The sequence below is a fragment of the Jaculus jaculus genome, chromosome 21 (assembly GCF_020740685.1).
Source record: "Jaculus jaculus isolate mJacJac1 chromosome 21, mJacJac1.mat.Y.cur, whole genome shotgun sequence".
NCBI classification, from domain to species: Eukaryota; Metazoa; Chordata; class Mammalia; order Rodentia; family Dipodidae; genus Jaculus; species Jaculus jaculus.
Window position 1 is genome coordinate 6,725,484 of NC_059122.1, and position 126,161 is coordinate 6,851,644.

Consider the following 126,161-nt stretch of genomic DNA (forward strand, 5'->3'; position numbering starts at 1 on the left):
AGAGGGGAAAATAAAAAAGAGAAGACCCTTCCCCTCCAAGTGCATCCTGCTGGCCGGGGTGGACGCCAGCAGCCTGTCCACGCGGAGAGGGATGCCCGGCGCGGGAGCCCCGGGCTGGCGGGGTGGCGTGAAGTGGGGGCGACGTGTGCTGGGGAGGGGATGTTGGTGATGGGGGGGGGTGTCCCACGTTCCCAGAACTCCAGCGTCCTCCTGTCTGTGTGGGCAGCGGCGCGGTCACCCAAGCTCAGGGCAACAGTGCCCTCTAAGGGCCAATGCATTAGGTCTGCGGGCCGGCTGGCCAAAGGGCGCCTTGGAGGCCCCCATCCCAGTCCAGGGGCTGTTTTCCCCTGGGAAAACGGGGACCAGGCACACAGGGGAGCACAGTTATGGGGGCTGTTGCGGTGATCCCGGCCCGAGGATGGTTTTAAAATGACAGTTCTGGGAGTCGCCGCAGTAGGGTGGTGGGTTTTTATAAATTTGCTCTAAAGTTTAAAACTTTGATCGGAAAGTTGCACACATCCTACTAGATTTTTGTCATGGACTTGACCTTTTTTTTTTTTTTTTTTTTTTTTTGTAGATATTTTATTTATTTGAGTGAGAGAAAGAGAGAAAATGGGAGTACCAGGGCCTCCAGCCACTGCAAATGAACTCCAGTGCAAATGAAGGAACTTGAACCAGTGATCATTTTTTTTAATTTAAATATTTACTTTGTTAGCGAGAGAGAGAGAGAGAGAGAGAGAGAGAGAGAGAGATATTGATTGATTATGGGCGCACAACTCCAGACACATGCACCATGTGGTGCATCTGGCCTTAACATGGGTACTGATGAGGAATTGAACCCAAGGCCAGTAGGCTTTGCAGGCAAGTGCCTTAACCATTGAGCCATCTCTCCTGTCCCTGGACTTGCCTTTGAAGATCACTGGATCAGGGCTGGAGAGATGGCTCAGCGGCTAAAGGTGCTTGCTTGCAACGCCTGAATGCTTGGGTTTGATTCCCCGTGGGTACCCACGGAAAGCCAGATGCACAAAGTGGTGCATACATCTAGAGTTCATTTGCAGTGGCAGGAGGCTCTGGTGTGCCTGTATTCATTCTCTCTCTTTCTCTCTCTCTCTCTCTCTCTTTTTTTTTTTTTTTTTTTTTTTTGAGGTAGGGTCTCACTCTGGTCCAGGCTGACCTGGAATTAACTCTGTCATCTCAGGGTGGCCTTGAACTCATGGCAATCCTCCTACCTCTGCCTCCCGAGTGCTGGGATTAAAGGCGTGCACCACCACGCCCGGCTCTCTCTCTTTTTTTTAAAGATCACTGGTTCATGTCCCTTCCTTTGCAGTTTTGGAAATGGGCTCGCAAAGCGGGCACCCTTCATTCAGGGACTTGAGGTTTGAATGAGCTGTCATTTTCTATTTATTTATTTGAGAGAAGGGAAAGAGGGAGAGAGAATGGGCACGGCAGGGCCTCCAGCCACTGTAAACGAACTCCAGATGCATGCGCCCCCTTGTGCATCTGGCTAACGTGGGTCCTGGGGAATCGAACCGAGGTCCTTTGGCTTTGCAGGCAAACGCCTTAACTGCTGAGCCATCTCTCCAGCCCCGAGCTGTCATTTTCAATCATGACCTGTGTCATGTTGGGTTCACAGAGTCCCGAGTCAGCCCTGAGGGATGGCATCTCAGAGGCATCCAATGAAAACTCAAGAGAAACCTCACTTGCTTAATCAGCCGGGAGCTCAAGTACCATCTTTTGGTACCAAAGAGACTTTTGAGAGCTAAGCTAAAGGAGCCAGAGGCTCTGTGCATTGAGCTCTACCTCCCTCTGTGAGACCAGGGAGGGGAGGGAGTGGGGGAAGCTATGCTCCTGGACGGTGAAGTGTGGGGGGCAAACCAGGGACAACGTGAGCTTGCCAAAACCCTGAAAGTCCGGCCTCAGTGTCTGCATCTCTAAAATGGGAGGGGGGCCATGGAGACCATGGAGATCATGGGGAAGGCATCTCTCCTGGTTCCTTTTCTGCCACGCCTTCTGCTGCTCTTCCAGCTCTTTGGTTTTGGGGGTGGTGGTGTCTACCAGGCTGGCTTCCTCCTTCTCTCTCTCTCTCTCTGCAGGGCTCCTGTGGCCTCCCCTCCCCTCCCTCTCCCTCCCTTCCTGGCAGACAGCAGAGCTGACTGCAGGAGTGAGCGGTGGGCTCACAGCCAGCATAGCAGAGCGTCAAGTCAACCCCTGGAGAAAAGATGGGGAGAGGAGGTGGAGGTGGAGGTGGGGGTGGTTGGGTGGGTGAATGGGTTGGGAGGGGGGGCCTCTGGCTGCTGCTGAGGCAGCAGCTCCTGCTGGCAGGGGCAAGGGTCCCTAAGGGTTTATTTGTGTCCAAGGTAACTGGTGTCCAAGCTGGCTTCTGCTAGCCTCCCCCACCTCCTTTCCCAGGCGACTTGGGGAGCTGCCTGGAGCCATCTTGACTCCTCCCTCTCCTTACCGCCCACGAACAGTCAGGCATCAAATCTGGTCATTTCCACCACCCTCTCTGCCCCCCCATTCCCACCTTCAATATCTCCAGGCTTCCCTGCTCCTCCTCATCCCCCTTAGCCTGCCCCATATCAGACCCCTTGGTGGTATCCTGGGAGCTCTAAACGGATGGCTCTGAGCCTTCTTGTACAGTCCACTTCACTCCTGCCCACAAGATCAACTCTCCAGCTATTTTGGCCCTGGGACACTGAACGTGGGTTCCAGAGCCTGTCTTGCTCCTTAGGCTCTCTGGTAGCTTCCCCATTGGTTCTTGCTAGGTCTTGAGGAGACTGAAACAACTCCAGCCCTTCTCTGTAGAGGTTACAGGCGGCTTGGGAGGAGGGTAGTAGATTTGGGTCTTAAAAGAGGACCTGTAACCTACTCTAGGAAGAGTCAGGGAAGGCTTCCTGCAGGAGGTGATATGCTGAGTCAGTCCCAAGGAAGGAAAGAGAAGTGGCCCCATACACTCAAGGTAAAAGGTGGGGGGAGGAAGATGGGCTGGAGACATGGCTTAGCGGCTAAGGCGTATGCCTGCGAAGCCTAAGGACCCAGGTTCAGGTTCGATTCTCCAGGTCCCATGTAAGCCAGGTGCACATGGTGGAGCATGTGTCTGGAGGCCCTGGCGCATGACTTTAATCCCAGCATTTGGGAGGCAGAGGTAGCAGGATCACCATGAGTGAAATTCCAGGTCAGCCTGGGCTATAGTGAGACCCTACCTCGACAAACCAAAAAAAGAAAAAGTACTTCAGAGGCAGAGGTAAGAGGATCACTGTGAGTTCGAGGCCAGCCTGGGACGACAGAGTGAGTTCCAGATCAGCAGGGGTTACAGTGAGACCCTACCTTGAGTAAACAGCAACAACCATAAAAAGGGGGTGGGGGGACAGGGAGGCAGACACAAATCATAAGACAGGGACTCTTAAAGAAAAAAGATGGGCAGCTGGGTGTGGTGCCCCATGCCTTTGATCCCAGCACCCAGACCCAGAGTGGTCTCAAAACAAAAACAAGTTCTTAGAGGTCTGGAGAGATGGCTTAGTGGTTAAGGCTTTGCCTACAAAGTCAAAGGACCCAGCTTTGATTCCCCAGGACCCACATAAGCCAGATGCACAAGGGGGCTCATGCATCTGGAGTTAGTTTGCAGTGGCTGGAAGCCCTGGCGTGCCCATTCCCTCTTTTCGCCTCTTTCTCTCTCTTATTTTTTCCTCTTTCAAACAAAACAAAATAAAAGAAAGTTGCTTTTTTTTTTTTTTTTTTAAATGTTTTGCCAGGCATGGTGGCACATGCCTTTAATCTCAGCACTCGGGAGGCAGAGGTAGGAGGATTGCCATGAGTTTGGGGCCACCCTGAGATTACATAGTGAATTCCAGGTCAGCCTGTACTACAGTGAAACTCTACCTTGAAAAAAATAAATAAATAAAATAAACAACAACAACAAAAACATTTTTAGCTGGAGTCAGGTGTGGTGGTGCACGCCTCTTTAATCCCAGCACTCGGGAGGCAGAGGTAGGAGGATCAGTTCAAGGCCACCCTGAGACTCCATAGTGAATTCTAGGTCAACCTGGGCTAGAGTGAGACCCTTCCTTGAAAAATCAAAAAACAAACAAACAAACAAAATGTATGTATATATACACGCCATCTTAGGGTATAGCGAGACTTTACCTCAAATTATTTATTTATTTTACGTTTTATTTTTATTTACTTATTAGAGAGAAGGAGAGAGAGTGAGAATGGGCACACCAGAGCCTCTAGCCACTGCAAATGAACTCCAGACGCATGTACCACCACGCGTATCTGGCTTACGTGGGACCTGGAGAATTGAACCTGGGTCCTTAGGCTTTGTAGTTATGTGCCTTATCCGCTAAGCCATCTCACCAGCCCATTTGTTTTTTAATTTATTAGAGAGAGAGAGAGAGAGAGAGAGAGAGAGAGGGAGAGAATGGGTGCACCAGGGCCTCCAGTTTCTGAAAATGAACTCCAGATGCATATGCCACCTTGTGCATCTGGCTTATGTGGGACCTGGAGAATGGAATCTGGGTCCTTTGGCTTTGCAGGCAAGTGTGTTAACCACTAGGCAATCTGTCCAGACTGAATCATGAGCCTTTTTTTTTTTTTTTTTGTCTTTCAAGGTAGGTCTCAATGTAGCGCAGGCTGACCTGGAATTCACTACGAAGTCTCAGGGTGGCCTCGAACTCATGGCGATCCTCCTACCTCTGCCTCCCAAGTGCTGGGATGAAAGTCGTGCGCCACCACGCCCGGCTTTAATCCACAGCTTTTTGTTGTCCCTGGGGGGAAAAGCTCCCAAGTCTTCCCAGTTAGAATAGGTGCAGGGTAAGCAGTTATTAGAAGATCAAACAACGCTTGTCTTGCCTGGAGTGGAGTCTTCCCAAGCTAGTGCAACTTGTCCAGTGGTCTGACTGGAACAAGGCCACATGAAGCAGGAATTATGGCTCAGCTGTGACTAGAACAGCTCTTTCTTTAATTTTTATTTTATTTATTTATTTATTTATTTTAAATTTATTTATTTGAGAGCGACAGACACAGAGAGAAAGACAGATAGAGGGAGAGAGAGAGAATGGGCGCGCCAGGGCTTCCAGCCTCTGCAAACGAACTCCAGACGCGTGCGCCCCTTTCTGCATCTGGCTAACGTGGGACCTGGGGAACCGAGCCTTGAACCGGGGTCCTTAGGCTTCACAGGCAAGTGCTTAACCGCTAAGCCATCTCTCCAGCCCTAATTTTTATTTTTAACAGAGAGAAAGTGAGATAAAAAGAGAGACAATTGGTACACCAGAGCCTCAGCCAGTGAAATTGAACTCCAGACTTTTGCGCCACCTAGTGGCCATGTCCGACCTTGAGCATGCCTCACCTTTGTGCGTCTGGCTCTGGTGGGACCTGGGGAGTCGAACCTGGGTCCTTGGGCTTCGTAGGCAAGCGCCTTGACTGCTAGGCCATCTCTGTAGCCCTAAAGTAGTTCTTGCAGCTAGGGGTATCCTTCCTTCCCTGTCTCTCCTTCCTTCCCTCCCTTCCCTTTCCTCCTCAGAGTATTACACTGTAATTTCGACTGGCTCCCAGAGGGTGCTGGCCCCGAGATACTTCCGGGCTCTGGTGCCGTGCTTGGGTGCCCACCGCTTGGGTATGGAGAGCCACAGCTTGGGGTGGGGTGGCACAGGGGAGGACAGGCAGTGCCAGCTGCCATTTGAGAGTCTCTGTGTCCACTGGGTGCCCAGGCCCCCGGCATCCGATGGAAGAGGAAAGGGCATCACCATTCAGCAGGCTGGGGATTTGGGGTGAACCCGGGCCGGGAAGAGGCCTGTGTGGTGGGCAAGGACTGGGGTCAGAACCTGGCATCTGCCACTCACTTTCACAGTGTGACTGGATAAGCCAGGGACTCATCTGCACCTCAGCTTTCTCACTAACACTGAAGCTAGACCTTCCTCATAGAATATTCCAGAGATGAAACGAGTCGACACAAAGTTCTGACATACCCTATGCGAACTACACTGGGTGATTTTTAAAAATTTTTAAATATATATTTTTATTGACAACTTCCATAAGTATAGACAATAAACCATGGTAATTCCCCCCCCCCCAGTTTCCCCTTTGAAACTCTATCATATCCCCTTCCCCTCTCAGTCAGTCTTTTATTTTTTATTTTTTATTTATTTTTTGTTTTTTCGAGGTGGGGGGGTCTTACTCTAGCTCAGGCTGGCCTGGAATTCACAATGTAGCCTCAGGGTGGCCTTGAACTCGTGGTAATCCTCCTACCTCTGCTGGGATTAAAGGCATGCGCCACCACACCAGGCAGTCTCTCTTTTATTTTGATGTCATGATCTTTCCTCCTATTATGACGGTCTTGTGTAGGGAGTGTCAGGCACTGTGAGGCCATGGATATCCAGGCTATTTTGTGTCTGGAGGAGCACGTTATAAGGAGTCCTACCTTTCCTTTGTATCTTACATTCTTTCCTCCACCTCTTCTGCAATGGACCCTGAGCCTTGCAAGGTGTGATAGAGATGTCTCAGTGCTGAGCACTCCTGTCTTTTCTTCTCAGCCCCACGGTGCCTCCAGAGTCATCCCAAGGTCACTGCCGTCTGAAAAGAGAAGGTTCTCTACCAAAAGTGAGAGTAGCATTAATATCTGGGTACGAACATTAAGCGCTGACCGGGCAGTTCAGGTCCAGGCAGGATGAAATAGACCTCTCAGTGACCGAGCTGTACACTGGTTCTTGTCTCTGTTCTGACCCCTTGCTCAGTCTCCTCGCCCAGGTTCCTTTTCCCATGGGCCCCTGCTCCAGTGAATTGCATGTGTAACCTTGAAGATGTGTGTGTGTCTTGGGGACTTGCGTAGTGTCCTCTGGGAACTGTAGATCTCCTCCAAAGCATCTCCTGTAGATATACACTGTGCTTCCAGCCACCGTAGAGGCCCAGGCTGCATATCTAACCTCATCTTCTCACCCAGCCTCCTGAGGCCTCTAACTTGTGCCTCTGTCAAAGGAGCCCCTTGCGTGTCTCGTGCGCATGTCCTCTTAGGGTCTGTGAGGGAGTGACCTGGAAGATCCAGGTGGCCTCTGATCCATCGTGGGACACCAACCATATCAATTTTTATGAAACTTCCTCAGGTTCCTTCCTTCCTTTTTCTTGTTTTCCTTTTCTTTTTGGTTTTCCTTTGGTGGAAGGCAGGTGTCAAGGTGTCATGTAAGCAACCTGACCCTCCTACAGCCTGTAAGGGAGCCTGGGAGAGCGTAGGGAAGGCAGGTGGAAAAGTCCTGGGCAAAGTCAAGAGCAGGTTCCTCAGCCGTCCCCCCATGTCCATCTCCACCTGCTGTCCGGACTGCATTGCATGGGCGACTCTGAGCTGGACCTTCCCACTGGAGCCCTTTCCAAATTCCTTACCCATTGACGGGTGGGGGGGGGGATTAGACAATGATTGTTTTTATTTATTTATTTATCTGACAGAGAAAGAGGGAGAGAGAGAGAGAGAGAGAGAGAGAGAATAGGTGCACCAGGGCTTCCAGCCACTGTGAAGGAACTCCAGACACACGTGCCCCCTTGTGCATCTGGCTCACGTGGGCCCTGGGGAATTGAACCTGGGTCCTTTGGCATTGCAGGCAAATGCCTCAACCGCTAAGCCATCCCTCCAGCCCTCTTTCTTCTTCTGATTTTTTTTTTTTAAAGATTTTATTTTCAAAGCCAGGCCATAGTGGCGCACGCCTTTAATCCCAGCACTCAGGAGGTAGAGGTAGGAGGATCGCCTTGAGTTCAAAGTCACCCTGAGACTCCATAGTGAATTCTAGGTCAGCCTGGACCACAATGAGACCTTATCTCAAAAAACCAAAAATATATAAACAAATAAATGCCACCCCCCCCCCCCCAAATATAAGTGAAATCTAGGTGTAGTGATGGCTTTCTGGTCATCTCAGCACTTTGAAACTGAGGGAGGAGACTTCCATGAGTTGACCAGCTTGGACTGTGTAGTGAGTTTCAAGACAGGCTGGGGTACAGAGTAGAAACCTGTAGAGAGAGAGAGAGAGAGAGAGGGAGAGAGAGGGAGAGGGAGAGGGAAAAGGAACCGTGAAACAACATGTCTGCATGGCGACAGAATTAAACAGACTGTGAGCCGGAGGGTGCGGCCATCCCGGCCTATGAGAGGCAGGAAGGAGGGCTTCCTGGAAGAGGAGCACTTCTCTGAGTGTCTGGGGAACCACCCGTTTTATTGGCCCCTCTGGAGGCCCATCCCCACACACGTGTTTTTGGGACTCTCAGAACCAGAATGTCTCCGTTTCCGAGATTGCCATTTCACTCTAACTCTGTTTCCCAAAAGTGACCCGAAGAAACTACACCTCCCAATTATCACTTCCCCGCCCCGGCTGAAGTGAATGACCCAGACCACGCCTCCCAATGATCGCTCCTCTGGAAAGACTCAAACCACTTCTCAGGAATGGCGCCAGCTGGGAGGCAAGGTGGACCACCCTTAGCCAAAAAGTTCCAAGTACCCACTGCCTCTTGTCTACCCCCCAGTCTGGTTTTATGAGGTAGAGTCTCACTCTCTAATCCAGCCTGACCTGGAATTCAAGATGGAGTCTCAGGGTGGCCTTGAACTCACGGTGATCTTCCTACCTCTACCTCCCGAGAGTGCTGGGATTAAAGGCGCGCACCACCATGCCTGGCTGGGAAGTAGCTTTTGACATATCTGATCAGAGCCCCTTTCAGGCTTCCACAAATAAAATCTGTCATTGACTGAGTGTGGTGGCAAACTCAGGAGGCAGAGGTAGGAGGAGTGCCAACGTGAGTTCAAGGCCACCCTGAGACTACATAGTGAATTCCAGGCCAGCCTGGTCTAGAGCGAGACCTTACCTCGAAAAAAAAAAAAAAAAAGTAGAAATCTGGGGGCTGCAGGGATGGCTTAGCGGTTAAGGCGCTTGCCTGCAAAGCCAAAGGACCCTGGTTCGATTTTCCAGGACCCACGTAAACTAGATGCACAAGAGGGCCCACACATCTGGAGTTCATTTGCAATGGCTGGAGGCCCTGGTGTGCCCATTCTCTCCCTCTTTCTCTATCAAATAAATAAATTAGAATATATTTTTTTTTAAAAAAAGGAATCTGCCTCTGCAGTTGAGCCAAGTCCCTCCCTGCTCCCCTCTGGCCCCCCACAGGGACAGCCTCCCAAATCTCTTCTTGCCTGTTTCTTGTTTCCTCTCAGGGTTTGCAGGCTCGCTCTTGCCTCTTGGTTGGAGAAAATTAAGTCAATGGGGAGGGAGGAGTTGACAAATAGAAGGTCTGGTAATTGAATTTTTTTTTTTCTTCCACTCTTGCAGCCCTCCCTCTACCCACCTGCAGAGCTGAGCTGGAGGAAGAGCTCTGGAGGCCTCTTCCTGTTTGTGCTCTGCCTAGGACAGTGAGAAGAGCCGGGAGACAAGCAGGAGCCTTCTAGAATCTCCCCCCTGTCGCCCCCCCACTCCCCGGGGCAAAGCTCTGGGCAGAGCCAGAAGGAGGCAAGGGCTGGGGCTAGGGAGGGATTCATGTTTACCAGGGACACTGGGCCCAGCCAGTTGCAGAAACCCAGCCAACCCTGGCATCCTGGGTGCTTGGCAGGAGGTGCCACAGTTGTCTCCTTTCCAGGGAACGGAAAGTGGTCAGCTTGCTGGGTAAGGATGGGGCGGGGGAGGTAGTCCTGTGTGGCCCTGAAGGTGCAGTCACTCCCAATTCCAACAGGTCTTTCGTTGGTGGGGAGGGGGCAGAGGAGGGGTCGCAGCTCGGTGCTGAAAAGCTGGGCTGGAAATAATCTTGGGCGTCACCACTTTTCATAGATGGGGTGGCGTGCATGGCACAGGGATGCCCTGGGGTAGGAAGGGCGCACTGGCACTGACTCGCGCCCTTCTCCACTTGGGAGTGTTGCCTCTGCCACTTGGGAGGGATGAAGACACTGGGGCTCTCAGGTTCTAGGTGCTGGGCCAGTAAGTGACAAACAAAGAGATTAAAAACTTGGTAGGCTGGAGGAGCAAAGAGAGACCCCACCCCTTGGGTTTGGGCAAGACTCGAAGGAAGCCAAGTCCAGGGCTCCATCCCCTTGCCGCCCAGCCCAGAGCGCCTGGGTGGCAGCTGGCAGTTGCCGGAGCGATTGATTTATTAAACTAATGTTCCAGCACATTTTCTCCATCCCTTAATGAGCTGTTTCCACCATGGGGTGTCTATAGAGAGGCTGAGCTTCTAGGCACTGGGGGTGGGGTGTGGGGGGTGTGGGGGTGGGGGTGTGTGTGTGTCTGGGACCAGAGAGGATGAAGTGATCCAGGGAGGATGAGGTGATCCAGGGAGGTTGAGGTGGTCCAGGGAGGATGAGGGGATCCAGGGAGGATGAAATGATCCATGGAAAATGAGGTGGTCCAGGGAGGATGAGGTGGTCCAAAGAGGATGAGGTGATCCAGGGAGGATGAAGTGGTCCAGGGAGGATGAGGTGATCCAGGGAGGAGGAGGTGGTCCAGGGAGGATGAGGTGATCCAGAGAGGTTGAGGTGGTCCAGGGAGGATGAAATGATCCATGCAAAATGAGGTGGTCCAAGGAGAATGAGGTGATCCAGGGAGGATGAGGTGATCCAGGGAGGATGAAGTGGTCCACGGAGGAGAGGTGGTCCAGGGAGGATGAGGTGATCCAGGGAGGTTGAGGTGGTCCAGGGAGGATAACGTGATCCAGGGAGGATGAGGTGATCCAGGGAGGATGAGGTGGTCCAGGGAGGATGAGGTGATCCAGGGAGGTTGAGGTGGTCCAGGGAGGATGACGTGATCCCAGGAGGACGAGGTGATCCCGGGAGGATGATGTGATCCATGGAGGATGAAGTAATCCAGGGAGGATGAGGTGATCCAGGGAAGATGAGGTGATCCAGGGAGGATGAAGTGGTCCAGGGAGGTTGAGGTGGTCTAGGGAGGATGACATGATCCTGGGAGAATGAGGTGATCCCGGGAGGATGATGTGATCCACGGAGGATGAAGTGATCCAGGGAGGATGAGGTGATCCATGGAGGATGAGGTGATCCATGGAGGATGAGGGGATCCAGGGAGGATGAAATGATCCATGGAAAATGAGGTGGTCCAGGGAGGATGACATTGTTCAGGGAGGTTGAAGTGATCCAGGGTGGAGGACGTGGTCCAGGGCGGATGAGGTGATCCAGGGAGGATGAGGTGATCCAGGGAGGATGAAGTGATCCAGGGAGGATGAGGTGATCCAGGGAGGATGAGGTTATCCACGGAGTATGAGGGGATCCAGGGAGGATGAAATGATCCATGGAAAATGAGGTGGTGAAAATGAGGGAGAATAATGTTGTTCAGGGAGGATGATGTGATCCATGGAGGATGAGGCTATCCAGCGAGGAGGAGGTGGTCCAGGGAGGAGGAGGTGGTCCAGGGAGGAGGAGGTGATCCAGGGAGGAGGAGGTGATCCAGGGAGGATGAAGTGATCCAGGTAGGATGAGGTGGTCCAGGGAGGATGACGTGATCCCGGGAGGATGAGGTAATCCAGGGACGATGATGTGATCCATGGAGGATGAGGCTATCCAGGGAGGAGGAGGTCCAAGGAGGAGGAGGTGGTCCAGGGAGGATGACATGATCCATGGAGGATGAGGCTATCCAGGGAGGCGGAGGTGGTCCATGGAGGAGGAGGTGATCCAGGGAGGATGAGGTGGTCCAGGGAGGATCACATGATCCTGGGAGGATGAGGTGGTCCAGGAAGGATGATGGTGCAGGGATGATGACATGGTCCAGGGAAGATGAAATGGGTAATTTGGCCCGAAGTGGGATGGGAAGGTGCAGGCACCGCGCCTGGTGTCCTCGGCACGTACCACAGCCCCACGTTCTGGCCTAGATGTTTCCCACAGACACTTTGAACTGTGCCTCAAGGTTGGATCTTCACTTTGGATTTCTGTGGCTACCTGGGAAGCTTATGGTTTTTACACCCAGGCAGAGCTGAGCTCAATTTTCATCCCACGAAGTGGAGACATCGTGAACTATGCTGACCTCAGTTTCCCATTTTGAACACCTCACCAGCAGCCCTCACTCCTGCTCCTCACACCTGAGCCCAACACCTCACCTGCACTCCTCACTCCTGAACCCCACAGCTCACCTGCACTCCTCACTCCTGAACCCCACACCTCACCTGCAATCCTCAATCCTGAACCCCACACCTCACCTGCAGCCGCGTTCTCTGTGCTGGTATGTCAGAGCTTTGCTTTCTGCACATCGCAAAGGGCTCTTATATCAGTTTCAGAAAATCTGCTTCCTTTTTTCTTGCCAATCTTGGACTATACCTGGGGAATGACTTGTTGGCAGTAAGTCCTGTCGACATTTTTTGTTTGTTTGTTTGGTTTTCTGAGGTAGGGTCTTACTCTAGCTTTATTTATTTGAGAGGTACATACAGAGAGAGAGAGAGAGAAAGAGGGAGAGAGAGACAGAGAGAGAGAGAGAGAGAATATGAATCAGGGCCTCCAGCCACTGAAAATGAGCTCCAGAAACATATGCCACCTTGTCCATTTGGTTTATGTGGGTACTGGGGAATTGAGCCTTGAACTGGGGTCTTTAGCCTCCACAGGCAAGCACTTAACCGCTAAGCCATCTCTCCAGCCCTCATTCATATATACATACATACAGACAGACAGACAGACAGACAAACAGACACATATATTTTGGTTTTTCGAGGTAGGGTCTCATTCTAGCCCAGGCTGACCTGGAGTTCACTATGGAGTCTCAGGCTGGCCTTGAGCTCATTCATAGCAATCCTCCTACCTCTGCCTCCTGAGTGCTGGGATTAAAAGCGTACGCCACCACACCAGGCCTAAAATATTTTTATTTCCTTATTTTAGATGGAGAGAGAGAGAGAGCCGTGCCAGGGCCTCCAGCCACTGCAAACAAACTCCAGACACATTTGCCGCCTTGTGTATCTGGCTTATGTGGGTCCTGGGGAATTGAACCTGTTTCCTTTGGCTTTGTAAGCAAGCACCTCAACTGCTAAGTCATCCCTCCATCCCTGCAACTCATTTCTTTGTGCATATCCCTAATTTCTGGTTTCTTCTCAGCTCATCTCTGGCAGAAGGTGCTCATCGAGAGATGTTAGGGAAGAGATGGCTCAGCAGTTAAGGCGTTTGCCTGCAAAACCAAAGGATCCCAGTTTGATTTTCCAGGACCCATGTAAGCCAGATGCACAAGGGGTACATGCGTCTGGAGTTCGTTTGCAGTGGCTGAAAGCCCTGGCATGACCATTCTCTCTCCTTTAAATAATAAATCAATCAAACGTATTAAAAAAAAAAAAAGAAGAAGCCAGGCATGGTAGCACATGTCTTTAATCCCAGCACTTGGGAGGCAGAGGTAGGAGGATTGCCGGGAGATCAAGGCCACCCTGAGATTACATAGGGAATTCCAGGTCATCCTGGGCCAGAGTGAGACCCTACCTCGAAAGAGAAAGAAAGGAAGGAAGGATTTTAGGAAGAAAGGAAGGAAAAGAGAGATGTTAATAATGCTATCCTAGTAACTCTTGCTTGTAAGGGGATAATGGCATTTCTTTTTTTTTTTTTTTAATTATTCATTTATTTATTTGAGAGCGACAGACACAGAGAGAAAGACAGATAGAGGGAGAGAGAGAGAATGGGCGCGCCAGGGCTTCCAGCCTCTGCAAACGAACTCCAGACGCGTGCGCCCCCTTGTGCATCTGGCTAACGTGGGACCTGGGGAACCGAGCCTCGAACCGGGGTCCTTAGGCTTCACAGGCAAGTGCTTAACCGCTAAGCCATCCCTCCAGACCGATAATGGCATTTCTAACACAAGTCTAGTGAAAGTTGTTTCTGCTTTCTGCTGCCAACACTGGCATCTGCCACTGTGGCAGACGGACAGACTGGCTGAGCTGAAAGGGACGGGATTATCTGTTTTGGTCCTTGTTTGAGGGCCACATGGTGGGGACAACCTTTCTTGTTGGCAGTGACTTGAGGTGGTTCAGGAAGGTCAAGAAGCAATAAGTGAATATGTGTGGCCTGTTCTCTGTTTTTTTTTTTAACTTCCTCCTTTTTTTAAAAAAATTAATTTATTTATTTGAGAGCGACAGACACAGAGAGAAAGACAGATAGGGGGAGAGAGAGAGAATGGGCGTGTCAGGGCTTCCAGCCTCTGCAAACGAACTCCAGACGCGTGCGCCCCCTTGTGCATCTGGCTAACGTGGGACCTGGGGAACCGAGCCTTGAACCAGGTTCCTTAGGCTTCACAGGCAAGCGCTTAACCGCTAAGCCATCTCTCCAGCCCTGTTCTCTGTTTTCTTTAACCTCCTCCTTTTTTGAGAGAGAGAGAGAGAGAGAGAGAATTGGTGCACCAGGGCCTCAGCCACTGCAATCAAACTCCAGACATGTCCGCCACCTAGTGGGCATGTGCGACCTTGCGCTTGCTTCACCTTTGTGTATCTGGCTCAGGTGGGATCTGGAGAGTTGAACATGGGTCCTTAGGCTTCACAGGCAAGCGCCTTAACGGCTAAGCCATTTCTCCAGCCCCCCCTCTTTTCTTTCTTTTTTTTTTTTTTGTTCATGAGGTAGGGTCTCACTCTGGACCAGGCTGATCTGGAATTCATTACATCGTCTCAGGATGGCCTTGAACTCATGGTGATACTCCTACCTCTGCCTCCTAAGTGCTGGGATTAAAGGTGTGTGCCACCATGCCCGGCTCTTTTCACCTTTTTTAAATTGACAACGTCCATTAATTATAGGCAATAAACCACGATGATTCTCTCTTCCCCCATTTTCCCCTTCACAAATCTACTCTCCCTCATTTCCCTTCCCCCTGTCAATCTCATTTATTTTATTATTGTTATTATTATTATAATTATTTTGGTTTTTCGAGGTAGGGTCTCACTCTAGCCCAGACTGACCTGGAATTCACTATGTAGTCTCAAGGTGGCCTTGAGCTCACAGCGATCCTCCTATCTCTGCCTCCCGAGTGCTAGGATTAAAGGCGTGCACCACCACGCCCAGCTCAATCTTATTTATTAAAAATTAAAAAAAATAATTTTTATTCAAAAGGGCTGGAGAGATGGCTTAACAGTTAAGGCACTTGCCTGCCAAGCCTAAGGACCCAGGTTTGACTCCTCATGGCCCACATAAGCCAGATGCACATGGGTCTGGAGTTTGTTTGCAATAGCTAGAGACCCTGGCAAATCCATTCTCTCTTTCTAATAAATAAATAAATACATAATATTTTTAAAACTATTTTATTCAGCTGAGACTATATAGTGAATTCCAGGTTAGCCTGGGCTACAGTGAGACCCTACCTTGAAAACCCCCCCCAAAAAAAATTGATGTAAAGCCGGGCTTGGTGGCGTATGTCTTTAATTCCAGCCAGCACGTGGGAGGCAGAGGTAGGAAGATCACTGTGAGTTCAAGGCCACTCTGAGATTACATAGTAAATTCTAGGTCAGTCTGAGCTAGCGTGAACACCTACCTCAAAAAAAAAACAAAAAAAAAAACAAAGATTTATTCATCAAGAGAGAGAGAGAGAGATAGAGAGAGGGAGGGAGGGAGGGAGGGAGGGAGAGAGGCACGCAGATAGAGGGAGAATGGGCACATCAGGGCCTCTAGCCACTGCAAATGTGCTCCAGATGTATGCGCCACCTTGTGCATCTGGTTTACCTTGGTACTGGGATATCGAACGTGAGTCCTTTGGCTTTGCAGGCAAGTGCTTTAACCACTAAGCCATATCTCCAGCATTCTCGTTTATTTTGATGTCATCTTTTCCTCCTATTATGATGGTCTTGTGTGGGTAGCGTCAGGCACTGTGAGGTCATGGATATCCAGGCCATTTTTTGCCTGGGGGGAGCGCATTGTAAGGAGTCCTGCCCTTCCTTTGGCTCTTACATTCTTTCCACCACGTCTTCCACAATGGACCCTGAGCCTTGGAAGGTGTGATAGAGATGTTTCAGTGCTGAGCACTCCTCTGTCACTTCTTCCCAGCACCATGATGCCTTCTGAGTCATCCCAAGGTCACTGCCATCTGAAAAGAGAAGATTCTCTAGCCAAAAGTGAGAGTAGCATTAATATAAGGGTATGAACATTAAGAGAAGTGCTCACTGGGCAGTTTGGTGAGCATAGTATATACACTTAGCCAGACAGCAGCAGACGTTACACCCCTAGGGCTCATGACTACCCCTGTTGTAGGTTTTCAGTATCAGGGATGTAGTCCCTCCCATGGAGTGGGCCTCCAGTCCAATTAGAGGGCAGTTGGTTTCCACCATGACAGACGTGCCACTATTGCACCTATTGGCTTATTTGGCCTGGCTGACCTGCTTATCTTCTCCAGGAGCTGGCACCTGACTGGCATGGGTTGGTTCAGGTACTCATGAGAGAGCAAAGTGGGACACCAGTCTGCCCAATTGTCCTGTGTTCCTTCTACTCCTCCTTGGAGGCTCTTGCTCCGGGGCTGGCCATGGTCCCCCCCCAGAGGCTCCCAGGCAAGTGGGGTGGGCGAGCATGTGACGAGAGAAAGAATCATTCCCAGGAGATAGTTTCGGTGAAGAGCTCTCTCAGTTTCTTGTCTGGGAAATGGGTTTGTAAGCGTCTAGGGCAGGGGAAGGGTCCTAAGGGGATTGGGTGTACCAGGTTCATTCTTGACGCCTAATTAGCATATGGGGACAATGGTGGGGTGGGGAGAGGTCAGGTGATCTAGGGTCTCAGGGGGGATGGACTGTGAAGGCTGCTGGCTGAGAAAAAGTTTCCTAGGCAACTGGCCAAAGGTCACAGGGCTATGGGCAGAGCCTAAGCTCAGGTGTGCCAGGCTCAGGGGGTCCTTAGCCGTGCCTGGCAGCTCAGGCCCCTCTCCTGAAGGCTCCAGCCTGTGCCTGGAAGTGCCTGGCAGTTGTAGAGGGGGCTTCAGACTTCAGTGGGCTCCCCCTGGCTCCAATCACAAAGTCAGGTTTCTCAGCTTCCCCCTTACAGAGGTCTACGCTCTGGGTGGTTGGTGAATTTATTCTGTTCATTTTTATTTATTTGAGAGCTACAGACACAGAGAGAAGGGCAGAGAGAGAGACAGAGAGAATGGGCGCGCCAGGGCCTCCAGCCACTGCAAAGGAACTCCAGACGCGTGCGCCCCCTTGTGCATCTGGCTAACGTGGGTCCTGGGGAATCGAGCCTCGAACCGGGGTCCTCAGGCAAGTGCTTAACTGCTAAGCCATCTCTCCAGCCCATGATTTTATTTATTTTTTTTTCTAGGTAGGGTCTCACTTTAGCCAAGGCTGACCTGGAATTTACTCTGCGGTCTCAGGGTAGCCTTGAGCTCATGGCGATCCTCCTGCCTCTGCCTCCCGAGTGCTGGGATTAAAGGCGTGTGCCACCACACCTGGCTAACTTTATTTAAAAAAATTTTTTTTAAATATTTTTTATTTTGTACTTATTTGTTTGAGGGCAGGAGAAAGACTTAACTGCTAAGCCATCTCTCCAGCCCTCTTTTTTTTCTTTTTTTTTTGTTAATTTCCTGAAACAAGGTCTTGCTATGCAGCCCAAGGTGGTCTTGAATTTATGATCCTCCTGCCTCAGCCTCTGAACACAGATTATAGGCCTGTGTCCCCACACTAGACCATCTAAAGGGCTTTTCAAAGTATTCTTTTTTTCCATAGAGTGTTTGTTGTAAGCCCAACACGTTTGGAAGAACAAAGTTCCTTACATTGTGTTCTGCATTTGCCAGAAGAGAGTGTAAGAGGGCTGTGTTAAACAGAGCTGGAATTTTTCCTGGAGCCCGGGGTCATGGACTTGGGGAGGGCTTGCCATCCATCTGTCTTTCTGTGCCTCTCTTTCTTCCCTCCTTGTTGATCTGCTCACTCTTCGTTTGTCCCTCCCTGAAGCCTCACTTTCTCCGCGTCCTCTGGGCTCCCGGTGCGTGGTAAGGCGTGTGGAGCCCTTGGAAGCCATCATTCCAGATTAAAGGGGACCTTCTCTTGTGATCTGTGGAAGGTCAAATGAGCGATTCACTCTTGGCGCTTATGGCCTGTACGTGAGGAGGTGGTCTTCAAGGGTGTGTGTGTGCGTGCGTGCATGCGTGTGTGTGTGTGTGTGTGTGTGTGCCACTGAGCCAGGCAAATAGTGTACCATGATCATAGCCAGACTAAGGGCCTTATCACAGGGGAGATGAGCTTTTTTTTTTTTTTCAAATATATTTTATTTATTTGAGAGGAGAAAGAGGCAGAGAGAGAAAGGGAGAGCATGGGCGCGCCAGCCACGGCAGACGAACTCCAGCTGCGTGCGCCCCCTTGTGCATCTGGCTTACGTGGCTCCTGGGGAATCAAACCCGGGTCCTTTGGCTTTGCAGGCAAACACCTTAACTGCTAAGCCATCCCTCCAGCCCTTGTTTTTCTTTTCTTTTCTTTTCTTTTCTTTTCTTTTCTTTTCTTTTCTTTTCTTTTCTTTTCTTTTCTTTTCTTTTCTTTTCTTTTCTTTTCTTTTCTTTTCTCTTATTTTATTTTATTTTATTTTATTTTCTCTTATTTTATTTTATTTTATTTTCTCTTATTTTATTTTATTTTCTCTTATTTTATTTTATTTTATTTTATTTTCTCTTATTTTGTGAAAGGGCCAAGGGATAGAGTAGGGGAACTTCAGGGCCTCTGGATTCTACATTTGAACTCCAGATACCCTTTGTGGGTCTGGCTTTACATGGGTACTGGTGAATGGTGAATAAACCAGGCTGGGAAGTTTTGTGAGCAAGTGTGCCTTTGACCCCACTGAGCAATCGCCCCAGCTTCCCACTGCAGGTTTTTTTTTTTTTTTTTTTTTTTTGAGGTAGGGTCTCACTGTAGCCCAGGTTGACCTGGAATTCACTATGTAGTCTCAGGCTGGTCTCAAACTCACAGTGATCCTCCTACCTCAGCTTCTTGAGTGCTGAGATTAAAGGCATGTGCCACCACACCCAGCTAGTTTTTTTAATATTTAATATTTAATTTTTTTTTGAGATAGGGTCTCACACTAGTCCAGGCTGACCTGGAATGCACTCTGCCATCTCAGGGTGGCCTTGAACTCACACCAATACTCCTACCTCTGCCTCCTGAGGGCTGGGATTAAAGGCGTGTGCCACCATGCCCAGCTAATATTTTATTTGTATTTATTTATTTGAGAGAGGGAAAGAGGCAGAATGAGAGAGAGAGAGGGTGTGCCAGCGCTTCCAGCCACTGCAAACGAACTCCAGACGCATGCGCCCCCTTGTTCATTTGGCTTACGTGGGGTCCTGGGGAATTGAACTAAGGTCTTTTGGCTTTGCAGGCAAACGCCTTAGCCACTAAGCTATCTCTCCAGCCCTAATATTTTATTTTCATTTAATTATTTGAGAAAGAAAGAGAGAGGGAAAGAGGGAGAGAAAATGAGCACATCAGGGCCTCTAGGTGCTGCAAATGAACTTCAGATGCATGTGCCCCCTTGTGCATCTGGCTTGTGTGGGTCCTGGGGAATCGAGCCTGGGTCCTTTGGCTTTGCAGGCAAGCGCCTTAACCGCTAAGCCATGTCTCCAGCCCTCACTGCAGTTTTGTTTGTTTATTTGAGAGAGAGAGTGAAATAGTCGGGGGAGAGAGAGAGAGAGAGAGAATGGGTGCGCCAGGGCCCCCAGCCACTGCAAATGAACTCCAGCTGCATGTACACCCCTTGTGCATCTAGCTTACGTGGGTCCTGGGGAATCAAACCTGGGTCCTTTGTCTTTGCAGGCAAGTGCCTCAACCATGAAGCCATCCCTCCAGGCCCCCCCCACTGCAGTTTTGATGGCTCCCATGGGGAGGCAGTGTGCTCAAAGATCCAGAGCAGACACAGGTGGAGGAATTTTACTGCTGTATAAGGTGGTGGGTGTGGGCTTGGACTTCAGAGTATAGCATTCCCTTAGGAGGCAGCGCTGGCCACCAGCCCTCAATGCTGGGGCCATCTTTGTTTGGTGCCCTGTGGCCCAGCTCTGAATTTCAGTTACTCACTCATGGTTCCACACGCTCGGGCCCCGGGCTGATAGTACTGAGTCCCCGCTTCTGCTGATGTTATCCATCTGTGGAGGGACAGGCTTGCTTCTGATGGAGGTTGGTTTGAGGAAGGGACACAGGGCGCTTTCAGCAGGCCCAAGTGGCTTGGAGGTAGATGAGGCCAGAGCAGGGGGTCTGGGCCACATTGTGCAATGCTCTGTGGCAGACCAGGAAGAATTAAGTAGTTAAGGAGGTTGGGCTAGGGAAATGGCTTAGCGGTTAAGGCGTTTGCCTGCGAAGTCCAAGGACCCCGGTTCGATTCCCCAGGACCCATGTAAGCCAGATGCACAAGGGGGCGCAAGCACCTGGAGTTGATTTGTAGTGGCTGGAAGCCCTGGCGCGCCCATTCCCTCTGCCTCTTCCTCTGTCTCAGAGAGAGGCGGTGTTACCCTGTGGGGCTCCTTAATTAAGCCTAGGTCCTAGAAACTAAATTGGGGGTGGGGTGGGGGGGAATCAACCAGGTTGCCCTGGTCCCAGAGGCTAAGAGAAAACCCACTGCCTTGACATCCCCACAGAAATGCCACCCCATGTTCCAGGACATCTAGAAGCATAGCCGGGCAGCTAGAGAGGCCCTGGTACCCTGTGCCCCTGAGTGTGGCATTTCTGAAGGCCCATGAAGGTCCTTTGGCTTTGCAGGCAAACGCCTTAGCCACTAAGCTATCTCTCCAGCCCTAATATTTTATTTTCATTTAATTATTTGAGAAAGAAAGAGAGAGGGAAAGAGGGAGAGAAAATGAGCACATCAGGGCCTCCAGCCGCTGCAAATGAACTCCAGATGCATGTGCCCCCTCGTGCATCTGGCTTGTGTGGGTCCTGGGGAATTGCTGTTGGCTGCAAGGTAATTCACGACTGTCACCAGCGCCATCGTTGACGTCGTTAAGCTCGGATGGCTGTGGTCAGCAGGTGAAATACTGGTGGCAGGGCCCGGCTCCTTGGACTTGGACTTGGGGATGCTGGTGGTGAGTTTCGAGGTTGTATTTTGGCCAGGGTAGGGCAGGTGGAATGTGGCCCAGCCGTGTCGAGACCCAGACCCGATAGCATGTGCTCACAACTGCTGACAGAGCGTGGGTGTAATGGGGCTCTAGGCAAAGTTTTCTCCCTCTAAATAGAAATGCCAGTGTCACTATTGTTATGTACTTGTTGTTATTGAGAAATCGTTTTTTATTTTTATTTATTTATTTATTTGGGTTTTTCGAGGTAGGGTCTCGCTCTAGCTCAGGCTGACCTGGAATTCACTCTGTAGTCTCAGGGTGGCCTCGAACTCATGGCGATCCTCCTACCTCTGCCTCCCGAGTGCTGGGATTAAAGGTGTGCGCTGCCGTGCGGGCTCTGGAAAATCATTTTATTTTATTTTATTTTTTTAATATTTTTTGTTCATTATTTATTTATTTATTTGAGAGCGACAGACACAGAGAGAAAGACAGATAAAGCAAGAGAGAGAGAATGGGCGCGCCAGGGCTTCCAGCCACTGCAAACGAACTCCAGACGTGTGCGCCCCCTTGTGCATCTGGCTAACGTGGGACCTGGGGAACCAAGCCTTGAACCGGGGTTCTTAGGCTTCACAGGCGAGCGCTTAACCACTAAGCCATCTCTCCAGCCCTGGAAAATCATTTTATTAAAAATAGACTTCCTTTCTTTTTTTCCTTTTTTAAAAAATTTATTTATTCATTCATGTAATTATTTTAGTTTTTTAAAAATTTTATTTATTTATTTACAATCAGAGACAGAGATAGGAGAGAGAGAGAGAGAGAGAGAGAGAGAGAGAGAGAGAGAGGGAGAGAATGGGCATGCCAGGGCCTCCAGCCACTACAAATGAACTCCAGATGCATGTGCCCCTTGTGCATCTGGCTAACGTGGGTCCTGGGGAATCGAATCTGGGTCCTTTGGCTTCATAGGCAAATGCCTTTTCTGCTAAGCCATTTCTTCATCCCTGGAAAATCATTTTTTTTAAAAAAATTTATTGATAGGCTGGAGAGACAGCTTAGCCGTCAAGGTGCTTGCCTGCGAAGCCTAAGGACCCATGTTCAACTCTCCAGATCCCACATAAGCCAGACCCACAAAGGTGAGGCAAGCGCAAGGTCACACATGCCCGCTAGGTGGCGCAAGCGTCTGGGGTTCCATTGCGGTGGCTGAGGCCCTGGTGTGCCAATTCTCCCTCCCTCCCCCTCTCTAAAATAAATAAAAAATACTGAAATAACACAACATTTATTGACAACTTTCATTTATGTATAGACAATATACCATGATCATAACCCCCTCCTTTCACTTCCCTTACTCTTGCTGATACTACATGATCTTGGAGAAGGTGATCTACCTAGAGCAAGCGTACATCCTCATTCTCTAGCCATGATCCCTGTCAGGAGTCTGGTTAGAGCTGGGCATGGTAATGCACGCCTTTAATCCCAGCACTCGGGAGGCAGAGGTAGGAGGATTGCCTTGAGTCTGAGGCCACCCTGAGACTTCACAGTGAATTCCAGGTCGGCCTGGGCTAGAGCAAGACCCTACCTTGAAAAAGAAAAAAAGAAAGAAAAAAAGAAAAAAAAGAAAGAATTTGGCTAATGTTGCAGGTCCAGGGGTCCTGGACCTATTACCTATATCCTTGCCACTTTTCTTGTTCCATGGGCTTGCTCAGTAACCTCCAAAGAAATCTTTCTTTGTGCTTAAAAAAAGGGGGGGGGGAGGCTGTTGAAATGGCTCAGCAGCTAAGGCATTTGCCTTCGAAGCCTAAGGACCCTGGTTCGATTCCCCAAGGCTCCACATAAGGCAGATGCACAAGGGGGCGCATGTGTCTGGAGTTCGTTTGCAGTGGCGGGAGGCCCTGGTGTGCCCATTCTCTCTTTCTCCCTGCCTCTTCCTTTTTGTCCTCTCTCAATTAAATAAATATATATATATATATATTTTTTTTAATGAGGGGCTGGAGGCTTTTTATGGTTTCTTGAGGTAGAGTTTCACTGTAGCCCAGGCTGACCTGGATTTCACTATGGAGTCTCAGGGTGGCCTCAAACTCACTGCGATCCTCCTACCTCTGCCTCCCGAATTAAAGGATTAAAAGGGATTAAAGGCGTGCTCCACCACACCCAGATTTTATTTTTATTTTATTTTTAATTTTTGTTTTTCAAGATAGAGTCTCACTCTAGCCCAGGCTGATCTAGAATTCACCTTGTAGTCTCAGGGTGGCCTCGAACTCAAGGCCATCCTACCCTTGCCCGTCAATTGCTGGGATCAGAGGTGTGTGTCTTCATGCCGGGTGTCAAGCCGTTTAGTAGTCCTTAGTGTGTAGTTTTTATTAGGATGGTCCCCTTTCTCAGCTTTGGTTTCCTTAGCGACAAAAGGGACTGGTAACCCCTGCATCACTCACTTCAAAGTGGATGTTGGTTCCTCCTCCTCGTCTCTCTAGGCTTCACACTCTCAAGGAGTTTGTGAGAAATCCCATTTTTACATCCAGCCAACCTGAACATAGAGCATTCCTGTGGCCATGAGCCCAGCCAACCAGATGAGAGAGAGAGAGAGAGAGAGAGAGAGAATGGGCACGCCAGGGCCTCCAGCTGCTGCAAATGAACTCCAGATGCATGCGCCTCCTTGTGCATCTGGCTTGCTTGGGTCTTGGAGAACTGAGCCTGGGTCCTTTGGCTTCACAGGCAGGCACCTTAACCGCTAATCCATCTGGCTGGAGAGATGGCTCAGCGGGTAAAGGTACTTGCCTGCAAAAGCCTGACCATAGGGTTTGATTCTCCAGTACCCATGGAAAGACAGATGTATGAAGTGGTAAGAGTCTGGAGCTCCTTTGCAAGTGGCAAGAGGTCCTGGTACACACACCCATTCATTCTCTGGCCCCATCTCACTCATAAATAAATATTTACAAAAACAAACAAACAAAAACACCAAAAAAAAAGTGTGTAGCTAGGTGTGATGGCGCACACCTTTAATCCCAGCACTCAGGAGGCAGAGGTAGGAGGATCGCTGTGAGTTCGAGGCCAGCCTGAGACTCCACAGTGAATTCCAGGTCAGCCTGGGCTAGAATGAAACCCTATCGCAAAACAAAACAAAACAAAAACAAACATATCTATCTATCTATCTATCTATCTATCTATCTATCGATCGATCGATCGATCGATCGATCTGATCTATCTATGAGGAGGGACTCATATATTCCAGGCTGGCCTCAAACTGGAGATGGCCTTGAACTTCTGACCTTCCTGCCTCCCACTGCTGGGACTGAGGCTATGAGCTAGTTTCTGTGGTGCCCAGGGTTGAATCCTGGCACTTTGTGCAGGCTGGGCAAAGACTCTACCAGCTGGGCTTCCCCAGCCTGAGCCAGCAGATTTCTTCTCTGCTAGAAACTTGTTTCTGTTGCTCCCACAGGAAGATGTTTAGCCTGTAAAGTTTAAGGTTCTTCCTTCTCCTTCTCCTCTTCCTCCTCCTCCTCCTCTCCTTCGTTTTTGCTGAGAAGAGTTCATGTGTAAGACCATCTAGTCCTGAGTTCAGTGTGTGTGCAGGCTAGATGAGCAAGTGAGTCTCCTGATTTGTGGTCCCTTACTGTCCCTTCCTGCGGTGACATCAGGGGAGGCTGGATGGCTTCGTAGAATTTTGCTTCTTTACCCTAAAACTGGAGAAATATTTATTTATTGATTGGTTTTTTTTAGGTAGGGTCTCACTGTAGTCCAGGCCGACCTGGAATTCACTATGTAGTGTCGGGGTGGCCTCGAACTCATGGCAATTTTCCTACCTCTGCCTCTGGAGGGCTGGGATTAAAGGGGTGTGCCACCATGTCTGGCTTGGTTATTTATTTATTTTTAATATTTTTAATTAAAAAATTTTTTTTGAGGTAGGGTTTCACTCTAGCCCAAGCTGAGCTGGAATTCACTATGTAGTCTCAGGGTGGCCTCAAACTCATGGTGATCCTCCTACCTCTGCCTCCCGAGTGCTGGGATTAAAGGTGTGCGCCACCACGCCTGGGTCTATTTATTTATTATTATTTTTGTTTATTTTTATTTATTTATTTGAGAGCTACAGACACACAGAGAGAAAGACAGAGAGAGTGAGAGGGAGAGAGAGAGGGAGAATGGGCACACCAGGGCCTCCAGCCACTGCAAACGAACTCCAGATGCATATGCCCTCTTGTACATCTGGCTAACGTGGGTCCTGGGGAATCGAGCCTCGAACCGGGGTCCTTAGGCTTCACAGGCAAGCACTTAGCTGCTAAGCCATCTCTCCAGCCCTATTTATTTGTCTTTGTTTTTATGCAAGAGAGAGGTAGAGAGAATATTGGCATGCTAGGGAATCCAGCCACTGTAATCGAACGCCGGTCACGTGTGTCACCTCGTGCGCACACGCGACCTTCCAGATGTGTTACCCATGCATCTGGCTCACGTGGGACCCGGGGAGTCAAAGCTAGGTCCTTAGGCTTCGCAAGCAAGCGCCTTAGCCGCTAAGCCGCCTCTCCAGCCCAGAAACATTTGTTTTTGATTTTTGGGGAAAGGTCAGACCGTGCAGACATTGTGGGCATGCGGAGAGGTGGCACAGGCCAGTCCAGTACCAAGGGATGGCAGGCCAGAGGGGAAGGACTCCCTAGCAGGTCCTTGGCTTGGCTCTGACTTGACTTTCCCAGCCAGGCTTTTCCTGGCTGCAGGTAGCGCTGTGGTCAAGTGTGGCTCCAGCTTCTCTGTGACACAACCCTTGCCAGCCTGACAGTCTGCGTACGTCATCTGGGGCCTGAGCCACCCTGTGTGCGTGGGTGGAGGCAGGGTGAGAGAGTTGACTCAGAGCGAGCCTATTGGCTGGAAGGTTCTCTCCCCCGGTATCCTGAGTCCCAGCTGCCTGTCTCCTCCTATCAATGCTCTTTCTTATCTCTGTGGAATGAAGCTTGGGAATAATATATTTTTCAAATGCTACTTCTATTTATTTATGAGAGAGAGAAAAACAGAGGCAGATAGAGAGGGAGAATAGGCAAGCACGGGCCCCTAGCCCAAACAAACTCCAGACCCATGTGCCACCTTGTGTGCATCTGGCTTACATGGGTTCTGGGAATCGAACCTGTTTCCTTTGGCTTTGCCAGCAAATGCCTTAACCGCTAAACCATCTCTGCAGCCCAACAGCATTATTTTTCCCTCGAGGAAGGGTCTCGCTTTAGCCGAGGCTGACCTGGAAGTCACCATGTAGTCTCAGGGTGGCCTTGAGCTCACGGCGATCCTCCTACCTCTGCCTCCCGAGTGCTGGGATTAAAGGAGCGCATCACCACACTTACCTCAACAGCAATTTTTTTCCTTTCCTTTTCTTTTTTTTTTTTTTTAAGTCGAATGAATGCATTACATTTTATTTTTATTGTTTTCAAATTCTTATTAACAACTTCCATGATTATAAAAAATATCCCATGTTAATACCCTCCCTTCCCCCCCCCCACTTTCCCTTTTGAAACTCCACTCTCCATCATATCCCCTCCCCATTTCAGTCAGTCTCTCTTTTATTTCGATGTCGTCATCTTTTCCTCTTTTTATGATGGTCTTGTGTAGGTAGTGTCAGGCACTGTGAGGTCATGGATATCCAGGCCATTTTGTGTCTGGGGGGAGCACGTTGTAAGGAGTCCTACCCTTCCTTTGGCTCTTAAATTCTTTCTGTCACCTCTTCTGCAATGGACCCTGAGCCTTGGAAGGTGTGATAGAGATGTCTCAGTGCTGAGCACTCCTGTCCCTTCTTGTCAGCAACGTGATGCCTTCTGAGTCATCCCAAGTTCACTGCCATCTGAAAAGAGATGATTCTCTTACCAAAAGTGAGAGTAGCATTAATGTAAGGTCAACAGCAATTTTTGTTATTCCTACAGCAACTGGTCTTCCCCAAAGCCCACCGACCCACTTTCTCTGACTCCAGCATCTGGTCCAGCTCTGCCTTCCCCATGGGGTGGCCCCGGGGGCAACTGAGTTCTTCTGGGCTTGGAGAAGCTCAGTTCACCCTTCGTGAGTTACGTACAGGGCTGAGCCCAGACCGTTGGCACCGAACGCAATGAAAGAATGGCCACCCTGCAGCTTCTGTTCCAGGGCTGGTCTAAGGACTCTCGCGTGGCTCTGGGTCCATGTACGTGTGTGCAAGCCCAGTGGGGCTTATAGGCATGTCAACATAGATATATGCACACAGAATTGCGTGTGCGGTCTTGGGTGCTTGTCTGCGCGTGGTTGCCTGCGTGTGTGCGTGCGTGCGTGTGTGTGTTTTCCCAGTACTGTTAGTGGAGAGCTGTAATTACCTTTCAAGGCAGCAGCTCAGCTCCCCGAGCCACTGAACCCCGCTCTCCACTTATCTGGGAGTGTGTGTGTGTGTGGGGGGGGGGCCCGGGCCACCCGCACCCTTCCTTCGCCCCAGTCCTTGCATGGTGCATGAGCGCACAGCACCCCTTCCTCTCTCACCATATGCCCGTGTTTTACAGCTCTTCGGTGCGTGGTGCTCATTGAGTGGCTAATTAGTGAAATGAATTAATTGACATCCATACGTGTAATTAGCAAATGGTTATAAGCAGCTAATCTCCTTGGGACGTCTACGTTTTCTAAGGGTCGGATGCCGGGGGGGCTGTTGCTGGCAGGGAGGGGGGTGGTGGTGGTTCTATAAGAGATGGGAGTGGCCAGTGTGGGCACCAGATCGTGCCTGGAGGCTCTGAGAACTTGTGGGCTTGGAGCAAGGTAAGGGGCCAGGATCCTGGGGCTTGCTGGGGAGAGATGGGGACAGACTACCAAAGTCAAGTGTCAGGAAACCTGGACTTTGTCCTTGGGTAGGCTGTTCCCTTTCTGGGCCAGTCTGAACTTCCAGTACGGACAGATGAGACTTGCTGGTTTCTGAGGACCCTCCCTAACCTAACGTCCTTCTTTACCCAAAGCCAAACTTTAAAGAAAAAAAAAAATTTATTTGAGAGAGTAAGAGAAAAAGAGGCAGAGAGAGAGAGAGAGAGAGAGAGAGAGAGAGAGAGAGAGAGAGAGAGAGAGAGAGAATAGGCACACCAGGGCTTTCAGCCGCTGCAAACAAACTCCAGATGTGTGGGTCCTTTTGTGCATCTGGGTTACGAGGGTCCTGGGGAATCAAATCTGGGTCATTTGGCTTTGCAGGCAAGTGCCCCATTCTTATTTATTTATTAGAGACAGAGAGAGAAAGAGAAAGAGAAAGGGCGCTCCAGGGCCTACAGCTACTGCAAATGAATTCCAGCTGCATGTGCCACCTTGGGCATCTGGCTTACCTGGGTCCTGGGGAATCGAACAAGGCCCTTTGGCTTTGCAAGCAAATGCCTTAACTGCTAAGCCATCTCTCCAGCCCCAAAGCCAAACTTTTGTTTTGAGGCAAGCCCAAGGGATTGGCCCTTTCTCCCCCCCCCCCCTTTCTTTTGATTTTTGAGGTAGGGTCTCACTGTAGCAGCTCAGGCTGACCTGGAATTCACTATGTAGTCTCAGGATGACCTTGAACTGACAGTGATCCTCCTACCTCTGCCTCCCGAGTGCTGGGGTTAAAGGCTTGTGTCACCTGCCCAGGTTTTTAAACTTTTATTTATTTGTTTTTACAAGAGAGAGCTAGAGCAAGAGAGAATGAGAAAGAGAGAGAGAGAATTGGCACACCAGGACCTCCACCCGCTGTAATGGAATTCCAGACACGTGTGCCACCTAGTGGGCATGTACGACCTTGTGCACTGAGCCACCTTTGTGCATCTGGCTTGTGTGGGATCTGGAGAGTTGAACATGGGTTCTTAGGCTTCACAGGTGAGCACCTTAACAGCTATGCCATCTCTCCAACCCCCAAAGCCAAACATTTTGACAACAAAAAGAAAGATGATGCAAAGATGGCATGGTGTGGCCCTTTACGGATCACGTCACCACATCTTACCTGTGTGTGGCCTGGTCCGTACGGTGCCCTCTATTCCATGTGCCCTGGTCCACACCCAGCCCCTCCCACCTTTTTTTTTTTTTTTTTTTGACTGAAACTTGCTATGTAGACCAGGCTGGCCTTGAACTTGCAGTGATTTTCACGCTCCTGCCTTCCACATGTTAGATGGAGTGTGTCATCATGACAAACTTGCATTCGTTTTCAATCCCTGGTCTCCGTCACTCTCCATTGGCTTACGTGGGTCCTGGGGAATTGAACCGAGGTCCTTTGGCTTTGCAGGCAAGCGCCTTAACTGCTGAGCTATCTCTCTAGCCCCTCTTATTTTTTTTCTGAACACCCTCCTTTCTCCTTTAAGTTTATATTAAAATATCGTTAATAAAATTGTCAACTCTACTTCAGCAAAAAAAAAGGGGGGGGGCTGGAGAGATGGCTTAGCGGTTAAGTGCTTGCCTGTGAAGCCTAAGGACCCCGGTTCGAGGCTCGGTTCCCCAGGTCCCACGTTAGCCAGATGCACAAGGGGGCGCACGCGTCTGGAGTTCGTTTGCAGAGGCTGGAAGCCCTGGCGCGCCCATTCTCTCTCTCTCCCTCTATCTGTCTTTCTCTCTGTGCCTGTCACTCTCAAATAAATAAATAAAAATATTAAAAAAAAATTCAAATTGGAAGTGAATCATGTAATTTGGTCCAGTCTAGCCACATGGCCCAGGTTAACTTCAAAGGAAGAGCTCTGTGGAATTCCCCACCCGTCTGTGAGTGAAGCAGATGTGGGCTTTGCTGACTTCCATGCAACCAGCCCAGACACTAACTCTGAGGAGGAAGGAAGGATGGGAATCCACGGAGTCATGCGATGCTCCATCAGGGACAGAGGAGGCCACCAGTGAACGCAGAACAACCATCTGTCTAGACCTGTACAGAGAGGAAGACAGACAGAAATGAAGTCCAGAGAAGGAAGGAAGTTCAGCAGGCCCATCAGGAAGGAAAGGGGATGATGGTAACTGACCTGGAATCACTAGTGTTCCTTAGCTGGTAAGAAGGTAGACGTCGCGTGATAGGAGCAATCTATTATCCACGCTTTGAAGCCTTAATTATGACTGTAGGACACATGTCCCATGTGAACTACCTGAACAACTTAAAATCCAAAGTAGGGGCTGGAGAGGTAGCTTAGTGGTTATGGCGCTTGCCTGCAAAGCCTAAGGACCCATGTTCGACTCTCCGGATACCACGTAAGCCAGATGCACAAGGTGAGGCAAGTGCACAAGGCGTCTGGAGTTCGTTTGCAGTGATTGGAGGTGCTGTGGTACCATTTCTCTCTCTCTCTGTTTTGCACTCCCTCTCTCTCTGATTAAAATAAAATAAAATCCAAAGTAAGAAAGGTAGAAAGAGAAGGAGAGAGCTAAGGGGAAAGTAAGGACCCTCGTATCTTTTTTTTTTTCAACGTAGGGTTTCACTGCAATCCAGGCTAACCTGGAATCCACTCTGTAGTCTCAGGGTGGACTTGAACTCATGACGATCCTCCTACCTCTGCGTCCCAAGTGCTGGGATTAAAGGCGTGCGCCGCCACCACGCCTGGTTTCGTGTCTTAGTTTTCAAAGTGTGTAGAGGTCAAGCATTGCTGTCTAGAGTCTGGAGCAGTGGAAACGTGTGTGCTTGTATTGTGTGACCCCTCACGGTTCGCCGGAGAGGAGTTGTGAACATTGGTGGAACCCTGGAGGGAGAGAACGGCAACAGTGGTGGTGTGTGTCGGTCCATTACTGGCCACGGGGCAACGTCTGGAAGGTTTAAACCGACAGAGTAAGGCACTGCCGGATGAACACCTTAGTTAGAGAAATGGAGCTGGACCTGGTGGTGTAAGCCTGTAATCCCAGCCACGTGGGATTCCCTCAAGAGGAAGTCAAGTTCAAGAGCACTCCGGACGGTTTAGTGAGGCCGGTCTCAAAACAAAACAAAAAGAAGCTCTTAGAGGTCTGGAGACGTGGCTTAGTGGTTGAGGCACTTGCCTACAAAGTCAAAGGACCCAGGTTTGATTCCCCAGGACCCATGTTAGCCAGATGCACAAGGGGGAGTTCGTTTGCAGTGGCTGGAGGCCCTGGTGTGCCCATTCTCTCTCTTTGCCTTTCTCGCGCTCTCTCTCGCTCTCAAACAAAACAAAATAGAAAATTGCTTTTAAAAAAAAAAAAACTTTTGCCAGGCATGGTGGCGCACACCTTTAATCCCAGCACTCTGGAGGCAGAGGTAGGAGGATCGCTGTGAGTTCAAGGCCTCCCTGAGACTATATAGTGAATTCCAGGTCAGCCTTGGCTAGAGTGAGATCCTACCTGGATGGCGGGGGAAGCAGGGGGAAAGGGCTGGAAAGATGGCTTAGTGGTTAAGTGCTTGCCAATGAAACCTAAGGACCCCGGTTTGAGGCTAAATTCCCAGGACCCACGGAAGCCAGATGTACAACGGGGCGCACACGTCTGGAGTCCAGCGCGCCCATTCTCTATCTGTCTGCCTTTTTCCCTCTCGGTCCTTGACGGCCTTGCCAGGAAGGCACCACAGGACCTGTTTCTTCAGATCACCTAGAACTTCCAGTCCTCGCGGGCCAGAAGAGATGTGAGACCCAAGGCTGAAAAGCCCAGACTGGAGAGATGACTTAGTGGGTAAGGCGTTTGCCTGCAAAGCCAAAGGACCCAGGTTCGATTCCCCAGGACCCACGTAAGCCAGATGCACAAGGAGTGCACGCATCTGGAGTTCGTTCTCAGTAGCTAGAGACCCTAGTGTGTCCATTCTCTCTCTCTCTCAAATAAATAAATACATAAATAATATTTTTAAAAAAGTTTTTAGGGGACTGGAGAGATGGCTTAGTGGTTAAGTGCTTGCCTGTGAAGCCTAAGGACCCCGGTTCGAGGCTCGGATCCCCAGGACCCACGTTAGCCAGATGCACAAGGGGGCGCTCGCGTCTGGAGTGCGTTTGCAGAGGCTGGAGGCCCTGGCGCGCCCATTCTCTCTCTCTCCCTCTATCTGTCTTTCTCTCTGTGTCTTTCGCTCTCAAATAAATAACAAAATTAAAAACAAGTTTTTAGAAAAGGGCTGAGACTGTAGGTTCGATTCCCAGTACTTTCCCTCTCTGCCTCCCTCCACAGATGCAGATCCAAGCTAAAAGAAACAGCTGAAAGGTTCTTGTCTCTTGGGAGCAGGACTAGTGGTGAGGGACAGAGGTAAACACAGTTACTTTTCATCACAAAATTTTAAGTGCTATTTAATTTTCAACTACATGTATATATTTTTTAGGTAAATAAATTATTACAATTATGTCTTTTTTTTTTTTTTTTTTTTTTTTAAGTAGGATCTCGCACTAGCCCAGGCTGACCTGGAATTCATTCTGTAGCCTCAGGGTGGCCTTGAACTCACGACAATCCTCCCACTTCTGCCTATGGAGTGCTGGGGTTAAAGGTGTGTGCCACCATGCCCAGCTACAATTGTGTTTTCTCAAGGAACCTTTACAAACCAATGAAGAACAAAACGAAAGAAATTAAGGGGCTTGCTTAAAGCTGCAGGGCCAGGTAGGGGCAGAGCGGGATTCGAACCCAGGTCCCCTGACTTTCAGTCCTGGCCTTACCCTTAGTTCCTTTGCTTTCAGAAGTCATTCAAACCTATTTATAGAGCATGTGTTTGGGGGTTGGATGTGGTGTGGGGATCTGGGGACCGGCTGGGCAAGTCCTTACACTGTTCACAGTCAGCGGTGTTGGAGGAGAGACATTTCAGCCAATCCTTACAGTGTGGGTTCCATGGTCACGTGATCAGGCCGTTTGGAAATGTTTGCTGCTTTAGCCACAACCAGCTGAGACTTTTCAGGTTTCGATCAGCTGGTATCGGAGATTGTTGGGATGGCTATGCGCTCCTGTGATGCGTCCGGAGGAACGCCGTGCTAAGACCACCTGTACTGTGGATTTAGTGGGCTGGTTCTGTCATTCCTGAGTAGAGACAGGTTACTGGCAGCCATCCCAGCATAGGAATTGAATAATAATAAAAAAAAATGCTTCGTTAATTAAAAAAAAAATGCAGGGGGCTGTAGAGATGTCTTAGAGGTTCAGGCGCTTGCCTGCGAAGCCTAAGGATCCAGGTTCGATTCTCCAGGTCCCACACAAGCCAGACGCACAAGGTGGTGCACGCATCTGGAGTTTGTTTGTAGTGGCTGGGGGCCCTGGCATGCGCCCATTCTCCCTCTTTGTCTGTAATAAGTAAATAAATAAAAATGATTATTTTTTTTTTTAAATGCAGAAAAAGAGAATCAAGCCGGGTGTGGTAGTGCATGTCTTTAATCCTAGCAGTGGGAAGCAGAGGTAGGAGGATTGCTGTGAGTTCAAGGCCACCCTGAGACTCTTAGTGAATTCCAGGTCAGCCTGGGCTAGAGTGAGACCCTACCTCAAAAAACCAAAAAGAGAGAGAGAGAGAGAGAGAGAGAGAATAAAGAGAATAATCAACAAATGAAACAAATATGGAAGGGTTAGCCTAACCATATCAATAATCACATCAGGGCTGGAGAGATGACTTAGCGGTTCAGGTGCACGTCTGCAAAGCCCAAGAACCCAGGTTCAATTCTCCAGATCGCACAAAAGTCAGATGTGCATATGTCTGGAATTGGTGTGCAGTAGCTAGAAGCCCTGGAGTGCCCATTCTCTCTCTCTCTCTCCCCACCCCTCTGTCTCTGATAAATAAATAAAGAACCACATCACTTGTTCATACAAGGCCTGCTGTGGCTCAGGGACCAGTGTGGAAGAGGTGGCAGAAAGACTGTAGGAACCAAAGGAAGGGTAAGACTGTTTATCATCCAGGCACTTTGTGTCTGCTTGTCATCCGGGCACAAAGTGACCTCATAGAGGCTGATGCTACCTTCAGGAGACATGCACAGAGGAGGAAACAAAAGTCATGGCATCAAAATAGAAGAGAGAAAGCTGGCGTGGTGGCGCACGCCTTTAATCCCAGCACTCGGGAGGCAGAGGTAGGAGGATCGCCGTGAGTTCGAGGCCACCCTGAGACTACATAGTGAATTCCAGGTCAGTCTGAGCCAGAGTGAGACCCTACCTTGAAAAACAAAAACAAACAAACAAACAAAAAGAAAAAAATAGAAGAGAGACAGTTGGAAAGAAGGAGGAGGGGGGAGGGGAGTGTTGAGAGGGGATTATGATCATGGTGTGTAGTCTGTACTTATGGGAGTTGTCAGTAAAAACTCAAACAGGCCCTGGAGAGATGGCTTGGTGGTAAAGGCACTTGCCTGCAAAGCCAAAGGACCCAGGTTCAACTCCTCAGAACCCACGTAAGCCAGATGCGCAAGGAGGCGCACACGTCTGGAGTTCGTTTAAGGGGCTGGAGGCCCTGGCATGCCTAATCTCTCTCTCTCTCTCTCTCTCTCTCTGTACCTGCCTATTTCTGTATCTATCTCTCACTGAAATCAATAAATAAAAAGGAAAATTTTTTTTAAATTTATTTATTTGAGAGCGACAGACATAGAGAGAAAGACAGATAGAGGGAGAGAGAGAGAATGGGTGCGCTAGGGCTTCCAGCCTCTGCAAACGAACTCCAGACGCGTGCGCCCCCTTGTGCATCTGGCTAACGTGGGACCTGGGGAACCGAGCCTCGAACCGGGATCCTTAGGCTTCACAGGCAAGCGCTCAACCGCTAAGCCATCTCTCCAGCCCTACTATAGCTTTTAAAATTGTAACTTATTTGTTTATTTTTTATTTTGTAATTTATTAGAGAGAGAGGGAAAGAGAGAGAGAGAGGATGAGTGCATCAGGGCCTCCAGCCACTGCAAATGAACTCCAGATACGTGCGCCCCCTTGTGCATCTGGCTTATGTGGGGCTGTGGAGAACCAACCCGGGTCCTTGGGCTTTGCAGGCAAGAAGCTTAACCATTAGGCCATCTCTCCAATCTCTCCAGCCCCTCTCTTTTCTTCGTTTTTTTTTTTTTTTTTTAATTATGGACAACTTTAATACGCTATTTTTTTTTTTTTTTTTCCTGAGGTAGGGTCTCACTCTAGCTCAGGCTGACCTGGAATTCACTATACCATCTCAGGATGGCCTTGAACTCACGGCGATCCTCCTACCTGTGCCTCTCAAGTGCTGGGATGAAAGGCGTGTGCCACCATGCCTGGCTAAGATAATTAAAAAAAATAATAATAATAATTTGAAGCCGGGTATGGTGGTGCACGCCTTTCATCCCAGCACTCGGGAGACAGAGGTAGGAGGATCACTGTGAGTTTGAGGCCACCTTGAATTCCAGGTTAGTCTGGGCTACGGTGAAGCCCTACTTCGAAAAACCAAAATAATAATAATAATAACAACAACAACAACAACAATAACTTGAGGGCTGTGTATGTAGCTCAGTTGGCAGAATGCTTGCTTGGCTGCCACAGAGCACTGGGTCTGATCCTCATCGTCCTATAAACGGGGCAATCCTAGCGCTTGCCATCCGGAGTCACGCAGCACGGTCAAAGGCCAGTCTGAGCAACAGGAGACCCTGTCACAACAAGCAAACAAATAGTAAATATCAGCAGCAGAGATAACCTGAGGGCTGAGGGCGTAGCTCGGTGGTAAAACACTTCTTTAGCGCAAGGGAAGCCACCACAAAAAGGTAAAAGAGGGCTGGAGAGATGGCTTAGCGGTTAAGGCGTTTGCCTGCAAAGCCAAAGGACCCAGGTTCAGTTCCTCAGGAACCTTGCAAGCCAGATGCACAAGGTGGCGTGTGCGTCTGGGGTTCATTTGCCGAGGCTGGAGGCCCTGGCATGCCCATTCTCTCTCTCTCTTTCTGTATTTGCCTCTTTCTCTTTTTTACATTATATATATATATATTTTATTTATTTATTTATTTATTTTTTTTAAGTAGAAGAGGCTGGAGAGATGGCTTAGTGGTTAAGGCACTTGCCTGCAAAGCCAAAGGACCCAGGTTCGATTCACCAGGACTCTTATAAGCCAGATGCACAAGAGGGCACATGTATCTGGAGTTCTTTTACAATGGCTGAAGGCCCTGGCACGTCCATTTTCTCCCTCCCTCTCTCTTTCTCTGTCTCTTTTTCTCTCTCAAATGAATAAATATATATATATATATATATATATATATATATATATATATATATATATTTTAAAGAAAAGGTAGGGCTGAAGAGATGGCTTAGCAGTTAAGTGCTTGCCTGTAAAGGCTAAGAACTCTGATTTGAGGCTCAATTCCCCAGGACCCACGTTAGCCAGATGCACAAGGGGGTGCACGCGTCTGGAGTTTGTTTGCAGTGGCTGGAGGTCCTGGCGCGCCCATTCTCTCTCTATCTGCCTCTTTCTCTCTTTCTGTCACTCTCAAATAAATAAATAAAAATGAACATATATATATAATATATACATTATATATATAATATATACATATATATGTTCGTTTTTCTTTATTTCGCATATATATGAAATAATATATATATTTCATATATATATATATATATATATATATATATATATATATATATATATATAAAAGAAAAGGTAAAAGAGAAAAATCTGAATATCTGAGAACTCACTATTTGATTCAGAATGTTGAAAGTAAGCCATGGTTCCTGGCAGCCCATCAGCGTCCTGACAGTGTGGGCATTCCCTTCCCTGGCGAGATCTGGTGGTCCTAGAGGGGTCTGGGTGTCCCGAGACGTGTCTAACCCGCACTTTGAAAGCCCTTTTGCATGTCATTTGCTGTCCTTAACATGTGTGGACTCTGCTGAACCAATCCTGGGCTTTTCTTTTTTAAATATTTTAGCAATAACTTTATTTTTATTTCTTTATTTGTTTAAGAGAGGGAAAGAAAAAGCAGGAGGGCTACCACCTTTTTTTTTTTTTTTCCCCAAGTGGGGTCTCGCTGTAGCCCAGGCTGACCTGGAATTCACTATGTAGTCTCAGGGTGGCCTCGAACTCACAGCGATCCACCTACCTGTGCCTCCCCAGTGCTGGGATTAAAGGCGTGCGCCACCACGCCCATCTAACCTTGTGTTCTTTAGTCCAACCTTAAAGTACTGTGGCGTTCTGCTCAGAACCTTATCCCAGCTCACACGGTAGGTGTTCCCTAAAAGTGTGTATGAAAGGCCGGGCGAGGTGGCGCACGCCTTTAATCCCAGCACTTGGGATGGAAGAGGCAGGTGGATCGCCGTGAGTTCGAGGCCACCCTGAGACCACAGGGTGAATTCCAGGTCAGCTGTGGGCTACAGCAAGACCTTACCTCTAAAAACCAATGCATACATACATACATACATACAGACAGACATACATAAAAAGAATAATAAAGTGTGCATGAACAGCAAACCATACTTGGTTTTGCAGGTGCCCCAGTGCCTGCAGCTCCCATCACCCCCTGCAGGGGACTTGCCTACGTTTAGATCGTTGCCCAGAGCCCCGGTAATGGACCCAAGGGCCCGGCCAGGGCAGGTCTGGAGGTTGGCCCTTGTGATGGCCCCAAGGGCCCCTGGCCCCACCCCGCTCTGCGCAGACTCGCCAGGACCTCACCTCCCCGCCCCTCGGCCCTGGCATCCCGGGACTGTCCCAGCTCTTGGGTAAGGACCCTTCTCCCCCTCACCCTGCCGATCCCCCCACCCCGCCACCCCTGGCCCACAGCCCGCGCAGAACCCCCCCCACCCCCGACTGCCCTTCCTCCAACTCCGACCAAGGGACACGTGTCCCGGGAGGCCCCTCCCGGAAGGCAGGATTTCTCTCCAGGGAGTGGCCTCCACTCTGGCTGGCGACGTGTGCATGCGCCTGAGCTTGCAAGGTGGCCCCTGGAGGACAGCCATGGGGCCCAGACCCTGTCCAGAGCATGCAGCGGGGCCAGCCTCAGAGCCAGGGCACCAGCCCCTGTGGTCCGTCACCCTGGACCAAGGCCAAATCCAGGAAGCTGAGCCTGCACCCTCAGCAGGGGTGGGGATGTGTATGTGTCTGTGTGTGTTGGGGGGAAGGGGGACCCTGCGAGAGGCCAGTGCTTCATTGGAGGAGCTGGGGGAGACATGAAAAGGTATAGGAGAGCCCCATCAAGTGGCAGAGTTAAACATTGCTACCCTATTGGGGTGTGTGTGCGTTGGGGGGGGGGTCTGGCCTCTAGGACTTGGGAGGTCCTCTTTCCAGCCCCAAAGCAGCAACCTCTTGTCTGCCTGGCCCATTTGGCTGGCTTTTCCCCCTTGGTCTCCTCTCTCCCATCAAGGCTGGGGCTTAGAGGGGGGAACGGGGCTGGCATTGAACCTGGCCAGCAGCTCTCCTGCTGGTATGACTGACTACTCTCTTAACTTGGTTCCTTCCTTCCTGGCCCCTGCCCCGTCCCCCACCTTTATCTCTGGGCTTCCTTTTAATCGGTTATGCCAGACCGAAGTGGCCAGCCCCCTGATACCCCCAGAAGCTGAGGGAGGAACAGGCTCTGGAGGGGGTGGCCTGCATTCAGGCGCAGTTAATAAATATTTCCACTCACGCCGCCTTTAAGAAATCACCTCCGAGCGCGCCACTGAGCATCTCCCGTGTGCCAGGCTCTGATAATCCCGTCCTTTCTCTGTTGCCAACTTGCTCAAGGTCCAAGAGGAAGAATTAGGCGAATTTGAGAGAAAAAAAAAGAAAAAAGAATAAAAAGCACAGGGCTGCGGAGAGTGCTTCCCTAGTGGGGTAAACACGGAGCCAGGAGTTCAAGGCTCCAACATGGAGAGGTGAAGGACTGGAAGGGCGTGTGGGCATGGGTACCTGGGTGCCACTGAGGAAAGGCCAAGAAGAGCTTCCTGGGCATGGTGTCAGCTGTGCCTTGATGGCAGGGTCTGGATGTAATTAGAGACCTAGGTGTGTGTGGGGGCTCAGGAACAAAAGGAACCCCAGAGTAAGCCGGATGTGGTGGCGCACGCCTTCAATCCCAGAACTCGGGAGGCAGAGGCAGGAGAGCCGCGAGTTCGAGGCCATCCTGAGACCACATAGTGAATTCCAGGTCAGCCTGGATTTAGAGAGAGAGACCCTACCTCGAAAACCGCCCCCCCACCCCAACAAACAAAACGAAACAAAACAGAAAACCAGCAGGGCCGTGGTGGCGCACGCCTTCAATCCCAGCACTCGGGAAGGCCGAGGTAGGAGGATCGCCGTGAGTTCGAGGCCAGCCTGAGACTACACAGTGAATTCCAGGTCAGCCTGAGCTAGTGAGACCCTACCTCGGAAAAACAAACAAACGAAAAGAAAAGAAAACCTAGGGCTTTGAGGAAATGATGGGGAAGGAAGGAAGAAATAAATTCATGTCAGGAGAGGATTAGCAGAGTGAAGTCTGGGCAGGGAGGCCAGAGCTGAGTGGAGGACAGGACATGTGGATTCTTATTTCTGCCAGCCGTCCCAGCCCTGATGACTGGGTGACCCTGTGGTGACTAGAGGTCTTGAATCGTCCATACAGCCTTGGTGGAGAGAATGATTCAATACTGGAGATATGTAAGTGGAGACCAGGATGCTGGGGTGTGTGTGTGTATGTATGTGTGAAGTTTCTGCCATAACATCTTTTTTTTTTTTTTTATTTTTGAGGTAGGGTTTCACTCTAGCCCAGGCTGACCTGGAATCACTCTGTAGTCTGAGGGTGGCCTCGAACTCACGGCGATCCTCCTACCTCTGCACCCCCCGGGAGCTGGGATTAAAGGCGTGTGCCGCCATACCTGGCTAGAGAGGACACAGATCTGTGGGCCTCAGGGCCTCTGCAGAAAGACCGGGCTCTCTGTTCTGTACGCGTCACACTAGAGGTGACTCATCCTTGCTCCAAATCCTCTCGGAAGTCTTGTGGTGGGGTCAAGGGGACTTGAAGTCGGGAGCCATGGTTCCAGACGGCTTCCTCACTGTAAGTCTCTGCAAGCTCGCTTAAAAAAATTTTTTTTTGTCTAAATATTTATTTTTTTTAAGTTACTTATTTGAAAGAGAGAAAGAGAGGGAGAGAACGGGCATGCCAGGGCCTTTAGCCGCTGCAAATGAATTCCAGATGCATGAGGCACCTTGTGCATCTGGCTTATGTGGGTCCTGGGGAATTGATCCTAGGTTCTTTGGCTTTGCAGGCAAGCACCTTAACTGCTAAGCCAATTCTCTAGCCCCCCTTTTTTTAAATTTTTTGACTTTTCAAACTAGGGTTTCGCTCTAGCTCAGGCTGACCTGGAATTCACTATGGAGTCTCAGGGTGGCCTCGAACTCATGGCGATCCTCCTACCTCTGCCTCCTGAGTGCTGGGGTTAAAGGCGTGCGCCCCCACGCCCGGCTGCAAGCTCACTTTCTGTCCCTGGGCCCCAATCATCCACGGCTCAGATGGGGGCTGGACCGAGCCAGTGAGGCGGAGCTGGGGCGGGCTTCTGGAGAGCAGGGTGTCTGGGGCTCACGCGATGAGTTGTTTGTGTTTCCTTCCTTCTGCGTAGCGAGTGCCCTGGCATTGCTATCCTGTGATCCTGGGCACTCAGTGAGGTGACCTGTCCAGGGAGGTCTGTGACACTTGGCCCATCCACCTCATGGGGCTTTCATTGTGTGGAGCGTGGTCATCGTGCTTGGAGGCTCCTCCATGCTCCAACCTGCGGCCTTGAGTGTGAGGTTCCCCAAGGTGATTCCTGCTGGGGTACCAGACAAGGCTCCTCCCAGCCCCACTGGGCTGTACCCTGAGTGCTTCCCCTTCTGTCTCACCCCGCCTCCCAGCCTGCCCAAACCCACTCAGTTTTTTTTGTTTGTTTATTTTGTTTCATTTTTTTAAAATTATTTATTTATTTATTTGAGAGCGACAGACACAGAGAGAAAGACAGATAGAGGGAGAGAGAGAGAATGGGCGCGCCAGGGCTTCCAGCCTCTGCAAACGAACTCCAGATGCGTGCGCCCCCTTGTGCATCTGGCTAACGTGGGACCTGGGGAACCGAGCCTCGAACCGGGGTCCTTAGGCTTCACAGGCAAGCGCTTAACCGCTAAGCCATCTCTCCAGCCCATTTTGTTTCATTTTTCAAGGTAGCGTCTCGCTCTAGCCCAGGCTGACCTGGAATTCACTATGGAGTCTCAGGGTGGCCTCGGACTCACGGCGATCCTCCTACCTCTGCCTCCCGAGTGCTGGGATTAAAGGCGTGTGCCACCATGCCGGGTTTATTTATTATTTTTCTGAGGTAGGGTCTCACTCTAGCCCAGGCTTATCTGAAATTCACTGTGTAGGCTCAAGATGGCCTCAAACTCACGGCGATCCTCCTACCTCTGCCTCCCAAGTGGTGGTATTAAAGGCATGCGCCGCCATGCCAGACTATTTTTTTTTAATTTAATTTTTTTAATTTATTTAATTTTTATTAACATTTTCCATGATTATAAAAAAAATCCCATGGTAATACCCTCCCTCCCCTAGACAATTTTTTAAAATATTTTATTTTTATTTATTTATTTAAGAGATATAGAGGAAGAGAGAGAGAGAGAGAGAGAGATGGAAGAGAGAATGGGCACACCAGGGCCTCCAGCCTCTGCAAACGAACTCCAGACACATGCGCCCCCTTGTACATCTGGCTCATGTGGGTCCTGGGGAATCGAACCTGGGTCCCTAGGCTTTGCAAGCAAGCACCTTAACCGCTAAGCTGTCTCTCCGGCCCATTCAGTTTTCAGGCCAGCTCCTCCACCACCTCCTCCAGGAAGCCCCTTTCTCACACGGCTCCAGTCTGTGATGCCTTTTGTGACCATCTTGGTCCCGACCACCCCCACACAGGGCCCTAACATTGTAGCCCAAGCTGGCCTGAAAACTCGCTGTGTGTAGCTCAGGCTGTCCTCAAGTTCATGGCGTTCCTCCTGCCCTCCTGTTCCTGAAAGTGCTGGGATTATTGACGGAGACCATGAGCTTCCGGGACTGACTCTCAAGAGGGGGGAGGGGCACAGATGGTGAGCTTTATAGGGCTCTTCGGTTAGGGGAAGGTGAGGAAGGGGGAAAGAACTCCTTTGTTCTGTACATTTCAAATCGCTAGGGTGTGAGATCAGAACAGTGAGCAGGGGATTTAGGAGATAAGGGGACAGGAAATCATGACCTGGGGGATTATTGGGCAAGGAAGGGATAATGGCTGGGCGGTTCCCTGAGGAATGTGGATGACCCTCTTCCTTCTGTTGCTCTCCTGTCCTTGGTGACTCCATTTATGTGTGTGTGTGTGTGTGTGTGTGTGTGTGTGTGTGCGCGCGCGCGCGCAGTTTTTTGGGGTAGGGTCTCATCCTGGAATTCACTCTATAGTCTCAGGGTGGCCTCGAACTCACAGCAATCCTCCTACCTCCGCCTCCCCAGTGCTGGGATGAAAGGCGTGCGCCATCACACCCGGCTTTTTCCATTTTGTCCTGACCTAACAGTTATGTCCACAACCGGCTCCCATCCTGCTGTCTTTAGGGTATTCTTGTTTGTGGACTAGACTGGCTTCAGTGGATGACAGCCACTCTGAGGGCAAGACTTGAGCCCACAGGGATGGGCGATGCCAGAGTCACAGGGCCCCTCGGGGAGCCCAGGTCTTCTGAGCTGCCTGGAGGACACATTGTGGAATGCGGGGGATGACTTGGGAGAAACAAGAAAGGGAATTTTGTGGTTTCTTTACCCACTAACTGTGGACTCACTGTCCATCCGACTGGGACCGTAGTGTCCTCCCTGGGGAAGGGCAGGGTGGGCAGAAGTCCTGGCTCATAGCAGTGTCCCCTTGTCCAGGCTCACCTGCCCACCTGGCTCCCTCCCTTCTTTGCCTGTCCCAAGTCCAACCTGAGTACCAGGACCACTTCCTCACATCTCACAGAAGGGACAGAGAAAAGGGACAACCCCAGGGCATTCTCAGCTGGTTGTAGTCAAAGGGGGCAAAATCCTGTGTAGTGGGCAGAGTGGAACCACCTGCCTGCTTTTTTTTTTTATTAAAAAAATTTGTTTGTTCATTTTTATTTATTTGAGAGTGACAGAGAGAAAGAGGCCGATAGAGAGAGAGAATGGGTGCACCAGGGCTTCCAGCCTCTGCAAACGAACTCCAGACGCGTGCGCCCCCTTGTGCATCTGGCTAACGTGGGTCCTGGGGAGTCGAGCCTTGAACCGGGGTCCTTAGGCTTCACAGGCAAGTGCCTAACTGCTAAGCCATCTCTCCAGCCCTTTAAAAATTTTTATTATTTGAATTTATTTATGTATTTGCAAACAGAAAGAGGTAGAGAGAAGAGAGACAGATAGAGAGAGAATAGGCACGCTAGGGCTTGTAGCCACTGCAAACGAACTCCAGACACATGTGCCTCTTTCTGGCTTAAATTGGATGTAGGTCCTTTGGCTTTGCCTTAACCACTAAGCCATTTCTCCAGCCCCCTCCTTTTTAAAAATATAGTTTATTTACTTATTTATTAGAGAGAGAGAGAAAGACAGAGAGAGAGAGAGAGAGAGAGAGAGAGAGAGAGAGAGAGAGAAAGAGAATGGGCATGCCAGGGCCTCTAGCCACTGCAGACGAACTCCAGATACATGTGCCTCCTTGTGCATCTGGCTTACGTGGGTCCTGGAGAATTGAACCGGGAATCCCTTGGCTTTGCAGGCACATGCCTTAACCACTAAGACATCTCTGCAGCCCCATCCACCCGCCTGTCTTAAGGAAGCGTCATGGGTGGGTCGGTGGGGGGGCGGTTGGTTGTACCCCTGTGCAAGGCTGAGCATGGTAAAGTCTGATGTCTGGGAGGCAGCGACAGGCCACTCTCCAGCCTGCCCTCTTGTGGACAGAGGGCACAGTGGCAGAGCTCCTGTCCCCTGGGAAGCCATCCCAGAGCCAGAGAGACCTGGTGGAAGGCGCTGGAGTTGGGCTACGGCTGGAGGCGAAGCGAGAGAGGAGTTGGTGCCAATAGGCGGGCATCAGGCCCCTGCCGGGGCTGTGGCTCAGCTGACTACTGATCGTGTCAGGGGAGAAATGTATGCAGGGGTTCTGGGGTGGGCAGAGGGTGGACTGAGGAGGGGCCAGGACTCTGGCTGCCTAACAGTTGGCTGTAGAGGGCGGGAGCCTGGGAGGAGGAGCCGCTGGCTCCCAGCTTTGCGCTGGGAGCTGCGGGCTGGCTGCAGCTCAGGTGACCGGCGGCGGCTCAGCTCTCTCTAGGAGTCCACGGGTCCCCTCCCCACCCCGCAGCCTGACGACCCAAGCTAGCCCGGGCCGCGATGATCCAGAATGTGGGAAATCACCTGCGAAGGGTATGGACCGTGGGCTGGGGTGGGTGAGGCCACAGGAGCCAAATCGTGGTGGGCTAGGACGAGGTTGATGCCGCCCTTGTAGGGGGCAAGTTCTTCCATCTTCTCTCCCGCTGTCCCCAGGAACTCTTCCTGGCCCTGTTTGTTGGGGGAGACCTTCCCAGGACCCTTGCTGGGTTGCCTAGTTAAAAGTTGCATGCCCCAGATGAGCCCCGGGGGCGGTAGATCCCTGTGGGCCAGCTGCGTGTGGCCTGGTGGAGTAGAATCCCTTGCTGAAAGTTCTGGAATTCTGTCCTTGTGTGTGTGTGTGTGTGTGTGTGTGTGTCCAGGCACAGGTCTGTGCACGTTCCTGTTGCCATTTGAGCTCAAGTCTCTGTGTTTTCCTGATTCCCCAAGTTTAGGGCTTCAAAGCCATGGATCTGACAGAAGTTATGAGGTGACTCTGTGTGTGTGTGTGTGTGTGTGTGTGTGTGTGTGTGTGTGTGTGTTGGGGGGGGGTTAAGGACTATGTAACAAGCACCAATTGAGCAAAAAGGCCATGTGGAAAAGCGTCCTGTGAGATGACCTTGGAGAATGCTTTTTTTTTTCCCCCCCTGGAAACTCTTAAGTGGAACTTTGGAATTGAGAGAGAGGCTGGGGACTGAGAGACTTCTCAATGTCCCTTGGTTTCCTGTGTGTGTTTGGGGGGGCTTTGAACCTGGTACTTGGAGAAAGCCCAGGGGCCCACCGCAGCGTGTGCTGGGCACGGAGTGACTGCCTGCTGGAGGGTACGGTCAGCACAACCGTTTTGCCAGGGAGCCGGCATGTGTGTGGGGGGTGGGCGGCGGTGGCAAACAAAGATATGTTCATAAGCCGGGCGTGGTGGCACACTCCTTTCATCCCGGCACTCGGGAGGCAGAGGTAGGAGGATCGCCGTGAGTTCGAGGCCACCCTGAGACTCCATAGTGAATTCCGGGTCAGCCCGGGCCAGAGTGAGACCCTACCTTGAAAAAAAATAAATAAATAAAAGATAGGTCTTACTTGTCCCTTCCACCAGCCCCGACTCAGCAATCTCGCTCGGTTTAGTGCATCTTGTCTTCCTAGGTTCCCAGGTCCCCCGTCCAGCTTCTCCCCGCTACAATTCCTCTGCATTCTTAGCAGCCCTGAACAGCATTCTTGTGTCCCTGGGCTGCTTCTGAGCCCTCAGAACTCAGGTCACATGCTGTCTTGCCAGGCAATCCATTCCCAAGCTCCTTGCTACACCGTGATCCCCCGCCCCCCAGGTGAGCCTTGTGTGGCCCCTGTGTACTTGGCTTGCCCCCCTCCATCTAGGACCGTGCGTGGTGGTACCCAGCCCCGGCCAGAGGCCAGGGTATATATAGACACTGAATGGGGTGGGCATGGGGCAGGCAGCTCCTCAGTGAGGACCAGAGTGGGATTCGAGCCCCTCGCTCCTGTCCATCCCACAGTAGAGTGTCCACACTGAGCGCGTTTTTCACCTCTGTGATTCTTTTTTGTTTTTTTAAATTTTTAGTTTTTTTTTTTTATTAACAACTTCCATGACTGTAACCCTCTGTGGTTCTTCAATATTATTTAAGTGGTTCTTAAAATATTATCAAATTAGGGCTGGAGAGATGGCTTAGCGGTTAAGCACTTGCCTGTGAAGCCTAAGGACCCTGGTTCGAGGCTCGATTCCCCAGGATCCACATAAGCCAGATGCACAAGGGGGCGCACGCATCTGGAGTTCGTTTACAGTGGCTGGAGGCCCTGGTGTGCTCATTCTCTCTCTATCTGCCTCTTTCTCTGTCTGTCACTCTCAGATAAATAAATAAGAATAAACACCGAAAAATTAAAAAAATATATTATTAAATTATTTATTTATTTGAGAGAAAGGGAGAGGGAGAGAGAGACAGACAATGGTCATACCAGGGCTTTTGGCCCCTGCAAAAGGAACTCCAGACACATGTGCCCCCTTGTGCATCCAGCTCATGTGGGTCCTGGGGAATTGAACCTGGGTCCTTTGGCTTTGCAAGCAAACACCTTAACCTCCCTTGTGATGATAGTTCTTTATTGTCAACTTGACTAACTTTATTTATTCATTTATTTGAGAGAGCAAGCGATAAAGAGGCAGAGAGAGAGAGAGAGGAAATGGGTGCTCTAGGGCCTCCAGCCACTGCAAACGAACTCCAGACGCGTGCTCCCCCTTGTGCATCTGGCTTACGTGGGTCCTGGGGAATCGAGCCTCGAACCGGGGTCCTTAGGCTTCACAGGCAAGCGCTTAACCGCTAAGCCATTTCTCCAGCCCCTCAACTTGACTAACTTTAGAATGGCACAGAATACACACACCTCTGGGTGTGTCGGTGAGGGTATTTTCAGAGAGGTTTAAGTGATGAGGGAAGACCCCACCATGAAGGGAGGTGGCACCACCCATGGGCTGTGTGTGTGTGTGTGGGTGTGGGTGGGTGGGTGGGTGTGGGTGTGTGTGTCCCAGACTGAGTAGGAGAAATGAACAGGAAAAAAAAGCGTGTGGAGAAGCAGCATTCAGATCTGTCTGTTTACTGACCTCAGACATGTTCTCCCTGCCTCTGGCTCCTACCTCGTCCCTTCCCCACCAGGATCCATTCAAGCTATAAACCTTTCCTTCCTTAAGCTGCACTGTCAGATACTTGGCCATTCTCCTGGTCCCAGGTGATGAATAACTCTTGTGCTCAGAGACGTTCGTGGTCTGTCCAGGATCTCAGCGGTAGGAAGTGGCAGAAACCTGTTTGGACTCAGCGATCCTGGCTCGAGTGTGACCTCTTTGGGACCTAGGGGCTCAGCCAGATGGAGGCTGGAGGAAGCCTTTCAGCCCTGCATCCTGACTCAAGCCCAGCTAGCATCCATCTCTGGGGAGGGAACTGCGTATTAGGTGTGGAAATCGGGGCCCATGAGGACACAGGAGGTGCATATCAGCTAAAAACCCTGTGACTTTGATTGCCACCTTTGAACTCTTGCCTGGTTGGCAGATCATGGATATTTCTCTGGCTTCTTGAATTCCCTTAGCTCCTCTGCAGTACAGGAGAATTGAGAATTGGGGACATATATATGTGTGTGTGTGTGTGTGTGTGTGTGTGTGTGTGTGTGTGTGTGTGTGTGTTTTTAATGGCTTGAATCTTGAAAAGCAAGCGAGTATTGGAACCCCGGGTGCTTGGCTGCTGGGTATTCATCAGCCACTCGCCACTCAGCTCTTGTGAGAGACAGGTGGGTGGGTGATAATTTGTGGATTTTCTGCCTGGTTAGGAGGCAGGACTGTTGAGTGCTTTTTCCAGGGATGCTGGAAAGTTCTGTTTCGTCCTGATCTCTTGAGTGGAGGTTGTCTCCCTTCCCCTAAAATGTCGGTCTATACTAGGTATCAAGACCCACTCTCCTGGGCTGACAAGAATCCCTTGGTCCTGTAGCAGGAAGCTGACCTGCCTCTTGGGAGTCCTGGGAACTTCTGCGTGTACCCTTAGTTCTAGCCTGGTCCAGGTCAGCTCCCAGTGGGGCCCAGAAACTATATTTTATTTTATTTTAAAGTGCACTTTTAGCTTTATTTATTTATTCGAAAGAGAGAGGCAGACGCAGAGAGGGGAGAGACAGAGAGAGAGAAAGTGGGCACGCCAGGGTCTCCAGGCATTGCAAACCGCAGACGCGTGCGCCACCCTGTGCATCTGGCCTATGCGGGTCCTGGGGAATCGAACCTGTGATCTTCAGCTTTGCAGGCCAGTGCCTTAACCGCTAAGCCATCTCTCCAGCCCCCTTAGCAGCTGTTTGGATGGTGATAAGGATGTTTGTCCAAATTCTCCTAAGGTCTCTGCTCTTGTGCTGTGCAGACCCCCGTGGGATAAGCTGAGGATGACTAGCGTTCCTTCTTGTCCCCACCTCCCACCATTAACTCAGAGCACATGGAGGTTTAGGGTACAGTCTTTGTGTTCCCTCCCTCTTCTCTCCAGTCCCCCTTCCTTCCTTCCTCTTCCTTTTTTTAAAAAAACTGTATTTTAAAAAATATTTATTTATTTATTTGAGAGAGAGAGAGAGAGGGAGGGAGGGAGAGAATAGGTGCACCAGGGCCTGTAGCCACTGTAAGTGAACTCCAGATGCATGTGCCGCCTTGTGCATCTGGCTGTACGTGGGCCCTGGGGACTCGAACCTGGGTCCTTAGGCTCCACAGGCAAGTGCTTATTAACCACTAAGCCATCTCTCCAGCCCCCTTTTTCCTTTTCTTTTTTTTTTTTTTTCTTTCCCCCTTTTGGTTTCAAGAAAGGGTCTCACTGCCTAGCGCAGGCTGGCCTCCAATTCATGATCCTCCTGCCTCAGCTTCCTGAATGATGGGATTATGGGTATGTGCCAATATACATGCCAGGCTTGGAGTAGAATCTTGTGTTCCTGTGACCTCAGGCTGGGCGCTCCTCTGCGCGGTGGGATCCTGAAAGTCCTCCCTCTCCAGAGGTCTGAGCGCTTGCTCGTGAGAGGGGTGCGTATCACTTCGCCAGTGGCCCTGACTGCGCCCGAGGAGGGAGGCCTTATAGAAAGATGACGTCTGGGCTGGAGAGATGGCTTAGCGGTTAAGCGCTTGCCTGTGAAGCCTAAGGACCCCGGTTCGAGGCTCGGTTCCCCAGGACCCACGTTAGCCAGATGCACAAGGGGGCGCACGTGTCTGGAGTTCGTTTGCAGAGGCTGGAAGCCCTGGTGCACCCATTCCCTCTCTCTCCCTCTATCTGTCTTTCTCTCTGTGTCTGTCACTCTCAAATAAATAAATAAAAAATGAACAAAAAAAAAAAAAAAGAAAGATGACGTCACACAGCAGAGGTTCCGAAATGGCTGCATGAATGAGTTTACGCTGAGGGCTCAAAAGGGGACTGCAGTGGTCACAGAAGGCTTCTGGGAGGCAGAGGTGAGGCTTGAACCATTAACCTCACCCTGTTCAGGGGTGGATATGAACTCCAGCTTCCCTGTGAGCACTCTTTCTGTTTTTTTTTTTTTTTTTTTTTTAAGCAGGGTTTTACTGTACCTCAGGCTGACCTGGAATTCACTATGTAGTCTCAGGGTGGTCTTGAACTCATGATGATCCTCCTACCTCTGCCTCCTGAGTGCTGGGATTAAAGGCATGCGCCACCACACCAGGGCCTCCAGCCACTGCAAACGACCCCTAGATGCATGTGCCCCTTTGTGCATCTGGTTTTATGTGGGTACTGGGGAATTGAACCTGGGTCATTAGGCTTTGCAGGCAAGTGCCTTAACTGTTGAGCCATCTTTCCAGCCCACTCTATATTTTATTTGAGAGAGAAAGAGACAGAAAGAGGCAGATAGCAAAAGAGAGAATGGGCGCACCAGGGCCTCCAGCCACTGCAAACAAACTCCAGATGCGTGCACTCCCTTGTGCATCAGGCTTATGGGAGTCCTGGAGAGTTGAACTGGGATCCTTTGGCTTTGTAGGCAAACGCCTTAACCGCTAAGCCATCTCTCCAGCCCAGGACTAGCCTATTTTTTTTTAAAGTATATTTTATTTATTTGAGAGGAAGAGGGAGAGGTGGGGGTGGGGTGGAGGGAGAGAATGGGTGCGCCAGGGCCTCCAGCCACTGCAAACAAACTCCAGACACGGGCGCCCCCTTGTGCATCTGGCTTATGTGGGTCCTGGAGAGTTGAACCAGGATGCCACTACTGATAGTGGTAGATAAAATCTCCTTTTTTTTGGTTTTCCAGGTAGGGTCTCACTCTAGCACAGACTGACCTGGAATTCACTATGTCGTCTCAGGGTGGCCTCGAACTCACGGCGATCCTCCTACCTCTGCCTCCCCGAGTGCTGGGGTTTTTAAAGGTGCGCGCCACCACGCCCGGCTTTTATTTTATTTTATTTTATTTTCTTCAAGCAAAAGTTTCCGTGGAGGCCCTGATAAATGTCAGACAGCTGGCATTCAGCTGGCTTTGCAGGCGAGAAAGCAAAGACCCTAACCCTGAACCACACTGTGAACGAGCTAGAGAATTCCCAAGTCCTTTCTGACCTCAGGCTCCGGCTGCTCCGGACTCCTTACCCGTGTCCTGGACTGACCTGGCTGAGCCGCGCCTCTGACATTGTTGTCCGTGGCTCTAGGGACAGATGGTGCAGCCAAGTGGGTCTCCTGCCAGTTCCTATGGGTTTCTGCCATTCCAGGAGCAGTGGCAGGTAGGAGATGACATCAGGGAAAGATGACATGGGAAAGATCAGAACGTGGGAGTGGCCGGAGAGACGGCCCTTGCTTGCAAGGCCTGACGGCCCAGTTTCGATTCCCCAGGACCCAAGCCAGATGCGCAGAGCGGCGCGTGCGTCTGGAGTTTGTGGGAGTTCCTTTGTGGTGGCAAGATGCCCCGGCACGCCCAACCCCTCTCTGTTTCACTCCCTCTGAACATGCAAATCAATCAATCAATCAATCAATCAGTCAGCTGGGCGTGGTGGCACATGCCTTTCATCCCAACACTCGGGGAGGCAGAGGCAGGAGGATCGCCGTGAGTTCAAGGCCACCCTGAGACTACAAAGTGAAAATTCTAGGTCAGTCTGGGCTAGAGTGAGACTCTACCTTGGAAAATAAAACAAACAGACAAACAAACAAACAAACAAACAAATAAAATGATCAGAGTCTGGGACACAGGATGTGTTAGGCAAGACCTGTCCTTAGGTGCCTCTAGGGAAATGTGGGAGATATGACCTTGCGCAGGCAGCATGATGAGGTTAGATGATGGCAGAGGGTCGCCCCGGGGTTGCCCTCATAACCTGGGGGGGGGGCGTTCAGGTGGACACCCTGGAGGAGGTGATGGTTAACTCCGCCTGTCAGCTTGTCCAGTTTAGGAGGAAGGGCCCAGGCAGAGGCACCTGTATGCACAGGTGGGGGATAGTGAGGGTATTTGACACTCACTGCCGGACCCTGCCCACATCAAGCGTCACTTCCTTTTGGTCACCGTGTCCCTCACAGGGATTGCAGACTCCAGATGGTCCCACGTGCGCAGAGCCACTGTAGCATGTGTGGAACAGCTGCCTAGATTTTCTCTTCCCTTCTTCCTTCCCCTCTCTCCTCCCCTCCCTCTCCTCTTGTCCCCTCCCTTTACCTCCTCTGCTCTCCTCTCGATCTTCTCCTCCCTCTCTTCTTTCTCTCCCCTCCCCTCTTTCTTCTCCTCTCCTTTCCTCCCTTCCCTTCCTCTCCCTTCTTCTCCTCTCCTTTCCTCCCTTCCCTTCCCCTCCCCCTTTCTTCTCCTCTCCTTTCCTCCCTTCCCTTCCCCTCCCTTTTTCTCCTCTCCTTTCCTCCCTTCCCTTCCTCTCCCTTCTCCTCTCCTTTCCTCCCTTCCCTTCCCCTCTTTCTTCTCCTCTCCTTTCCTCCCTTCCTTTCCCCTCTTTCTTCTCCTCTCCTTTCCTCCCTTCCCTTCCTCTCCCTTCTCCTCTCCTTTCCTCCCTTCCCTTCCCCTCTTTCTTCTCCTCTCCTTTCCTCCCTTCCTTTCCCCTCTTTCTTCTCCTCTCCTTTCCTCCCTTCCCTTCCTCTCCCTTCTTCTCCTCTCCTCTCCTTTCCTCCCTTCCCTTCCTCTCCCTTCTTCTCCTCTCCTTTCCTCCCTTCCCTTCCCCTCCCCCTTTCTTCTCCTCTCCTTTCCTCCCTTCCCTTCCCCTCCCTTTTTCTCCTCTCCTTTCCTCCCTTCCCTTCCTCTCCCTTCTTCTCCTCTCCTTTCCTCCCTTCCCTTCCCCTCTTTCTTCTCCTCTCCTTTCCTCCCTTCCTTTCCCCTCTTTCTTCTCCTCTCCTTTCCTCCCTTCCCTTCCTCTCCCTTCTTCTCCTCTCCTTTCCTCCCTTCCCTTCCTCTCCCTTCTTCTCCTCTCCTTTCCTCCCTTCCCTTCCCCGCCCTCTTTCTTCTCCTTTTCTTTCCTCCCTTCCCTTCCCCTCCCCTCCCCTGTTTCTCTCCCTTCTTCTCCTCTTGCCCCTCCTCTTCCTTCTTCTTCTCCTCTCCTTCCTTCCCGTCTCCTCTCCTCTTTCCTTTCTTCTCCCTCCTCATTTCCCTTCCATCCTATTCCCTCCATTTTTTTTATTTTTATTTTTTTCTGAGACAGAGTCTCATGTAGGCCAGGTGAGTCGAACTCACTCTGTAGCTGAGGTTGTCCCTGAACTCCTGACATTTCTCTCTCCACTCCCCACGAGTTGAGATTACAGGTGTGAGCCACCATGGCTGACTTCAAAAGTGCATTTTCATTTTCTGGGACTCAGCATTGAACCCAGGGCCTCCCACATGCTGGGTAAATGCTCTTATCACTGAGCCACATGGCTACATCTCAGGTCATTTCTTTATTATTGTTGTTGTTTGTTTTTTTGAGGTCGGGTCTCGCTCTAGCCCAGGCTGACCTGCAATTCACTATGGAGTCTCAGGGTGGCCTCGAACTCACGGCGATCCTCCTACCTCTGCCTCCCGAGTGCTGGGATCAAAGGCGTGCGCCACCATGCCTGGCTTCTCTGGTTGTTTGTTTCCTCACATGCACACACACTCACTTTAGTCTGGAAGGTGCTGTATTGCTTTGTTTGGCAGTCAGGGAGCCAGCCCCAGAGCTGAGGCCCAGACTCGACCTTTGTCCCACATGCTTGCTGGGGGCCAATGTACCCCATTCTCCTCTCTCCACTCCTATTTTGTCACCCCGAGAACAGGCTGTGATCTACCTTGGGGTGTGGCTTGGCCCAGGTGTGGCCTGACCTGTGTCTGAGGTCTGAAAAGGGTGTGGTTCTGGGGCCTCCCCCTAAGGCGGTCCTGGATCTCCAGCCAAGCAGGGTGATTTCCTGAGATGCCTTTTGAAGGGCAGGGGAGACCAGCACCTCACTCTTCCTTCCCCCGGGATAGGCCTGCATGAGCTGTGCGTGTGTGTCTGTATGCACGCATGGCTAGGGTTTTTTTGGTTTTGGTTTTGGTTTTTCAAGGTGAGGTCTCCCTCTAGCCCAAGCTGGCTTGGAATTCACTATGGAGTCTCAGGGTGGCCTCAAACTCACGGTGATGCTCCTACCTCTGCCTCCCGAGTGCTGGGATTAAAGGCGTGCGCTAGCATGCCTGGCTCCTGGCCTTTTTTTTTTTTTTTTTAATATATTTTTATTTATTTTTTAGAGATAGAGAGAGATTGGCGCACCAGGACCTCCACCCACTGCAAATGAACTCCAGATGCATGCGCCAGTTTGTGCATCTGGCTAACGTGGGTCCTGGGGAATCAAACCTGTGTCCTTTGGCTTTGCAGGCAAATGCCTTAACGGCTAAGCCATCTTCTCCAGCCCTCTGCTTGCATATTGATAAGGCAGCTGTGGAGGGTCTCAAAGTGCCCCTAACTGTAGCCACCTTTTACTAGCTTTTTTTTTGTCCTTTACTGGTGGATACCCCTGCGGATGTGTGTGTGTGTGTGGGGGGGGGGGCTTTAAAAAAATTTTTGGTCCTTGAACACAGCCCTTTCCTTAGTCTATGACATTGTTGCACTCAAGTGGAGGTGAGAATAAGAAAGCCTTAGAGGTTCAGCCTGGCACACAGTAGGTGCATGTCAAATAGCAGCCATGATTTCTAGAAAGGGTCTTCAAGCTTCTGCACAGACACTTCTTAGGCAGCCTCTAGGAAACCTTGCCTCTCCTCCTCTCCCCTCCTCTCCCCTCCTCTCCCCTCCTCTCCTCTCCTCCCCTCTTCCTCTCCTTTCCTCTCCTCTCCTCTCCTCTCCTCCCCTCTTCCTCTCCTCTCCTCTCCCCTCCCCTCTTCTCCTCTCCTTTCCTCTCCTCTCCTCCCCTCTTCCTCTCCTCTCCTCTCCCCTCCCCTCTTCTCCTCTCCTCTCCTCTCCTCTCCTTTCCTCTCCTCTCCTCTCCCCTCCTCTCCTCTCCCCTCCCCTCTTCTCCTCTCCTCTCCTCTCCTCCCCTCTCCTCCCCTCCCCTCCCCTCCCCTCCCCTCCCCTCCCCTCCCCTCCCCTCCCCTCCCCTCTCCTCTCCTCTCCTCTCCTCTCCTCTCCTCTCCTCTCCTCTCCTCTCCCCTCCTCTCCTCTCCTCCCCTCTTCCTCTCCTCTCCTCTCCCCTCCTCTCCTCTGCTCTCCTCTCCTCTTCTCTCCTCTCTTCTCCTCCTCTCCCCCCTCTGCTCCCCTCCCCTCCTCTTCTCTCCTCTCCCCTCCCCTCCCCTCCTTTTCTCTCCCCTCCTTTCTTCTCCTCCCCTTCTGTCTCAGGAGGATGCCCTTCTCCACCTATTCTGTCTCTTAGCAAGATGAATGGACTTCAGTATCTCCCAGCCTCCAGGCAAACAGCACCCTTCCTGTCCCTTGCCAACTGCCACTCCTAGAGAGTGTGTGGGCACAAAAGTGGTCATGGGCACAGACGTGGTCTCCATTTCCACCTGGCTGCCTCTCATCTCTCACCAGACTCCTCCTCTTCCTCCCCATTCCCGGCCCCCTGGGTCCAGGACAGCTTCTCTGCCCACCTGCCTTGACTCTGCTGGTCATGTCAAGCAGCCTGTGTTCCTGGGGTTCCCCCCACCCAGCCCCGCACGCGGCTGACTGCCCCTGGTCTCCTTGCAGGCTTTCCCTGCCAGCTTCCAGGGTGGGGGTGTGATGTCTCTGTCTGCACTTTCTCTTGGGATGGTATCTCTTTTAGTTACTTTTTTTTTTTTTTACTCATTTTATAACTTTTAAAAAAAAGATTTTATTTTTATTTATTTATTACAGTCAGAGAGAGAAGGAGAGAGAGAACAAGAATGGCATGCCAGGGCTTCTAGCCACTGCAAACAAACTCCAGATGCATGTGATACCACGTGGCATCTGGCTTACGTGGGACCTGGAGAATCGAACCTGGGTCCTTAGGCTTCGCATGCATGCACCTTAACTGCTAAGCCATCTCTCCAGCCTTTACTCTTTTATTATTATGTATTTATTTATTTGAGAGAGAGAGGCAACGAAAGAGAGAGAGAGAGAGGCAGAGAGAGAGAGAATGGGCACACCAGGACCACCAGCGGCTGCAAATGAAATCTAGATGCATGCGCCACCTTGTGCATCTGGCTTACGTGGGTCTTAGGGAATCGAACCTGGGTCCTTTGGCTTTGCAGGTGTTGCAGTCAGATTCACATTGCTGGTAGGAATCACCCAACCAAGAGCGGCTTGTGGGAAAAGGGAAAAAAAGAGGTTTATTTGGCATACGGGCTTAAAGGGGAAGCTCCATGATGGCAGGGAAAACAATGACTTGAGCAGAGGGTGGACATCACCCCCTGGCCAACATCAGATGGACAATAGCAACAGGAGAGTGTGCCAAACACTGGCAAGGGGGAGCTGGCTATGACACCCATAAGCCCGCCCCCAATAATAACATTGCCTCTAGGAGGTGTTAATTCCCAAATCTCCATCAGCTGGGAACCTAGCATTCAGAACACCTAAGTTTGTGGGGGATATCAGAATCAAACCACCACAGCAGGCAAGAGCCTTAACCACTAAGCCATCTGTCCAGCCCTTTCGTGACTCTTCTGGTTATTAATGTTGCAACGCAGACAGTGCCAAAGTTTTGTGGCTCAGCACACTGACTGGTTTACGATGTGTTGTGAACTGTGGGTCAGGAGCTCGGGTGGGGCTCAGCGGGGCGGTTCACTTGCCCTGTGGAGCCCAGGTGGAGAGTGCTCAGTAGCATTTTGCTGGGCTGGTGGGTGGATTGAGGGTGTTTGTGGGGGTCCGCTGTAGCTTCACTGGCATTGTGGTGGGGATGGCTGCTTAGGTCTGAGTCATCTGAGACTCATTCAGAACCTCCACACCTGGTCTCTTTGTTGTGACAGTCACAGGGTGTTTAGATTTCCTACCTGGAAGGGAGCAAGGATTGTAGGAGCTTATGGGATGCTGCTGGGTTTCTCATGATCTGGTCTTAAAGGCCTTGGTTGAAATGTAACTGGTGGTGACTCAGATCCCAACCACAGGATTCAACTCCTCCTCCTCCTCATGGGAGGGGTAGCATGGCCCTGGTGGCCTTTAACCTACTACAGGGGCTCCCACGACCCTGGTGCCTCCAGGTAGTATAGCTGATTTTTCAACTGTGAGCTACCAGCTGGAACCTTGATGCCTTTCTGTAAGTGTTTAATAGGCCTCTCATAATTCTTTTTCTTTTTTCTTTTTATTTATTTACTTGAGATAGAGGGGGTGTGGAGAGAATGAGCATGCCAGGGCTTCCAGCCACTGCAAATGGACTCAAAACACACGTGCCACTTTGTGCATCCGGATTACATGGGTACTGGGGAATCTTTTTTTCTAAATTAATTAATTTGATTTATTTGTTCATTTTTACTTATTTATTTGAGAGTGACAGAGAGAGAGAGAGGGAGAGAGAGAAAGAGGCAGATAGAGAGAGAGAATAGGCACTCTAGGGCTTCCAGCCACAGCAAACAAACTCCAGACGCCTGTGCCCCCTTGTGCATCTGGCTAATGTGGGTCCTGGGGAATCGAGCCTCGAACAGGGATCTTTAGGCTTTACAGGCAAGCGCTTAACTGCTAAGCCATCTCTCTAGCCCTCATTTATTTTTTATTAACAACTTCCATGATTATAAACAATGCCCCATGATAATGCCCTCCCTCCCCCACTTTCCCCTTTGAAACTCCACTCTCCATCATATCCCCTTCCCCTCTCAATCAGTCTCTCTTTTGTTTTGATGTCACGATCTTTTCCTCCTCTTATGAGGGTCTTGTGTAGGTAGTGTCAGGCACTGTGAGGTCATGGATATCCAGGCCATTTTGTGTCTGGAGGAGCACGTTGTAAGGAGTCCTACCCTTCCTTTGGCTCTTACATTCTTTCTGCCACCTCTTCCGCAACAGACCCTGAGCTTTGGAAGGTGTGATAGAGATATTGCAGTGCTGAGCACTCCTGTCACTTCTTTTCAGCACCGTGATGCCTTCTGAGTCATCCCAAGGTCACTGCCGTCTGAAAAGAGAAGGTTCTCTACCAAAAGTGGCCTCTTGTAAATTCTTGATCTCTTCCTCTATTTATTTTTCTGCTGGGCTCTCCCAACTCACTATAGCTGGCACAGCAACCAGACTTTTTTTTTTTTTTTTTTTTTTTAGAGTGAGAGAGAAAGAGAGAGGAAAGAATTGGCACACTAGGTCCTCAGCCACTGAAATTGAACTCCAGACTCTTGCGCCACCTAGTGGGCATGTGCAACCTTGCGCTTTCCTCACCTTTCTGCATCTGGCTTACTTACTTGGGATCTGGAGAGTTGAATATGGGTCCTTAGGCTTCTCAGGCAAGTGCCTTAACCGTTAAACCGTCTCTCCAGCCCCAGATCAGCCACTTTCTTACTCCAAGCCTGGGCCCTCCCTATCTTTCACTCTCAGTATGGAAACCCTCGGCCCTGGGTCCATCGCCTCTGATTATCTCAGCCCCAGGTGCCTCTGCTCTTTCCTGTCCCTTGCCAAGCACCGGCCTGCAGGACTCGCCCTGTATCTTCTCCATAGCCTGCAGGTTCCCTCTTCCTCCCAGCAGATGAGAGATCTGAAAAGCAGATCAAGCTCTTCCCTCTCCCTTAACAGTTTCCAGTACTCCCCTTACCCGTGGAGTCAAAGCCACACTCTGGGGACCTGCCTGCCCAGCCTTCAGTCACGCGCACCCTGATTGCCCTCCTGACTTCTCCTCAACTACGTCCTCTCCCTCTGTAAGCTGCTCCCAGACCCTCTTGAGGATTGTGGCCACCACTGGCTTGCGTAATTGCTTCTCCTTCATCAACCAAACCTCAGGCAGGAAGCCTTCCGTATTACCACCCAAAATTAGGTCCTCTAGGGGATTTCACTAGCTTTTCTCTTCATATTCTCTTTGTACCCTTTTTTTTTTTTCCTTTCCATTTCTTTCTTTCTTCTTCTTCTTTTTTTTTGAAGTAGGGTCTTGCTCAAGCCCAGCCTGACCTGGAATTCACTCTGTGTTCTTCTCAGGGTGGTCTCGAACTCACGGTGATCCTCCTACCTCTGCCTCCCAAGTGCTGGCGTTAAAGGCGTGCGCCATCACACCTGGCTTTTTAATATTTTTATGTTTGTATTTATTTACTTATTTGTTGGTTTTTTGAGGTAGGGTTTCACTCTAGCCCAGGCTGACCTGCAATTCACTATGGAGTCTCAGGGTGGCCTCGAACTCACGACCATCCTCCTACCTCTGCCTCCCGAGTGCTGGGATTAGAGGTGTGCACCATTATGCTTGGCACTTTTCTTTTTTCTTTATTTATTTGAGAGATACAGAGAGAAAGAGACAGAGACAGACAGACAGAGAGAGAGAGAGAATGGCCACACCAGGGCCTCCAGCCGCTGCAAGTGAACTCCAGATTGCATGCACCACCTTGTGCAACTGGCTTACGTGGCTCCTGGGGAACCAGGGTCCTTAGGCTTCATAGGCTAGTGCTCAACTGTTAAGCCATCTCTGTAGCCCCTTTTCTTCTTTAAAATGACTTTGTTCCTCTTCTTTTTCGAGGTAGGCTTTCACTGTATCCCAGGCTGACCTGGAATTCACTCTGTAGTCTCAGGGTGGCCTCGAACTCACGGCGATCCTCCTACCCTCTGCCTCCCGAGTGCTGGGATTAGAGGCCTGTGCGCCACCACACCGGGGGGGGGGGGTGTGCTCTGCATGGGAGCTTTAACAGCAATGCGGATCCCCAGCCAGAGTAGGGCCTCTTTCTAAAGTTGCCTACCCTGTGTGCTCTTGATTCAAACCCTACCTGGAGTCCTCTAGGCCCCCCTTGCTAGCCAGCCAGCCCTCAGATTGCAGCCAGAGGCCCCACAGGCAAGCCACACACCGCGACATCCTCCCCCAGCCTGTTGTCTGCCCTGGCTTGGGGCCGGTGCCAGTTCCCTCTGTTCCTGGCTCACAGGGCCTCACGGGGCCTGCAAATCCCCAGCCTGGGGCTGCCGCCTCCGCACTGACTCAGGCCTTGCCTCACCCACCCCAGCCTGGTGGGCAGCCTCACCCACCACAGAGACATGCTTGGGTTATAGCAGCAGTTGCCACCGTTGCGTTTGTGGAGGCTGTTTGGACATAAAACAACTATTCAACTAAGGCCACCCCTGCGCACCAGCGATTTAGCAAAACCAAGGCAGCAGCGTGGCAGAAATGCTTCGCTAAATGCAGACAGATGAGTGAGCCGTGGCCATTCTCCTTCTCTCAATGGCGGTAGCCATTGGTCCGGTACTCAGCGGAGCCAGGCACGAGTGAGGTCCAGGAACGACTTCGCGCACTTTCCCTTCGGTACTCACACCACTAGAGGCCTGCATGGATGCTGAGTCCTTAAGATATATCTGCTCCCGCCCCAGGAAGTCCCCCCTGTTCCCAGTGACCCCTCCACAACTGCTTTCTAGTGATCACAGCCTTTGATTCTCAGTCTACTTCCTTCTTTCTTTCTTTATTTGAGAGCAACAGACAGAGAGAGAAAGAGGCAGATAGAGAGAGAATGGGCGCGCCAGGGCCTCCAGCCACTGCAAACGAACTCCGGACACGTGCGCCACCATGTTCACCTGGCTTACATGGGACCTGGAGAATCAAACCTGGGTCTTTAGGCTTTGCAGGCAGGCGCCTTGACCACTAAGCCATCTCTCCAGCCCCACAATACCCTTTTTAAAAAAAAATAATTTTATTTATTTGCTAAAGACAGGGACACACAGAGAAAGAAGCATGCAGAAAAAGAGAGACAGAGTGATTGAGAGAGAGAAAAAGAGAAGGTAAGGGCATCTAAGGCTTCCTGCCACAACAAAGGAACTCTAGATGCATGTGCCACTTTGTGCTTCTGGCTTTATATGGGTACTTGGGGATCGAACCCAGGCCATCAGGCCCTGCAAGCGAGTGCCTTTAACTGCTGAGCCATCGCTACAGACCTTGCCCTGGCCCTTTTTTTTGTTTTGTTTTGCTTTTTTTGTTTTTTGAGGTAGGGTCTCACTGTAGTCCAGGCTGACCTGGAATTCACTATGGAGTCTCAGGGTGGCCTCGAACTCACAGCGATCCTCCTACCTCTGCCTCCCGAGTGCTGGGATTAAAGGCGTGCGCCACCACACCCGGCCTTTGCCCTGGCCTTTTAACAACACAGAGAGCTGGTAGTCTGGGGCTCTTTCTTAGGTCAGGTCCTGTTCTTTGCAGTGAGCTTTCATTGAATCTTCTCTCTGCTACTGCTAATCCCATCTTAAAGATATGTAAGGTGAGGTTAAGAGTGATTTAAGCAGGGTTGAGAAGATGGCTCAGAGGTTAAAGGCCTTGCTTGCAAAGCTTGCTGACTGGGGTTCAATTTCCAAGTTGCCCACATAATCTGGATGCAAAAGGTGGTGAAAGTGTCTGACATTTGTTTGCAGCTGGGAGAGGCCCTGGTGTGGCCCTCCCTCTCTCCCACATGCAAATTTAAAAAAGAGGGCAGGAGGGCCTGGAGACATGGCTTAGCGGTTAAGGCGCCTTCCTGTGAAGTCAAAGGACTCAGGTTCGACTCCCCAGGACCCATGTAAGCCAGATGCACAAGGGGGCACATGTGTCTGGAGTTCGTTTGCAGTGGCTGGAGGCCCTGACGTGTCCATTCCCTCTCTCTGTCTCTACCTGCCTATTTTTGTATTTCTCTCTCTCTCTCAAATAAATAAATAAAAATAAAATATTTTAAAAAAAAGGGCAGGTAAGATGGCTTAGTGGTTAAGGCACTTGCCTTCAAAGCCTAAGGACCCAAGTTCGAGTTTTCACTACCCAAGTAAAGTCAGATGCACAAGGTGGTGCATGTATTTGGAGTTCGTTTGCAGTGGCTAGAGGCCCTGGCACGCCCATTCTCACTATCTGCCTCTTTCTCTCTGTCTCTCAAAGAAATAAATAAATTTTAAAAAACCAAGAAAAGGAAGCCAGGAGTAGTAGCGCACACCTTTAATCCCAGCACTCGGGAGGCAGAGGTAGGAGGATCGCCATGAGTTCAAGGCCACCCTGAGACTCCATAGTGAATTCCAGGTCAGCCTGGGCCAGAGTGAGACCCTACCTGGAAAAACCAGAATAAATAAATGAATAAAATTTTAAAAAGGGCTGGAGAGATGGAGCATGCATGAGAAGCATAAGGACCTGTGTTCGACTCTCCAGATCCCACATAAGCTAGTCACACAAGGTGACGCTAGACACACAAGGTCGCTGAAGGTGGCGTATGCATCTGGAGTTCGATTCCAGTGGCTGAGGCCCTGGCACTCTTAATTCTCTCTGTTGCTCTCTCACATTAAAAAAAAAAAAAAAAAGCCAGGAGTGCTGGCACATGCCTTTAATCCCAGCACTTGGGAGGCAGAGAGGTAGGAGGATTGCCATGAGTTCGAGGCCACCCTGAGACTACAGAGTGAATTCCAGGTCAGCCTGGGCTAGAGCGAGACCGTACCTCAAAAGAAAAAAAGAGTTGTTTGAGTAATAATGGTTTGGGTTATCCAATTTTTTTTTTCTTCAATACCATTCCTCTGAGACAGTGCAGAGCATGCAGGGGTGAGGTGGGGCCGGGACAGGCTAAGGTCATTTTGCAGCCCATCAACCTCCCTGAACTAATGCCCCCCCGCCGCCCCCCGCTCTGCTCCTGGCCCCATTCTGCGTCTCTTCCACCCTCAGGGGAGCCGACTTAGACCTCTTTTGAGGTCTGCCCTACGCCCTGGGCAAGCGTGGCAGACAGAATGCCTTCGGCGGATAAAATCACCACCCCTGCGCCGATGCCCTGCCTCTGCGTGGACGAGAAATGGCTTTCTGAACCTGGATGAGAAATGAGTTGCGTTGATTCAGACTAGGGGCAGGAGGAGGTCAGGTATCCGGAGAGCTCTAGGGGTGGTTGAGATCTTGGGGATCCAAGGAGGATGCCCTGAGTGGGGAGACAAAAGCCCAGGGCCAGAGGAAAGACCCTACTTGCTGGGGAAGGCGGGGGGGGGGGGACACCATCCCGTGGCAGGCAGCTGGGGGCCTTGGAGGGGTCCCCGTGAGGATGCCAGCTTCTGGGAACAGGAAGTCTCAGTTGCTCAGAACCCCAGCCGGCTTGGAGCGGCCCAGGCAGAGGAATGTGGGTGGTGGGGATCAATCAGGAGGGGGCCTCTCTCCTGCCTCCCCGCATCCCCTACTTGTCCGTGTCCAGTTGTCTGTGCATATGTGTGGTTGTGTGTGTGTGTGTGTGCATGATTGTGTGTTGTGTGGTTGTCTCTGTGTGCAATGGTCGTGTGGGGGGGGTATGTCTGTGTATGTGTGTGTGTGTGTGAGTGCACGGTTGTCTGTGTGTGGGGGGCGTGTCCGTGTCTGTGCATGTGTGTGCGTGCGTGCACGGTGGTGTGCCTGTGTGCGTGCGTGTGTGTGTGTGTGTGTGTGTGTGTACATACCCTCCCTTCCCCCTGTTGCGTTCCCTCCCCAACCTCTTCCTTTCCCCTTTTCCCGCTCTTTCTTTCCTTTCTCCGCTGCTTTCCCTCCTTCCCTCTTGGTCGGCCTCCCTTGCGCACCGCAGGGGGACTGCGATGTCCAGAGCTTCTGGGCCAAGTGCCCAGATGCTTCGCAGGACGGCAGCCGGGCCCCGGGGGGCCCCCCCTTGCCTGGCCGCCTGTTGCCATGGTGATCTGGAGGCACCAACCAGCCTGCAGCCTTGGCCTTGCGGTGGGGAGAAGAGCTCTGATGGGGGCGGTTTGGGGGAGAGGCCAGGTCTCTTCCCCCCAAACATCCCACCTTGTAGCCAGGAGCTGCTGAACAGGAACAGCATCTTCTGGGCTGCGCGTCGTCAGGCTGCCTTCCCCGAGAGGCACATGGTGGGCTAGTTTCCCCTGGATGCTCAAAACCTTCCTGGCCGGGCGTGGTGGCGCACGCCTTTCATCCCGGCACTCGGGAGGCAGAGGTAGGAGGATGGCCATGAGTTCGAGGCCACCCTGAGACTCCATAGTGAATTCCCGGTCTCCTGGCCAACCTCAAGGCAGGAGCACAATTGGAGAGGCAGAGCTGCTGTGATTGGGCAAAGCTCTTAGCTAAGTCCCCTCGTTTGCACCTCAAGACTGGCCTGCAAAGTCCCGGGGCGTCTCATTTTACACGTGAGGGAATCGGCTCCTGGGATGAGCTGCTGGACCAGAGAACAGACCGGACCGAGGGGAAGCGAGCCGTCCAGGGTTCCTCACGGACGGTCGGGCTGCACGCTGGTGCCATCCACGGACACTGGCACCTCTTTCCTGTGTCGCCTCCCTCCATTCTCCACGTTTCCACGGGCATGAAGCGAGAGACAGAGACAGGCTTCTGGGCCCCGTGAAGCTTTAGTTAAGATGAGCCTCCTCCAACCAGTGCTTGCTCGCTGTGCACCGAGCCAGGGGGACCTTTGGTTTCTGGGGTCTGTGTTGACCCCCACATCACATTAGGCAGATACTGGGGAGAGAGAATGTCTTTTTTTTTAAATTTGTATTGTTTAGTTTTATTTATTTATTTGATAGTGACAGAGAAAGAGGCAGAGAGAGAGAGAGAGAGAGAGAGAGAGAGAGAGAGAGAGTGGGAGGAGAGTGGGCGCGCCAGGGCTTTTAGCCACTGCAAAGGAATTCCAGACGCGTGCGCCCCCTTGTGCATCTGGCTAATGTGGGTCCTGGAGAATCAAGTCTCGAACCGGGGTCCTTAGGCTTCACAGGCAAGCGCTTAACTGCTAAGCCATCTCTCCAGCCCGAGAATGTCTTTTTTTTTTTCTTTTTTTGGTTTTTCAAGGTAGTGTTTCACCTGAAATTCAGTCTGTAGTCTAGGGTGGCCTCGAACTCATGGCGATCCTCCTACCTCTGCCTCCTGAGTGCTGGGATTAAAGGCATGTGCCACCACGCTTGGCTTGGGTTCTTTCTTTTTAAAATTATTTTTATTGATTTATTTTTTTATTTGAGACAGTGAGAGAAGGAAAGAGGCACACACACACGCACACACAAACACAGAGAATGGCATGCCAAGGCCTCTAGCCACTGCAAACAAACTCCAGACACATGCACCACCTTATGCATCTGGCTTACGTGGATCCTGGGGAATCGAACTGCGGTCCTTTGGCTTTGCAGGCAAACGCCTTAACTGCTAAGCCATCCCTCCAGCCCCAGGGTTTCACTCTAGCCCAGGCTGACCTGGAATTCACTATGTAGTCTCAGGGTGGCCTTGAACTCACGGAGATCCTCCTACCTCTGCCTCCCGAGCACTGGGATTAAAGGCATGCGCCGCCACGCCCGGCTTCCTTGGGGAAACACAGACTCAGGTTACCTTACCCAAATAACATGTTCTACCATGGATGAGGTTACCTTGAATTTTCATAATTTTCATAATTACAGAGCATTAGGGAAGTCCTACATAACGTATTGTCAGGGGCATCAGGCTGGCAGAGAAGAGTGGGGAGATCTCTGCTGTGGGTTTCATATGTATTACTTACCAATTCATTTTTTTTTAATTTTTTATTTATTTATTTGAGAGCGACAGACACTGAGAGAAAGACAGGTAGAGGGGGAGAGAGAGAATGGGCGCGCCAGGGCTTCCAGCCTCTGCAAACTAACTCCAGACGTGTGCGCCCCCTTGTGCATCTGGCTAACGTGGGACCTGGGGAACCGAGCCTCGAACCGGGGTCCTTAGGCTTCACAGGCAAGCGCTTAACCGCTAAGCCATCTCTCCAGCCCTTTTTTTTTTTTATTAGAGAGAGAGAATTGACACACCAGGGCCTCAGCCACTGCAAACGAACTCCAGACGCATGTGTCCCCTTGTGCATCTGGCTAACGTGGATCCTGGGGAATGGAGCCTCGAACTGGGGTCCTTAGGCTTCACAGGCAAGCGCTTAACCGCTAAGCCATCTCTCCAGCCCCAAATAAAATGTGTTAAAGAAAGACCTGGCACAGAGAGCCCCTGGGCCTCAGTTCTTCCATCCATAAAGTTCAGCAGTTGTAATCAGTCTCAGATAAAGGTGGCCGGGTAGGTAGTGACAGGAGATCTGCTCTGGGCAACTTGGGCAGGATTTGGGACTTCTCTGGGCTTGGGGGGGGGTCTCCTGGGTGCTGTGTCAATGAGAAGTCCTCCAGCCTTTGCCTGCGGGTCGGATGAGATGCGTGTTGGGTCACGTTTAGGTGGTGTCCGCCTCACTGGTTCTGGCCCCTCGCCAGTTCCTCGGTGGGTCAGGGCAGTTCTGATGGCTGAGGGTGGGCATCAGATTTCGGAAAAGTCTATTTTTACTCTTGGGAGTGGAGGGAGACAAGCGGTGTTCCGCCCTGGTCTAGAATGTGGTTGGAGGAGGCAGGGCCTTATGGTCTTCGTTCTTTTGCCTGTTTTGAGGGGAGCAGGGTTGACACTGAGGAGTCGGTGACTTACTCCTAAGCCATCTGACCAGCCCCAAACCAAGCCTTTTAAAGCGTACAATTCTCTTGTCTTCCGCACATTTGCGATGTTATACACACCCCTCTCATTCGGCTCCAGAAGATTCCCGTCGCTCTCAGGTCAAACTGCCTCCTCTCCTCAAGTCAGCCACCTTTTATCTCTGTTGATTTATGTGCTTGGGGTATTTCATATCAATGTAATCATATAATATGTGACCTTGAGGGTCTGCTTTTTTTTTTAAATTCTTTTTTGTTCATTTTTTATTAATTTATTTGAGAGTGACAGAGAGAAAGAGACAGAGAGAATGATTGAGAAATGGCGTGCCAGGGCTTCCAGCCTCTGCAAACGAACTCCAGACGCGTGCGCCCCCTTGTGCATCTGGCTAACGTGGGACCTGGGGAACCGAGCCTCGAACCGGGGTCCTTAGGCTTCACAGGCAAGCGCTTAACCGCTAAGCCATCTCTCCAGCCCAAGGGTCTGCTTTTTGTATGAAGCACAATTATTTTATTTAATTGAGAGAGAGAAAAAGAGGGAGGGAGGGAGGGAGAGGAAGAGGAAGGGAGAGAACGGGCACGCCAGGACCTTCAGCTGCTGTAATTGAACTCCAGACACGTGCACCACCTTGTCTATCTGGTTTAGGTGGGTTCTGGGGAATCAAACCTGGGTCCTTTGGCAGGCAAATGCCTTGACTGCTAAGCCATCTCTCCAGCCCTTTTTTTTTTCTTTGAGACATCTTATATGTAGCTCAGGCTGAAGTCTAACTTCTTTTTTACTTTAACTTTCTTTTTTCTTTTTGTAAAATAAGTTTTTTTTTGTTTATTTTTAATTATTTATTTGAGAGCGACAGACAGAGAGAAAGAGGCAGACAGAGAGAGATTGGGAATGGGCACACCAAGGCCTCCAGCCACTGCAAACAAATTCCAGATGCATGTGCCCCCTTGTGCATCCGGCTAATGTGGGTCCTGGGGAATCGAGCCTCATACTAGCATCCTTAGGCTTCACAGGCAAGTGCTTAACCGCTAAGCCACCTCTCCAGCCCTCTTTTCCTTTTTTTTATTAACAGCTTCCATAATTATAGACAAGAAACCATGATAATTCCCTCCCCCACCACATTTCCCTTTGCAACTCCACTCTCTATCATATCCCCGACCCCTCTGAATCAGTGTCTCTTTTATTTTATTTATTTATTTATTTATTTTGGTTTTCCGAGGTAGGATTTCACTCTAGCTCAGGCTGACCTGGAATTCACTATGTAGTCTCAGGGAGGCCTCAAACTCATGGCAAACCTCCTACCTCTGCCTCCCAAGTGCTGGGATTAAAGGCGTGCGCCACCAAGCCCGGCAAAATATTTTATTTTTATTTTTTAATATTTTATTTGAGGGGGGTGGAGAGGGAGATAATGGGTACTCCAGGGCCTCCAACCACTGCAAACGAACTCCAGACGCTTGCACCACCTTGTGCATCTGGCTTACGTGGGTCCTGGGGAATCGAACCTGGGTTGTTTGACTTTGCAGGCAGCCAAGCGCCTTAACGGCTAAGGCATCTATCTCTCCAGCTCTTACTTGACTTCTTAACTCGGTTTGTTGGCATTTTTGTTTGCAGTGCCTTGCGTCCTGCATGGCCCACTGTGTTTGGGGGGGGGGCTACCCCGGAGCCTCTGGGCAAAGAAGGTGGGGCATAGGGTAAGGCTGCAATAAACTTGGGAACGTGGATGGGTGGTGAGTGGCTAGGAAGGCTGTACTCTCTTCCACTGGCCTGAGAGGCTGGGCTAGGGATAGCGGGGAAGGCTCCTTTGTGGGGCAGAGCATGCGGTTTTGGGCAGTTTCTTCACACAGCTCCGTGCTGGCTGGCTGGAGACAATGAGCCCTTTCATGGGCCTGGCTGGTGGCTCCCAGGGTGGTCCAAAGTCCCCTCTCTCAGGAAGGACAGCTGATTGGTTCATAGTGCAGAGAAGCCCAGTGGTAGGAGCAGTTAGGACTTGACCAGGTTCACATGATAGGATATTCTTTGCTTTTTCTTTTTTTAATTGTTTTAAAATTTATTTGAGAGAGAGAGAGAATAGGCACACCAGGGCCTTCAGCCACTGCAAACGAACTCTAGACACATGTGCCTCCTTGTGCATCTGGCTCACGTGGGTCCTGGGGAATCGAACCCGGGTCCTTTGGCTTCGCTAAGCCATCCCTCCAGCCCGAGACAGGATGTTTTAAGTGGCTGTGGTTGCACTCACTGGTGGCTCTGCTTTCGGATAGACTCCTCTGGTGGAGTGTGGAGACCTGAGGCCAGGCTTTAGGGAATAAGCAATTGCGGCATGTGTGGGTGCGTCTGTGTGGTGGTCGTGTTGGTGGGGTGCTTGGAAGGTTATAGTAAGCCTTTAAGGATCTGGGATTCTGGGGGCTGGAGAAAGGATTAACCGGAGGGGAAGCTGTTGTCAGGTTACCTAGTCCTCTTGGCTTCCACTCTGGGTGACACTGGCTCAGCCCTTCCCCTCCATGTCTCATCCCCAGCTGTGGAGGGTTTAGTTAGGCAAAGTGGTCTCTCCTGCTCTGACCCAGCAGACGTGTGACCCAAGAGATGGGGATTGTGGTCAGAATGAACGACCTCAAGTCCACAGTGTGGTCAGCTGGGGCCATATCTGGACAGGTTTGTGTCCCTGGCACCGCCGACGTCTGGAAAGGGCCTATCTCTGACCTCTATGTGCCCTCCCTTCCTGCCAGCTGTCCTGGCTCTGCCTGCCTGGCACAGACTCCATCCAGGGTCCTCGCTCTCCTGGGAGGAGTGGCCTTGGCCTGGGGTCCCATTGGACAAGGCTTCCCTGGCTGGGCACACCCCCTGCCCTCTGCTGGCTGCCGGCCTGCCCTGGCCCCTGCCAGCGATCCCACTGCCTTGGAGCCCGGGGAGGCGCGAGGAGCCTAAGGGACCGCGCGCGCGACAGCTGCCTGTGCTGTGACCCAGGGCTCTGCGCCCTCAGCCCTTGTGGGGAACGGTGGTGGGCAGGGGACAGCAGCCAGGGAAGTTGCAGCTCTCCAGGAAGCATGGCGTTTCTGTCTCAGAGGCTGATGGGGGGGGGGCTCACCGCTTCTCCCGGGAAATCTCAGCTGGTTAGGGCTGGGAATCCTCCACCTCTGGCGAACGGACAGATGTGGCTCAGGAAGGGAGGGGACCTTTAGTTTGTTTGTTGATTTTATTTTATTTTATTTTTTTTCCTGAGGTAGGGTCTCACTCTAGCCTGGACTGACCTGGAATTCACTATGGAGTCTCAGGGCGGCCTCGAACTCACGGCGATCCTCCTACCTCTGCCTCCCAAAGTGCTGGGATTAAAGGCGTGCGCCACCACGCCTGGCTCCCGGTTTCTTTCTTTGTTTTATTTTATTTTATTATTTTATTTTTTAACAATGTTCTTTGTAGAACTCCCATCTACGAGAGGGGCTTGGGAAGAGTGGGCAAACGGGGTCTGCCCGCCCCTGACCTCTTACCTGTTCGCACACCCAGAAACCCCCGCCATCCCACAGCCACATCCACATCCACGTGGTCTCCTAGCGCCCAGCCAGGCGGGAGATGCCTTTCCCAGTGGTTTCCATGGCAACAGGCTCTGCTGCTTGAACTGAAGCAGCCTGAAAGATGGGTGGCCTGGCACCCGTCGACCCCCCCCCCAACTCCCGATCCAGGCTGAGAGCCCCAAAGATAACTGGCCGCCTTTCTCCCCTGGGTGCGTCTAGTCCTGTGCCTGGCACCCAGTGTCTCAAGAACGACTGTTCTGGGTCCCACACACGCCTGACTCTCAGAGTCACGGGCATGGGCAGCTTTGGAATTTATCAAATGAGCTACAGGCGATGGGGGAAGGCGGCTCAGTGGGTAGAGCGCTTGCGTCGCCAGCGTGATGACCTGGGTTCGAGACTCAGCACCCACGTGAGACGCTGGCATGGCCATGTGCTTGCAATCCTGAGGCAGAGATAAGAGGCTTTCTGGGGGGCATGCTGGCGTGCCATCCTACAACTTGGTGAGCTCTAGGCTAATGAGAGACCCTATCTAAAAAAAAAAAAAAAAAGGTGGTCCTTGTGCTGGAGAGATGGCTTAGTGGTTAAGGCACTTGCCTGTGAAAGCCTAAGGACCCAGGTTCGCTTCCCCAGGACCCACGTAAGCCAGATGCACAAGGTGGTGCATGTGTCTGGAGTTTGTCTGCAGTGGCTGGAGGCCCTGGTGTGTCCATTTTCTCTGTCCTTTTCCCCCTCTCTCAAATAAATGAATGAATGAAATTATATATTTATATACACATGATATATGTTAAGTATATTATATATTAATATATATTAAAAAGGTGGTGCTTGTTCTTGAAGTTGTTCCCCGCATACCTGCCCCTGCACACTCATGAACACATTCACACGTAGGCACGCACACATGAGGTTTGCCCAGCTCCTGAGTTCGTGTTCGGACTAGGGAGGCAGTCCCCAGAGGTAGCCCCGAGATAGGCCCTCAGGCCCCTCTATCCGAGGAACCGCGGAGCACAGCCCTCCTTTTGCCCCAAGTGCAGGCAGGGTGCTCCAAGCTTGAAGCTCCTCCTTTCCTGCCCAGGGTCTTTGCTGAGCCTCCATCTTGAGAAGGAGGGAGCCCGTGAAAGGGCCTCCCGAGTGTTGGGATTTAAAGGTGTGCGCCACCACGCCCGGCTGCACACACATTTTTTTTTTTACCAGAACATCACATAAGTTTATTTCAGATGTAACAGTAATGTTAAAATTGACAAGTTTAATTCTGAACTGCACCAAATAAACTTAGCCATTTAAGTATTTTTAAAGTTTTCCCTCCAAAAACTGAGGGAGCTTTTGTTTTCCACCACCATACACCACTGTTTCCCAATAGTTCTCTTATTGGAGGACTTTCAATTAATGAGCAAACTGCTTTGAGATGCTTCAGAACTCTTCCTTTCCTCAAATGAAAACTAATCTGGACAAATTATATATTGCATAGATTTCTCTATAGTCTTTCCTTTAGAACCTAAATGCAAATACCATATAATAGTATAATTTTAACCTATTTGCCCCACAGTAAAAACTATTTGTCCTGAAAAATATGACGGATATAGCCTTCCAGTTAATAGAACTACTGTTTTACCTCAGAAATTTTTATCATTTACCAAAAAACAAAAATATGGGACAGGAGTCTTTACTGACTCATATGATCCTACATGGAGCAATGGCCAGCCTCTCTACACCGGCCTCTTCTGCAAGTGGATGGAATTATTTGATACAGGGTTGATGAAGGATAACTGACCTTTACACACACTTAAAATTTAGGGTAATGCACACACATTTTTAAAAGACGTGCCATCACAGCTGGGCGTGGTGGCGCACACCTTTAAATCCCAATACTTGGGAGGCAGAGGTGGGAGAATCGTTGTGAGTTCGAGGCCACCCTGAGACTCCATGGTGAATTCCAGGCCAGCTTGGGCTAGAGCAAAACACTAACTTGAAAAACCAAAAAAAAAAAAAAAAAAAGTCAGACATGGTGGCATATCTGTAATTTTAGCACTCTCCTGGAGGCAGTAAGGATTGAGAGCTCAAAGCTAGCCTGGTGAGACTTTGTCTCAAACACACACACACACACACACACCCCAAAACCAAAACCACAAGGTCAATCTAAAACAAAACTTTTAAAAAAAATTATTTTTATTTATTTGCGAGCAACAGACAGACAGAGAAAGAGGCAGAGAGAGAGAGAGAGAGAGAGAATGGGCGCGCCAGGGCCTCCAGCTGCTGCAAATGAACTCCAGATGCATGCACCCTCTTGTGCATCTGGCTAACGTGGGTCCTGGGGAACTGAGCCTCGAACCGGGGTTCTTAGGCTTCACAGGCAAGCGCTTAACTGCTAAGCCATCTCTCCAGCCCTAAAACAAAACTTTAAAAAGGTATCCACCAGCCAGAGCAAGGAAATAGATATTCTGCCAGGAAGAAGCCGGCACAGGTGGCATCTGAAGAGGTCTTTGGGGGCTGGAGAGATGACTTAACAGGTAAGGCGCTCACCTGCAAAGCCAAAGGACCCAGGTTTGATTCCCCAGGACCCACATAAGCCAGATGCACATGGTAGCGCATGCATCTGGAGTTCATTTGTGGTAGAGGCCCTGGCATGCCCATTCTCACTCTGTCTTTCTTTCCCTCTCTCTGTCTTTAAGAAATAAATAGCTAAGAATAAATCTTTGAAGCCGGGCGTGGTGGCGCACGCCTTTAATCCCAGCACTCGGGAGGCAGAGGTAGGAGGATTGCCGTGAGTTCAAGGCCACCCTGAGACTCCATAGTGAATTCCAGGTCAGCCTGGGCTAGAGTGAAACCCTACCTTGAAAAACCAAAATAAATAAATAAATCTTTGAAAAAATAAATCTTAAAAAAAAAAAAAGAGGTCTTTGGGGGCTGGAGGGATGGCTTAGCGGTTAAGGCATCTGTCTGCAAAACCAAAGGGCCCAGGTTCAGTTCCCCAGGACCCATGTTAACCAGATGCACAGGGGGGCGCACGTGTCTGGAGTTCGTTTGCAGTGGCTGGAGGCCCTGGCGCGCCCATTCTCTCTCTCTCTGTCAAATAAATAAATAATAAAATATCTAAAAATAAAAGAGGTCTCTGGGCTCCGATCCTAGGCTGGGAGGGGTAAGTGGCCACTCTCAACTGGGCTGGCGAGAGGTGGCCCTGTGTCCCTGGGAGACCTGTGAGAACTGACCACTTGTTTCCACTTGTCCCCAGGGCTTGGCCACTGTCTTCTCGGGCCGTATCTCCCGGAAGTCCATCCCACGTGCAGAGGACGAAGGCGCCATGGCCGATGGTGAGGGCTACCGCAACCCCACGGAGGTGCAGATGAGCCAGCTGGTGCTGCCGTGCCACACCAACCATCGTGGCGAGCTGAGCATCGGGCAGCTGCTTAAATGGATCGACACCACGGCCTGCCTGTCGGGTGAGCCCGCCTGCTCCCCGGGGCCCAGACCAAAGGCTTTGGTTTACAGAGATAGTGATTTGTTGTTTTTTTTTTTGTTTTTGTCCTGTGAATGCTTCTTGGCCTCTGTCCCTGCTAGTGCCCTGCCCCAAATGCTCAGTGTCCCTGTGCTCAAGGTAGCCTGTCCCCCTCCCTCGTGCCTGGCCCTTGACGTGGGTACCCACCCTGTCTGCACACGTGGTAGCTCTCAACGTATCTGCTTCCTCACTGGAGTAGAGACCTATACCATGGCTGTTTATGGTCTTCCCCGTGGTGGGGCTTTGCTTGTTTGTTTGGTTTGTTTTTTGGGGGGACAAGGATCTTGCTTCTAGCCCAGGCTGACCTGGAATTCACTATGCAGTCTCAGGGTGGCCTCGAACTCATGATGATCCTCCCACCTCTGCCTCCCGAGTGCTGGGATTGGAGGCGTGCGCCACCACGCCTGACACCTCTGTTCTTGACAGTTCGCACATGACTTGAACAACCAACCCCGTGGGTCTCTATTTTTTTTTTTTTTTTTTACTTTTTTAAGTTCATTTTTTAGAATGACAGACAGAAAGAGAAAGGCAAAGAGAAAGAGAAAGAGAGAGAGAGAGAATGGGCGCACTAGGGCCTCCAGCCACTGCAAACGAACTCCAGACGTGTGCGCCCCCTTGTGCATCTGGCTAACGTGGGGCCTGGAGAACCGAGCCTCGAACCGGGGTCCTTAGGCTTCACAGGCAAGCGCTCAACCGCTAAGCCATCTCTCCACCCCTCTATTTTTTTAAAAATTATTTTTAATTTTTATTCGGGGTGAGTGGGGGAAGAGGCAGAACGGGCACACCAGGGCCTTCAGACACTGCAAACGAACTCCAGACAAATTCGTGCCGCCTTGTGCATCTGGCTTTGTACGTGTACCGGGGAATCGAACCTGGGTCCTTTTGGCTTTGCAGACAAGTGCCTTAACCTCTCAGCCATCTCTCCAGCAAACTCCCCCACCCCCGTGGGTCTCTAGTGGGCTCATACATGTGACACAATGCCCCCGGCACAATTGAGCCAGTCCTGTGGCCAGGGAACCTTTCCTCGGGGTTCCAGAAGAAGCAAGAAAGCAGAAGCGGGAAGCGCTCAGGCAGAGGGCCTGCGTGACCCCGGGGCAGGCTGCTAAATCTCTGGCTTTTTCCTCCCGAGCCCAGCGGAGAGGCATGCCGGCTGTCCCTGTGTTACAGCCTCTATGGATGACATCTATTTTGAACACACCATTAGGTAAGTTGACCCTCTCGGCTTTTCATCACCCTCCTGGGGTGTCCCAACCACCTCCACCCAGGGCCCACGTTCCTGTGTGCTCGCCCGCTAAGCTGTGCGCCACCGGGGAGCTGCCTCAACTGGTTGGTGGCCTTTGAACATGAAACCGGGGAACCTCTGGTGGCAGGTGACGGTGTAGGAGGTGCCTGCTGTTTGGGGCCATAGGATGGGCTTCCTTGTCAGGGTGGTGGTGGGGGACAGGGAAGGTGCCTCAACTTTGCACTTAAATGTTACTGAGATATTGTCCTACAGTGCTCTGTGACCTTGGGGGATTCAAAACTCTCTCTCTCTCTCTCTCTCTCTCTCTTTTTTTCTGGCCTTTCTTTGTGGAAAGACTTACAACTGGTCAGTGAATGCCTCTGAGCCCAGATCCTCTGTGTGGATCACTAGACTGTAGGGAGGTTCCTAGACAAGGTACCAGGGCCAGTCATCCTTGGGTTATACCTCTCCAGCTCTTTTTTAATAGTGGTCTGGAGAGATGGCTTAGCGGGTAAGGCGTTTGCCTGCAAAAGCCAAAGGACCCAGGTTCGATTCCGCAGGACCCATGTTAGCCAGATGCGCAAGGGGGCGCAGGCATCTGGAGTTCGTTCGCAGTGGCTGGAGGCCCTGGCACATCCATTCTCTCTCTCTCTGCCAAATAAATTAATAAATAGATATTTTATTTTTATTTATTTATTAGAGAGAGAGGAAAAGATGCAGGTAGAGAGAATGGGTGTACCAAGGCCTCTAGCCACTGCAAATGAACCCCAAGACGTATGCGCCACCTTGTGCATCTGGCTGAGGGAATCGAACCTCGGTCCTTTGGCTTTGCAAGCAAGTGCCTTAATTGCTAAGCCATCTCTCTAGTCCACCAGTTCTTTTTAAAATTATCTTTTATATTTATTTATTTGCAAGCAGAGAGAGAGAGAGAGAAAAAGAGAGAGAAGAGAGGCAGACAGAGAGAATGGGTGCACCAGGGCCTCTTACCACTACAAATATACTCCAGACACATGCGCCACTTTGTGCATCTGGCTTATATGGGTCCTGGGGAATCGAACCTGGGCTGTCAGGCTTTGCAAGCATGTGTCTTCCACCACTGAGCCACCTCTACAGTCCCTTTTTTTACAAAAATATTTTTTTTATATTTATTTTTATTTATTTGAGAATGACAGACAGAGAGAGAAAGAGGCAGATAAATAGATAGAGAATGGGTGTGCCAGGGCCTCCAGCCACTGCAAACAAACTCCAGATGCGTGCGCCCCCTTGTGCATCTGGCTAACGTGGGTCCTGGGGAATGGAACCTGGGTCCTTTGGCTTTGCAGGCAAATGCCTTAACCGCTAAGCCATCCCTCCAGACCTCTCTCTCTTTTTTTAACATAATTAATTTAATTAATTTTTTTTTGAGACAGAGAGGTGTGTGTGGGGGGGAGAGAGACATAGAAAGAGAATGGGCGCACCAGGGCCTCCAGCCTCTGCAAATGAACTCCAGGCGCATGAGCCACCATGTGCATCTGGCTTACGTGGGACCTAGAGAATCGAACCTGGGTCCTTAGGCTTCGCAGGCAAATGCCTTGACTGTTGAGGGGTCTCTCCGGCCCTGATGGTTCCCATCTCTGTCCACAGCCCCCATTGAGCCCCTTTGTAGTTAGTCAATGTGAATGTAACACAGGGACCCCTGGGCCAGGCATGTGGCTTGCTGGTACAGCATGTGACTAGCTAGCATGCACAAGGCCCTGGGTTCCATTCCCTGCGCCACAGAAAATGAAACAAAAAGGAGCAAAAACCGCATGGCCCGTGGTCCCGTGGAGTCCCAGGGAGACAAAGATCGCCGGTCAGAAGTTGAGTTCAGAGTGGGCGCCTGGGCACTTCTGGGTACAAGGGCTGGGGAGGGGAGGGACTGTGGATCAAAAAGAAATGTGGGCTGGAGAGATGGCTTAGTGGTTAAGGCACTGGCCTGCGCAGCCTGAGGACCCAGGTTCGATTCTCCCCAGATGCACATGGTGACGCACGGGTCTGGAGTTGATTTGCAGTGGTTGGAGGCCCTGGTGCGCTCATTCTCACTATGTCTCTCTCCCTTTCTCTGTGTCTAATAAATAAATTAAAATGAATCTTAAAAGTTATTTTTTTTTAAAAAGTGTGGCATTTTCTGTATTTTTTAAAGTTTTTAATTTTAATATTATTTTATTGGTTTTCTGAGGTAGGGTCTCACTCTAGCTCAGGCTGACCTGGAATTCACTATGTAGTCTCAGGGTGGCCTTGAACTCACAGCAGTCTTCCTACCTTTGCCTCCCAAGTGCCCAGCCTAATTTTTATTTTTTTAAAGAGAGCAAGCAAGGGAGAGGCAGAGGGAAAGGGAGAGAATTGGTGCGCCAGGGCCTCAGCCATTGAAATTGAACTCCAGCTGCTTGCGCCACCTAGTGGGCATGTGCAACCTTGCACTTGCCTGGCCTTTGTGCATCTGGCTTACGGGGGATCTGGAGAGTCGAACACGGGTCCTTGGGCTTCACAGGCAAGCCCCTTACCACTAAGCCATCCCTCCAGTTCTGGTTTTTTTTTTTTTTTTAATATTTTATTTATTTATTTGAGAGAGAAAGAAGCAGAAGAGAGAGAGAGACAGAGAGAGAGAGAGAGAATGGGTGTACCAGGGTCTCCAGCCACTGCAAACAAACTCCAGACACATGTGGCCACATTGTGCATCTGGCTTATGTGGCTCCTGGGGAATCGAACCTGGGTCCTTTGGCTTTGCAGGCAAGCGCCTTAAGCGCCGAGGCATCTCTCCAGCCCAAGTGTGGCGTTTCCCGGAGCAGGAGGAGAGGAGTGAAATCTTGCAGCCCAGAGTCCATGCCTGTGGGTGGGTGGGTGCTGACGCTGTCTGCCGGCTGGGTGACACTGATGTGAACATGTTCTGGGACCCCCAAAGCCTGAGCCCCCCCACACTGCTGCCGTTCCTCCCCTTGACCCCTCTGCAAAGCTCATTTCTTGTTTTCCTTTCCCCAGCGTCGGCCAAGTGGTGAATATCAAGGCCAAGGTGAACCGTGCCTTCAATTCCAGCATGGAGGTGTGTCGGGGTGGGTCTTGGCTGGGGATGGGCTGGTTTTCCCGCTCTTGTCTATCTTCTCAGAGCCCCCCCCCCAGCCCCTCTCACGTAGCAGGGTCCCAGCTGTAGCTCCGAAATGGCTAGCCAGGCTGGGAGGACCCCAAAACCTTCTTGGGCAACATCCTGTAGCCCAGAAGTGAACACAGATGCCAGATAGGCAATGGGACTTTCTCGGGGTCACTTACACAGCACAGATCCCAGTATGGGACTTGACTTCTGCGCCCTGGCCCTGGGAAGGTGCAGCAGCCGGTGGTAGGGGACGGAAGAAAGAGCGTAGCTGGTCTCAGGACGGCAGCTACAGGAGGACAGGCTGTCAGCTCGCCTCCATGACTCTCTCGTCCTCATTGCACAAGGTCGTAGGTTTAGAGGGAAGACGGTCGTGTGAAAGCCAAGCTCCAGGCGACGGCCTCACTTCCCCCCATGGGCTTCAGGCCCAGGCATCTTACCACTGATTCCAGAGAGCCACTGTGCTCCAGGGCACCCCACAAATGCCCAGGTACTCCCCAGGCAGCCATCTTTAAAAAACTTTTATTTATTTATTTATTTGTCAGAGAAAGAGGGAGACAGAGAATGAGAGAATGGGCGCGCCAGGGCCTCCAGTCGCTGCAAAGGAACAACTCCAGATGCATGCGCCCCCCCTTGTGCATCTGGCTAACGTGGGTCCTGGGGAATCGAACCTGGGTCCTTTGGCGTTGCAGGCAAATGGCTTCACCGCTAAGCCACCCCTCCAGCCCCCCCAGGCAGCTATCTTTAAAATTGGTCAACAGCGTGCGCCCACCAAAGCTCTTTGTGGGCAGGGGTGCATTTTTACTTCTCTCAGTAACTTTCTGAGGGTAGCTGGGGCCACTGTACCATTCTACAGATGAGGAAGTTGAGGCCCAGAGCCACGCTAAGCCCCCGGTCTTCCACAGCGGGTAGGTGAGGCATACACTCCCGAGGCCCGGCCTGGGTGGCATCTCAGCCTTGCCCAGCGAAAGGCCTCAACTTGATGATGGGTTCTCCTCCTTAACGCCCCTCTTCTCTAGGTGGGCATCCAGGTGGTTTCGGAGGATCTGTGCTCAGAGCAGCAGTGGACGGTGTGTAAAGCCTTGGCCACCTTTGTGGCCCACCGGGAGCTCTCCAAGGTAGCAGGCCGGTCATGTGATCGCGCGCAAGCACCCTCCCTCCTTCCCCGCCTCTCCCTGCCCACCTCAGTCACAGAGGGGCCCTAAAGCCCATTCCTCATGCGCTATAAGGGGCCCTTCTATTTCTGGGGCTTTTGCCCCAAAAGGATGAGGCCTGAGGTCTCCCCTCTGGACTCCTCTGTCAGGCATATGTCCATGGAGGCAGGAAGGTGGGCCAAGAGGGAAGCCCAGGCCCTTGGATCGCTTTGGGAAGCGGGGCTTGGGCACGTGCCTCATGGGTTCCCTGGCTGGCAGGTCAAGTTGAAGCAGGTCACGCCAGTGACAGAGGAGGAGAAAACTGAGCACGGGGTGGCGGCGGAGCGCAGGCGCATGCGGCTGGTCTACGCGGACACCATCAAGGAACTCCTGGCCCGCTGCGCCATTCAGGAGGGTAAGCCCGCGTGCGTTAGGAAGGCAGCCTTCACCCTTTGCCACCCGCCTGCTGCTGGACGAACGAGGGACTGAGTCCCCAGGGAGTTTTACCTTTAGGTTTCAAGGTGTCGTGTAGGGGACTTCTGGTTAGGATGACGCTGTAGGAACCATGCCAAAGCAGCCTAGGGGAGGAAAAGGCCCCTCGCCCCAAAAAACCCCACCAAAATTAAAACAACAACAACAGAAACGGCAAACTACGCTCTTCAACTAAAAAGTGAAGTGTATAAGAAATTATCAGCTAGGGCTGGAGAGATGGCTCAGCGGTAAAGCGCTTGCCCGCGAAGCCTAAGGACCCCGGTTCGAGGCCCGATTTCCCCAGGACCCACCTTAGCCAGATGCACAAGGGGGTGCACGCATCTGGAGTTCGTTTGCAGGAGGCTCTGGCAAGCACATTCCTTCTCTCTCTCTGCCTCTTTCTCTCTGTCGCTCTCAAATAAGTAAATAAAAATAAAAACAATAAAAAGGAAATTATCCACTATAGCAGAGAAATAGGAGAGATCCAGAGCGTCTAGAGCCCACAGAAGCAGGCAGAAGCGGCTCCAGCAGCCGAGGCACCAGGTCCGTGGGGGCCACAGCCGCCAGGCTCGGCTTGAGCCGCAGGAAAAGCCAGGTGAGGGGCTTTTCCACTCACAGCAGAGCTCCTGGCAAACTCAGGCTCTCTTGTGGGGAAAGTGGTTCTGGGGATCCTCACCCAAAGCCCCCAAAACAGTGTTGGTGGAGTGGGAACCTGCAGAAAAGCCCTTTTGTCACCCACAGAATGCATTTGACAGTCGTCTTGAGCTATGTCTGGAAAACTCCTAGGGATGAAAAAAAAAATCAGTATATAAGTGTGTGCATATTACTTTCTTTCCTCGGCTCTTCCCACACCAGAACCAGGCCATCTCCCCAGAGGCTGACACTGTTTTTTTTTTTTTTTTTTTTTTTAATATCATTCTAGGGCTGGAGAGATGGCTTAGCGGTTAAGTGCTTGCCTGTGAAGCCTAAGGACCCCGGTTCGAGGCTGGGTTCCCCAGGTCCCACATTAGCCAGATGCACAAGGGGGCGCACGCGTCTGGAGTTCGTTTGCAGAGGCTGGAAGCCCTGGCACGCCCATTCTCTCTCCCTCTATCTGTCTTTCTCTCTGTGTCTGTCACTTTCAAATAAATAAATAAATAAATAAATAAATAAATAAATTTAAATATCGTTCTAGAAATTTCCCCTGTGGCTTTAAGTATAATGTGCATCATTTATTTCCCTGTGCTTACCCTAAAAAAGAATGCACAGGACACATCATTCTGTATCTTGATTTTTTAAAAATTATTTTATTTATTTATTTATTTGTTTGTTTGTTTGTTTTGACAGAGAGAGAGAGAGAATGGGTGTGCCAGGGCCTCCAGCCACTGCAAACAGACTCTAGACACATGTGCCCCCTTGTGCATCTGGCTTATGTGGGTCCTGGGGAATCGAACCTGGGTCCTTATGCTTTGTAGTCAAACGCCTTATCTGCTAAGCAATCTCTCCAGCCCTTGATTTTTTTTTTCTTTTCACAATTTTTATTAACATTTTCCATGATTATAAAAAATATCCCATGGTAATGCCCTCCACCCCCGCACTTTCCCTTTGAAATTCCATTCCCCATCATATTACCTCCCCAACTCAATCATTGTACTTACATATATACAACATCAACCTATTAAGTACCCTCCTTCCTCCCTTCCTTTCTCTTCCCTTTATATCTTCTTTTAACTTACTGGCCTCTGTTGCTAAGTATTTTCCTTCTCACACAGAAGCCCAATCATCTGTAGCTAGAGGATCCACATATGAGGGAGAACATGTGGCGCTTCAGCCCTTGATTTTTTAAAAAAATATTTAATTTTTATTTATTTGACAGAGAAAGAGGGAGAGAGAGAGAGAGAGAGAATGAGCACACCAGGGCCTCCAGCCACTCACTGCAAACAAACTCCAGGCACATGTGTCCCCTTGTGCATCTGGCTTACGTGGGTCCTGGGGAATCGAACCTGGGTCCTTTGGCTTTGCACTTTTAACCACTAAGCCATCCCTCCAGCCCCCTTGATTGTTTTTTCCCCACAAAAATATGTCTTGGTGGTTGTTCTCTGTCAGATAGGAAGTACGCTTTGGACCGGGCAGGATTTTGACAGGGTGGAGAGGTAAGGAAAGATATTCCTGCTGGTAAACTCAGAAGACAAAGGCCAGAGGGCGGGTCAGTGACCTTAGGCCTCCTTCCCCACCTCTAGAATATTCTTACGTGAAGTCTTCTTTGATACCGAAGGGGAGAAGCAACTTTAGGACAAATGAAAGTTCATCCATCCGAGCAAAGCAGCACACACAGCTGTAACCCCGGCTCTCAGGAGGCTGAGGCAGGAGGATCATAAATTAGAGGCCAGCCTGGACTCAGAACTCCCCAAACCCTGTTGTGGAAAGGCCAAATCTTCTACTCGACCCCTTGGCTCTGCCCCTCCTTCCCTCCAGGATCCCTCAACCCCAGACAGCCCATCTCCCAGGGATCAGCCTTTGCCTCACATCTGGGCCTCAGGCTGATGGCTCGATCCAGCAGTAATGTCCCTTCCCTTGCTGCAGCTCAGTGTCCATTACCTGGTCCTCGAAGGCCCTATTTGCTGGCTGGTCGTTCCTGTCCTGGGTATTCTTTTATTATTGTTATATAATTATAATTATTATTACTATTACTTTATTTATTTGAGAGCAACAGACAGAGAGAGGAACAGGCAGAGAGAGAGAGAGAGAATGGGCGCGTCAGGTCCTTCAAGCCACTGCAAACGAACCCCAGACTCATGTGCCCCCTTGTGCATCTGGCTAACCTGGGTCCTGGGGAATCAAGCCTCGAACAGAGGTCCTTAGGTTTCACAGGCAAGCACTTAACTGCTAAGCCATCTCTCCAGCCCAATTATTATATAATTTTTTAAAAAGTTATTTGAGAGCAACAGACAGAGAGAGGCAGATAGATAGAGAATGGGTGTGCCAGGGCCTCCAAGCCACTGCAAACGAACTCCAGATGCATGTGCTCCCTTGCGCATCTGGCTTATGTGGGTCTTGGGGAATCGAGCCTCGAACCAGAATCCTTAGGCTTTACAGGCAAGCGCTTAACCGCTAAGCCGTCTCTCCAGCCCTGTCCTGGGCATTCTAAATACCTCACCTGCGAGCTGCTCCGAGCAGCAGGTGGAAGAGACCGTAGCCCCTAAATATGGAGCTGAGCAGCACGTTACAACTGCAACCACATCTCACCTTCACACAGTTTTGATGGCCGGGAGGGGGAGCCGACATCTTTACAGATGAGCCGCTGAGGGCGCATGTGGAAGCAGTGGTCCAGCCAGGAACATCTTGCCTCACATCCATGCTCCACCCACCGCCCCGTGATGGGCTCAGAACCCTCCTCTCACATCTTCCCATTCCTCACCCAGGGCCAGCCTAGGCTTTTATGCTCAAGTGGAGATGATAAATTGATGTCTTAAGGGCTGGAGGGATGGCTTAGCAGTTGCGACGTTTGCCTGCAAAGCCAAAGGACCCAGGTTCGACTCCCCAGGATGCACGTTAGCCAGATGCACAAGGGGGCGCATGCGTCTGGAGTTCGTTTGCAGTGGCTTGAGGCCCTGGCGCGCCCATTCTCTCCCTCTCTTTCTCTGTCAAATAAATAAGTAAAAAATAAAATATTTTGGGGCTGGAGAGATGCCTTAGCAGTTAAGGCACTTGCCTGATAAGCCTAAAGACCCAGGTTTGATTTCCCAGTACCCACGTAAGCCAGATGCACAGGATGGTGTATGTGTCTGAACTTAGTTTGCAGTGGTTGGAGGCCCTGGTACGCCCACACTCTTTCTCTGCCTGCCTCTTTCTCTCTCTCTTCCCGAATAAATAAGTAAAATATTAAAAGAAATAAAATATTTAAGAAAAATGAATATGATGGAGAATGGAATTTCAAAGGAGAAAGTTGGGGGGAGAGGGAGGGAATTAACATGGGTTTTTTTTTATAATCATGGAAAATGCTAATAAAAATTAAAAAATATATAAAATAAAAATAAAAAAAAAAAACTGGGCTGGAGAGATGGCTTAGCGGTTAAGCGCTTGCCTGTGAAGCCTAAGGACCCCGGTTCGAGGCTCGGTTCCCCAGGTCCCACGTTAGCCAGATGCACAAGGGGGCGCACGCGTCTGGAGTTCGTTTGCAGAGGCTGGAAGCCCTGGCGCGCCCATTCTCTCTCTCTCCCTCTGTCTTTCTCTCTGTGTCTGTCGCTCTCAAATAAATAAATAATAATAAAAAAAATTTAAAAAAAACTAAAAAAAAAAAAAAGAAAAGTGAATGTGTTAAGATGGGGTACCCTGAGGTTACCCTTGGGGCATGTCTCACCTCCCTGCCTTCTTCCCTGGTCAGATCTGGGCACCAGGGATTGCGACCATGTGGTGCCGGCCGAGCAGACCCGTGTGGAGAGTGTGGAGCTGGTCTTGCCTCCCCATGCCAACCACCAGGGCAATACCTTTGGGGGCCAGATCATGGCCTGGATGGAGAATGTGGCCACCATTGCGGCCAGGTGAGAAAGTCCTCTCCTCCTCTGTTTCCGGGGTGGGGCTGTCCCTTGGCAGGAGAAGCCCCTGCTTCTGTCACCATTCAAGCCTGGCTGCTGTGCTGGAATAACTCAGGGCTTTCAGACCCAGAGAGCCAGAGAGGAACAATTTTTTTTTGGGGGGGGGGGAGTTGGTCATTTATTCCTCCACACAATGCCCAACACCCACCACATACCCAGTGACCACTGGGAACCTCCTCACAACCCGCACCAAGCCCCAGACGACCCTCCCCTTGATCTGGCCTTGCTTGACCCCTCCAATAACTGCACCTTCAGCCTGTTTCCTGCCCCACCCATCCCCCACTCCCGACTTCATCCCTTATCTTTGCTCCTGGTGTGACCTCTTGCTATGAAACCCACTGCTGATACCCTTCGCAACCCCTCCTCCAAACCACCCCAGACCAACCCTTTGTCCTTGCACTGAAAACAATTTCCTAGTTTCTCCTTTAATCTCTGTGCCCGGCTGGAATTCATGCTACCCAAAGTGCTAGAGAGTTAAAAAAAAAACAATTAGTTATGATGGCCTGGAGAGATGGTTTAGTGGTTAAGGTGCTTGCCTGCAAAGCCTAAGGGCCCATGTTCGACTCTCCAGATCCCACGTAAGCCAGACACACACAAAGGCGAGGCAAGCGCAAGGTCGTACATGCCCACTAGGTGGCGCAAGTGTCTGGAGTTCGATTTCAGTGGCTGAGGCCCTGGTGCACCAATTCTCTTTCTCTCTTTCTCTCACACTTTCTAAAAATAATAATAATAAAAAAGTTATGCTGACAGCTAGTAGTTAACATTCTTTTTTTTAAAAGACATTTAAAAAATTTTTTTGTTCGTTTTTATTTATTTGAGAGCAACAGACAGAGAGAGAAAGAGGCAGACAGAGAGAGAGAATGGGCATGCCAGGGCCTCCAGCCACTGCAAACAAACTCCAGATGCGTGCCCCCCCTTGTGCATCTGGCTGACGTGGGTCCTGGGGAACCGAGCCTTGAACTGGGATCCTTAGGCTTCACAGGCAAGTGCTTAACTGCCAAGCCTTAGAGACAGAGAGAGATAGAGTGAGTGAGAATGGGTGCGCCAGGGCCTCTAGCCACTGCAAACCAACTCCAGACGCATGCACCGCCTTGTGCATCTGGCTTACGTGGGACCTGGGGAATCGAACCTGGGTCCTTTGGCTTTGCAGGCAAACATCTTAACCGCTAAGCTGTTTTTTTTTTTGGGGGGGGGGCTTTGATGCTGCACTGCAAAGAGAACCTTCCGCTGCTGGGCCAGAGGGCTGGGGAGGGGGTCGCTGGAGGAGGCTGACTCAAGCCCTTGGCTGCAACACTGCCCATTTCTCCTATGTCCCCAACTCTCTCCCCTCAGCCGGCTCTGCCGCGCCCACCCTACCCTCAAGGCCATTGAGATGTTTCACTTCCGAGGCCCGTCCCAGGTTGGAGACCGTCTGGTGCTCAAAGCCATTGTGAACAATGCCTTCAAGCACAGGTGAGGGGCTCCGATGAGCTGGGTCCTGACCATACCTTAATGCGGACCTGCCCTGGGTCTTCCCTCCCCGCCCCATCCCCTCCGGCCGGTGGGGTATCAGCTGCTGGCTCCTTCTGGCTGAATGCAGATCTCTTCGGGGTTCCCTGGGCCCTGTGCCTCCTGCTGGCTGGGATCAGGCCCCACGCTTGGCTGGGGACTAACTCCTGGGGATGGATGCACACATCATGGAGCCACTTCTTGCCACGTCCACGTCTGGAAGTTTCTTAGAGCCTTTTCCAACCATGTCCTGCAAATAGCTATTCCCAACACACGCCGGTGGAGTGAATTCTGAGGTCTGTTTCTACGGCAGCTGTCTTTTTTAATATATATATATATTTTTTTAATTTTTTATTTATTTATTTGAGAGCGACAGACACAGAGAGAAAGACAGATAGAGGGAGAGAGAGAGAATGGGCGCGCCAGGGCTTCCAGCCTCTGCAAACGAACTCCAGACGCGTGCGCCCCCTTGTGCATCTGGCTAACGTGGGACCTGGGGAACCGAGCCTCGAACCAGGGTCCTTAGGCTTCACAGGCAAGCGCTTAACCGCTAAGCCATCTCTCCAGCCCAGCAGCTGTCTTTTTAAATAAGGGCCGTTTCTGGTCGGTTCAGAGGACACAGTGTACTTAGGAAAAGTGAGGGATCTCAGCCGGGCGTGGTGGTTCACGCCTTTCACCTCAGCGTATTTCTGTTCTGTTTCACTGCCTGTTTATGTATCTCTCTCTTTCTCTCAAATATATAAATAAAAATCAATATATATTTTTAAAAGCAGTGAGGGAGCTGGGGCTGGAGAAGTGGCTCAGCAGCTCAAGGCGCTTGCTTGCAAAGCCTGATGGCCCAGGTTTGATTCCCCAGTACTCACACAAAGCGGCACCTGTGTCTGGAGGTCGTTGGCAGTGGCAAAAGTCTCTGGGGTGTCAATATACTCTTTCTCTGTCTACCTCTCTGTTTTTCTCTCTCTCTCTCAAAAAAAAAAATAAATAAATAAAATAAATAAATAAATAAATTAGGCCAGAAAAAAAATAAATTAGACCGGGCGTGGTGGTGCACGCCTTTAATCCCAGCACTCGGGAGGCAGAGGTAGGTGGATCGCTGTGAGTTTGAGGCCGTCCTGAGACTACATAGTGAATTCCAGGTCAGCCTGAGCTAGAGTGAGACCCTACCTCGAAAAACCAAAACTGGCTAACTAAATAAAATAAATGTTTTAAAAAACATTTTTGATTGTATCAAGGTAGGGTCTCGCTCTAGCCCAGGCTGACCTGGAATTCACTATGTAGTCCTAGGGTGGCCTCGAACTCATGGCAATTCTCCTACCTCTGCCTCCCAAGTTGGTACCACCATGCCTGGCTCCATTTCTTTTTTTCAGAAAAATATCTTAAATTTTTTTTTTTTTTTTTTTGCATTTGGTATGTGCGTGCACATGTGTGTATGTGTGTGTGTGTGTGCATGCGCATGTGTTTAAGTACACGTGAATGCCCACGGGCCCCAGGCCTCTTGTCCCAGCACATGCCACCTTTTGCATCTGGCTTAACATGGGTGCTGGGGTATTGAACCCAGGCCAGCAGGCTTTGCTAATAAGTGCCTTTAACTGCTAAGCCATATCCGCAGTTCTAGCTCTACTTTTTAAAAAATGTTTTATTTTTATTTATTTATTTGACAGAGAGAGAGAGAGATTGAGAGAATGGGCACGCCAGGGCCTATAGCCACTGCAAACGAACTCCAGACGCGTGCGCCCCCTTGTGCATCTGGCTAACGTGGGTCCTGGGGAATCGAACATGGGTCCTTTGGCGTTGCAGGCTAATGCCTTAACCAGTAAGCCATGTCTCCAGCCTCTAACTCGAATCTTCGTTGTTGTTTGTTGGTTTTGATTTTACAAGGTAAGGGTCTCACTCTAGCCCAGGCTGACCTGGAATTCACTATGGAGTCTCAGGGTGGCCTCGAACTCACTGCGATCCTCCTACCTCTGCCTCCCGAGTGCTGGAATTAAAGGCATGCGCCACCACACCCAGCATTTAAAGAATTATTTATTTATTTATTTGAGAGATACAGAGGGAGAAAGAGAGAGAGAATGGGCACACCAGGGCCTCCAGCCACTGCAAATGAACTCCAGACACATGGGCTACCTTGTGCATCTGGTTCACGTGGGTCCTGGGGAATCGAGCCTCGAACTGGGGTCTTTAGGTTTCAAAGGCAAGTGCTTAACCGCTAAGCCATCTCTCCAGCCCTGTTATTGTTGCTGTTGTTTCTTAACCTGCAAAATGTTTGCTGTAACTACCTCGCAGTTGTGAAGATTTGCTGAGGTGTTACTTGTACAAAACCTGAGAACATGTTCAGCGATGTCCGGTCAGCCATTGCTACTGCTGAGGTCACTGCTGGCGCTGCCTGGTAAGAAAGCCTTTGGGCGCAGGTTCAGTCCCAGCACTTGGGAGGCAGAGGCTGTCTGTGCCTTCGAGGTCAGCCTGAGATTCCATAGTGAGTTCCAGGCCAGCCTGGGCTAGAGTGAGACCCTACCTTAAAAAAAAAAACAAAAAAAAAACAGGGATGGAGAGATGGCTGAGCGGTTAAAGCACATGTCTGTGAAGCCTAAGGACCCAGGTCCGATTCCCCAGGACCCACGTTAGCCAGATGCACAAGGGGGCGCACGCGTCTGGAGCTCGTTTGCAGTGGCTGGAGGCCCTGGCGCGCCCATTCTCTATCTCTCTCTCTGTCTGTGTCTCAAATAAATGAATAAAAATAGATCTTAAAACAAACACCACCACCAAAAATCCCCCCAGCAGCAGCAACAAGAAAAGAAAGAGAGAGAGCTTTGAGGCCTGGCTCTGTGACTTTGGCACCTGGTACCCTAAGTCTTGTCTTCCCCCTCTCCATATATCCCACATCCTGCGGTCATAGGACTGGTGGTGGCTGCCATTTTATAGACACCGCAGTTAGTAAATAAGATTTACAAAAACAGCCAAGCCACGGGGAGCAGTGCTGTGATGGATCCTGGGAATCCGTCATGACGGGCAGCTTCCCAGTTAGGCTGCGCAGCTGATTCGTATCCTCCCTGATCCCCCTTGTGAGAGTCTCTCTCTCCTAACAGTGTGGTGCCGGCGATAGAACTCAGACTTTGCTATGCCGGGCTATGCCAGTCTCTGTTTTATTATTATTATCTTTCCCTTTTTCGAGGTAGGGTCTCGCTCTAGCTCGGGTTGACCTGGAATTCACTACGGAGTTTCAGGCTGGTCTCGAACTCATGGCGATCCTCCTACCTCTCTGCCTCCCGAGGGCTGGGATCAAAGGCGTGCGCCACCACGCCCGGCTTATTTTCAAATTTTGAGACAGGATCTCATACTGTAACCCACACTGGCCTTCAACTCACAAACAATCCTCTTGCCTCAACCACTCTCTCTCTCTTTTTTTTTTTTGCCAGGTGCGGTGGCGCACGCCTTTAATCCCAGCACTCAGGAGGCAGAGGTAGGAGGATCGCTGTGAGTTCAAGGTCACTCTGAAACAACATAGTGAATTCCAGGTCAGTCTGAGCTAGAGCGAGACCATACCTCGAAAAAATACTTAGAAAATTTATTTGAGAGAGAGAAAGAGAAAGAATGGGTGCTCCAGGGCCTTCAGCCGCTGCAAATAAACTCCAGGTTTGCGTGCTTGTACAACATTGCGCTCTTGCCACCGGCTTACGTGGGACCTGGAGAATCGAACCTGGGTCCTTAGGCTTCACAGGCAAGTGTCTTAACCGCTAAGCCATTTCTCCACTCCTTGCCTCAGCCGCTCTAGTGCTAGCAATACTATCACATACATGACACCTGACTCCCTTTGCAGTTTTCAGTGGCCCTTTGTTTTTTCCTTTTCTTTTTGGTTTTTCGAGGTAGGGTCTCGCTCTAGCCCAGGCTGACCTGGAATTCACTATGTTGTCTCAGGGTGGCCTCGAACTCACGGCAATCCTCCTACCTCTGCCTCCCGAGCGCCGGGATTAAAGGCGTGCGCCACCCCCGGTATCTTTGCTTCTCGTGACTTCCTGTTAGCCTGACACCTGGACTGGACAGGTGTGGTCACGTCTGTGTTGGACACACAGTATGTGCCAATGAGGAGGGCACATCTAGGTTTTGGGTCAGCAAGACTCCATCTGGATTGCTGGAATATCTGTGCGAGACTGTGCGCTCGCTCCGTGTTCACCTGTCTGCGCGCGCGGGTCATGGTCTGGGGAAGGTCCCCCCCCAGCATCGACCCCAGCCCTCCCTCCTTCCCTCCCTTCCCCTCAGCATGGAGGTGGGCGTGTGCGTGGAAGCCTATCGCCAGGAGGTGGAGACCCAGCGCCGGCACATCAACAGTGCCTTCATGACCTTTGTCGTGCTGGGTGCGGATGACCAGCCTCAGAAGCTGCCCTGGATTCGACCTCAGCCTGGGGTACGTGGCACGGGGTACGTGGCACCCTACGCCACCACTCCAGCCTGGCCTTGGCTCTCAGCTAGGGCCCGGGCCGGCTCTGAGCATCCTTGTTGGGGATCCCAGGGTGCTCCCTTGAAGGTGGGTGCTGCTGGGCCTGCAGAACTGATGTGCAGTGGGATCTTGGCTGGCGTTAGGGTTTCACTGGCCCGTGTCACATTGGCCTGCAGCACTGTGGAGGCCCCTGGATTGGGAGCCAAGGGAAGACCTCATCCCTGCCACCAAATATGTATATATGTGGGGGGGGTGTGTGTGTGTGTGTGTGTATTGCTTTTTCGAGGTAGGTGTCTCGCTCTAGCCCAGGCTGACCTGGAATTCACTATGTAGTCTCAGGGTGGCCTCGAACTCTCGGAGATCCTCCTACCTCTGCCTCCCGAGTGCTGGGATTAAAGGCGTGTGCCACCACGCCCGGCTCCTAAATTTTTTTTAAAAAATTATTTATTAGAGAGAGAAAGAGAGAGAGAATGGGTGTACCAGGATCTCCGCCGACTGCAAACAAACTCCATATGCGTGTGCCACTTGGAGCATCTGGCTTGTGTGGGTCCTGGGGAATCAAACCAGGGTCTTTAGGCTTTGCAGGCAACAGCCTTAACCACTAAGCCATCTCTCTAGCAACCCCATCACATTCTTTATTTTTTTTAATTAATTAATTATCTTTATTATTATTTTTTTTGAGGTAGGGTTTTCCTGTAGCCCAGGCTGACCTGGAATTCACTCTGCATTCCCAGCATGGCCTCAAACTCACAGCAATCCTCTCACCTCTGCCTCCCAAGTGCTAGGATTAAAGATGTGTGCCACCTCGCCCAGCTCTTTATTTTTTTATGTGTGTTTTTTCAAGGTAGGGTCTTTCTTTAGCACAGACTGACCTGGAATCCACTATGTAGTCTTAGGGTGGCCTTGAACTCATGGCGATCCTCCTATCTCTGCCTCCTGAGTGCTGGGATTCAAGGCATTCCTGTTCTTGAAAAGGGAGCCTGGGGGAAGATGTGGGAAGAGGCAGACTCTGAGGCAGGACGTCTTAATTCTGCCCCTCCCTCGTACAGTGTTCCTCTGACCTTGGATGAAGAACTCTACCCTCTGAGCCCCAGATTTCTTCCCGTGTAAACCGGGGAGTGTGGGTTCCAGGTTCAGGGGCTGTGGTACGGACCAGGTAGGGCCCTCAGGGAGAGCCCTCGGCCGACACCAGTTCATGGCAGGTGCCTAGCAAATGTGTCTGTGGGCACCATCGTGAGGCTCCCTGATGTCCCCATTCTACAGATGGAGAAACTGAGCCAGGAGGAGGGACGTGATGTTTCCAAAGGGCTCAGAGGCTCTACTGGGAACTGGGGCGCAGCTCAGGTCCTGGCACTTCTGCAAATGGGATATTTTGACCAGCTTCCCCAGTGAGACCTGCGCTTCCCTCTGGAGCAGCAGGACCTCCTCTTCCAGGCCCGGGGGTGAGGGAGAGAAGCGACTACCAGTTCAACTCATAGTCCCCCCCCCCTTACTATGGCCCGCTTTAATTTCCTTCCTAGGAGGGTGAGCGGCGATATCGAGAGGCCAGTGCCAGAAAAAAAATCCGCCTGGACAGGTGAGTGAGGCTGGGTGGTGGAAGGGACATTGGCCCAGAGGTGGGCCCTCCCTCCTCAGCCCCAGGAGCCTTGAGCTTCCTTAAGACTACGTCTGGGCTGGACACTATATATATAAAATTTTTGTTTTATTTTGTTTTTGTTTTGTGAGGTAGGCTCTCGTTCTAGTCCAGGCTGACCTGGAATTCACTATGGAGTCTCAGGCTGGCCTCAGTCTCTCGGTGATCCTCCTACCTCTGCCTCCCGAGTGCCGGGATTAAAGGCGTGCGCTACCACGTCCCGCACTATTTTTTAAACTGGGCATGGTGGCGCACGCCTTTAATCCCGGCACTCGGGAGGCTTAGAAGTAGGAGGATCACCGTGAGTTCGAGGAAATTAAAAAAAAAATTTATTATTTATTTATTTGAGAGATAGAGAAAGAAAGAGGCAGATAGAGAGAGAAAATGGGCACACCAGGGCCTCCAGCTGCTGCAAACGAACTCCAGGTGCATGCGCCATCTACTGCCTCTGGCTTATGTAGGTCCTTTGGAATTGAACCTGGATCCTTTGGCTTCACAGGCAAGAACCTTAACTGCTAATCCATCTCTCCATCCTCCCCCCGCCCAATACTTTCTTTTTTAATATTTGAGAGAGAGAATGGGTACACCAGGGCCTCTAGCCACCGCAAATGAACTCCAGATTCATGCTCCACTTTGTGCATCTGGCTTATGTGGGTCCTGGGGAATCTTAACTGCGGTCCTTTGCCTTTGCAGGCAAGCGCCTTCATGGCTAAGCCATCTCTCTAGCCCTCCCCCCCAAATGCTTTTTTTTTTTTTTTTTTTTGGTTTTGGCTTTTTGAGGTAGGGTCTCACTCTAGCCCAGGCTGACCTGGAATTCACTATGGAGTCTCAGGGTGGCCTCGAACTCAACGGCGATCCTCCTACCTCTGCCTCCCAAGTGCTGGGATGAAAGGCGTGCGCCACCACGCCCGGCTCCAAATGCTTTTTTTTTTTTTTTTTTTAAATTTTTATTTATTTATTTGAGAGCGACAGACACAGAGAGAGGGAGAGAGAGAGAATGGGCGCGCCAGGGCTTCCAGCCTCTGCAAACGAACTCCAGACGCATGCGCCCCCTTGTGCATCTGGCTAACGTGGGACCTGGGGAACCGAGCCTCGAACCGGGGTCCTTAGGCTTCACAGGCAAGCGCTTAACCGCTAAGCCATCTCTCCAGCCCTCCAAATGCTTTTTGAGACAGGATCTCAGGCTGTAGCCCAGGTTAGCCTGGAAGTCATGTAGTTCTGGGCTTACCTCCAACTCTTGGCAATCCTTCTCTGTGAGTCTCTCAAGGGCTGTTATTGCAGGTGTGAGCTACCATGCCTGGCTGCGGTCTGACCCTTTTCATCCACACATCCTGCCCTGTTGGTCCCGTCACAGAGCTATTTCATGGCCCTTTGTACAGATGAGAGAGCTCCAAGGACAGATAGGCGGGACCCTTTGCTCCCAGGGCACACGGTTGGGCGAGATCGAGAGCCCTGGGCAGTTGACTTTAAAGCTTGTTTTCATCCTGCTGATGATGGTACCTAGTCTGAAGAAAGGTTTAAATCCCAGTATTTGAGAGGTCGAGTAGGATGCTTGTATTGACCAAGCCAAGCGAAATCACATGGGCACTACCCCGCCCCACACGACCAGGAGGGTTCGATGTGGCGATCCAATGGCTGAACTCACGTAGCTAGGCTAGAGTGTTGTAGGGCTGGAGGGATGGCTTAGCGGTTAAGGTGTTTGCCTGCAAAGCCAAAGGACCCAGGTTTGATTCCCCAGGACCCACGTTAGCCAGATGTGCAAGGTGGTGCATGTGTCTGGAGCTTGTTTACGGTGGCTGGAGGCCCTGGTGCGCCCATTTTCTCTCTCTGTCTCCCTTTTCTCTCTCTTTTAAATATAAGCTCTGTCAAATACAACACTAGAGCATTGTAACTGTTGCCAGTATGAAAGGCCAGCATATCTGGGGTATTTACCAATATGCCAAGAACTGTGCTCCTTAGGAAGACCTTCCAAGGCAGGGGTGGCACGGGTCCATTTCACATTGAGGTACAGGGTGAAGGGAGCCTCCCCCCCCATTCTTATCCGCTCAGATCTGCCTAGGGACCTGGCCCAAAAGATTTTCTGGGTGTCAGTGTGTCCCATGCCTCTGCCAGACGGGAATCCCAACCCTCTGGGCTTAGCACTGGCCTGCCATCTGGTAGTTGGCAGTGAGGCCTGCCAAGAGTGGTGGATTCTGAGAGACCCAGGCTGTCCTCTTCCCTTCCAGGAAATACATTGTGTCCTGTGAGCAGACGGAGGTGCCCCTCTCCGTCCCCTGGGACCCTAGCAACCAGGTAAGGCCCTCAACTCCAAGACCCCCAGGCCCCTGCTCTCTCTCTGTCGGCAGGAGACTTGCGTAAACCCTGCACCCTGCCTCTAAATTGCAGCGTGCCAAGGGCTTGTCTTTGTCTCTTGTTTGGCTGGCGGGAGTGAATATCCTGAACTTGGCTGCCCAGGGCTGTGTGGGGGATGTGGGCCAGCCTGAACCCCTTTCCCAGGGTCTGGTCCAGTTTATTTTTTTGTTTATTTTTATTTATTTGAGAGCGACAGAGAGAGAAAGAGGCAGATACAGAGAGGGAATAGGTGCGCCAGGGCCTCCAGCCACTGCAAACAAACTCCAGATGCGTGCGTCCCCTTACGTGGATCCTGGAGAATTGAGCCTCGAACCGGGGTCCTCAGGCTTCACAGGCAAGAGCTTAACCATAAAGCCATCTCTCCAGCCCCCGGTCCAGTTATTTGTTTATTTATTTGAGAGTGACAGACAGACAGAGAGAGAAAGAAGCAGAAAGAGAGAGAGAGAGAGAGAGAGAGAGAGAGAGAATGGGCACGCCAGGGTCTCCAGCCACTGCAAACGAACTCCGGAAGCATGCTCCCCCTTGTGCATCTGGCTTACATGGGTCCTGGGGAATCAAGCCTCGGACCGGGGTCCTCAGGCTTCACAGGCAAGTGTCTAACCGCTAAGCCATCTCTACAGCTCCTCCAAGGTCCAGTTTTTGTCCCTATACCTGCATGGTCTGACCCCAGGGACACCTGAGGCAAGGTGTATGAAGATGGTGCGTCTGTTTGTGTGCCCCTCCCAGGTGTACCTGAGCTACAACAACGTGTCCTCCTTGAAGATGCTTGTCGCCAAGAGCAACTGGGTGCTCTCCTTGGAGAACAATCAGGTACTTTACCTGCCTGCCATCTTTCTCTCGCTTCCAGTTAGCCAGGGCCGGCTGGTGGCAAGCATCCAGATAGTCTCTCCAAGGCGGGGCGTTTAATCCCAGCCCTCTGGAGGCAGAGGTAGGAGCATCGCCGTGAGTTCGAGGCCACCCTGAGACCACATGGTGAATTCCAGGTCAGCCTGGGCTGGAGTGAGAGCCTACCTCGAAAAACAAAACAAAAGAAAGAGAGAGAGAGAGAGCGAGAGAGAGTTCAAAGCAATTCAGGGAGATCAGGAAGCCACCCACTTCTGGAAATGTACTTGTACCCAAAGGCTTGGGGTGAAGTCCGTTCCCCCCATCCTTTCCTCCTACCTGCCACCATTCCCTGGCAGCTTTGTACATAGTTCCCTCTTTCATCTCCCTCTGCTCTGTCCATAGCAGGCTACCGTAGGGACTGGGCAGTTATGGGTTCTGTCCCCTTGCCTGTGCGCTTGGACAGGTGGCCTCTTCGCCTGTGACATTAGGGGTTGGATAGATCCCAGGCTCTGGAGACCCTTTCCTGCCCATCTCTACTGAGTTCTCTCAAAGGTCTATTTCCACAGGGGACGTGACTGAGGCCCAGCGACATTTTTTTTAAAATTTTTTAATTTATTTATTTGAGAGCGACAGACACAGAGAGAAAGACAGATAGAGGGAGAGAGAGAGAATGGGCGCGCCAGGGCTTCCAGCCTCTGCAAACGAACTCCAGACGCGTGCGCCCCCTTGTGCATCTGGCTAACGTGGGACCTGGGGAACCGAGCCTCGAACCGGGGTCCTTAGGCTTCACAGGCAAGCGCTTAACTGCTAAGCCATCTCTCCAGCCCCCCAGCGACGTTTTGATCACTTGTTCAGTGACGCAGCGAGTCAGTGATGAGCCCTTAGCTTCTAGCCCTGGGCCCTGCATCCCAGGCAGGACCTCACTCCTCCCCCCCACCCTGCAACACCCACTCCCCCACCATAGTCTTGGGGTCACGGGGCGGGAACGAGGTCACTCTCTGTGCCACACAGGTCCGCCTGTACACGCTGGAAGAAGACAGGTTCCTCTCCTTCCACATGGAGATGGTGGTGCACGTGGATGCCGCCCAGGCCTTTCTGCTTCTCTCGGACCTGCGCAGGAGGCCAGAGTGGGATAAGCATTACCGGTGAGGGGCTGGAGTTGGCAGGCACCATCTGGGGTGGGCACGGGCTGTAACTGTGTGTTAGGCAGGAGCCAAGGTCATGGGCATCTTGAGACCCCGGAGAAGGGAACTGAGCTTGGAATGGCCACGGAAACCCGAGATTAAGTCCTGCTTCTGTTCCAAGTAGCTGAGCGGCATTGGAAAGGTCGTTTCCTTTCTTTTTCTTGTTTTATTTGGTTTTTGAGGTAGGGTCTCACTCTAGTCCAGGCTGACCTGGAATTCGCTATGGAGTCCCAGGCTGGCCTTGAACTCATGGTGATCCTCCTGCCTCTGCCTCCCGAGTGCTGGGATTAAAGACGTGCGCCACCACGCCCTGCTTGGTTACCTTTCTAAGCCTCCGTTTCCTCTCTTTAAATCATTTTTGTTTTTGGTTTGGGGAGGATGGTGAACCATGGATTTGCATTCAAGGTAGATGAGTGATTTTCAAGCCACTTTCTTCTTTTTTTTTCTTCAATTTTTTTTAAAGTTTTATTTTTATTTTTATTTATTTATTTGACAGAGAGTGATAGAGGCAGGGAGAGAGAGAGAGAGAGAATGGGTGTTCCAGGGCCTCCTGCCACTGCAAACGAATTCCAGATGCATGTGCCCCCTTGTGCATCTGGTTTACGTCGGTCCTTGGGAATCTAACTGGGATCCTTTGGCTTTGCAGGCAAGTGCCTTAACTGCTAAGCCATCTCTCCAGCCCCCACCCCACTTTCTTTTTTTTTTTAAACATTCCATTCTGTATCCATTTGTTTTAAAATATTTTATTTATTTATTTGAGAGAGAGAGAGAGAGAGAGAGAATGGGCACACCCGGACCTCTAGCCACTGCAAATGAACTCCAGATGCATGCGCCACCTTGTGCATCTGGTTTACATGGGCACTTGGAAATTGAACCTGGGTCCTTTGGCTTTGCAGGCAAATGACTTAACTGATAAGCCATCCCTCCAGCCCAACTGTTACTTTTATTTCATTAAAAAAAAATTTTTTTTTTTGAGTTTTCAAGGTAGGATCTTGCTATATATAGCCCAGGCTGACCTGGAACTTACTCTGTAGTCTCAGGGTGGCCTCGAACTTCACAGGAATAATAAATTCACAGTAATTTACTGTATTCAAAAGTAGCACTTTCGGGCTGGAGAGATGGCTTAGCGGTTAAGCGCTTGCCTGTGAAGTCTAAGGACCCCGGTTCGAGGCTCGGTTCCCCAGGTCCCATGTTAGCCAGATGCACAAGGGGGCGCACGCGTCTGGAGTTCGTTTGCAGAGGCTGGAAGCCCTGGCGCGCCCATTCTCCCTCTCCCTCTATCTGTCTTTCTCTCTGTGTCTGTCGCTCTCAAATAAATAAATAAAAAAAATTTAAAAAAAAAAAAAAAAAAAGTAGCACTTTCACGCCTTTAATCCCAGCACTCGGGAGGCAGAGGTAGGAGGATGGCCGTGAGTTCGAGGCCACCCCGAGACTACAGAGTGAACTCCAGGTCAGCCTGAGCTAGAGTGAGACCCTACCTCGAAAAACCAAAAGAAAAGTTCAGTGTGGGTGACCCAGGCCGAATTGATGTCATATTCTAGAAGGCTGAGGTGTGACTGGGAAGAAGAGGCTGGGGAAGGTGGTCTGCTGTTGGCCAGATGGATCTCACTGAGAATGGGAGAGACCTGAAGGGAAGGACCCCCCAATTGGTTCCTCAGTCTGGCAGTCAGTCCCAAGGCAACTGCTGAGCACAGAAGGAAGGATGTGTGTGGACACACAGTCTTGTGTCATTTATTTATTTATTAGAGAGAGAGAGAAAGAGGCAGAGAGAGAGAGAGAGAGAGAATGGGCGCGCCAGGGCTTCCAGCCTCTGCAAACGAACTCCAGACGCGTGCGCCCCCTTGTGCATCTGGCTAATGTGGGACCTGGGGAACTGAGCCTCAAACCGGGGTCCTTAGGCTTCACAGGCAGACGCCGTAACTGCTAACCCCAGCCCCTGGTCCCGTGTCTTCGTGTCAGTGTCCTTGTATGTTCCTGCATGCACACGACAGCCTGTGGTGTGTCCCTAACTGTAGGGATGCGGCGTGTCTGGGCTTGTTGTTACAGCTCTGCCGCCAGCCAGGCTGAACGTCCCGGTCTTGTTTCCTCTCTCTTTGTCGGTTTCTCGAGGTAGGGTCTCGCCCTAGCGCAGGCCGTCCCGGCATTCACTCTGTAGTCTCGGGGTGGCCTCGAACTCGTGGCGATCCTCCTGCCTCTGCCTCCCGATTGCTGGGGTTAAAGGCGTGTGCGCCACCACGCCCGGCTCCGGTCCTGTTTTCCCAGTGAAGCCTTGTGCCTGTCCGTCTGCCCTGGTGCATGTGACTGCGTGTTCGTCCTGGTGGGCCTCCCGCGCTCCCTGGACGCCGTGACTCAGACGGGTCAGCACGGTGGCTCTCCCACAGGGAGAGCTGCCACCGTGGCTCCCAGGGGTCCTGATTCCCGCCTCCCCCGCAGGAGCGCGGAGCTTGTGCAGCGGGTGGATGAGGATGATGCCATCTACCACGTCATCAGCCCTGCCCTCAGCGCCGATGCCAGGCCCCAGGACTTTGTGATCCTGGCATCACGGCGGAAACCCTGTGATAGTGGGTGCGTGCTCCTCGTCCGGCGGGAGACCCCCCCCCCCCACCTCCCTCCCCAGCCTCGGAGTCAGAGCTCTGTTACCCGCTGGCAGGAGCCAGATCCTACCAGAGACTTCCAGGCATGCTGGGCCTTTAGCATGATCACAAAAGCATAAGTTGTACGTAAGGCAGAAGCGTCCGTGGACGGGGCCCTTCTCACGTGGCCACCCCTTGGCCTTTGGCCCCTGGATGCCTGTGACTGGCACCCGTAGTTCCGTCCCCGGTGGGGGGGGGGGCACCCAGAGGCATCAAAACACGTCCAGTGGTGGGGCTTTTCCACGAAGTCGATGAGGGATCGAGGGTCCCCAGTTCATCTGTCATTGCTAGCCGCACCCCCCTTCCACACCGGGGTGCCCTCTTGTTACAACTGACCTTGAGCCAGGAGTCAGGAGGCTCTGGGAGACTAGGTGACTGGGGCTGAGAGTGAAACCCCTCACCCAGCTCCGGTGGGCTGATGTGTCTCCTTCCCACCCTTCCCTGGTCCAGGGACCCCTATGTCATTGCCCTGAGGTCAGTCACGCTGCCCACACACCGCGAGACGCCAGGATACCAACGTGGGGAGAATCTGTGCTCAGGCTTCTGTCTTTGGCGTGAGGGGGAGCAATTGACCAAGGTAACGTGTGTGTGTGTGTGTGTGGGGGGGGGGGGTCCCTTCTCTACGCCCACCCTCTGCATCCCAATGCCATTGGTGCACTGACCTTTGTCCTATCAGAACAGCTCTGTTCCAGACCCAGGTCCCCTCCTCTCCCAGGTTTAGGGGAGTCAGAAGTGTCAGGGAGCTGAGCGGGTTCGTTAAGATCATAACGGGGCGCGGTGGCGCACACCTTTCATCCCAGCACTCGGGAGGCAGAGGTAGGAGGATCGCCGTGAGTTCGAGGGCCACCCTGAGACTCCATAGTGAATTCCAGGTCAGCCTGGGCCAGAGTGAGACCCTACCTCAAAAAAAAAAAAAAAAAAAAAAAAAGATCTAGTCAGTGTGGTCAGTCACAGGCCACCTCTTGGGGCTTGGAGAATGTTCTAGGCATGAGCTGTTTCCGTTGTAGACATGGCCTGTTTCTGATCTAAAATTCCATCTCATTATTTATTTACTGTATTCCTCTTCTCGTCTGGAAAGGGCTTTATGGGGCTCCGAGGGCTTGTAAAATTCAGCAAGGCAGTTGGTATAAATTGAAAAGGTGGGGGAGGGGGAGGGGCGCTGTATTCCAATCTCCCCTCCCCCCCCAACCCGTGGCCTTCAGCTCTAGGCTGACCCTGAGAGCCATGCCCCCTGTGGGGACTTTGGTCAGCGTTGACAAGGACCTTTTGCAGATTGAGCCCCGGCTTTATCTAGTAGTGTGCCTGGGTCCGGCAACCTTGACTTAAAGGGGATTTTGGGGCTGGAGAGATGGCTTAGCGGTTAAGCACTTGCCTGTCAAGCCTAAGGACCCCGGTTCGAGGCTCGATGCCCCAGGACCCACGTTAGCCAGACGCACAAGGGGGCGCATGCGTCTGGAGTTCGTCTGCAGTGGCTGGAGGCCCTGGCGCGCCCATTCTCTCTGTCTATCTGCCTCTTTCTCTCTCTGTCTGTCACTCTCAAATAACTAAATAAATACAATTAAAGGGGATTTTGGTGCTGGGCTTTCGAGACTGAGCCCCTGTCCCCTGGGTCTCACTGGTTGGTGGGGAGGATTCATGGTGACTGAATGGTATGCGATCACGGGACAGCCGTGGCGGAAGTACCCCAAGGGTCATGGGGGGGGCGGCGGGGGGGGGGCCACTTGCCACCAAAGGTCATGGTGACCAGTTGGGTTTGCTCGCTGCCTCCGAGCCAACCAACCAGGGGCTGGGTTTGTATCTGCTGCACTCCTAGATGCAAATCAGGCAGAGCCCTCCAGCTGCCTGACACCCAAGGGCCCCTCTCCCACTCTGCCTCCCTGAGCCTGGCTTCCCGTCCCGTAGGTTTCCTACTATAACCAGGCCACGCCGGGCTTTCTCAACTACGTGACCACCAACGTGGCTGGCCTGTCCTCTGAACTGTCCACCACCTTCAAGGCCTGTGCGCAGTTCCTCTTGGACAACCGCAGCGACCTGGCCCCCAGCCTCCAGACCCTGTAGATGCCCCACCGCATACTGCTCCCGGGGACTCTCTGCGTGAAAACCAAACCAAGGCTTTTATTCACCCCACCTCCTCCAGAAGCCATGGTCACGTGCCCTCCCGCTGGGGTGGTCAGTTCCTGCTTACATATGTGCCAGCAAGTTTCTCCAGTGCCCCTGGGGGAGCCTGTAATAGATCCGGGTCCTGTCCTGCGCCCTGGCGGCCCGCAGCCCCGCAAGCACGGCTGCGGGACTGCCCCGTGCCAGGCTGTGCCCCACCGTGACGGTGGCGCGGGGAGACGCTGCCAGGAGCCTGGCCACGGTTCCTGGGGCGCTCTGGCCCAGTGGCCCGGCCTGCAGCTGGAAGGACACAGGTTGCCGGAGACCCTGGCACAGCTCCAGCATGTCCGTGAGCAGCTGTTCCTGGTAGCCACTGCCCAGCACCTCGTCGGGCCAGCCTGGGGCCACAGTCACGTGGGGGAAGACCTCGGCTACGGCCTTCAGCAGCTCTGTGCCCACCACATGGCCGGGGCTGGCAAAGCTCCCATGTGAGATTGTGGCCCCCAGCCACACAGGCCGGAGAAGATGGCCCAGGGCGGAGAGATTGGCCAGCATGGACAGAGATGGCCAGAGGGCCTCGGCTTCCACCAGGTTCACGTGGATGCCCCAGCGTCCAGGGTGCGTGGCCAGCTGTAACAGGCAGGACTCAAGGGTCAGCGTTGGGCTGCCTCGTGTGATCACCACGGGCACGGGGTCCCCGGCTGCTGTTTGCTGCAGGCCGACGTCCAGCAAGATCATGCCTTCTTTGTCTGGAAGAGGCGACAGAATTCGGGGCTCCAGTCATCACGGGATGCTAGGGTTCTGTGTTCAAGTGGGGGTAGGGGAATCCTGGGGATAGACGAGGAGGAGCTGGCGCCTGACCACCCTGGCATCTACCTGTACTGGGCACAGGTGCTGCGCCTGGCTACCGTCAGGCAGATACGGTGAACTATATTGTCTCAGCTCTTGACAGTGACTCTCCTTGTGACTTACACGGGCCTGGGTCTGCTGTAGTCACACTGTGGCTGCAGGACCCAAGGCTTGCTAGGCTGAGGCCAGGAGTCCCTTGCCCTTGACGATCTCCCCCCTCGCCCCCCGCCACCCTGGGTCCCCATGACGTCCCGCCAGTTTGTAGCCATGGTGAGAGACACAAGGTCACCAACCACTCAAGCAAAGGACAACCCCCACAAGGGAGCTTCCAAGCCGACTTACCGGGGATCGCAATGACTGCCGTGCCAACATTGCTGTGTACTTGGGGAACCTGCCACTCCACCCCCAGGCCGTCACCCCCAGCCCGCTGGAGAAGAGGGACCAGGCTGCCGCCCGTGTAGTACGTTTTCTTCCGGCTGGCGTCCACTGTGGGCCCAGAAATTGTCAAGGTGAAGGGACCACTGTTCACAGGTCATCTCTCGTACGTCCCAGCACCCTGTACCCTAAAGTCTCAGCAGCCCATCAGGTAGCCATCTCTGTCCCCTCTCCCCCCGCCTTTTTTTTTCGAGGTAGGCTGTCACTGTAGCCCAGGCTGACCTGGAATTCACTATGTAGTCTCAGGGTGGCCTCGAACTCTCAGCGATCCTCCTACCTCTGCCTCCCAAGTGCTGGGATTAAAGGCGTGCACCACCACGCCCGGCTCTGTTCCCCTTTTGACTATTATTAGAAGTCACTGTGATCCAAAGGCCCCAGGGCCAGAAAGCAGTTGCCGGAACTTCGGGTGAATGGGAATGAGAGCTAGCAAGGGCCCCAAAGGCGGGTCTCCTCCCTCTCCCTGAGGTGCCTTCCCCTCGGTAGGACTGTGGAGTTTGGATGTGACCCCTTGGGGATGGCTTAGCTACGGGCACTCCCCAGCGTAGTCAGGTGAACACGGTAGGTAGCATCTGGATCATCGATTAGTGGGCACAGAGGAGGGCTGTGCTCTGAAATACTAGGGTTAACCCAAACATGAACTGTGTGCCACAGGGGCAGTGTGTGGGTTTGCAACTGGGCCATCCCGAACAGGCCAGATGACCATAAATCCCCGAACCTCCATTTCCTTCGCTATAAAACGAAATCCCCGGGCTTCGTGGACGTGCCAGGATTGAATTAGGATAACGTCTCGGAGCTGGCGGGCCACAAGCACATGGCCTGGGTTTCCCTGTCTCCAAATAGGAGTTTCCCTTCCCGGCCCAGCTCCAGGGCTCACCCAGGCCTTGCCCGGTGCAGAGCCCAGCCCAGGCTTCCCCCACCCACCTCCCCCCCCCAAGCTTCCTCCTTACATGCCAGCTGCTTGAACTGCGACAAGACGGGCTCAAAGAGGTCATAGTAGATTTGGTGGACGGCACTGTTGTCCCGGATGTAGAGGAGATCGTCCACTGACACGGGGTCCGAGGCACCCTGCCACAGCGTCAGGCTGTACCTGTACCCGAGACCCGGCTTTAGTGCCTGCCCGGACCCGGCAGGAACCCTGCGCCCAGAACCTAGATGCCAGTTGAGCCCAGGGGGTGGATGGGGGTGGAGAATCTGTCCAGCTTTCTTCCTGTCCCTCTTTCCCCGAGCCCATCCCTTCCTTGCAGGGGGGGAATGATGCCTGGAAAGCAGGGAGGCGTCCTGGAGAAGGTAGAAAGTGCCCACTTGGGGTGGCATCTTATTTTTTTAAAATTTTTTTTTTTTTTTAATTTGAGAGCAACAGACACAGAGAGAAAGACAGATAGAGAGATAGAGAGAGAGAATGGGCGCGCCAGGGCTTCCAGCCTCTGCAAACGAACTCCAGATGCGTGCGCCCCCTTGTGCATCTGGCTAACGTGGGACCTGGGGAACCGAGCCTCGAACCGGAGTCCTTAGGCTTCACAGGCAAGCGCTTAACCGCTAAGCCATCTCTCCAGCCCAAGGGGTGGCATCTTATATGAGTGACCCACCAATGGAAGCCTCTCCCAGGAAGTGGAGAGCCCGCAGCCAGGAGGTATGTAGACGGGTGTTGGAGAGAGAGTGAGCGGGAATGGAGCCGGGGATAGGACGATCTCAGGACCCCTCCCGACCACGTTCATCCCCAGCGGGTATCAGAGCCCCAGTACTGGTTGAGAGTCAGTGGTGGCTGACAAGAATCTTAAGGGTCTTCACCTCTCCGACTGGCCCAGCAGCCAGCTGAAGTTTGGCCAGGCAGCCCGCGCCATGACGGCCCGCACGGGGAAGGTGACCCTCTGGGGCAATGCCCCCACCAGCCTCTGCATCGTTTCCACCATGGTCTGGCTGTACGTGCTGTTGGCCAACAGAGGCACATAGAGAGTGGTCCAGCCAGGAGACAGGGTGGCCTCGGGATATTTCTCCTGCACCAGTGCCAGGAACCTGCACAGAACAGAGACACGCATCTTGGGGAGCCACGGTGACCCCTTTCTCCTGGGCTCTTGCTGGACGCCCCCTGAATCTGCTCGGAGGGGGCAACAGGGACGTAAAGAGCCCATCGCACACACGCTCAACTGTATGCGAGCCCGGTGCGGTCAGGTGAGGCCTGGGGTCGGGTCCCGACTCTGACCCGGGGCTACTCACTGGGCCCGTAATTCTCAAAGGCAGCAGCCCTCCACCAGAGGCGGGGGCTTCTGAGCACCCCCTTGCGAGTCAGACTTCAAGGGGTGCAGATCTCGGCTCTACCACTGAGCTGTGAGTGTCTGAGTTTCCTGTTGTTTAAAACAATCTCACCGCTGGCCATGGTGGTGCATGCCTTTCATCCTGGCACTCTGGGAGGCAGAGGTAGGAGGATCGCCGTGAGTTCGAGGCCAGCCTGAGACTACACAGTGAAATCCAGGTCCGCCTGAGCTAGAGTGAGACCTTACCTCAGAAAACAAGCAAGCAAATAAACAAACAAAAACAATTTCAAGCCAGGCATGGTGGCGCACGCCTTTAATCCCAGCACTCGGGAGGCAGAGGTAGGAGGATTGCCATGAGTTCAAGGCCACCCTGAGACTACAGAGTTAATTCCAGGTCAGCCTGGGCTAGAGTGAGACCCTACCTCAAAAAACCAAAAAAAAAAAAAAAAAAAAAATTAGGGCTGGAGAGATGGTTTAGCGGTTAAGGCGCTTGCCTGCGAAGGCTAAGGACCCAGGTTTGATTCTCCAGATCCCACATTAGCCAGACGCACAAAGGTGAGACAAGCGCAAGGTCTCACATGCCCACTAGGTGGCGCAGATGTCTGGAGTTCTCTCTCTCAAATAAATAAATAAATAAATAAATAAATATACATTTAAAATATTTTTTTAAAACAGTTTTAAACTCATTTATAAAATTAACTTATTTTCCCTTGAGGCAAGCTGGCATAATTTTGATACCAAAACTCAACTTGAATAACAAATACAAAAAGCAGAACTCATTAGCTGGTCTCCACCTCTCCTTAAAAACAAACCAGAATCCCAATCCCAAAATAACTTATAAAAGGGAGGCAGATGACAGAAAAAGAGTCTAACAAAATAATAATGGTTCCAGACTTTTAAAAGAAGGGCCCTACTTCTTTCTCTTCAAGAGGCAGATGATCAGCTGAAAAATAAAGGCATCATATCCACAGGACACACGAATGGGGAAAAAAATTCAGCCACCTCTATTCATGCAATATCACATGGAAAATAAGTAAATAAATAGATCCAAACACCAAGCTCCCCACCCTGCCCACGAAGCTAACAGAAGGAAGGAAAGCATTGCCCAGCTCTCATGATCGTGGTAGAGGATCCTTGTGGGTAAAATATTTTTTAAAAATTGGGGGAAAGAAAAGACAAACCAAAATCCACAAAGGAAGGGGCATTCAAAGCATTGGCAAAGGCTCACTTGTGGCACTGGCTAATGCAGTACTGGTCCCCTAAGGTCTTCTTCCATACACCGTACTAATGGGTTCAAGGTGGGCAGAGGGGCTCAACACTCACTGTGTGGCATTGACTTCAATTGGGAGGGGCACATTGGGGCCACGCAGGATGTCAGCATTGATCCACACAGGCCTCCTGACTCTGCCGGCCTCCGTCAACTGCCGCAGGAGGTCCAGGGAGGGGCCCACGGCCCTGATGCTCTTGAAGTCCAGTTTGATGCCTGTGAGAAAGGAGTGAGGGCCAGGGACCCGTGATTTTCTGGGCAGGAAGAGGCCATGGGGTGGGATTGGGGGTTGGGAGGGAGTGGGGAGATAGGGACTAGATGTGAGGGTGCCTCTCCGATGGGGAGAGTCAAGCCAGAGTCAGGCTTGCTTCCTGACCACTGGAGGGAAGCAGAGGCTGCCAGCCTGGGCTGGCATAGGGAGCCTCAAGCATTTTATTAAAAAAAAAAAAAAAAAAAAAAAAAAGCTGGAGGGATGGCTTAGTGGCTAGGCACTTGCCTTTGAAGCCTAACGGCCCAGGTTCGAGGCTCGACTCCCCAGGACCCATTCTGTCTCTGTCACTCATAAATAAATAAAAAATAAACAAAAAAATGGGCTGGAGAGATGGCTTAGCGGTTAAGCGCTTGCCTGTGAAGCCTAAGGACCCTGGTTCGAGGCTCAGTTCCCCAGGACCCACGTTAGCCAGATGCACAAGGGGGCGCACGCATCTGGAGTTCGTTTGTAGAGGCTGGAAGCCCTGGCGTGCCCATTCTCTCTCTCTCTCTCTATCTGTGGCTCTCAAATAAATAAATAAACAAAAAATTTAAAAAGAAACAAAAAAATTAAAAATTATATTTAAAAAAATAAAGGCCAGAGGGATGGCTTAGCAGTTAAGGCATTTGCCTGCAAAACCCAAGGACCCCCACTTTGATTCCCCAGGACCCATGTAAGCCAGATACACAAGGGGGCACATGTGTCTGGGGTTAGTTTGCAGTGGCTGGAGGCCCTGGCGCTCCCATTCTCTCTCTCTGCCTATTTCTGCCCCCCTCTCTCTCAAATAAATAAATAATATTTTAAAAAATAGTTTAAAAAAAAAAGCTATAGGTCCTGAACAGGGCACCCTCGGGGACTCTAAGTTACTAGAGGCCAGGCCATTTGGGTAAGGGATCAACTCGCTAGAGAAGGAGCCAGTGTGAATGAATGCCCTTCGGACTCTGTGTGGCAGGCAGGAAATCTGCTGAAAGCCAGGTCAAGCCCATGGGGAGCAATGGAAGGGATCTTTTTGGAGAAGATCACTGGGCTGTATGTGGCAGTTAGTCAAGGCTGAGTGAGGAAGGCAGTCCACGGGGGAGATGATGCGGCCGGAACCGGGCTTGGCGTTGGCAGGTGCACCCAGATGAGGCGGGCGAGGGAAGAAGGCAGCGTTCGGGTGAGACCTGGCTCGCGACATCAACAAGGCTTTGGCCTTCAGCACATTGTATCCAGGTCTGGGGACCCGGGGGGGGGGACACTGTGACCCTGTTTGTACCTTGCTGCCTCCTCTCTCAGGTCTCACATCACCCGTGGGTCCCAGAGAGAACTCTTGGATTGCATTTTCTCCTTCCCACCTCACTTAGCCCTGCCTGAGCCTGGCCTAACCTTGATCCTGGACGGATCGCTGGCCAAGCACAGTGGGCTGGAGGGAGGGACCTTACCTTTCTGGGAAGAGGCCAGCACGGCCTCCAGCCACTGCTGCAGAGTGTTGTCGCTGTAGATGTCTGGGGGGTGGGCCATAATGGGGACCCCCGTCTCGTTGGCTGTGTTCAACCCTTCTACGGTGACGTCGGCCTCCAGGGCTGTGGCATTGCCTATTTAAGAGGCAGAACTCAAATCAGGGCTTTATTTATTTTTTAAAAAAAGAAAAAAAAAAAACAGGGCTGGAGAGATGGCTTAGCGGTTAAGCACTTGCCTGTGAAGCCTAAGGACCCCGGTTCGAGGCTCGATTCCCCAGGACCCACGTGAGCCAGATGCACAAGTGGGCGCACGCGTCTGGAGTTCCTTTGCAGTGGCTGGAGGCCGTGGTGCGCCCATTCTCTCTCTCTGTCTCTCTCTTTCTCTGCCTCTTTCCCTTTCTCACTGTCTAAAATAAATAAATACGCCAGATGTGGTGCCAGCACTCAGGAGGCAGAGGTAGGAGGCTTGCCATGAGTTCGAGGCCACCCTGAGACTTCATAGTGAATTCCAGGTCAGCCTGGGCTGGAGAGAGACCCTACCTTGAAAAATAAAACCACCACCACCACTATCAACAACAACAACAACAAAAACCCCAAAAGGCTGAAAGAGCCTGGTTGAGGGTGATCACTACAATGTAGCTGGCAATCTCCCTGTCCCACAGACATATTGGTAGTTTCTAATTGTTTTGCAACTAATAAATACTGATGTCATATTTTTTTTGTTTCTCTGCTTTTGTCTTTATTAATTTATTTTAAATGATTTTTTGTTTATTTTTATTTATGTATTTGAGAGTGACAGACAAAGAGGCAGATAGAGAGAGAGAGAATGGGCGTGCCAGGGCCTCCAGCCACTGCAGACGAATTCCAGATGCGTGCGTCCCCTTGTGCACCTGGCTAACGTGGGTCCTGGGGGATCGAGCCTCAAACCAGGGTTCTTAGGCTTCACAGGTAAGCGCTTAACCGCTAAGCCATCTCTCCAGCCCTTGTTTTTGTTTTTCGAGGTAGGGTCTTGCTGTAGCCCAGACTGACCTAGAACTCACTCTGTGGTCCCAGGCTGGCCTTGAACTCAAGGTGATCCTCCTACCTTTGCCTCCCAAATGCTGGGATTAAAGGCATGTGCTGTCACAGCTGGCTCAAAAATTATTATTGCTGTTGTTTTTGTTTTGTTTTTCTAGGTAGGGTCTCACTCTAGCCCAGGCCGACCTGGAATTCACTGTGGAGTCTCAGGATGGCCTCGAACTCACAGCGATCCTCCTACCTCTGCCTCCCAAGTGCTGGGAATAAAGGCATGCGCCACCACTTCTGGCTTCAAAAATTGTGATTTTTGATCTCTACTTGTACAATGAGTCAGGACCATTTTGAAGCCACTGTTGCTAAGTTACTGCCACTTTGTGCATCTGGCTTTATATGAGTACTGGGCGATGGAGCCCAGGCCATCAGGCTTTGCAAGCACGTGCCTTTAACCACTGCGCCATCTCCCCCAGCCCCAGTTACTGTCCGAACAGTGTTCCTGACTCATGTCCGCTGATAAGTCCAGAGGCTGCCCATCTCATTGCGTCCTCACCAGCACCCATCAGGGAACTCAGGTGGCCATTGGGGGTGAATAGTCTAGGCAGGATTCAGACTTCGGCCCCAACTTTATAAATTTTCATTTGTGTGTGTGTGTGTGTGTGAGCGTGCACACGCGTGTGCCCACGTGTTCTCACACACCAAGACCTCTTGTTACTCTAGCCACTTTATTTTTTTTTAATTTTTATTTGCATTTTCCATGATTATAAAAAAAAATCCCATGGTAATTCCCTCCCACCCCACCCCCCCCACACTTTCCCCTTTGAAATTCCATTCTCCATCATATTACCTCCCCATCACAATCATTGTACTTACATATATACAATATCCACCTATTAAGTACCCTCTTCCCTTCCTTTCTCTTCCCTTTATGTCTCCTTTTTAACTTACTGGCCTATGCTACTAAGTATTTTCATTCTCACGCAGAAGCCCAATCATCTGTAGCTAGGATCCACATATGAGAGAGAACATGTGGCGCTTGGCTTTCTGGGCCTGGGTTACCTCACTTAGTATAATCCTTTCCAGGTCCATCCATTTTTCTGCAAATTTCATAACTTCATTTTTCTTTACCGCTGAGTAGAACTCCATTGTATAAATGTGCCACATCTTCATTATCCACTCATCAGTTGAGGGACATTTAGGCTGGTTCTAGCCACTTTAAATAGGTGGCCCAACTTTAAGTAGGTGGCTGAGGAATCGAATCTGAGACAGCAGGCTTTCCAAGCAAGCACCTTCGACTGCTATACCACCTTCCCAGCCCCTATCCCCACTTTTATTTATTTATTAATTAATTTATTATTTTTATTTACTTATCTATCAAAGAGAGAGGGGCAGATATATGTAGAGAGAATGGGTGTACCAGGGCCTCTAGCCACTGCAAATGAGCTCCAGATGCACACGCTACCTTGTACATCTGGCTTATGTGGGTCCTGGGGAATTGAACTTGGGTCCTTTATCATAGCAGGCAAGCTTCTTAAGAGCCAAGCCATCTCTCCAGCCCTAGCCCCAATTTTATTTTATATTTTATTGCTATTTTTTTTTCCTGATGAATTATTTTTAATTTTTTATTATTTTATTTATTAGAGAGAGAGAGAGAGAGAGAGAGAGAGAGAGAGAGAGGGAGAGAGAGGGGGAGAGATTGGGTATGCCAGGGCTTCCAGTCACTTCAAATGAACTCTATTTTATGTGGGTACTGGGAAATTGAACCTAGGTCCTTTGCCTAGCCCCAATTTTGATTGGGTGCATACATCACCCTGAAACTTTCAAATTTTAGGGCTCATTTATTGGCATGAGAGAGAGTGAGAGCGTGCGTGTGGGCATCAGGGCCTCTTGCTGCTGCAAATGAACTCTGGATACAAGCACTTAGAAGTTAAGGCACTTGCCTGTGAAGTCTAAGGATCCAGGTTGAATTCCCCAGGACCCACGTGAGCCAGATTCACAAGGTGGTGCAGGTGTCTGGAGTTGATTTGCAGTGGGTAAAGACCCTGGTGCATCCATTCTCTCTTGCTGTATCTGCCTCTTTCTCTCTCAAATAAATAAACATATATATATAATTTTTTTTTTGAGGCAGTTTCTTGCTCTAGCCCAAGCTGACCTGGAATTCACTTCTCAGGGTGGCCTCGAACTCATGGTGATTCTCCTACTTCTGCCTCCCAAGTGCTGGGATTAAAGGCCTGCACCACCACAGCCAGCTTTAGATAAATATTTTTAAAATATATTTTATTCTTGGGCTGGAGAGATGGCTTAGCGGTTAAGCGCTTGCCTGTGAAGCCTAAGGACCCCGGTTCGAGGCTCGGTTCCCCAGGTCCCACGTTAGCCAGATGCACAAGGGGGCGCACGCGTCTGGAGTTCGTTTGCAGAGGCTGGAAGCCCTGGCGTGCCCATTCTCTCTCTCTCCCTCTATCTGTCTTTCTCTCTGTGTCTGTCGCTCTCAAAAAAAAAAAATATATATGTATATATATATATTTTATTCTTATTTATTTGAGAGAGAGAGAATGGGCACACCAGGGCCTCCAGCCACGGCAAACGAACTCCAGACACATTCGCCCCCTTGTCTGTCTGGCTTTACGTGGGTCCTTGGGGAATCGAACCTGGGTCCTTGGCTTTGCAGGTAAGCACCTTAACTGCTAAGCCATCTCTCCAGCGCTGGTTTGGTTTTATGAGACTAGGTCTTATATTAGTCCAGGCTGCCTCCAACTTGCTATGTAGCCAAGGATGGCCTTGAATTTGTAATTCTCCTGCCCCTATGCATTAGATGCTAGAATTACAGACATTTCTTATTATGTTGCGTTTCTATCTTCAAGGAATCTTGGTATGTAGCCCAGGCTGGCCTGTCACTTTCAAGCCTCCTGCCTCAGTTTCCCAAGTGCTGAGATTACAGGAATATGCCATGCTGTGGAGTGCGTCAGCCATTTAAATCCTTTCCTTGTATCCAGCGCTACGAGGTTGGGACTCTGCTGTCCCCATTGCTTAATGAGGGGACAAACTCCTCTCCAGGCCCCCAGAATGCAAAGCGTGGGCCTCAGAGACCACTGTGAGTATGGAGGGCTTCATGGATATTATGAATATCGCCTTTTATCTTTATAACTTTATTTATTTATTTATTTGAGAGAGAGGGAGAGAGAGAAAACGGGCACCCCAGGGCATCTAGCCATTGCAAACGAATTCCAGACGCATGCGTCACCTTGGGCATCTGGCTGACATGGGTCCTGGGTCCGTTGGCTTTGTAGACAAATGCCTCCTCCTGTCTTTATGACTTTTGAACACAAAGTTCCTTTTGGCTACTGGGCAATGGTTCAGAGAAGCTCAAGGGGTTTGGGCATAGAGAATCTAGGCCCAGTGGGGGAGGAAGCAGACACAAGGGTAGTTCTAATTGGGTGTGGTGGCATACATCTGTAATCCCAGCACCCAAAACTGGACAGCAGGAAGATTGAGGGTTCAAGGCTAGTTTAAGCTACCCAGGGGCAACTTGTCTCAATTTTCTAAGAATCGAACCAGAAACCCCTTGGGCAGTGCAAGCACCAGACTTTAGAAGCAGTTTTTGGAAGGAAAGGGTTCATTTGGGCTTAAAGTTGTGAGGGGAAGGGGTGGAGAGATGGCTTAGTAGTACAGGTGCTTGCCTGCAAAACTTTAAGGAACCAGGTTCGATTCCCCCGGTACCCACTTAAGTCAGATATACAAAGTGGTGCATGTGTCTGGAGTCTGGAGTGGCTGGAGGCCCTGGCAGGCCCATTCTTTCCCTCTCTCTTTTTTTCTCTGTATCTGCCTCTCTCTCTCTCTCTAAAATAAATAAAATATCTTTTAAAAGTTGTGGTGCTGGGGGTGCTGGGGAAATGGCTTAGCAGTTAAGGCGTTTGCCTGTGAAGCCTAAGGACCCTGGTTCAATTCCCCAGGACCCATGTAAGTCAGAGGCACAAGGGGGCGCATACGTCTGGAGTTCGTTTGCAGTGGCTGGAGGCTGTCGCGTGCACATTCTGTCTTTTTCTCTGCCTCTCTCTCTCAAATAAATAAATAAATAAAATATTTTTTAAAAGTTGTGAGGGGTAGTCTTATCATGTAGGGAAAGCAGGGCGGGCCAGCAAGCTGGCTCACTCACATAGTCACATATCAGCAAGAAGGAAATAGTAAAAATGAACTAGCGTGCTGGGGAAAGCTTAGTGGTTAAGATGTTTGCCTGCAAAGCCAAAGAATCTCAGTTCGATTCTCCAGGACCCACGTTAGCCAGATGCACAAGGGAGCACATGCATCTGGAGTTTGTTTGCAGTGGCTACAGGCCCTGGTGCACCCATTTTCTCTCTCTTGAATAATTAAAAAAAAATTTTTTTTTTTAAAGAGGGCCGGGCATGGTGGCACATGCCTTAAAATCCCAGCACCCCGAAGGCAGAGGTAGGAGGATCGCCAATAGACCACCCTGAGACTACGTAGTTGTGGTGGTTTGATTCAGGTGTCCCCCATAAACTTACGTGTTGGGAATGCTAGCTCCCCAGCTGATGGATATTTGGGAATGCCTCCTGGAGGGAGTGTATCATTGGGGGCGGGCTTATGGGCTTTATAGCCAGTTTCCCCATGCCAGTGTTTGGCACACTCTCCTGTTGCTGTGGTCCACCTTATGTTGGTCAGGGGGTGATGTCCACCCTCTGCTCATGCCATCGTTTTCCCCTGCCATTGTGGAGCTTTCCCTCGAGCCTGTAAGCCAAAATAAAACTCTTTTTCCCAGAAGCTGCTCTTGGTTGGGTGATTTCTACCAGCAATGCGAACCGTACTGCAACAGTAAATTGGTACCAAGGAGTGGGATTGCTGCTGGACTCCTGACTGTGTGGCTTTGGCCTTTTGGAGCTGATTTTCAAGAGGAATGTAGGAGGATTTGAAACCTTGGCCTAAGAGATGCCTTGCAGTGCTGTAAGTACAGCTTGATGGACTGTTCTGGTCAGAGTTGAAAGACCTGAATGCAGTAAGAACTATGGACTGTGAGGTTTGGCTTATGAGGGTGAGAAAGAGCTTTGCTTGTACTGGGCTAGCAGTTTGTGTGAGAAGCTTGCTCTTGTGCCCATGTCCTGAGAAGTTGTGCAGGGTTGCTTTGCGTAGAAATGAACTGGTATGAGTAGAGGGATATGGCACAGAAAGAAAAATCTTTGGGTGACCTATGGCCCGTTCAGCTGCAACTGAGAGATTACAACCTTTGAGACTGGGCTAGCTGACCTGCGCTAGGGCAACAAGAAGAATGTGGACTCTTTTGAAGGGGCCTGAGTGCTCAAGGAGTGTCCGGTTCTTCAAAGTCTGCTTTAACCCCCCCCCCCCCGGATTAACAAATTGGCACCCTACGTGGTATCGTGGAGTATAAGAAATGCTGGAAAGAGGGTCATTGAGTTTGCAACATGGTCTTGTTTTGGAAATGGCCATGGGCAGTGTGAAATGGGTTTGCTGGTTGCCTGCATAGAGACCCCATAAGGATGAACCGTGGCTTGCAGTGGAGATGCTGGGACTATGAGATGGCTGCCAAGGAGTTGCTGGTCCTGATGAAGTTCCCAGGACTGTGAGTAGCCTAGCTGGAGGGGCGGAATTGAAATGCCAGAGGCTCGTTGCTGGTTAGAATTATCAGACTTGAAGATTTGTCACTGGCTACAGTTGTTGGACTTGAAGCTACAGTTTGATATTTGCCCTGGTTGTTTTAAATCTTGTATTGGTTGAATGTTTCTTTGCTATGCCCAATGCCATCTGTTGCAGTGTGAATATTTATTCTGTGCCATTATGGGTTTTTTGAGGTTATTTTTTGGTATTATGGCTCAGTTAAAAGATCTTGGACTCTGGGGATGTATGAACATCACTGGAATTGATAAAAACTATGGGGACTTTTAAAGTTAGAAGAATGCATTGCATTTTACATCATGTATGGTTATCAGTTTATGGGGGCCAGGGGCGGAATGTGGTGGTTTGATTCAGGTGTCCCCCATAAACTTAGGTGTTGGGAATGCTAGCTCCCCAACTAATGGAGACTTGGGAATTAATGCTTCCTGGAGGGAGTGTATTGTTGGGGGTGGGCTTATGGGCTTTATAGCCAGTTTCCCCATGCCAGTGTTTGGCACACCCTCCTGTTGCTGTGTCCCACCTTATGTTGGCCAGGGGGTGATGTCCACCCTCTGCTCATGCCATCATTTTCCCCTGCCATCGTGGAGCTTCCCCTCAAGCCTGTAAACCAAAATAAAACTTAATCCCAGAAGCTGCTCTTGGTTGGGTGATTTCTACCAGTAATGCGAAGCGGGCTGCAACAATAGTGAATTCCAGGTCAGCCTGAGCTAGAGAGAGACCCTACCTCAGAAAAAAAAGGGGGGGGCTGGAGAAGATGGCTTAGCAGTTAAGGTGTTTGCCTACAAAGGCAAAGGACCTAGGTTCGATTCCCCAGGTCCCACGTTAGCCAGATGCACAAGGGGGCACATGCGTCTGGAGTTCGTTTGCAGTGGCTGGAAGCCCTGGCACACCCATTCTCTCTCTGTCTGTACCTCTTTCTCTCTCTCAAATACAATAAAATCTTAAAAAAAAAAACTAAAAGGAAAAAAGAAAGACCCACAGCCCATTGCGCTCCTGACCTTGCCACGATGTCACCTGGATGTAGTATCTCCCTGGAAGAGGTTGGGATTGGGAGTTGACTTGCTTGAAGTTGGGGTGAAGGGATCTGAGGATGAACAGCAGCCTGCATCCTTGGGGGCTTCTCTGCAGAGGCCAGGGGACACACAGAGGCCACACCACCCTCCATGGACCCAGGACAGTACCGTGTGTCAATGGTCATTCCCAGCCCTGACCCTCACGATCGCAAGCTCTGTGACCCAGGCAGATTATCTGACCTCTCTCTGGCCCCTGTTCCCTCACGTATGTAGGAATGAAGTCATACAATATTCCCGGGTTCAGCATTCACTAAGTGTTAACTATTTTCAGATGAAGTAGCTCACTTACCCGGGGTAACCCAGGGCCATCTGCTGTTCCTCTGTCATCCCAGCAATTACTAATCACGACCCTTTACAATCAAACATGCCCCATTTTGTATGATAAATGATGGGGTCGTACCATCGGCCCACATTTTATAGAGGGGAGACAAGCTGCGGACGGAAGACATCGCTTCCTCTGAATCACTGCTAGTATTTTTATTTATTTATTTTTTGTTTTTATTTGAGAGTGACAGACAGAGAGAGAGAGAATGGGCGTGCCAGGGCCTCCAGCTGCTGCAAACGAACTCCAGACGTGTGCGCCCCCTTGTGCATCTGGCTAACGTGGGTCCTGGGGAATCGAGCCTCGAACCAGGGCCCTTAGGCTTCACAGGCAAGCGCTTAAACGCTAAGCCATCTCTCCAGCCCTATTTAATTTTTTAATTTTTAATTTTTTGTTTATTTTTCTTTATTTATTTGAGAGTGACAGAGAAAGAGAATGGGTGCACCAAGGCCTCCAGCCACTGCAAACTCCAGATGCACACACCTTGTGCATCTGGCTAACGTGGGTACTGGGGAATTAAGCCTTGAACTGGGGTCCTTAGGCTTCACAGGCAAGTGCTTAACCACTAAGCCATCTCTCCAGCCCTTAACTTTTAACTTTTTGGTGGGTGTGGTGGCACATGCCTTAATGAGAGAGAGAGAGAGAGAGAGAGAGAGAGAGAGTTGGTATGCCAGGGCCTCCAGCCACTACAATTGAATTCCAGATGCATGCACTACCTTATGTGCATATAAACCTAGAGTACTTTTTAAAAAATATATTTTTTATTTATTTATTTGAGAAAGAGAAAGAATGGGTGCACCAGGACCTCCAGCCACCACAAACATACTCCAGATGCATGTGCCACCTTGTGCATCTGATTTACATGGGTCCTGGAGAGTTGAACCTGGGACCTTTGGCTTTGCAGGCCAATGCCCTAACCACTAAACCAACTCTCCAGCCCTAACCTTGAGCACTTTTGTCACCTTGTGTGTCTAGCTTATGTGGGACCTGAAGAGTTGAATGTGGATCCTTAGGCTTTGCAGGCAAGCACCTTAACTGCTAAGCCATTTTTCCAGCCCTATTTATTAATTTTGTTGTTTTTTATTTTTATTTATTTATTTAGAGACAGAGAGAGGGAGAAAGAGAGAGATAGAGAGTGAGAATGGGCACGCCAGGGCCTCCAGCCACTGCAAATGAACTCCAGACGCATGTGTCCCCTTGTGCATCTGGCTTACGTGGGAGCTGGAGAATCGAACCTGGGTCCTCAGGCTTCGCAGGCATGTGCCTTAACCATCTCCCCAGCCTATTTATTTTGTTTTGAGGCAAGATCTCCTATAATCCAGGCTGCCCTCAAACTCAATCTTTGCCCTTCGGATGACCTTGAAGTCCTGCTCCTTTTGCCTCTAATTCTCAAGTGCTGGGATCACAGGTATAAGCCTGAATCACCGTTGGTAAGTGCCCAGGTAAAATCTGAACCCCACTCTGTCTACCTCTGGGTCCGTTCCTGGCTTCTTCTCTGCACGTGGATATCTACTTAGTCCAAGACAGCCCTGTGGGGGGGGTGGGTGGAAAGCCCCTGGTTGGAGCTTTCTTCCCAGCCAAGGTCCTGGCTTGGTGTGGCCTCTTCATTGCGCAAGAGTGCCCCGGTTGGAGCTGGGCACCACGTCCCAATAGCATCCCCTTCAGGCCCGGTCCATTGTCAAGGCAACGGGCTTTCTGTGGCTTACAGGCTCCACGATGGCAGAGGAAAACGATGGCATGAGCAGAGGGTGGACGTCACCCACTGGCCAACATCAGATGGACAACAGCAACAGGAGAGTGTGCCAGACACTGGCCAGGGGCCACTGGCTATGACACCCATAAGCCCGCCCCCAACAACACACTCCCTCCAGGAAGGCGTTAATTCCCAAATCGCCAGCAGGCGGGGACCTGGCATTCAGAACACCTACGTTTATTGATGGGGGACAACTGAACCAACCTCCCCACAAGGGTATCACTGGAATAGCAACTGAGCAGCTCTTCCCAGCCTGCTCTGGCCTTCCTGTACACCCCTCTATCCTGGCACCCACTACATCCCCCTCTTCCTGCTTGGCCTGTGGTGGTAGCAGCGGCAGGAATAAGAGCCGGAGCCTGCCTCCTCTGCCTGGGCATCCTTCCCTCGGTCCTTTATGGCTGGAGCGTGCCCAGCGCTGAGGTCCTGGCAGGCTGGAGCGGGCGCCTGCTTCTTTCCTGACCCACACTGATTCAGGGCACTGACTCGACGTCTCACGTATGTTGGCCTTGCCCCTTTCTGACCATAGAACCTGTCGGTAGGTCACCTAACTTCTCTGAGCCTCTGTTTTGCTTTTTTCTTTTATGTAATTTTTTAAAAATTTATTTATTTATTTGAGAGCGACAGACACAGAGAGAAAGACAGATAGAGGGAGAGAGAGAGAATGGGCGCGCCAGGGCTTCCAGCCTCTGCAAACGAACTCCAGACGCGTGCGCCCCCTTGTGCATCTGGCTAACGTGGGACCTGGGGAACCGAGCCTCGAACCGGGGTCCTTAGGCTTCACAGGCAAGCGCTTAACCACTAAGCCATCTCTCCAGCCCTGTTTTGCTTTTTTTTTTTTTTAAATTTTATTTTACTGCTCAATAAAACAGATCATTATGAAATGAAAAGGTATAGTGTAGGCACATACATGTAATCCCAAACATGTTGGGGGCCTGGGGAAGGAGGATTGTGATATGAGTTCCAGACTATCCTGAGCTATTTAGCGAAAGCCTGTCTCACAAAAACATCTATATACCTGTATCTATATCTACCTACCTGTATATGAGAAGGAGAGCCTCTGCTTTTGTTCCAAGAATGGCACCCAGCGCTGATTGGGCGCCATAATCACTTTATATGTATTTTAAAAAATATATTGTGTTTTGGGTTTTCTTTTCTTCTTTGTTTTTGTTCGGTTTGGCTCTTTTAAATTTTATTTTATTTATTTATTTGACAGAGAAATAGGGAGAGGGAGAGAGAGAAAGAGAGAGAGAGAGAATGGGTGCGCCAGGGCCTCCAGCCACTGCAAATGAACTCCAGACACGTGCGCCCCCTTGAGTAGCTGGCTAATGTGGGTCCTAGAGAATCGAACCTGGGTCCTTTGGCTTTGCAGGCAAACGCCTTAATTGTGAAGCCATCCCTCCACACTCCCCCCTTTTTTAAGTAGGGTCTCACTCTAGCCCAGGCTGACCTGCAATTCACTATGGAGTCTCAGGGTGGCCTCAGACTCACGGCGATCCTCCTACCTCTGATCCTCAGGCAGGTTCAGAGGAACCCTTAAAGGTAGGGACCTTAGGATGTCACACCCTCGCCACACCTGTCTCAACTGCCTCTGCACCCTGCCCAGGTATGGGTGGATTTCTCCTCTAAGCCCAGGCCGGTTGGCTGGGACACCTGGTGTAGGTGTGTCTTGGTGGGATGGCACAAATTCTATATCCCCCCCCACACACCCAGCCTCCTGGATCCGTGGAGAGAGTGGGCCATTTTTTTCATCTCTATCTCTCTCCAGAACTGGAAACAATTTTTTTTTGGGGGGGGGTGTTCAGATGGGTAAGAGACACTTTTATCCCTTTATTACTGTCTTCATTTTTTGTTTTGTTTTGTTTTTCAAGGTAAGGTCTCACTCTAGCCCAGGGTGACCTGGAATTCACTATGTAGTCTCAGGGTGGCCTCGAACTCACGGCGATCCTCCTACCTCTGCCTCTGGAGGGCTGGGATTAAAGGTGTGTTGTGCCACCAAGCCTCTGTCTTCACTTTTGATCTTTCTTGGAAGCATACATTTTTTAAATCCCTTCTCACGTTTTTTTTTTTTTTTTTCCCTTAAGATCCATATTCAGTTACATGGGTTTTTGGGCTCCGTGTGGTGAACTTCTCTTCTTCCCACTTTATCTCCCCTTACCTCCCAGTTTTCTCCCTTCCCCACGCCTTTGTAAGGTCTGAATAAAATGTGGTATTTTAAAAATCATTTCCAGGCACTTGCCTGTGAAGCTGAAGGACCAAGGTTCGACTCTCCAGGACCCACGTAAGCCAGATGCACAGGAGGCTCATGTATCTGGAATTTGTTTGCAGTGGCTGGAGGCCCTGGCGCCCATTATCTCTGTGTATGTATGTGTGTCTTTTTCTCTCAAATAAATAAATAATAATAAAATAATTTAGCCGGGCATGGTGGCACATGCCTTTAATCCCAACACTCAGGAGGCAGAGGTAGGAGGATCACTGTGAGTTCGAGGCCACCCTGAGATTACATAGTAAATTCCAGGTCAGCCTGAACTAGAGTGAGACTCTACCTTGAAAAACCAAAATAATAATAATAATAATAATAATTTTAAAATCATTTCCGTGGAACTGGAGAGATGGCTTAGCCTTTAAGGCATTTGCCTGCAAAGTCAAAGCACCCAGGTTTGATTCCCCAGGACCCACATAAGTCAGAGCACAAGGGGGCGCACGCATCTGGGGTTCATTTGCAGTGGCTGGAGGCCCTGGCGCACCCATTCTCTCTCTCTCTCCTTTTCTCTCAAATAAATAAATAAATAAAATACATTTAAAAAAAAATTAGCCAGGCGTGGTGGCACACGTGTTTAATCCCAGCACTCGGGAGGCAGAGGTAGGAGAATCGCTGTGAGTTCGAGGCCACCCTGAGACTCCATAGTGAATTCCAGGTCAGCTTGGACTAGAGTGAAACCCTATCTGGGAAAAAAAAAATAAATAAATAAAATAAAATAAATAAAAATCATTTCCTTGAATCTGGAATTTCCAATTCTTTGCAGATACGGACTCAGGGCTTGGGGGTTCAAGAAAGCACCCTCAAACCCCCAATTCCCACCCCCCCTCCCCCCCCCACCCCGTTACCGCCTGCCGAGGCCTGGCGACGGCTGAACTTACTCTTCAGGGCAGCCTCCATCTCCTTCTGGCTGTTGGCAGCATGAAACCAGCCCACCAGCAGACCGTCCTTAGAGCTGATCTGGCCCGTGCTTAGCAGATAGTTCAACATGTCAGCGTCTGGGCGGCAGAATGCTTCCTGCTCACAGCCTGGAGCCAATACCAAGGGGGCCGGTGGCATCAGCCCCCAACCCAGCCCACCATGGTTATCCCACCACCTTCCCTGGGCTCTGGCTATGTGGCGGGCATGAGACTCAGCAGGCAGAGACAGTGGGACCAGAGGCCCGAGACAAGGAACTGGCTAGGCCTGTGGGGCACACCTGTAATGCCAACATTTGGGAAGGAGAGGCAGGAGAATTGTCATGAGCTTTAGGCTGGCCTGGGCTACCATAGTAAGTTGCTGTCTAAAAAACCAAAGCAAGGGCTGGAGAGATGGCTTAGCGGTTAAGCGCTTGCCTATGAAGCTTAAGGACCCTGGTTCGAGGCTCGCTTCCCCAGGACCCACGTTAGCCAGATGCACAAGGGGGCGCACGCATCTGGAGTTCGTTTGCAGAGGCTGGAAGCCCTGGCACGCCCATTCTCTCTCTCTCCCTCTATCTGTCTTTCTCTCTGTGTCTGTCGCTCTCAAATAAATAAATAAAAAATTTTAAAAAACCAAAACAACCCTTCTAGCCAGGTGTGGTTCATGCCTTTAATCCCAGCACTCAGGAGGCAGAGGTAGGAGGATCACCGAGTTCGAGGCCACCCTGAGACTACATAGTGAATTCCAGGTCAGCCTGAGCTAGAGTGAGACCATACCTCAGAAAACCAAATCAAAACAACAACAAAAAAAACCCACAACAACAACAACAACAATTTCTAAAAATGTTGAGCATGCTGGTGCGTGCTTTTAATCCCAGCACTCGGGAAGCTGAGGTAGGAGGATCACTATGAATTTGAGGCCAGCCTAGGCTACAGAGTGAGTTCCAAGTTAGCCAGGGCTAGAGTGAGAGACTCTGCCTCAAGAACGGGGGTGGGGCACTCATCATGGGGGACCCCTTTCTGTCTCAGAGAGCTTTTCCTCTTGTTCCATTGTTCACAAAACTTGGACAGGAATTGTGTGGGCTCCTGAGGCTGTCAAGAAACCGGGAGCTTAAAGAGAAGGGGACATTTATGGAGAACCTCAACAGATGGGTGTAGGGTTGGAGAAACGACTTAGCAGTTACGGCGTTTGCCTGCAAAGCCAAAGGACCCAGGTTCGATTCCCCAGGACCCACGTAAGCCAGATGCACAAGGGGGCGTATGTGGCTGGAGTTCATTTGCAGTGGCTGGAGGCCCTGGTGTGCCCATTCTGTCTCTCTCTCTCAGCCTAGCCCTAATAGCCCAGATTCAAGACTGGAAGAAGAGACCTTGATCGCTGACAGGGTAGCTGGTGTGTGCAAGGGTGGTGAGTCAGTGGGGCTGTTCTTACAAAGAGGGGCTAGCCAGGGCACTAGGAGAGGATCCAGAGACCCCTGAGGGAGGGTGGAAGGCAGAGGCGGAGGCTCAGGACAAGCGCATGCCCCTGGGGACAGTGGAGGCTAAGCAGGGTGCTTCACCCAGGAGAAGGTGTAGGACCAGCAGGTGTGTGGGGAAAGTGGGAGGTGTAGTCAGCTCAGGGTACCCCCGAAGTCCCCAAGAAACGGTGCCCTTCTAGGAGGAAGGTGTGGGCTTTGATCTGGTGGCCTTGGACGCTGACCAGAAGGAGCCATGGCACCGTCCCCTGTGGGCGAAGTCTCTTGGTAGCTCTGAGGTCCAGGCACTGAGGAGCTGAGCTGGCTGAGGGTGGCGACAGAGCCCGGTTGAGCAATCGAGAGGCAGTCAGGATGGTACAGGGGGAGCTCCTACCTGGCTCTGTGCCCCGATGAAGGATAAGGCCCAGGGTCACTCCGACGGCTATTATCAGGGCCACAACAGCACTGCCAGCAAGAGCCCACTTGGTCCGGCTGGCCGAGCACCATTTCCTGCAGGTCATGATGTCCCTCTTTGGAGACTGTCCTTCCTCTTCCTGGCTCTTCACAATCCCCCGAGGCTCCCTGCAACTGGGATCTGCTGGGAGGCAGGAGTCCCCAGCAGCACCCAGCCCTCTCCAGGCCTAGTCCCTCATGCAGTCCCCGGTGGACAGAGCTCAAAAGCCTCTCTCCTCTCCCCGCGCCCTCCTCCTCCTCTTCCTCCTCCCTGCACCCGCCCTGCATTTTAGCAGGCCAAGCAGAAAAATCCTGGCACCCCAGAGTGACCTTTGAGCCCCGGAAGGTGCAGTGGAAAGTGTTGGAGTTAAGCCCCCCACATCTGCCTAAGAGTCGAAGGCCAAGGATCTAGCTGAGACGGCCTCAGTTTCCCAGAGGCGCGGAACACACGTAGGGTCCTCTTCAGACCTTCTCTTGCCCCCACTGCGAAAGGAAACAGCTGAACCTGCCCAGTGATCCCTTTGCTCTTCTAAACCTAGACCTTGGGATTCATCCCGACCAGGGCTGGTGACAAGGACAGATTAGATCTGCCCGAGGGACATGAATTTTCCCCCTATCTGAGATCTTGGCAGATAACTAAGGCTGGAATGAACCTGATAGCCTTGGCACGCTGGCATGAGCAGGGGAAACCACTCCTGGGGCCAGGATGGAAGCGAGTTAAAGACTGCCCCTGCCGGGCGTGGTGGCGCACGCCTTTAATCCCAGCCCTCAGGAGGTGGAGGTAGGTGGATTGCTGTGAGTTCGAGGCCACCCTGAGACTAGAGTGAATTCCAGGTCAGCCTGGGCTAGAGTGAGACCCTACCTTGGAAACAAGCAAGCAAACAAACAAAAGATAAAGACTGCCCCTATTTCAAGAACCTCAGAGTCATCTGTAAGGAATACACAGGGGAATAGCAGTTTATGAAGGTTCCCAAACATTGGGGACACTTGGTAACAGTCATCAGAAGCAAATGATGAGCACATGCTTTTCCTTTTTATGCATTCATTAAAAAAAAATTATTTAGTTAAGCCGGGTGCGGTGGTGAATGCCTTTAATCCCGGCACTCGGGAGGCAGAGGTAGGAGGATCACCATGAGTTCAAGGCCACCCTGAGTCTACATAGTGAATTCCAGGTCAGCCTGAGCTAAAGTGAAAACCAAAAAAGAAATATACATATAGATAGATAGATAGATAGAGAGATAGAGATAGAGATTTATTTATTTGAGAGAAAGAGGCAGATAGACAGAGAGAAAGAGAGAGAATGAGTGTGCCAGGGCCTCCAGCCATTGCAAACCAACTCCAGACACATGCATCACCTTGTGCATCTGGTTTATGTGGGTCCTGGGGGCATTGAACCTGGGTCCTTTGGCTTTGCAGGCAAACGCCTTCACAGCAAAGCTATGTCTCCAGCCCGATGACGTTTATTTCATCTGTGTAAGTCCACCACTACAAAGTAGCTATATTCCCGGGTCACAGTAGGAGAATTCAAAGCCCCCAGAGGTCACAACTGGCACCAAGTCACATTGAAGCAACAGTCTGGTGACTCCGGTCCCCGCCATCTAGCTTCACGACATTTGTTAGTCTCTTCTTGTCCGCACTCATTGACAATGGGAAGATCAGGCTTGCGGTGGGGGGAGGCATAGTATTTAATATTTCACACCAAGGTGGGACAAATCTCTGTGGGGAAAAAAAAAGTCCAAAGCTAGCTGGGTGTGGTGGCACATGCCTTTAATCCCAGCACTCGGGAGGCAGAGGTAGGAGGATCGCCATGAGTTCGAGGCCACCCTGAGGCTACATAGTGAATTCCAGGTCAGCCTGGGCTAGAGTGAGACCCTACCTCGAAAAACAAACAAACAAACAAAATGACGGGCGTGAGACTGCTGTGCAAGTCCATTTGGCTTTATGTGGGTGTATGTGGGGATCTAACCCAGGCCAACAGGCTTTGTCAGCAGGCAGCCGTCTCTCCAGCCCTACTCCGCTGAGATTTTAAGTGATGATTAACTTTGTAATAGCTAGATTCCTAACATTCTTGATTTAATGCAAAGTCTGCACTTGAGGGCTAGAACCTACCCTCTAATTACCTTTCCTTCTCTCTTCTTCCTCATCTGCTAACCCATGAGGCTTGACCAACACTAAATGAGCTCCATCTGAAGGCAGCCAGTGCAGCGGCCTCAACTCCACCATCTGCACACCCTACTGGCCACTTCTCCCCCACTGGGAGGAAGGGACATTTACCCAAGCGTACAGATCTGGGGGACGTTCCAGAATGGCAGAAGAAGCCGGCCTGCCTTCATAGGACCAAGCAGAGAGACAGAGAGAGAGAGAGAGAGAGAGAGAGAGAGAGAGAGAGGCAGAGAGAGAGATAGACAGAGAGAGAGAGTGAGACACACAGAGAGAGAGAAAGAGACACAGAGAGAGAAAGAGACAGAGAGAGAGAAAGAGACAGAGAGAGATAGACACAGAGAGAGAGAGAGAGAGACACACAGAGAGAGACAGAGAGAGAGAGAGAGAAGAGAGAGAGAGAGAAAGAGAGAGACAGAAAGAGAGAGAGAGAGAAAGAGAGAGAGAGACAGAGAAAGAGAGAGACAGAGAGAGAGAGAGGAGCCAACACCATTACCAACACAAGCAAATATACTTCCATAACTCCAGGCAGAACTCCAGCACTTTGCCTATTGTTGCAGTCCGGTTCGCATTGCTGACAGAAAACACCCAACCAAAACCAGTTTATGGGTAAAAAAAAAAAAGGTTTATTTTGGCTTACAGACTCGAGGGGAAGCTCCTTGATGGCAGGGGAAAACGATGGAATGTGCAGAGGGTGGACATCTCCTCTTCGTCAACATCAGGTGGACAATAGCAAGAGGAGAGTGTGCCAAACACTGGCAAGGAGGAGCTGGCTATAACACCCATAAGCCCGTCCCCCCCAACAATACACTGCCTCCAGGAGGCGTTAATCCCCAAATCTCCATCAGCTGGGGACCCAGTACTCCGAACACCCAAGTTTATGGGAGACACCTGAATCAAACCACTATGCATATCTTTAGACTGGAATTCCAAATCCACCACCACACCTTAGGGCTGAACCCCAGGATCCTCCCAGTGATCCCCCTTCCAGCCAGGTAGCTGGAAATGTAAGAAGCTTTCATAAAACTCCTGAATCTAGCCAGGCATGGTGGCGCACACCTTTAATCCCAGCACTCGGGCAGAGATAGGAGTATGGCTGTGAGTTCGAGGCTACCCTGAGACTACATAGTGAGTTCTGGGTCAGCCTGGGCTAGAGGGAGACCCTACCTCGAAAAACAAAACCAAACAAACAAAAACTGAATCTATTGGGGGAACATGTATTCAAAGTACCACAGGGACATAGGACTGCCTTCCACCTCAAAAGGTTAAAAAAAAAAAGGGGGGGGTGCTGGAGAGATGGCTTAGCAGTTAAGTGCTTGCCTGTGAAGCCTAAGGACCTGGGTTCGGGGCTCGATTCCCCAGGACCCACGTTAGCCAGCTGCATAAGGGAGCGCCCGCGTCTGGAGTTCGTTTGCAGTGGCTGGAGGCCCTGGCGCGCCCATTCTCCCTCTCTTTCTCTATCTGCCCCTTTCTGTCTGTCTGTTGCTCTCAAATAAATAAATTAAAAAAAAAAAAAAAAGAAGGAACAACTTTCATCTCTCTCTCCTCCAGCTTCATTTCTCAGAGTTCTGGGTTTTCATGTTATTTACGTGTAGAATTTTCTTTCATGACTCTAGTTAGGTTGTTTTCTTTAGAGACATGTTTCAGGTAAATGATATACATTTCATAGGGAAAAGATTACTCAAAGACAACAGGTGATAAACTGTACATGTTCACATTGGGTAAATGTTAGGTTCAAGTGTGGTTATCCATTTCCTTGGGCTAAAAATAAATATTGCATTAAAAATACAATAGGGATGGAGAGACGACTTAGCGGTTAAGCGCTTGCCTGTGAAGCCTAAGGACCCCAGTTCGAGGCTCGATTCCCCAGGACCCACGTTAGCCAGATGCACAAGGGGGCGCACGCATCTGGAGTTCGTTTGTAGTGGCTGGAGGCCCTGGTGGGCCCATTCTCTCTCTCTTTCTTTCTCTATCTGCCTCTTTCTTTCTCTATCTGTCACTCTCAAATAAATCAACAAAAATAAACCAAAAAACATTTTAAAAATCGATCAATAATTATTTACAATGTTTCCAACAGAGATTCTGAGAGAAAGATGCTTCCTCCTAGTAGGCTGATGGGAAATGGAAAAAATAATCCCATGGTGGTTCTCTGGTTCTTTTTTTAAAAACATATTTTATTTATTTATTTTTGTTTATGAGAGAGAGAGAGAGAGATTGGGCGAGCCAGGATTTCCAGCTGCCGTAAACAAATTCCAGACACATGTGGCACCTTGTACATCTGCGTATCTTTGGGCCGCGGTCTGCCTCCACACACACCCTGTTCCACACTGTTATCAGTACCCAGTCAAGGCAGGGCGAGGCAGCAGGGGGAAAAAAAATAATAAAATATCAAGGACTTGGCCATACCAGCAGGTGGCTGGCTCCTGAGTCAAGTATTTTCCTCTGTGGTTCTCCACTTTCTCCCCATAGACTACCCGGCTCCAAGGCACTCGTGTTTCCGTTGGCTTCACTTTTTCTTTTTTAATTTTTTTAATCCATTTTTTATTTATTTATTTGACAGTGACAGACACAGAGAGAAACACAGATAGAGAGAGAGAGAGAGAGAGAGAGAATGGGCGCGCCAGGGCTTCCAGCCACTGCAAACGAACGCCAGATACGTGCACCCCCTTGTGCATCTGGGTAACGTGGGACCTGGGGAACCGAGCCTCGAACCGGGGTCCTTAGGCTTCACAGGCAAGCGCTTAACCGCTAAGCCATCCGTCCAGCCCCCGTTGGCTTCACTTTGCTGGACAGACACCTGACCAAAAGCAGCTTGCAGGAGGCAAGGGTTTATTTCAGGCTTACAAATTCTGGGGGAACCCCGTTGATGACCACAGAAGCTGGCTCATTTCCATAGATCCAAGCGCAGAGAGAGACCCACCACCAACTGACACCCCAAACCCACCCTCCAGAGCTCCAAATGCTCGTCACACATTGTAGGGTTGGAGTTAAGATCTGACCCCCCCCCAGCCCCCCCGCATCAAACCATAGGGCTACGAGGGGTGTAACATTTGCTGATGTCTGGCTAAGTGTATATACTATGCTTATCAAACTGCCCAGTAAGCACTTCTCTTAATATTCATACCCTTATATTAATGCTGCTCTCACTTTGGGTAGAGAATCTTCTCTTTTCAGATGGCAGTGACCTTGGGACGACTCAGAAGGTATCATAGTGCTGGAAAGAAGTGACTGGAGTACTGAGTAACATCTCGATCACACCTTCCAAGGCTCAG

General features: G+C 51.0%; 2 protein-coding genes across 4 annotated transcripts; one reads left to right on the forward strand and one right to left on the reverse strand.

The window, feature by feature from the left end:
• The first annotated feature begins 37,322 nt into the window (after positions 1-37,322).
• Acot11 (acyl-CoA thioesterase 11) lies at positions 37,323-100,832 on the forward strand. Of its 3 annotated transcripts, none has more exons than XM_045139147.1 (16): positions 37,323-37,376; positions 71,965-72,172; positions 73,363-73,432; positions 76,448-76,508; positions 77,573-77,671; positions 77,966-78,101; positions 82,521-82,677; positions 84,064-84,183; positions 88,474-88,618; positions 90,172-90,227; positions 92,510-92,576; positions 93,363-93,446; positions 94,473-94,606; positions 97,079-97,210; positions 97,729-97,855; positions 99,181-100,832. In XM_045139147.1, the coding sequence occupies exons 2-16, from the start codon at positions 72,034-72,036 to the stop codon at positions 99,334-99,336; spliced, it is 1,683 nt and encodes a 560-aa protein (XP_044995082.1). In that variant the 5' UTR covers positions 37,323-37,376; positions 71,965-72,033; the 3' UTR covers positions 99,337-100,832. The 3 variants fall into 3 exon arrangements, with proteins under 3 accessions (XP_044995082.1, XP_044995083.1, XP_044995081.1); XM_045139148.1 differs by lacking the exon at positions 37,323-37,376 and adding an exon at positions 43,600-43,711; XM_045139146.1 differs by lacking the exon at positions 37,323-37,376 and adding an exon at positions 43,836-43,984.
• On the reverse strand, positions 99,374-120,975 carry Fam151a (family with sequence similarity 151 member A). Its single transcript, XM_045139150.1, has 8 exons — positions 120,671-120,975; positions 118,808-118,954; positions 105,850-106,002; positions 104,235-104,394; positions 102,448-102,672; positions 101,607-101,746; positions 100,567-100,710; positions 99,374-100,124 (listed from the first exon to the last, which is right to left on the reverse strand). Exons 1-8 carry the CDS (start codon positions 120,795-120,797, stop codon positions 99,460-99,462), a joined length of 1,761 nt encoding a protein of 586 aa, XP_044995085.1. The 5' UTR covers positions 120,798-120,975; the 3' UTR covers positions 99,374-99,459.
• Between the last annotated feature and the right edge of the window lie 5,186 nt (positions 120,976-126,161).

Bases quoted from the DNA above. Each gene is read 5' to 3' on its own strand.
- Acot11 (XM_045139146.1), top strand. From the start codon at position 43,952: ATGATCCAGAATGTGGGAAATCACCTGCGAAGG. The intron at 73,433-76,447 runs GTAAGTTGACCC...TCCTTTCCCCAG, and splicing joins TATTTTGAACACACCATTAG to CGTCGGCCAAGTGGTGAATA. The intron at 82,678-84,063 runs GTGAGAAAGTCC...CTCTCCCCTCAG, and splicing joins GTGGCCACCATTGCGGCCAG to CCGGCTCTGCCGCGCCCACC.
- Fam151a (XM_045139150.1), bottom strand. From the start codon at position 120,797: ATGACCTGCAGGAAATGGTGCTCGGCCAGCCGGACCAAGTGGGCTCTT. The intron at 106,003-118,807 runs GTAAGTTCAGCC...CCTCTTAAATAG, and splicing joins GATGGAGGCTGCCCTGAAGA to GCAATGCCACAGCCCTGGAG. The intron at 100,711-101,606 runs GTAAGGAGGAAG...CTGGGCCCACAG, and splicing joins GCAGTTCAAGCAGCTGGCAT to TGGACGCCAGCCGGAAGAAA.